General features: G+C 43.6%; 1 protein-coding gene and 3 long non-coding RNA genes across 9 annotated transcripts in view; 3 read left to right on the forward strand and 1 right to left on the reverse strand.

Annotated features, from left to right (window-relative positions):
- LOC119127602 overlaps window positions 1–3,986 on the forward strand; it is a 14,540-nt gene extending 10,554 nt beyond the window's left edge. Inside the window, exon 3 of the long non-coding RNA XR_005098886.1 lies at window positions 3,975–3,986. This is a non-coding gene — a long non-coding RNA (uncharacterized LOC119127602). The remainder of the gene's footprint in view (window positions 1–3,974) is intronic.
- A 13,876-nt stretch (window positions 3,987–17,862) lies between these two features.
- On the forward strand, window positions 17,863–19,307 carry LOC119127596. Its single transcript, XR_005098880.1, has 2 exons — window positions 17,863–17,987; window positions 18,070–19,307. It is a non-coding gene; the product is annotated as an uncharacterized LOC119127596 (long non-coding RNA).
- Window positions 19,308–19,556: 249 nt separating this feature from the next.
- On the reverse strand, window positions 19,557–117,126 carry ube2l3b (ubiquitin-conjugating enzyme E2L 3b). 6 transcript variants are annotated; one of them, XM_037259563.1, is made up of 5 exons: window positions 117,065–117,126; window positions 106,372–106,467; window positions 106,100–106,286; window positions 75,405–75,574; window positions 19,557–20,929 (listed from the first exon to the last, which is right to left on the reverse strand). In XM_037259563.1, the coding sequence occupies exons 1-5, from the start codon at window positions 117,089–117,091 to the stop codon at window positions 20,903–20,905; spliced, it is 507 nt and encodes a 168-aa protein (XP_037115458.1). In that variant the 5' UTR covers window positions 117,092–117,126; the 3' UTR covers window positions 19,557–20,902. The 6 variants fall into 6 exon arrangements, 5 of the variants coding, with proteins under 5 accessions (XP_037115458.1, XP_037115459.1, XP_037115461.1 ...); XR_005098838.1 differs by lacking the exon at window positions 75,405–75,574 and adding an exon at window positions 42,469–42,623 and having other exon boundaries at window positions 20,810–20,929; XM_037259564.1 differs by lacking the exon at window positions 75,405–75,574.
- On the forward strand, window positions 63,891–66,148 carry LOC119127583. Its single transcript, XR_005098868.1, has 3 exons — window positions 63,891–63,998; window positions 64,097–64,175; window positions 65,389–66,148. It is a non-coding gene; the product is annotated as an uncharacterized LOC119127583 (long non-coding RNA).
- Window positions 117,127–144,179: the final 27,053 nt, after the last annotated feature.

Consider the following 144,179-nt stretch of genomic DNA (forward strand, 5'->3'; position numbering starts at 1 on the left):
CACACAATAATAATAAGTAACTTGTCCTAAACACTTCAACACACATTAAGTAAATGTAAGGTAACTGGTATGCAGTTCCTTAAACAAACATTGAGTAAATATAGGATAACTTGTACGCAACTACTTCAAACTGTATATAACACTTAACAAAGAAAAACAGTTCTGATCAACAACAATCTATGAACCAAACCTACAGTTAACTAAAAGGAATGAAATTTCTTTGAACCAAATAAGAACATTTCGCCTATGCAAATAAGCTCTGCTCATTGTTAGTGAAGGCCTCTTACAGGAACAAAAACACACAGATAACATAAGGACAGGAAGGATACATATGGCTGACAGGGATCAAAAGACATCCCTGTCACTAAAGAGGAAGAACCTAGATAAAAGGAAAGTCATAAACTCGTAAAGACAAGGCCTCCAGGTCTGGCAGGCCAAGGCTTCACTTAAATTATTCCAACATTTCCCTATCATATTCTTTAAATCCGTTTAATTATTTTTAAAGTGATGACCGCTTTAATCCTTAACATCAAGTATTGTCAGATCTAGTTCGAAATAGTTATCTTAACTGCATTCAACACCATTGTACCACAGCGACTCATCTGCAAACTCGACAAGCTGGGCCTCAGTACCTACCTCTGCAACTGGCTACTGGACTTCCTCTGTCAGAGGGCTCAGGTGGTACGTGTTGGCGACAAAATCTCCGCCAGCATCACGCTGAGCACAGGGGCCCCCCAAGGCTGCGTGCTCAGTCCGCTGCTCTTCACCCTGCTGACGCATGACTGCACTGCAACTTACAGTAGCAACCGCGTGCTGAAATATGCCGACGACACGACTCTGGTGGGTCTCATCACCGGGGGCGACGAGACTCGATACAGGTCGGAGGTCGACCTTCTGGCCACGTGGTGCAGGGACAACAACCTCCTGCTGAACGTCAACAAGGCCAAGGAGATTGTTGTTGACTTCCGGAAGGGTCACACCCAACACCTGCCACTGACCATCGACGTTGCTGTGGTGGAGAGAGTGAGCAGGACCAGATTCCTGGGGGTGCACATCAGTGAGGACCTCTCCTGGTCCACCAACACCGCATCACTGGTGAAGAAAGCTCAGCGCCGCCTGTACTTCCTGCGGAACCTCAGACGAGCAAGTGCTCCTCTGGCCATCATGACTACATTCTACCGTGGCACCATTGAGAGCGTCCTCTCCAGTTGTATCGCTGTTTGGGGTGGTAGCTGCACTGAATACAACATGAAGGCCCTGCAGCGCATAGTGAACACGGCTGGTAAGATTATTGGTGCTTCACTCCCCTCCCTGAAGGACATTTACACCTCCCATCTCACCCGCAAGGCGACCACGATTGTGAGTGATGTGAGTCACCCCGCTCACTCTTTGTTTGATCTTCTGCCCTCTGGGAAGAGGTACAGGAGCCTGCGCTCCCGCACCACCAGACTCACCAACAGCTTCATACTCCAGGCTGTTAGGATCCTGAACTCTCTCCCCCCTTCTGCGTAGCGTCCTGTACTTTTGCGCTATATTCTGACTGTCTGCTGTATGCACACTTGCTCCATTTTTGCTCCTCTTATTTATTATGTTATTTGTTTATTTATTATTTATTCATCACTCTTATGTATTCATTGTTTGTGCCTTCTTGTTTTTACTTTTTGTGTTGTGTACTTGTATGTATATTGTGTACTATGTCTTGTCACCGTGGGATAGTGGGAACGTAATTTCGATCTCTTTGTGTGTCTTGACGTGAAGAAATTGACAATAAAGCAGACTTTGACTTTTTTGACTTTAAGCTCAGCTGGGGCGAATGTGCGCAAGTGTAAATAACGAATCCCTGAGGTCTTAACAAAGACATAAATATATCCGAGATTTAACAAAAGCCTCAAATCAGAAGGGAGCCACCAGTAGGGCCCGGTCATTCTGACGACGTGTCTCGACCTTAGTTACTCGGCATAAAGAGATTAGATTGATTCCTTCAGAATTAATTTAATAAAGGTGGTTAGCAACTGGGACGAGTCTCTTCACCCCCGGCTTATTTAACCCTTTAATGGAAAGCCGGTCGCTTAAATATAATAAGTGCAGATTTGACATGTGGCACCCAACGTTGTTTTGGGGAGTTGCGATTTAAGTTTGATATCAGATTTCACTCGTGACTTCAAGAGAATCTGTGTGGAGTTTTTTTTCAGGTTTTTTGTTTTTTTTACGAAAGCTGTTAGGATTCCACTCACTGATTGATATCATGTCAGATGGCCTTGAGTTGGCATGAAAACAGTATCTTTAAGGAATAGAGTTTCCTAGAAAAGAACCTTTTGTACCACGGAAGGACTAGAACTGTTTTGTGTCATCGTAACGGTGGCCTGTACCCCTTACCTCAAAGCTTTCAAGTATGGTTGATGATCAGTTTCGTGTGAACTGGTTCATTTTTGCAGAACTGAGAGTAATGTTTTTGGTTCTGTGGAAAACGCGGGTTGGTAATTGGGCACATATCTTGCGTGGCGATCTTGAAGAGAGTGCGCGGCTATTTGACGGCGAGACTATGGCAGACGTCTTGGATTTTATGCCTAAACCAGAGCCAAGGAAGAAATGACCATCTTTAAGCCCCGGACGGAGGGATTTTTTTTTTTCCGAGGACTGCAGTTGGTGAAAACTTTCACCAGTGGATTACAAATTGCTGTTTTTTTGAGGACTGCAGTTGGTGAAAACATTCACCAGTGGATTACAAATTGCTGTTTTTTGGATGGCTGCAGTTGGTGAAAACATTCACCAGTGGATTACATATGGCTGTTTTTTCTGAGGACTGCAGGTGGAAACGTTCACCAGTGGATTATAATTGCTCTCCATGAGGATGACGGTTTGTCAGAACAATTCTTCTACGGCTTTTGTGGTTCGTGGCTATTAACAGCTGGGGGCCCTCCATGAGCCGCCAGTGCCTCTTGGCCACAATAGCCTGTGGGCTGCAGTTTGCCGTGGAACACGCTCTCATCGAAGTATCCTTGCAGTGAAGACATTGCAACGCAAGAAGTGCATCCTGCCATTGAGGACATCAACTAGCGAGGCGTGGGTCCTCAAGTTGGTGTTCTTGTGTGAGTAGAGTCGACGCGAAATGCGCCGTCGAGTAACTCGGAAGCTGCCATCCCAGCCCCGAAGTACAAGGGGGGGTTTTCGAAATGAACAGCTTCGACCTACAACTAAGCGTTCTGCCATTCAGAAGACCAGTTTGTGTAATACTTTTTGGAGACGGCTTGTGAAGCTGGCCTCCAGAGTTTGCTAAATACGTCGTAGAACTAGCGTGGAAGCGGCGCCTCGCTTTTTGAGGAAGGAATAATAGAGAATGAAAAAAAAGGAAAAAGAGGTCGTTTGCCTGGTGGGGACTGAGTGTGCTCGAGGAGGATATTAAAGTGACAGTTTGTTTCCCAGGGACTGTTTGAAGCGGGGAGAGGACGACGTTTGCGCTGCGTTGCTTGTGTGTGTGTATGTTGTCTGTCGGTGTTATGTGTTGAAAGACTAAATTTACTATAATGGTGCGCTAAAGGATTTGCTAGACTGTAGTCTGGTTTGCACCGCAAAACAAAAAGAAAAAAAAAAGGGGGGGATTAGTTGTTGACAGAAACTGGTCCACACTGGTTTAGGGTCTAGCCCTAATAAAAATAAAAAAAATTACAGACAGAGAGCATTCTGTCTGACATTGGACGAAGCAAGATTATAAAATAAAGACATCTCAGTCCTAAAGTCAGGAGAACTAGTTGATTGGCTGTGTCAAGACTATACAAGTATTTGCACAGGAGAATAGGAGAGATTGAGTTATATAAAGTTAAGAGACAACAAGAATTTTGATTAATCTACTGGCAGTTATTTTGTTGATCTTTTTGGAGTAGTGAGTGGGTTATTAGAATCCTTGAGAGAGGAAAAACAGGAAGCAGCTGTCTCAAAAAAGGGAACTGTTAGCAGTCTTGAGTGAGACATCTGAGGTCAGCTGATTTTTGGAAAGTGACTGAAAAAGATTTACCAGCAAAAAAAAAAAAAAAGGTTGTGGAGGCAGTCCAATTGCCACAAAAAGAAGCTATATGCACGTGTACAGCGCGCGCACACGCAAGACTGATAAGATGTCGAAAGAAAACGAGTTGCAGACAGGCCCGCAGAACCAGACACCGCAAAAAGAGACGGATCAAGAAAGGATGGAGACCTGACAGCCCATTGGGGCTTCATCCCTAAGAGGAGTTACCGACGCCGAGGAAGAACGCCCGGCAACGCACAGGCAGGAGAAGTCGCTCCTGCAGTGCTGGAAAGACTGTTGGAGGTTGTGAACAGACACGCAGGAAGCGTGAGAGTCATAACCGACAGCCGTTATGGTGAGGAAGCCCTCAAAGACGTTCTGTCCATTTGGGAAGAACATGGCTACTGGGGTGTGAAAGGAAGACCGGATGGGCCCTAGGAGGGGGCCCGTTGGTAAAGAAACAAAGTTCATTGATATGTCAGAGAGAGAAGAATCATAGTTGTAAGAGCAGAAAACTGGAACAAGACCCCTCGCGGAAAGTGGTCCCAGAAGTGTCCGTGAAGCAAGTGGTGTCGGCCGTACAGTTAGCGCTAGGCCACAAGGGCCCCTTGCCTACATGGAAGGAGTTGGAAAAGCTGGAGCTCTGGATTTCCGAGAGTGCAATTTGTGCTGCCTTACGTGAACTGTAACAGGTACAGCACAGGTCGCAGAGGACAGCAAACAGACGGATTGACTTTCAAGCACTGTGCCATAGGGGCCAGTATGTCGCTAGACCCATGTGAGTCGATAGCGCAAGAGGTGAGTAGTACCTTGTTGTGCTTGTGGACTCTTTGTCAAGACTTGAAGGGCTGAAAGCTGTGAGAAGAGAATTACAACAGTAATCGTGAGCGTGATCAAGACGCTAGAAGAAAAGAATCCAGAGGGTGAGCAGTTGAAACCATTGCCAGCTGATCCGATTCGAGCTAAGAAGTAACCAAAAGAACCAGATCGCAGCTGATAACTTAGCTGTCCCCGCCTTGGTGTGTTTTGCCGTATGCAAAGGTGCGGTTATCATACGAAGAACACAGAATGGAAAAATGGCCGGTCGGGCCCTGGACCTGCTGAGAAGAGCCACACGGGCTGTCCCCCTAGGCAACGTGACTCTTTTTATTGGAACAGGGACGACGAAACACCGTGTGAGCATCTGGGAGCATCGTCGTCAAGTAGAAAGAGTCTAAAGTGAAGACCCAGGCCACCAGGAGGAAGACGACGTCGGTGCGACGGAGACACGACACGTGGACTGACTTTTTGACGACTCCCGGAGCCTTTTCGGCCCCGGGTCTCCAGATATTATACAAGACAAATAGGGAACTAGTGAGTGAGTATGCTCACTGTCCCAGCTATGTTGAGATGACGGGGTAACTCCCCAGTAATTTTAACGCACAGGCCACTTTGCTAATCTAACATTATAATTGATTTGCAAGTGTGAGTTTGAGGATAAATTTGTTAGAAGAAATTTGATACTCTAGGAGGGGGAGGGTCAAGCACAATGGTACAGCAATGCCTAGTGTGTCCCGTTACCCAAGACCAAAAGCAGCGGTTACTGAGAAGAGAAAGCAAAAACCAGAAAGGGAAGTACCGGAGGAATTTGCATCCCAACTTCCTCCTTTTTAAATTGTAAACGTCTCCTTAACAGGGCTCCAAAAAGCCTGTCTAGGAGGGCGTTAGTCAGAGAGTGTCAAAGTGCATTTGATAGAATAAGTCCTGATTCTATAATGTTGAGTTTGTAATGCCAACTTCCTCCTTTTTGAATTGTAAACGTCTCCTTAACAGGGCTCCGAAAAGCCTGTCTAGGAGGGCGTTAGTCAGAGAGTGTCAAAGTGCATTTGATAGAATAAGTCCTGATTCTATAATGTTGAGTTTGTAATGCCAACTTCCTCCTTTTTGAATTGTAAACGTCTCCTTAACAGGGCTCCGAAAAGCCTGTCTAGGAGGACGTTATTCAGAGAGTGTCAACGTGTATGTAATGTTGAAATGTTTTGTAATAGCAACTTCGATTTTATTTTTGTGTTATTACTTTGGAAGCGAATGTGAGCGATAAACACCTGCTGGCCAGTCCCTCTGCTCTGTGGAGGGATTGACCGTTCTATGTTCTAAACTTGTGTGTCTATGTGTTTCCGACAAGTACGTGTTTTGAATGCACCCAGGTGCGTTCTTAGTAGATTGAATCTGTCAAAATTCGCCTGGACGGTCGGAATGGCGGTTGTGGGGAGCTGTGACTTTCCCACATCCCCGCCGGCCTTACATGGCTTGCCCCTGATGTCAAGCGAGGAGAGCAGGCTCAGTTGGAGCGCCTTAGATGGGGTGGCTACTCTGACCTGATGACTTCAGATACGCAACTCGAGACGTCCCATGCCCCACCAAAACCATGGAATGTCCTCGTTTTGAGACAGGCTGATACCCTGTCGCACCATCTGGCCTCTGGTTCACATGGCTTGGCGCCACCTGGACGGATCACGATGCTTCACGTCCCACTGGCGGTGTGGCCGGTGTGTGGCTGTTGGCCTGCCTCGTCATCCTGAGTCTGAAGACTTCTATACCCGAGTAGAGGGACCCGATGCTGCTCCTGTCGTGGCTGTGCGATCCTCCCCTCGGCGCGGAGGACTTTGCCTTGAACATTGGTCCGGTGACGGCTTCTTCTTCAAGCTATCGCTGAGGGGGCCGTCAACGACAACGTCAACGACAACGTCAACGACAACGTCAACGACCACGTCAACGTCAACGTCAACGACAACGTCAACGACAACGTCAACGTCAACGACAACGTCAACGACAACGTCAATGACGTCAATGACAACATCGATGACAACATCGATGACAACGTCGGCAACGACAACGTCGGCGACAACGTCGGCGGCAACGTCGATGAAAACGTCGGCAACGATGGCAACGGCAGCGACAACGACATCAGCGTCCGTCACGGCGACGTGTTCATTCAGGACCGTGTGGAGCGCTTGCTTCGGACCCTGGGGTGACTTGCGGGAAAGGGCTGTTTCAGCCCACCCGACGGACTGCTCCCAGATTCCTCTACCGGGGAAGTTGTGGACATTTTTTTGACTCTGAGGACGACATGCCGATGTGGCTCCCGACTGTGGTGGAGGCCAAGGCAGTTCTGTTGCCTGTCCGAAAATTCGAGGGGGGGGTGTCAAGTGGCATGGTGGTACAAGATGGTGTATAATTGGGTAACGAATTTGGCCCAGGCACATTGGCTATCCTAAAACATGTAGTAGTTCCAAAATTTCACCAGGAGATGGTGTTAAAGCTTGACAAAGGGGTGACCTGATGGAAACTAACAAATCTAATAAATTAAATTGTTAGCAACACGACCTGTTCAAACACGTTAGTGGTGTGCATTCCAGTTCTTTTAGGTGAACTGAATCTTTAGAATTAGTTCACTCAAAAGATTCGTTCAAACGAATCGTTCAACGAATCGTCCCCCCCACCCTCACACACACACACAGATCCTTTTTTCTTTTTCCCGTGGAAACAACCCATACACATCAAACAAAACACAACCCCCCCAAATTATAACATAATAATAATTGGCTCGGGTAATTAACACATTTCTTTCTATAATACAACACCTACCCACTGATCCGTTGGCAACAGTCGCTCACCCGGTCGTGAACGGGAAATTGCGTCACTGACTCGTTCGTGAACGGGAAATTACGTCACTGACTCGTAAAGTCCCTCCTCCAGCTATCACTCGCTGCTGATTGGTCGTTCGCGAAGATTCACGAATGAGTGACAGACAGCATTGCCGCTACCCCATTGCCAGCCGAAACAAGTTACGCCGACATTGATGTTTTAATTTTGTATTTGTTGGCTTGTAGTTGATGGTGTTATTGTATTGAATGTGTTTGTGTTTGAATAAAAGGTTGAAAAAAAAACGTTATGCCGACATTTGTTATTTTGGGGGACACCAAATCATATAACTGTCACGCCCGTGCCAGAGCACGCTCGGCCTGCACTTCCCTCGGCCACACTCCTTCGTTACCGTAATGTCTGTCACCTGCTTCCTCTTGTTACCCTGTGTATTTAAGCCCTGCCCGTGTGTTTCTCCCTGTCGGTGTCTACTGTTATGTCCATTCCTGTTTGTGCCCAGTGTTCCTGTTCTTGTCGTCTGGTTTTCCCTCGGTCTGTCTGGAGGCTCACGGTCAGAATTTTAACCTTGTCCAAGGGGTCTTCATGTCAGTCGGTCTGTCTGTTTGCTGGCCGAGAGTCTGTCTCCCGTCTGTGCCGTCGGTTCCCCACCCGCCTCCCTTCCCCTTCAATAAATCCTGGTTCAAGCTGCATTTGGTCGCCCTGGCTCAACTCACTCCCAACAATAACAACGTAAAACACATACATATTGTCATATAATGCAGTTAACCAAATGTCTGATTTTTATGTTTTGATTGGCGAATATAAAAACAAGGAATAAAACACCAGACAAGTTATAAATGTTTATTAAATAATAATAATAATAATGATAATAATAAAAGTACATCTCAAACCAGCAATCTAATGTGAAACTGCAGTCAATATATTGGATAACAATATTTAGGCATATTATTGGCCTAAAGTCTGCCTTCCTGGCCCAGGCCCCATTAAATCCCATGTGTGCGTGACCTAGTCACCTCTAAGCTTAGAAATGAAATATAGATTGCTCAGAGAGTTGATTTGGAAGTACTGTATTTATTCTACACTACATAGATTGCATGAGACCTAAATAAAAATACACTACAAATTACCCCCTACGTGACGCTAAGTGTCTCGACAATGGCTCGAACAAGACGATCGCGATAACATGACGTGCGCAACATGTGATGTGCGACGGTAATGTGTCGCATCGATGGAGCGTCAATTGACGCACCCCGCTGTTGGAGGTAAATCAAAACAGCCGCTGTTCTAGTGTTAAGAACACCAGTGAGATGCAGGTATTGCATACTACATAAGGAAAATATACATATCGCCCATTTCAGTGCCCCTTGACGATCGGACAAAAAGTCTTCTCTATTAATCGCCCTGGGCAATAATTAGAATAAATATGGTACCATCAGTGAGGGTTTTTTCTTTTGGGGGTCACCTGGTTCTGACCTCCCACTTTGGCCTGAGTAGACCCATGGCTTCATGTAAAATCCTCCAGCTTCCAGGATGTGTTCAACATTGGCCGTTATTTGCTTCAGGTTTATTTGCTTATGGGGGCACACGTCGCGGTGACGCTTCGCTGCGCTCACCTCCTTGCTCCACTCCATCGGCGCCCGCCCGGTCCGACACCCCCACAATCTCAAGATGCTTCCCGAGCTGCTCCAACCACCGCGCACGCGGTCACCCCACTGGGCGCTTCCACCCCCTCGGGTCCGGAGCGGACAGAATCCTGTTCGCTGGATCCGAGGGCGGGTAGCGTACCACGTGGCCGTAGAAGCGCAGCTGTCGCTCCCATATCTGGCAGTTGACGCACTCCATCCCCGCTCGCTCGAGAACCATCTGGTTTGACACACGGTCTCGCCAGCAGATCCCGAGGATGCGACGGAGGGAAGTGCACACAAAGGTGTTCAGTTTTCGCCTTAGCCCGCCAGTCAGTGTCCACAAGAGTAAAGCAGGACGGGCATGACCAGCGAGCGAAAGACCTTTGTCAACGTGCTCAGATATGGGGAGCGCCAAACAGTCCCATTCAGTGAGCCCATCGCTCCATGCGCAAGACCAAGCCGACAAGCGACCTCAGCCTCACATGAAGTGGAGCGGTGCACCACGCTGCCGAGATAAGTGAACTTGTCTACGATCTCCACCTTCTCGCCCGCCACATCGGCTGACTCGATAGCAGCGTCCAGAAAGTCACCGAAGACCTGGATCCAGGAGACGTGCAGTCCCAGCGGCTCCGCCTCCTCGCTCAGCGCTTCAAGTGCTTCGGTAAAGACGTCTAGGGTCTCCGCAAAGATCACAGCGTCGTCACCAAAGTCCAGATCAGTGATCCGAACATTGCCGAACAACGCCCCGCAGCCCGTCCTGTCTACAACACGGCCCACAATCCAATCCATACAAGTGCTGAAAAGTGATGGGGTTAATACGCACCCCTGCCTCACCCCAGTATTAACTGGAAAGAAGTCAGAGGTGGTGCCTCCATACTTAACAGCACTTTCTGTGTCGGAATATAGAGCCGAGATGAGATGGACAAGCTGCGGGGGGATCCTGCGTAGCCCCAGAAGTCTCCACAGCATCTCTACTGACTGAGTCGAACGCTTTCTTGAAATCAATATAGGCTGCAAGCAGCTTTCTATTGAATTCTCGAAAGCGTTCGGTGAGGACACGAAGCGCGAGAATGCGGTCTACGGTCGATCTTTTTGGTGTGAAACCGGACTGCTCAGGGCGCTAGTGGTCTAAGAGCTGCTGACGTATCCTGTCTAGAAGCACCCGGGCGAAGACTTTGCCTGGCACCGAGAGAAGGATAACTCCTCGGTGGTTGTTATACTCTCGGAAATCACCCTTCCCCTTCCAGATAGGGACGACAACGCCCCTTTTCCGGTCGGTTGGGATAAGCCCCGAGCTCCATACGGAGCAAAACAGCGTGTGCAACCACCGGAGGGCGGCATCCCCTCCAGCTTTTAGCATCTCTGCACAGACACTGCAGATTACCGGAGCCCTTCCATCCCTCAGCTGACCCAGAGCCTTTCGGACTTCCTCAAGGGTAGGTGCATCAATGCTGAGGGGTGGGTTAGGCACCAGGCTCTGGATGCCTACAGCAGAGAGCTCGCAGCGTGGAGGTTCAGCCCGATACAACACCTCGAAGTACTCGGCCAAGCGTTTCAGCCCATCTACCTCCGAAAGGACACTGCCAACAGCCGCGAGGACGTTCGAGCTGTGCGGGCGGGGCCCAGATGAGCGGAGTTCTCGACTCGCCTCGTAAGCCGGGCGAGCGTCACTTTTACCCAAGTGACCCTCGACCGCCTCACAGAGATCCCGAACCCGCCCCTCATGGTCCTGACCAGCAGCTCGAATGGCTTCTCGCCTCAGTTCCTTATAGCGACCGGTTCTGCCATCGAGTCTTGCCTTGCGGCACTCGTCGATTATGTCCACCGTCTCCTGGGAGACGGGGCACTCCGACGATTCCTAGGGATCTCTGGTATGCTATCGCTGCCAGCCGCCAGGACCACATCTCTGAAGCTCTCCCACAGTGCCTGCTGGTCCCCCACCGCGCCCAGCCCACCAAGCCTCCCAGCCAAGTTCCCGGCATACGAGTCCGCCACGCCAGGCTCCTGCAGTCGACCGACGTCCAGATGAATCTGGCCGGGCGCCGCTCTCCTCGGAGCTCGAAGGCGTAGTTTCAGCGTTGCCACAAGAAGCCTGTGGTCGGTGTTGAAGAACTGTGCACTCCGGAACACCCTGCAGTTCTGCAGCAGGGTCCAGCGACCGTCCACAAGTACATGGTCAATCTCCTTCCTGACCAGGCCGGTATTTGAATACCAGGTCCAACGCCACAAATCTGGCCTCTGGAACCATGATCCACCAACTCTCAAACCACGACTCCTGGCAAATTCAAGCATGTTGGAGTTGGTGTCACGTTCCCCATTGGGGAAATTTCCAGAGCCGTGAAGACCGACACATGACTCGTAGCCATCCCTGCAGGTACCAGCGACAGCATTGAAATCCCCAAGAACAATCAGCGTGTCCCTCCCAGGAACAGCGTCCACAACCGAACTGAGTTCAGCGTAGAAATCTTCTTTCGCGGACAGCTCACTCGTCCCGGTGGGAGCGTACACCGCGACAAACGATACTACGCCCAACGAGTTTGCGAGCCGTAGTCGCATAATACGCTCCGAGACCGACGTGACCTCCTTTATCTGCGAAGCCACCCGGTCGGCCACCCGGTCGGCCACCGCAATGGCCTTGTGCTGACCGTCGGGTCGACCAGACCAGTGGTAGGTGTATCCACCTGCCCTGATCTCGCCAGAGCCCGGCCACCGCACTTCAGAGAAAGCAGCCACCACAATGTCCAGCCAAGCGAGCTCCGCCGACAAGGCGGGCACGTGGAAGTCATCCTGGAGTGAGAGTACGTTCCAGGCGGCCACCCGGACCGAACGCCTCAGGTTCAACCGAGGGTTTCGCGATCGGGTGAGCGACACCTCTGCACCACCGCAACACAAGGCCGCGCCCATACCAACCCGGTTGCTCAGGGGTTTACCCTCAATCGGGCTGCGGGGGTCCCGAGGGCTTTGCCCTGCCGCCTTCATACGGCACCATATTTTGGCATCGGGGGTACTTCCCCGGAGCGGGTTTCTAGTATGATTTCGTCGACGTTCTGTTGCGGGAGAAATTTAAAGGGGTGGGGGTGCAAGCCCCACTCTCCCGTGGCTACGGACGCAAGAGATGCCACCCCTTTCAGCCCAAGTACCGCCGATAGCGATATTTGCTTGAGTTGGTGCAGGTCATCATGCGAGGTCAAGATGTCATCGACATACCGTGTTTCCCATGCATAATGCGCAAAATTTAACTAATTTATTGTCCTAAAATCTGGGGTGCGCATTATGCATGGGTACAACAATTTTTTAAGAAAATCTCCCTCGAAATAAAACTTGAAATCACACCTTTCTTCTTGTTTGTTGTCAATCGCGCATCGCATTCAGCCATCCTGCCCAACACACTTAGTCAGTAAAATTCATAATTGACGACACATCGTTTGATGCGATGATGCAATCCTTGATGGTGTGTTCTTGTCAAATATTGTTTGTTTTTTAATCTCCATCGCAGACCGGATATCATATGGAGGCCGCCATTACAGTATGCGCAGAACGGATGCGCAAGACACGTCAGCTATATAAAGAGCGAGAGTTCAGTTCTCTACCTGTTAGTTTCAATTCACAGTTTAATTAGCAGTTTCAATCAGCAAATAACAAAATGCGTATTACAGGTAATATTTTATTTCACAACACTTTGCCTTGTTCCTTTCTTCTCTGCTGTTCACTTCAAACACGCTCCATACGAACACAATGCTCTCGTAGTATCAGACGCTTGCTCGATCACCTGCTCGTTTGCTGTCACAATGTACCCTACACAAATCCGAAACATTTCTTCGCTATTGAGTTTGCTACCGCATGCGCAGTGATACTGACCGGCAGAATAACATCCGGTTGTTCCCAAAGATGATCTTTTTTCTGAAATAATTTTACGTTTACGGACTTAAGAGTCAAAATTTGGGTCCGTATTATACATAGGTACAGGCTTTTTTCCAGCATCGACATGCCATTTTTAGGGTGCGTATTATGCACGGGGGCGCACTATGCATGGAAAAACACGGTATGCGTCTTGCTCCAGCACTCGACGCTCTTCTGCAAGATGGTGGAACATGGGCGGATTGGCTGTCTCCCGCATGGCGACTTGTGCAATACAGCCTGCTGGTTTATCACCAATGTTGACCCTCGTGATGGCATATTCCTGGAGGTCCTCCTCCTCAGAATCTCTCCACAAGAAGCGATGGAGGTGTACTTCTTGGTCCTCGAGCCATACAGAATTGTACATTTTTTTTATGTCCCCAAGTGCCGCAAAGACACCTTGCCGGAATCGGATGAGGACAGCTCAGATGTTATTGAGGACGTCTGGGCCTTTGAAGAGGAGATCATTTAGGCTCTGGCCCCTGAATTTCTGTTTACTGTTCCAGGCGAGGCGGACTGGTGTAGTCACAGAGTGAGGGTTTGGAGAAATTAAGTGGCTGATGTACCACACAGGACCAGTCCAGTTTGCCAAATCTTCTTTGGACAGTTTCACAGCAGCGTTCTGCCCAACCATCTCATGGACTTGTGCTTTGTAGGCTTCCTTCCATTTTGGCTCCTTTGCCAACTGCTTCGCTGTCCTCAGGAACGTTGCTCCGACAGCTCTCCTGTTGTTTGGCAATGTTACTGGATCTTCCACCCAGGGGTATTTGGCATGCCAGTGTGGTTTCTCGCTGTGGCAAACTCCAGTGGTGTACGTCAGTCCACACTTTATTTGCTCCAGCTCCCGTTCTTCAGAAATTGTCATCTCTTTCCCTCCAGGTTGGCAATTTCCACACCTGCAGCCGCCGCACTTGGGCTCACACGCGGCCCCGATGCTGTCCCACTTCCACCAGTCCATGAAGTCTCGGCTGGCAACAGACGTGATGGCTTGGGTGAGTTGAGGTGGCTGCACTGGGTCATGGCCAATTACTTCTCTGTACTCTACAGCTGCTGTGCGCATGGAGCGTGCAAAGTGAGTTCTGGGGCAATGGGCTGTGACTTTCACCTCTTCCAGGAGATCAGGATGAGAGCCCGACTGTTTTCCCAAGGGGGCCATCCCACAGGACCAAGTCACCGACGGAGCGCACCTTCTGAGGGACGAGTTGGCCTTCCTTGTGGCTGATTAACATTAATGTTAGTGGGGCGCACCAGTTCATGAAGAGTCAACGTTTGTGTCAGAAGCTCTTCTCTTCCAAATTATTAAAACTAAAGCAACTAGTCACGTAGTGAAAACGAAGTACGAGCGAGCAGGCAAGCTACAACTTAAGTCCAAGCTTGAAATCCATTGATAGTGAAATGGACAAACTTTGCAGGACAAAACAACAACTCTTACTGAAAAACCTCTAAGACTCACCTCATAGCCTTCTTAGTGTCTTTTTTTGATTTTGTCTTTTAGATTAAGCAACAGGTGTCGACTTGCATCGAACTCCAAATTTTTGGGCCCAGTCGAATTGTTGAAATTTCCGCGGGGATGGCGTGATGTTGAAAAACAGGATCGGCGAGGACAAGCACCATCACGACACCATCTCTGAGCTTTTTGATGTCACAGATCCAGCATTGTCAGCCGTGTCCACGAGGAACCAGAGAAGCTCCGTCACAGAGACTGGAAGAGACAAATCCAATGGGGCCTGATCTTATATTTGCCTGATCTTATATTTGCCTCTTTGGAAACGCAATTGAACAATCAAATAATCCATTCTGAGAATGAATATTTATCATTATACCCAAAAGTAAGTGTTTTGGAGGGGAGGTCATTTATTCCATTTATCCTGCAAGCGAAACTCCTTTGGTTTCCTCCCCAGCGATAAGGCAATAGGTGACCAGGGTGGCTGGAAGTCCGGCATCTGCCTCACATCGTCCACTGTGAAACCTCCAGGTATAGGTTTGTAAGATTAACAATCAGCAAAACAGGTAAACCTATAATTGATTATTGATTGAAATTCGTGGACTGGATTCCCCATCATAATTTGTAATTTTATTAAGTGACAGGATTTGGTGAAAGACAGAGGATGTCCTAATTATGGAAATTTGACATTGTCCATTACAAATTGAATAGAAAAAACAAGTAGTGTTTCACATTATCTGAAGTTAGAAAATAAAAATGGAAAACATAAAGGAAAATTGCACGTGTTGTTTGATGTTGTTCATGTGATGTTTTTTATTTGATTTTACATCACGGCAACGCGTGATCGGGATTAACCAGGTACACGTAAAATCTGTAAAATGTTGTTTTACTTAAGGGTTTTCAGAGAAGGTAAAGAAACAAGGGGGGTAGAGAGGATGAGGAATCATGAAACTGAGGTTCTAACAATTTCTGTTTGCGTGTATTTTTAAGGCATGTTTTCAGTATCTTCAGAATAATGATGAAAATGAATGTCGACTTTATTATTATTTTTTTATATATATATTTTTTTTATCTTAATTTCTACTGTTCTACAATACGACTCCTGAATGGGAGTTTCACTGGTGGGGAGGCTGAGGGAACTGTCGAATAAATTAAAATCATACTCTAGTGCAGCGGTGGCCAACCCGCGGCTCGCATGCGGCTCTTTGGCTAGTTTCATGCGGCTCCTTTACGTTCATATCAACATTTGTGTTTATTTTTCGTGCGTATTTGCTTCGCTTGAGTTCAATATGGTTTTTGGTCAAACGCGCATGCGCGTGAGGGGAAATCCCGCAAAGGAGGAGGGACAAACAGAGCGATTGGTTTTGCTGGCTTTTTAATGAATGGCGACTGTGACTACGGGGGCCCATTAGGTCCAGAAAAGCTGACAAGACGCTTGCCAAAATGGCAAGGAAAAAATGCACAGCTAAACGAATATATGACGATGAACACAGGAGTTAAAGTTGTTTTTTGTTGAACGCTATGGCAAGCCATTCTGCCTGATATGTCGGACGTCATTGGCGCATTTAAAAGCTTCAAATGGTCAGCGCCACTTCAGCTCACTTCATGCCAATATCGATAAGGACTTTGCAAAAGGGACTGAATTTCGCAAGCACAAGTTTGGAGACTTTGAAAAGTCAGGCAGAAAAATAGGTACAGTTTTTCAAAAAAATTACGAAGCACTCAGAGACTGTCACACTTGCATTGTTTCAACTGGCTTGGAACATTGCACGGGCTAAAAAGCCATACAATGAAGTGGAGTTCGTTAAAATATGCCTCAGTGACGTTATTGAATTTTATTTTCATCATGCTGCTGAGAATGCGCGTAGGAATACTGTCCACAGCCCTGCTTGCTTGTTATGAAGACAAATTTAGTTGTTGCGTGCGCGCCCGCGCCTGCCTGCGTGCGTGCACGTACAAGACCCACAATGCCCCGCGCGCAGCCAAGATGGAAGAACCCGGGAGTAGCGAGAGAACAATGTTTTGCCTCTAGATTTGGGGGGGAAACGGAGCGTAAGTTACGATCAATGCGGCCACGTTGAGTTGCACTTAGGCTAATGTTTACATTATGTACCAATGTCAAGGACGATGATGTCACCCAGCTTATATCATTGTGTTTCGATAGTTGTGGGGTCGTCACTAATTATTTGTGTTTAGATAAATGTCTGAGCTATAATGGTGTAATTAATGATTAAAACTTGAAAGTATCTGTTGTATTCGTTTATATGTTTAATAAAGACAAAGCCATCACAAAACTGTTGTAATTATTTAGATTTTGATCTAAATTAGCCTTGAATAAAGACTAAGCAGTCACATGAATTAACAGAAAAAATGGACAGCCGGACTCGGACTCGTGGTCAAGAGGCCGGACTCGGACTCGGTGCAAAAATCCGACCGAGTCCACAGCCCTACAGTGTATTCAATTGAATATGGGTTGAGAAGGATTTTCAAATCATTGTATTTTGTTATTTACATTTTACACAATTTCCCAACTTCAACCGAATCCGGTTTGTATATACTCACTTTGTGTCAAAGACGCACACGATCACAGCAACATACTCAGTCGATACCAGCAACCTTTAACTTACCGCTGCGCACAAGTGAATGGGTATAATGTTCAGACCCCGAATGTAAGACGACCCCCACTTTATTCAGTCTTTTTTCAATGCAAAAAAAAATCCTCTTATATTCAGGCCAATACGGTAGTTGTTTTGCTTGCTCATGTGCTCCACAGGTTCCATTGCTCGCACCGGGTACACTAATAAATTAACACACGCACACCCACTACATTATATGCACATTTTTGTTGTACTAGTTAGATTTTTCCATTCTGTACTGCACCACACTAGTGGCCCCTGAAGTTAGTGGCAACTCAATGAAAGGTCCGTGGGGGGCGGACCTGATGGTAAGAGCCTTGCCGTGTCGAGGGCCACATGCACATATTGGTAGGATTTTTGCACACACAAACAGGGGGTGGGAGGAACTGGCAGGAACAACAGACACAGACACAGCTTCTTTCCCCAGGCTGTCACTCTGATGAACTCACACCATTCACAGTCTGAGACATCACTTGTCAATAATATCCTGTTCTTGCCACTTAAATGTTGTTAGTCACCTGAATGTTGTTAGTCACTTAAATGTTTAGATCAACCGAAGTCAAATTCCTTGTTTGGCATGCACAAACTTGGCCAATAAAGCTGATTCTGATTGTTAGAATAGGCCTCTTTGGCACATGTGATTAGCTAGGTAGCTTGAGCTATGCCGTTATATCGCTGTAACCCATCTCTTGCTTCATTAGCTTTCTCTTCTCTATGACACTCTTTGCACATACGTAGAAGTCGCTCTCAGCTAAGACTACAAGGTCACACATTATCACACAGGCATGGCAGTCACCTCCTTGCAGAGTAGTGTAAGAGCAGGAAGCTTGGTGGTGGGAGTTAGACCTTCTTGCGCATCTCGCAGAGAAGGCTCCACAGCTGTGTATCGATCATTCTGGCATACATTAAATAGTTAAACTGTGAAGGCTGCCTCTTGGTAATTACTGTTAGCATAGCGAGCATTTAAGATAAAGAACTGGGAACAAACCTAACAGATTGTAGCAAATTTGTTTTTTTTGGCCCTCGCTGTATTTGACTTTGACATCTCTGCTATAGAGGAACCTTTGGAGTATCAAACAAACGATCTATGAGGGTGTTCACATCAAAACAGCAGCTCTGGGAGGCTATTCTGACATCATGCAAAGAAATTCAAGCAGAAACTTTCCAAAAACTCACAAGTTTAATGGATACAAGAATTGTGACTAATGTCAAAAAAGGGTTCCTATGTTCACATATAACTAGGCCTGTTGGGATGTTTTTGATTGAACTAGCCTTTGATTCAGTAAATGTGTCCTCCGGATGCTGCAAATTTCACAGATGACCATTTTCAGTTCTTTACAACCTATAAATGTTTTGAAACTGTTGTGTATGACAATAATAATTATAATAATAATGGAACGGTGCATTTTGAGTATTCTTTATTTTTTTAACAATGTCTGTTTTCATTGGGAGGTTTGCTCAATAAAAATACGAGATAGAACAGTTGATGACTTTTATCCTGCATTGACCATTTACGAAAACCCGAGAAAAATATAATTTGCATAATAATTTGGAGCAGGATGTACGTTCTCACCCTCACCTATGGTTACGAGCTGTGGATCGCGACCGAAAGAATAAGATCCCAGATACAAGCGGCCAAAATGAGTTCCTCTGCAGGGTGTACGGGCTCTCCCCTGGAGATCGGGTGAGAAGCTCGGTCATCTACTGCTTCTCCACGTTGAGAGGAGCCCGATGAGGTGACTCGCGCATGTTTGTTTCTTTCAGCTAGTACATTGTCACCACTCTTCACAATTGCACTGTTAACACATTACTTGCCAAAATAGTATAATAATTACACGTATATACGTATGTTACTGTTGCTATCACAAAAAATATTAGGATGTCTCCTGGAGACCTCCTTGGTGAGGTGTTCCGGTCATGTACCACCGAAAGGAGGCCCTGGCGACGACCCAGGATATGCTGGAGAGAAAATGGATTGAAAATGCCTTGGGATGATCCCCAGAATGAGCTGGACAAAGTGGGTGGGGATATGGTAGTTTGGGCCTCCCTGCTGAAGCTGCTACCCCCTACTCCGGATAAGCAGTAGAAAATGAATTGATGGAAGCTGGAAATTCCAAAATTAATGAGGCATCCCTTTATGAAAATGGATATTACATGTGAAAAAACACATTTAGCAATAATGCTTTGTAATGGACTTCACATTTTGGATCCGAATGTGTGAAAAGACAGCTCAGCCTTTTATGGATTTTGATTTGCTCATTTTCAATACATTATAATTTGAGTCCATTAATTAATTATCAGGCAGGCAGTGAGGCAAAATTGTTAGCCATCTTTATTATGAAACAAGAACTGAAACCGTATCAACTGGCTGTTACATGTTTTGTGGCCACTCAGTCCCTTTCTATCTTGGCATAACCCTGAACTGCTATCCCCTCTCCCAGTTTGCTTTATAGTGGTCTGGTTGAGCTGAATTGCGCGCCAGGTGAGAGAATCTGCCTCCCAGTCCTTTGACCCCCCCACACCCCATTTAGGTCCTTTTTAGCACGGGAAGCTAAGCAGTGGATCTGCTGCCAGAATGTAGTAAATGGGGTAACCTAAATGAAAATGGTTACACTGCAATGACAAGCAGTGAAAAGATGAACCATACCAATTAAACAAGCAGGTTGTTCCTACTTTGAAATTTGATGTCTCAAAGTGTCAAGCGAAATTATTCTTAGTACTAAAAGAATACTACAAGGCATTTGTCATGCCAAAATCTTTTTCACCCAGGGAATATGTTTTGGTACACCTAATCAAACCCATAAAAACACAAATGAATATTTTTCTTTAAAAGGAGCCTGCAGAGAGTATTTGAGGAGGTTTTTTTTATACAGAAGTTTTATAACAATTCCGATGTGGAACAACATTGCTCAGAGGGTCAAACTGGGTAAGTGGAAATGTGGGGTAATTCCAAATAATACATTGCAAGTCTAGAAGCAGTGGAGGTTACGAAGGGAAATGCAGTCTGGAAAAAACAAAACAAAAACAAGGGCAAAGATTTTCTTTCTTTTCCTCGATTTGTTACTGCTAATATGGCTAAGAGAATGATTAATCAAACCGTTTCGAATCTCATAAAAAAAAACTATGTGAGATCTATTTAACACAATACTTTATATAGAAGATAATCAAACAGAAAATCAACATTACTCTTGAGAATTCCTATTTGACTCTCCATGTTTTCATTATGTCAGAGTAGAAAGTTAGTGACGGAAATCTATGGCAGGGGAGGAGGGAGAGGAAAGAGGAAGCGGTCTGATCCACATAACAGGTGGGAAGGGAGGCTCAGGCTACCACTGCTAGCTTCAGCAGGACCGCTCCCAGGCTGCAAGACTAAGCAGTGTGGGGAGCAACAGAGAGGAATCTGACTATAAGGGAGGATAAGGGAGGGAGTGAGATGGGTGGCGAGGAGGGGGCAAATAGCAAGAATATTTGCCTGGGCAGGTAAGCGGGAAAGGGAGAAAGAGACAGAGGGCTAAATGCTCAAGTGATCAGTCCATTGGCCGCTTTTCGCCATGTTTCTTTGTAAACTCTTCAGCATTCTTCAAGAATTTTTTACGGTCCTTTGAGTATTCTTCTGCTAGGTCTGCCCTCAAGGGATGTTCTGGCTGTGGGTCGTTCACCAGAGCAATGAGGGACTGAATAACTGCAAAACAAAACACAGAAATTCAGTTGGAGTCAGTCAATTTCCTGCTGGAACATTTTCTGAGTCAAATATTAAACGACTTTCAATTAAATGGCACATTGGCACATTGTTACTAAATATGTTCAGAATACATTTATCTTTTCTGCTTGTATACTCAAATCATACCATTGGGTCTGTTAAAGGATGCATCAACAGGTATTGTTTTGGCTAAGTATGAAATGATCAGATGCAAACAATACCTGCTTGGAACAAAGTGCTTGGTTTTTGTCTTATTGGAATGATTAACCGTCAACATTCACACATGTAAAACATGCTCTAGATGTGGGCTGTGTTTAAAAAACAAAACAAAAACAATGACAAAATCGAGTTGAATCGATTTTCCTTTTCATAACCTGATATTGATTCACAAAACCATTAAATGATCTGTGACCCACAATCTAACGTATGGTTGGAAAACCGGTGTATGCCATTCAGAAATAATACCTCATCCCGCCAGTGGGTGGGGCATATCTGTAACAGACATGTTTGGTGAGCAAGAAATTTCCCTGAAAATCATAAACAATGGTTAACTCACTCATATGACTAATGAGTTGCTTGCTTGTAAATTGATGTCAGGAGCTGTTCGCCATCAAATGACCATGTTAAGCTCTGGTAAGCAAAACCTCTGCTTGCTTAGAGACTAGACCTCAATACTAATGTGCTACACTAACTTGTTTTAGATTGTCTTGGTAAAGGCGAGCGGCCAACTGCTACGCTTGAACGTACTACTGTATTGGCCCAAATATAAGACGACCCTGATTATAAGACGACCCCCTTTTTCAAGACTCAAGTTTGAAAAAAATACTTTTTGAACACCAATTTTAATTTTTATACAGAAAATAATTACAGTACATCTGAAACAAATGATTATAATATATTCGAGAGAAAAAGCATGTTATTTTGCCTCGGTATCACATCTTAATATCTGAACATTTAAACATGTAAACTAAATCACATTTGTAAATTAATGGCTTCTGGTTTTTGAAATGTAAATAAACCAATCCACTGTGATAAAACAACAAAATTGCAATAACTGCATTAACCATCAAAGTTAAGTCGAACTGTAACTAGTCTTGAAACAAATCTGAATAAGGAAAAACATTGCAATAAAATAATGCAAACTCGTTTAAACTTGAGAGTAGCTGAGATCTGTCATGTCAGAACATTACTCCTCAAAAACATCCTCTGCCTCGCTGTGCTCAGTGTCACTGTCCACGTACGCGCACACCCTCCTGTCGAACTCTTGAAAGCGGCCGCTCTGAGAACCACGGAAAGCTTTTCTCTGATTGTGAGCATTTTTAGGCGATCTTTTTGAGCTCTCCATCTCCGTACATTACACTCTGTGACACCATATATCACAGCCGCTTTTCAATTGTTTGAAGACTGCCTCATTTATCACCATCATCTTGAAGTTTGCATCATAACTTCTCAGCTGCCGGTTAACCTGGCCGATCTTCGACCCACTTTTCTCCAGATTGTCGCTACGTTTCTCCATTTTCTGTTATCTCTTCTCTTGTTTTCTTCTCTTTTCTTTCTTACCGCTATTTTTTATTTTTCTTCTTCATGCTACCGCTATTTTTATTTTTATTCTTATTCTTCATGACAGGGGTTCACTTTGGCGTGGGGAGTTAAAGTCAGCATTCGCTTTAAAGATATCTGGCGCTATCTAGCGTTGTGAATGGGTATAATATCTAGACCCCGAATGTAAGACGACAGACTTTTTCAGTCTTATTTCAATGCAAAAAACACCGTCTTATATTTGGGCCAATACGGTACTTAATGTAATGTCCACTGATGGCTGCCAAGCTAAGCTTATATTATTGGTCCTTTCAAAAACAAAAATGTATATAGTTTATTGAAAGTGATTCATTTCAATGTCAGAGTATGATTTCAGACATTGTGATGATTCTACACAACAATAACTGTGTAGGTCTCCCAATTTTCTTTTTAACGATTTATACCTTGAGTGGCTCAGTGGCAAGCCAAAACCCAGGACAAATTTATTTTTCTCTTTGACACAGATAAGAAGACAAAAAAGTACCAGGGAAGTAGCAGAACAATCAAACTCACACATTTGTACAAGGGACAACATATTTCAATTTTTAGCTGTTCACAAAAGAGCTCCATTTAAGTTCCTTTTCATACAGTATACTGTGTTTGCCATATTGTTTTGTGAAAGCAATAAATCCATGCTGTTAAACACCTAGTGACACTCTTGAGAGTCATATTGCTAATTAGGCATATGCAACGCTCTGAACCAAAAGGAGTGAACCTGGCTCATGGGTCATTAGCTTTGGGTTTGAGTACCTCTAATGGTGCTACAGATCCTTTATGGTCATAAGTTTACAGTGTTTTTGCCAAAGATTGATATAAACCGGACCCCGAGGACCAGGATTGAAGACGCCTGCAATACGACGTTTCAAATGTACAGACCTCATTCAATGCACCAAACAGACTAGTCATCATAGGGAATACGTGGAACTATTTTATTTATTTGCCAGATCTAAAACCTCAGACACAGATGGAAAAAAATCAGAACAGCCTCATAAAGTGTGTGTTTTTTAATGGGTGGCTGAGGCCCTGTAAATCTTGAAAAAAAATTGGCGACAAGATGAAAGGCAGATCAAAGAAAGTCGGTCCCCTTCTGGATCATCTAATAGCAGCAGTGCTTCAAAAAAACACTTAGCGTCTATGTAGTTAACATGTGACATTTTGCTAAATCACCTATGTCGTTAGCATGTGACATTTTGCTAAATCGATTTTATCTGTTAGACCTCTCCAGCTTTTTAGTATTGATGTAATGGACTGAGAATGAAATGACGTGAATGGAAGAGAATATTCAGTAGTCATATTCTGTAAAAGTGCTATCTCTGTACCATAGAAACAGACATAGCTGTCCCATAGTTCTGTGCAGTCAAGGTTGAAAAGCTACTTTTAAAATTGATTATTGTACAGGTACTACTTAGCTGTTAAAAGAGTAGTTAGTAGTGTAATCCAAGTACCATAATATTAATGTAATGTTTAATTACTTTTTGATGAACACCAAATATACGAATAAAGCCAAAATATAAATGAATATAACTCTAAGATACTTATGTATACCACTGCATGCTGCGATTTGCGGGGTCAAGGGACGGGGTTAGCCGGCAAATAGTGAAAATCCATAGATGAATCAAGATTTCAGGTGTTTTTCTGGTAATGTCTGTAAAATGCACCTTTTTCTTGGGTATGGGCTCTTGTATTGACAAAGTGGAGAAAGGAAAAACTACCGTTTTTTCCATGTATAATGCGCAAGATTTAACAAATTTATTGTCCTAAAATCTGGGGTGCGCATTATACATGGGTACAATTTTTTTCTTTTTTTTTTTTTTATCCGGATATCATACGGAGGCCGCCATTACAGATGGGCTTTCTTCTCTGCTGTTCACTTCAAACACGCTCCATACGAACACAATGCTCTCGTATCAGACGCTTGCTCGATCACCTGCTCGTTTGCTGTCACAATGTACCCTACACAAATCCGAAACATTTCTTCGCTATTGAGTTTGCTAGCGCATGCGCAGTGATACTGACCGGCAGAATAACATCCGGTTGTTCCCAAAGATGATCTTTTTTCTGAAATAATTTTACGTTTACGGACTTAAGTAGGAGTCATAATTTGGGTGCGTATTATACATGGGTACAGGCTTTTTTCCAGCATCGACATGCCATTTTTAGGGTGCGTATTATACATGGGGGCGCATTATACATGGAAAAAAACGGTATTTAAAAAAAACACTACAATAATTTAAAAGAATATATAGGGGGTAGCAATACATCTATTTACCGTATTTTTCGGACTAAAAGTCACTCCGGAATATAGGTCGCATTAGCCATAAAATGCACAATAACGTGAAAAAAAACATATATAAGTCGCTCCGGAGTATAAGTCGCATTTTGGGGGAAATTTATTCGACAAAATCCAACACCAAGAACAGACATGAACGAGCAACAACAGGCTAAACCAGGGGTGGGCAAACTACGGCCCGCGGGCCACATCCGGCCCACGGGACCGTTTAATCCGGCCCGCCAACCCTGAATTAATTGTATTATTAAACTTTTTTTTTTGTCATTTTGCCTGCAATGACTGCGTTTCCCCAGTAGATGGGGAACCGCTCGCCTGCGCATTTACTACCGGAAGCCGTGTCAGAAAGCTCGGTGCACACTCACAAGTGCGTGTACGTACGTACTCAGTAGTACGGACATGGCGCACTCGCGCTCTATTTGTATCAGTCCCGAATTTACAGCGTGGGCTGTGACGACAGCATTCTTGTAATTCGCTCGCTGAGCTTTCAGATACAGTTTTACGCTAAAGCCACCCACAAACCTTCCCCTGGAATCCTTCCATTAAAATGAGTGGCCCGAAGAAAAGAAGTGAGTGCCGAATGTTAAAAGAGTGGCCAATTTGGCTCGACGTACGCGACGTGACGTTCAGCCACATCAACCCGTCACAGATCGAGGTAAACGGATCTCTCCTAAGAATTGCCACAACAAATTTTACTCCAGACTATGATGCACTAGCAAAAAAGGGAGACCAACAACACTGTTCCCACTGAAAATGAAGGGGAGGCTCTCAAGTTTGTTGTAAAAAAATGCATTTTGAATATGATTTGTACACATAGCAGGGATTGAAACTAGCGACCATTCTCATTTTCAAACAATGCAGGATGCTCAAGGACATTGATGCACCACCTGTTTGCGACTAATCTTAACCTGTAAAGTTCTTAAGGCTTACTTTAAGGAAGTGTTTCCCGTTTCCTCACCTCTGTTACCAGGTGTTTGTGAGTTAAAACTCTGCTCTGATGTTCAGATACCCCTCACCGTGTTGCCGTTTTGATTACTTTATTTGGATGTATGCTTTCACCGATTCTTCAAGATGATATATTTGGTCAGAATGTTTGCTGTTTGATGTGATCTCATAAGATAAAATTTTTCATTAATCTGACCTGCAGGCACTGAAGTGATGGAGACTGTTATTCATAATAATAGTGTCGTATTTTATGAGAATCACTGATAGCAGTTTTTTAGTGATTTCTTTTTTTTTAATGCTGTTAATAAATGCATTTGTTTTCAAAAAACTTGTTTGGAATATCCATGCTTTACTACCTACTAAAGGCCAAAATCTTTTATGCAATGACCTTTACAGGTCGCTTATATTACTTCACACAAACACTACGTCCATCTGCTCCTGGTTCGGCCCTCCGGTCCAAATTTAGAACCCAGTTCGGCCCGCGAGTCAAAAAGTTTGCCCACCCCTGGGCTAAACGATAGGTATGCTAACGTGACATAAACACAAACGAAGAGCTGAGAACGGGCCTGACGTAACATTCAGTTATTCAAATAACTATTACATAAATAACACATTTATAAAACCATCTGTGTCACTCCAATTCATTAAATCCATCGATTGTCCTTTTTGTCAACAATGCCAAAAATATTCATTTATATTTTGGCCAGAAGCGCGCCGCTGATGGCGCTTGCACTTCAAAATATTCCACAGGCCCATATAACGATATATGAATTATATATCAAATAACTATTATATAAGCAATAATATTATCAAACCATCTGTGTCACTCCAAATGATTAAATCCATCGATCAAATTCCTCGTCCTTTGTCAACAACGCCGCGCGTGCGCCCTGACGTCAGCCTTGTCGTTATTCCACAGATCTAGTATATAACTATATTGTAGCGTTAACAAAGTACCGTATTTTCCGCCCTAAAAGGCGCACCGGATTATAAGGCGCACCTTCAATGAACGGCCCATTTTAAAACTTTGTCCATATATAAGGCGCACCGGATTATAAGGCGCATAAAATAGAAGCTATACTGCAACAAACTGAGGTTGACTAGGGTTGCGGTATGCATCCACTAGCCAATAACCAACGAGCCCTCTGTAAACAATCGCGTTTTTCAAACGATCTCCTATAAAATGATCGGAACTGACTAAAGTTCGATCTAACGCATTGGTACTACTTACCTATGTTTCCCTTCCATATCGATCCGTAGATTTACTCGAAACATTAACAGAGCAGCCTATTTTGACATGAAATAGCCTGGTACGTATAGCAGCTATCGTTATAGCATTAGCCATCCGCACAGTCCCACGAGCCTCAGCTCGCAATCTCCCATGAGCCTCAGCAAAGTGTAAACAATCGCGTTTCTCAAACGATCTCCTATAAAATGATCGGAACTGACTAAAGTTCGATCTAACGCATTGGTACTACTTACCTATGTTTCCCTTCCATAGCGATCCGTAGATTTACTCGAAACATTAACAGAGCAGCCTATTTTGACATGAAATAGCCTGGTACGTATAGCAGCTATCGTTATAGCATTAGCCATCCGCAAAGTCCCACGAGCCTCAGCTCGCAATCTCCCATGAGCCTCAGCAAAGTGTAAACAATCGCGTTTCTCAAACGATCTCCTATAAAATGATTGGAACTGACTAAAGTTCGATCTAACGCATTGGTACTACTTACCTATGTTTCCCTTCCATAGCGATCCGTAGATTTACTCGAAACATTAACAGAGCAGCCTATTTTGACATGAAATAGCCTGGTACGTATAGCAGGTATCGTTATAGCATTAGCCATCCGCAAAGTCCCACGAGCCTCAGCTCGCAATCTCCCATGAGCCTCAGCAAAGTGTAAACAATCGTGTTTCTCAAACGATCTCCTATAAAATGATTGGAACTGACTAAAGTTCGATCTAACGCATTGGTACTACTTACCTATGTTTCTCTTCCATAGCGATCCGTAGATTTACTCGAAACATTAACAGAGCAGCCTATTTTGACATGAAATAGCCTGGTACGTATAGCAGCTATCGTTATAGCATTAGCCATCTGCAAAGTCCCACGAGCCTCAGCTCGCAATCTCCCATGAGCCTCAGCAAAGTGTAAACAATCGCGTTTCTCAAACGATCTCCTATAAAATGATTGGAACTGACTAAAGTTCGATCTAACGCATTGGTACTACTTACCTATGTTTCCCTTCCATAGCGATCCGTAGATTTACTCGAAACATTAACAGAGCAGCCTATTTTGACATGAAATAGCCTGATACGTATAGCAGCTATCGTTATAGCATTAGCCATCCGTAAAGTCCCACGAGCCTCAGCTCGCAATCTCCCATGAGCCTCAGCAAAGTGTAAACAATCGCGTTTCTCAAACGATCTCCTATAAAATGATCGGAACTGATTAAAGTTCGATCTAACGCATTGGTACTACTTACCTATGTTTCCCTTCCATATCAATCCGTAAATTTACTCGAAACATTAACGGAGCAGCCTATTTTGAAATGAAATAGCCTCGCGGGTACAACAGCTATTCGGTGACGCCCCCTGACTACAGTTACCGTAATGTTGGGAAGCGATGCGACCTTGTAATTTACTAGTCGTACTAAAACGTACTGAAACATTTTGGCAGAGCACTGTGTACAACCAGTATGGATCAACAAATTCATCAATTGATCCATATATAAGGCGCACTGGACTATAAGGCGCACTGTCGGCTTTTGAGAAGATTTTAGGTTTTTAGGTGCGCCTTTTAGGGCGGAAAATACGGTACAAGGAAAGACGTGGGTTTGGTAAATGGCTCTTTATTTAACAAAACAAGAGTTCAACGAGCCAACAACTACTGAACTGTAACGATAAAAACATATACAAGTTGCTACACGAAATAAAATATATAAAATAACTATAACATAAATAGTTTACCGCCACACGGCCCCAAGCACCGGCGTGGACTTTCAGGCGTGTGGCGGCGTGGACTTCCATCCCTGGACGTGGCACTTCCAGCCATGGAGGTGGCTGGGACCTCCGTAGAGTAGGACTGGGCGTGCGTAGGAGCAGTGTCCGACCCCCATCCACCGTCCCCAGACAGCCACCCGGCCGAGCGCCGGCCCCCGACTTCCAGCCACGGAGGTGAAAGAGAGCTCCGTAGAGTAGGACCGGGCGTGCGTAGGAGCAGTGTCCGACCCCCATCCACCGTTCCCGGACAGCCACCCGGCCGAGCGCCGGCCCCCGACTTCCATCCACGAAGGTGAAAGAGAGCTCCGTAGAGTACGACCGGGCGTGCGTAAAAGCCATAATAGTTTTTCAAACCTTCTGTGTTACTCCAAATCATTAAATCCTTCAAACTCTTCGTCCTCCGTGTCACTTACAAACAAAGCCGCTAATGATGCCGGTAGTACGTGGGGCCCTTCGTCATCTTCGTCATCCCGTAATCGAATCTTTGTCCTTTATGTAAACAACCGCCGCACCACGCCGCTGACGTCACTTGAAATTCAAATTACAATAATCCCTTGCTACATCACGGTTCGTTTATCGTGGTTACACTTTTTTTTTTTTTTTTAATTTTCAAAATTTGCTGTGGGTGACCCCAAACTTTTGAACGGTAGTGTATATATTTATTTAGATAATTATTTATAGATTATATATATAATCTTCTGTGTAAAAAATCTTATAATATATATGTATACTTATATTCATAGATTATATATAATCTTATACAAATATAAGATATAATTTATAATATTTAATTCATAATATTTTATTATAATAATATTTACACTACCGTTCAAAAGTTTGGGGTCACCCAAACAATTTTGTGACCCCAAACTTTTGAACGGTAGTGTAAGTCGCTCCTCAGTATAAGTCGCCCCCCCACCCAAACTATGAAAAAAAAACGCCCCACGATCTAGTTTCAGCAATGAAAGCCGGACTTATTGATTGAGGCTGGTCACACATTGACAGTAATTTTTAAGTTATCAATTAATGTTATCAATATCCATCCTATCCATCCATACTATTTCCACCACAGACACCTTCAAGTTCCAGGGATCCACAATCTCCTGGGACCTGAAGTGGACCGACCACATAAACTCTGTCTGGAAGAAGGCCCAGCAGAGGTTGTCCTTTCTGAGACAGCTCAGAAAGTTCAACCTGCCACAGGAGCTGCTGAAAACCTTCTACACTGCCAGTATATCCTCTGCACCTCCTCACTATCTGGTTTGGATCGCCCACCAAACAAGACAAGCAAAGACTGCAATGGACAATTAGGTCTGCGAAAAAGATAATTGGGACCAACCTCCCATCTATCCAAGACTTGTACCTGTCTAGGACCAGGAAACGTGCAAGTAACATCTCCGCAGACCCCCACACAGTCTATTTAAACCCCTCCCCTCTGGATGGCGTTACAGAGCGCTGTACGCCAAAACCAGCAGACACAGACACAGCTTCTTCCCCCAGGCTGCACTCTATCACTCATAGAGACTCAGAGTCATCACAGTGCAATAACATCCTGTTCTTGTCACTTAAATGTTGTTAGTTACCTGAATGTTGTTAGTCACTTAAATGTTGTTGAGCAGTGGTTCTTTTAAGATTTCAAGAATTTTATTGGCCATGTTTGAGCATGCCAAACAAGGAATTTGACTTCGGTACATCTCAGCCTCTGTTCAACATTTAGGTGACTAACAACACTCAGAAAATGTGCGGAAATTGACAAATATTCTCAAACATCCCCTGATCTTAAAGTCCCAGGAGGGCAAGGAAAAACTCAAAACTCCTACTCGGGGAAATGAGAAACCTTGAGAAGAGACCACAAGATGGGAGGATCCCTCTTCCAGGATGACCAGGCCGCAATGGATGCAGAGTGGACACATAGTACACAGAATATAGACAATTCAAAATAAAGCGTAGAGAGCAGGATGATTCCCTTGTTGGAGGTACCGATCCCCGCCAGTTTCATATGCGCATTCATCAAAAATTTTCAGTGAAAAATTCAAGACATCGATGTTTTTTACTGGTGCACAAAATGAGCCATGCATAAACATTACCTTGTTCAGAGAACAAAACCAACATAATGCATGAACGCACAACAAATTACACACCAGCAAATCAGTGTGACTTCTGCTGTTGCCTTTTGCATGACTACCGTAATTTCCCATGTAAAATACGCCCCCGTGCATAATACGCACCCTAAAAATGGCATGTCAATGCTGGAAAAAAGCCTGTACCCGTGTATAATACGCACCCAAATTTGGACTCTTACTTAAGTCCGTAAACGTAAAATTATTTCAGAAAAAAGATCATCTTCGGGAACAACCGGATGTTATTCTGCCGGTCAGTATCACCGCGCATGCGCTAGCAAACTCGATAGCGAAGAAATGTTTCAGATTTGTGTAGGGTACATTGTGACAGCAAACGAGCAGGTGATCGAGCAAGCGTCTGATACGAGAGCATTGTGTTCGTATGGAGCGTGTTTGAAGTGAACAGCAGAGAAGAAAGGAACAAGGCAAAGTGTTGTGAAATAAAATATTACCTGTAATACGCATTTAGAACTCGCTCTTGATATAGCTGACGTGTCTTGCGCATCCGTTCTGCGCATCTGTAATGGCGGCCTCCGTATGATATCCGGTTTGCGATGGAGATTAAAAAACAAACAATATTTGACAATAACACACCATCAAGGATTGCACCATCGCATCAAACGATGTGTCGTCAATTATGAATTTTACTAACTAAGTGTGTTGGGCAGGATGGCTGAATGCGATGCGCGATTGACAACAAACAAGAAGAAAGGTGATTTCAAGTTTTATTTCGAGGGAGATTTTCTTCAAAAATTGTTGTACCCATGCATAATCCGCAACCCAGATTTTAGGACAATAAATTAGTTAAATTTTGCGCATTATGCATGGAAAATCATGGTAGTTCAGATATGCGTTATCACAAATTTACCGTATTTTTCGGACTATAGGTCGCGTTTTTTTTCATAGTTTGGGTGGGGGGGTGACCTATACTGAGGAGCGACTTATATGTGAATTTGTTTCACAAATTTTCAAAAAAAAAAAAAAAAAAGTGAAACCGCGATAAACGAACCGCGCTGTAGCAAGGGATTACTGTAATTTGAACTGCAAGTGACGTCAGCAGCGCGGCGGTTGTTTACATAAAGGACAAAGGATTCGATCACGGGATGACGAAGATGACGAAGGGCCCCATGTACTACCGGCATCATTAGCGGCTGATTTGGAGTGACAGAAGGTTTGAAAAACTATTATGGCTTTTACGCACGCCCGGTCCTACTCTAGGGAGCTCTCTTTTACCTCCTTGGATGGAAGTCGGGGGCCGGCGCTCGGCCGGGTGGCTGTCCGGGGACGGTGGATGGGGTTCGGACATGGCTTTTACGCACGCCCGGTCCTATTCTACGGAGGTCTCTCCTCCGTGGCTGGAAGTGCCACCTCCAGGGATGGAAGTCCACGCCGCCACACGCCTGGAAGTCCACGCCGGTGCTTGGGGCCGTGTGGCGGTTAACTATTTATGTTATAGTTATTTGATATATTTTATTTCGTGTAGCAACTTGTATATGTTTTTATTGTTACAGTTCTGTAGTTGTTGGCTCGTTGAACTCGTTTTGTTAAATAATTTACCAAACCCACGTCTTTCCTGGTACTTTGTTAACGCTACAATATACCGTATTTTCCGCACTATTAGGCGCACTTAAAAACGTACATTTTACTCAAAAAACCACAGTGCGCCTTATAATGCAGAGCGCCTTATATATGGATCAATTGATGAATTTGTTGATCCATACTGGTTGTACACAGTGCTCTGCCAAAATGTTTCAGTGCGTTTTAGTACGACTAGTAAATTACAAGGTCGCATCGCTTCCCAACATTACGGCAACTGTGGTCAGGGGGCGTCACCGAATAGCTGTTGTACCCGCGAGGCTATTTCATTTCAAAATAGGCTGCTCCGTTAATGTTTCGAGTAAATTTACGGATTGATATGGAAGGGAAACATAGGTAAGCAGTACCAATGTGTTAGATCAAACTTTAGTCAGTTCCGATCATTTTATAGGAGATCGTTTGAGAAACGCGATTGTTTACACTTTGCTGAGGCTCATGGGGGTCTGCGAGCTGAGGCTCATGGGAGTTTGCGGGTGGCTAATGCTATAATAATAGCTGCTATACGCACAAGGCTATTTCATGTCAAAACAGGCTGCTCTGTTAATGTTTCGAGTAAATTTACGGATCGATATGGAAGGGAAACATAGGTAAGCAGTACCAGTGTTAGATCGAACTTTAGTCAGTTCTGATCATTTTATAGGAGATTGTATGAGAAACGCGATTGTTTACAGAGGGCTCATTGGTTATTGGCTAGTGGATGCATACCGCAACCCTAGTCAACCTCAATTTGTTGCAGTATAGCTTCTATTTTATGCGCCTTTTAATCTGGTGCGCTCTATATATGAAATAATTTCTAAAATAAAAAATTCAATGAGGGTGCACCTTATAATCCAGTGCGCCTTTTGGTGCGAAAAATACGGTAGTTACGTATATACTAGATCTGTGGAATAACGACGAGGCTGACGTCAGCGGCGCATGCGCGGTGTTGTTGACAAAAGACTAAAGATTTAATGATTTGGAGTGACACAGATCGTTTGATAATATTGTTGTTTATATGATAGTTATTTGATATATACTTTATATATCGTTATATGGGTCTGTGGAATATTTAGAACTGCAGCTCACGACGAGTCCGACGTCAGCGGCCCGGCGCATACGCGGCATCGTTTACATAAAGGACGATCAATGGGTTTAATGAATTGGAGTGACATAGATGGTTTTATAAACGTGTTACGTATGTAATAGTTATTTGAATAACTCTGAATGTTACATCAGGCCCGTTCTCAGCTCTTCGTTTGTGTTTATGTCACGTTAGCATACCTATCATTGAGCCTGTTGTTGCTCGTTCATGTCTGTTCTTGGTGTTGGATTTTGTCAAACAAATTTCCCCCAAAATGCGACTTATACTCCGGAACAACTTTTGTTTTTTTTTCACTTTTTTCACTTATTCCTGAGCGACTTAGTCCGAAAAATACGGTACAGGATAAATCAGGTGTGTTTGGACCTCCACAGCGGAGGCTCTGCCGAACCCCTGAGACAGACTCACCGAACACATAGGGTTCGATCGAACCCAGGTTAAGAACCACTGTTGTACAGACTGAGCTCAACTGGAGTCAAATTCCCTGTTTGGCATGCACAAACTTGGTCAATAAAGCTGATTCTGATATCAATACCCTTTATGATGAATAAAAACATTGGTCTACAATATCCCTTGCCCGGATGCGGGTAACCAGGGCCCCCTCTGGAACCAGTTCTGGCATATTGCACGGGTACGTGTACTTTACAAGATGTAAAAAAGACCCATTTTATTCTTTGGCCTTTGACTAAGTAATTGTTCTCCTGCTGTATATTAATTTATGTTATGTTTATGCATCAATTTACTGTTTTTAATGTCTATGTGGTTGTCCCCATTGCGACATGAGAAGAACCTCGTTACCTTTGCAGCTATGCGCTATGTAAATAAAGATGTATTGTATTGTATTGTATTGTATATTGTATCGTTAAAAAAAAGGTATGTTTACACTCGTGAAAATAATATATGTCATGGCAATTGCTTATATTTCTGCGTTACCAGCAAATAATTGTATTGCATATCGTATCGGTCAAAAAACTGATGTTTATACTCCTAAAAATAATATATTTCATGGCAATTGCTTATATTTCTGCATCATCAGCAAATACTGTTTTCATCACACAAAAAACTGATGCAAATTAATATAAAATAAAAACTAGAGGTGCAAGTAGCTAGAAAGGGCCATCACAACCCTGGCCACATTGGAGTACACAATGGGATACTTGGATGTTTGTAGTACTTAACCATAGCAACTTCCTGTAAAGAATAGCCTATGGCCCTGAAAGAGTTTTTCGTAGGTCATGGGCTGTCATATAGGTCTCCCAACTTTCATAGATCTCGATGAGATATAGAAACGGGGATATTATTAAAATAAATGTGGAGGGGGCATGGTTAAAAATGTTTTGATGAAACAGTCAAAGTTTGAAAACGATCTAATTTTGAGGAAGTTTGTTAAACTATGACTACTATAAAAGGCCAGAAACACTGCCCAATTCCAAAATAAAGTAAAATGTCAGAATTCCTGTTACCTTTAGCATATGGCTACAAAAAAAAAATAAAAAATTATTTGGGCTGTTGCGTCTTCCAATTTCCAATGTGTCTGTATCATTAATTTTTGCCCAAATTAAGACCTTTAAAAACAGCATGATTATTCTTTGTAAACAACGCATCAACCGCAACCATGTGCGTCAGTTCAGATGAAACACCCAGTTCGATAATGATCGGATAACATTTTTAGGATGAATTTGTTAAAATATGAGCCCTATAAATCTGCAAAATGGACCGAAATTGTACTTTGAAAAATTCAGAGCTCACTCCCTGTATAAACGTCATATGATGGCGCCGCGGATGGCAGCCACGGTGAGTCGCTCTCTGTTTCTTTGTCTTATTTTGTGTGTTTTCTGTGTCCTCTGCTGTCCATCCCGGATCACTTTTACCAGAGAAGCGCTGTTAAACATCGGACAGTCTTCTTCTGGTATTTTCTGGTTTCCCCCCCAAATCTAGAGGCAAAACATTGTTCTCTCGCTACTGCCGGGTTCTTCCATCTTGGCTGCGCGCGGGGCATTGTGGGTCTTGTACGCAGGCAGGCAGGCGCGGGCGCGCACGCAACAACTAAATTTGTCTTCATAACAAGCAAGCAGGGCTGTGGACAGTATTCCTACGCGCATTCTCAGCAGCATGATGAAAATAAAATTCAATAACGTCACTGAGGCATATTTTAACGAACTCCACTTCATTGTATGGCTTTTTAGCCCGTGCAATGTTCCAAGCCAGTTGAAACAATGCAAGTGTGACAGTCTCTGAGTGCTTCGTAATTTTTTTGAAAAACTGTACCTATTTTTCAAAGTCTCCAAACTTGTGCTTGCGAAATTCAGTCCCTTTTGCGAAGTCCTTATCGATATTGGCATGAAGTGAGCTGAAGTGGCGCTGACCATTTGAAGCTTTTAAATGCGCCAATGACGTCCGACATATCAGGCAGAATGGCTTACCATAGCGTTCAACAAAAAACAACTTTAACTCTGTTAAAAACGTCCTGTGTTCATCGTCATATATTCGTTTAGCTGTGCATTTTTTCCTTGCCATTTTGGCAAGCGTCTTGTCAGCTTTTCTGGACCTAATGGGCCCCCGTAGTCACAGTCGCCATTCATTAAAAAGCCAGCAAAACCAATCGCTCTGTTTGTCCCTCCTCCTTTGCGGGATTTCCCCTCACGCGCATGCGCGTTTGACCGGTTGGCGAGGTGGCGGCCGACAAACGCCGGCAGCGCTCAATGCTGTCAAGTTCTTTTTCAAACTTGATCGTAAGCAGGGCTGTGGACAGTATTCCTACGCGCATTCTCAGCAGCATGATGAAAATAAAATTGAACGTATTTTTTTTATTGTCCGGCAAAAATGACCGAGTCCGACCGAGTCCGAGTCCACAGCCCTGACTGCAACGGACAATCAGGACTGCAGAAAAGATCATTGGAATCAACCTCCCATCTATCCAAGACTTGTACCTGTCCAGGACCAGGAAACGTGCAAGGAACATCTCTACAGACCCTTCTCACCCAGGTTGCAGTCTGTTTGAACTACTCCCCTCCGGACGGCGTTATAGAGCTCGGTACGCCAAAACCAGCAGACACAGAGACAGCTTCTTCCCCCAGGCTGTTGCTCTGATGAACTCACACCACTCTTAGAGTCTCAGAGTCATTACTGTGCAATAACATCCTGCTCTCCACACCTTTTTTGAATTTGTCTACACTGTTTGTACTATGTGTCCTCTCTGCATCCATTGCAGCCTGGTCATCCTGGAAGAGGGACCTTCCCATCTGTGGTCTCTTCTCAAGGTTTCTCATTTCCCCTGGCTGGAGTTTTGAGTTTTTCCTTGCCCTTTTGGGAGTTTAAGATCAGGGGATGTTTGAGAATATTTGCCATTTTTCACATGTCCTGAGTGTTGTTAGTCACCTAAATGTTGAACAGAGGGTGTGATTTACCGAAGTCAAATTCCTTGTTTGGCACGCTCAAACATGGCGAATAAAAAACTCTTGAATCTTGAATGTTTGGGTATAGCTACTAAATTTATTTTTGTAGGTCTGAGGGTGCACCGCATGCTTATCAGTTTTTATAGCCATAAACCACTCCAAGGGTGCTACAGACCTATTTAAACAACTTTAAAATATGCAATTTTTTGCTGTGAGTTTACGTTCACGTTTAGTTCCTCAAAAATGGGAGTCTTTACGGTGAATATTTAATAACAAAAAATTAAGAATAAAAAAAATAATTAAGTAATGTGAATGTCAACCCGGAAGTGAGGTATCCGCAAGTTACGTGGCATCTCAACTCGGATGTATTTATTACGCATGTGGGGCTGATTATGCGCCGCACCCGTTTGTCTGATACAAACAGCTCTCTCTGTCTGCATGCCCCGTGTGCGTAATAAATAAATCTGAGTTGAAATGCCACGTTCAAAGTCTAAGGAATAAGTATTAAATCAATAAATCTGAGTCTACGTTGAAAGGGTGTCCAAGGAATAAATAATAAATAAATCAAAGTCTTCGTTGAACGCGTCATCTATCAGGGATGAGAACGGTAAATGAAAAAAACCCACTGAAAAGTAGCCAGGGTCTGGGGGCCGCATGCCCCACTGGAAGCCACTGGGTGGGCTTGTGCAAGTGGGTCACAGGCCCTCATTGGGGGCTGCAGGGGCCACAGGCCCCTATTGGGGGCCACAGGGCCCACAGGCCCCTATTGGGGGCCTTAGGGGGCCAGGGACAACGCCCCGGAGGGAGCTCAGGGGGAAAAGCTCTCTGGAAACTACTGGATTTTGGCAGTATAGCAACACCAAAACCATTAATTTCATCACTCAATTTCAACAGTTTTGTTACAAAAATATTCCTGCTTGGTGGCCTACCAAGGTGAATATAATACAGTCAAGCCTCGGTTTTCGACCACAATCCGTTCCAGAAGGCGGTTCGAGAAGCGAATCGGTCGAATTCCGAATCTATTTTTCCATTACAAATAATAATTTTTTTTAATCCATTCCAATACTTTAAGCATTTTTTCATTTGCGCATTTTTGCCGGATCGCGCAACTGCAGCGCACCATCGAACGCGCAACCGTAGCGCGTCGCCCACCGCGCAACGGCACCGCGCTGGTTGCATTATTGTGACAGAGCCGTCGCTGAAATTTAGAAAATATTTTTCAACTCCTGATGTACTTTCCAAAATTCAAGTGGACCTGAGTGCGCAGGGAGCTTAATTTTGTCCGATCGCGTCGGGCGCTCACTGTCGCATTGCTTTAAGAGCGTCTTTGTGTTCCGAGTTGTAAGATGACGCTGCTCTCGAGGCATGCCCATCTGAAGCAGTTCCTGATCCCGTTCGACATATGCTGACACCTCAATGAAAAAAGTACATAAGACAATAATATTCACACATTAAATGAATAAAACATTTTAAGCATATCAATAAAGAATAAAGAAGACATAACTAGACATTTTTTGATATGTGATGGACTAAGTGGTAATGAGAAATGTTTTTATAACTTCATGATGTGATAGGTATTTTTTTGCACTTTCAAATAAATATTTTTTGGTATATTGCCTGAATAGCTTGATGACCCTTAATGAACTGTTCAATGCATGTCTGATGTTTTTCTAAATCATGGACACTGCCAAGGGCATCTAAGAATGCTGAATGCTTGATTATATCTTATGTGTTGCTTAATGCTTGACGTGACGTCATATGTTGCCTGACGCAAGATACCCGCCTTGGATTATTGGAGAATGTTCTGGACAGAGGAAAATGTTTTGCCTGACAATGAAAATATATGGTTGGAAGCATGATTAATTGAGAATGTGACGAAAGTAAGTGCATGGAATGTGAAAAGAATAAACAAATAAATGGTATGTGTTGAGTACAAACTTTGCATGGAAGTAGTCAGGGAACATTAACGAATTCAGTATTAATGAAATTGCTAAATGCAGCATGATCAACTCGCTAACAGTTTGTTACACCCAAAACTTCATGTAATTCCGTACAAAATGACAAATTGGCAGGAAGATGAAATGGATTATCTGCGATAGAGGGTGAAGCGGATGTATGCAGGTCGGTTGTGCAACAATAGAAGAAAAACATTTAGAAGAAATACACTTGGAGATAAAACCAGCAGAAGTGCCAGAGGGAGAGCGGCAGGAGAAGAACAGCCAAGAACCTGGCAAAAGGGGGATCGCCAAGGCCAAAAGACTGGAAGCGGGTGGATGGAAAAACAACAATCCCCACCATTGTCGTTAAACCTAACAATACCCATTTCTAGTGACAGAGGAGCAGAAACTGAAATTTATGTTGGGCATTGTCGCACACATCAGCTGAGAGGAGGAAGTCAAAAGGTAGAGATATTACGACTCTTACTGATACTGAGTGCCACGACTTCATAAGACCAAGTCGGGTTGTTATGATGCGTCTAGTGTGTTGGTGGAGTGCCCAGTGCATGTCACTTCTCACTGTCAACCCTCACCACTGGCTAGCAGTATGCGAACGGGAGAGCCGAGTGCGTAAGTCTCTCCCTGCCAGTACATAGCCTCTCTAACAGCAAGCCCTATGTAGTGCCTCCACGCGGCGACACATGGTAACTGGGTACAACACGGACCCAGGCTAAACTACAAGGGACTCGGAGGAGGTTTGGCCCCTAGACGTGCGGCACGCAGGCCCACCGGTGTGTGGACACGCCCTAGTGCCCACGAACCAGCCCCCAACTATGGGTTAAATAGTACCACTGCCCAGTGGGCTCCTCGGGAGAGGAATGGGCTAAGGGAGTCAACCCCTACAGAAAATCAATTTCCCCTTGGGTTGGTGTCAGGAAGGGCATCCGACTGTAAAAAAGTTTTGCTCCAAAAATTTTCTCAGTATAGGCACTCTCAACCACGAGATGGCCATGGACCGTCCCCGGTGGAAGAAAGCCATATTGAGAATCCAGTCCAACCCAGCGGCGCCTGGAAAGCGGACTTTAAACCGATGATGATGACTCTTACTGATACTGCTTCTCGGTCCAGTATTATCAAAAACGGTATTCTTATTGGTACTATTTTTATTTTGAATAATCCGTCCATGGAAATGCACATTTATTTTTAGTTTGTTGAGTTTGTTGACATTTTAATGATAGACTACACTTGTGACATCATGCATAAGTCAAATCAAATTGATTTTTATAGCCCTTAATCATGTAGCAATAATCCCAACTCGCTCCCCCCCATCCTGGGCACGCACATTGCAACATTCCAATCCCCTTTCCCCTAACCAGCAGGACGTATGCAATGCAATGTACTAAATGCATTGGTCAACCATTAAAAAATGTGTATGTATCAATTTGGAGAAGATTCTTGAGCACATGGTTTCTTGTTGAATGATCAATATCTGATTATGTTCTGCACAGAGACTTCCCTAGATTAATCTATTGGTGGTGGTGGCTCCTTTCGGTTTATCTCTTCAGGGGTTGCCACAGCAATCCATCTGTTTTCCCAAATTGTTCGCATGAGAAGTTTTTGGCAACATTTTTAAACTGGGTGCCCTTCCTGACGCAACCCTTTGCATTGGCTTGGAACCGGCACAGGGGAGACACCCTTTATTGTAGTTTTATACACTTTGTTTGTATTTTGAAACACTGTTGTACATTTTTTAAAGTCAAACTGACTTGCAGAAAGATTCTTATTTATTCAAATAAATAAGAAAATAAATATGAGTCAATATATTGTTACAATAATACACACAATACTTTTATGAACCTTTTATGAAGTGTCTGAGTGTCTGGCTCCTCTCTGCTCTTGCGTGTTGGCGGACTGACACGACCCCGTGGCCCAGCGCATCCGCACAAGACTTTTATAATTTTATTTTTATACACTCTATTGTTCTTTTAAATACGTTATTGTATTTTAAACACTTTTTAAAACATTTAAAGTGTCACGGCTCCTCTCTGCTCTTGTGTGCTGGCCGACTGAGGCGCCTACGCGGCCCAGCGTGAGCGCATCCTGCACAAAACAAATTTAATTTTTCAGTACTTCATTGTATTTTGAAACATTTTAAAGTGTAAATGTGTCACGGCTCCGCTCCGCTCTTGTGGTGCTGACCGGCTGACGCAGCCCAGCGCGAGGGCCTCCATACATTGCTCAGAGGCACACCCTGCGCTTAGTGCTCATTGCCGGCAGCTGTCCAAAATCCTGCACTGCGGTGCATTTTTCCTTCGTGCCACGTCTCCGCTCTTGTTCTGCTGGCCTATGGCATCACACGCCCTGGGCGCTACACCTCTGAGGCGCGCGTTGCCAATACGGAACTGCTAATCGTCAGTCCTCACAGTTTTTTCTGTTTTGACACGCACGCCTGGCACCTCATTCTCGTTTGCCTGACCCGCTGTGTTACAAGATGCCTGCACGACGCGAGCTTGCTGACCGGCTCATCATTTTAAAGTGTAAATGTGCAACGGCTCCGCTCTGCTCTTGCCGTGCTGACCGGCTGTCGCACCCCTGCTGCCCAGCGCGAGGGCATCCGCACAAGACTTTTAAAATTTTATGACGGGCAAACAGGAGGATCCGATCGGGATTGACAAGCAGACACGTAGTTCTACTCCGCTTGGCGATCGAGGAGCGGAGATGTGATAGAATGTGTGTAATTAAGTGCAAGTCTGAGATGCTGCTGATATGTTGACGCAGATGGAGTGAATAAAGTAAGGGAGGCTGAGATAAAGTGTAGTTAGAAATGCTAAACCAATCAGCTGCAAGGACACAGGTCAACATGTTCCCTTTGGCCATTAATGTCATATGGGCAGACAAATCCCTGCGCTCCAAGTGACGCCGCAAAAAGCCGCGACCATCGGGGAGTCGCTGATGGTGGAGGGGTGCACTTGCCTGTCTTGTGTGCTTCATTGCACATGATGCTGTGAATGTGTGTGTGTGAAACAAAAAAAAAATCCACGATGCACTATATATAGTATATATATATATAAAATTGTATTTTTTTTTAGTGGGTAGATCTTTGTGACTTGGTCATTTCAAAAGTAGCTCGCGAGCTGAAAAGGTTTGGGCACCCCTGGTTTACACCTTCTTAAACTATAAAGAGAAAAACAATGTGGTGCCCTTGTGACGGTTGATTGTACTGCTGGCAGTAGATTTCCGCCACTATTACCTAAATAATTAATTATTCAACCAATTAACTGTAATCAGTTTATGATTTAATCAATTTGATCTTTTATTACCCCATATTCGCTACAATCACGAGACTCAAAGGGCTTCACAGGCCCACAGTTAATACATTGACATAGCCTGATTTCAACCCCCCAGGAGGACAAGGAAGAACTGAATGAGAAACTTCTTGAGAAGGGGCTATAAATGGGAAAATCCCACTTCTAGGCTGCAAAGGATGCCAAGTGGGTAGCAATTAACACAATGCAATATACAATGTTAATGACAATAAATATGAAAGTCCATTTAATAAGATGAAGTGCTGCAGGAAGACACCTTCAGGGAACTGGGTCCTCCTCAAAACCCGGATTTGATGGTCAATGCGGAAATCTTCAGGGCTGCACCTCCATGAAGGCCTACCTCAGATCATGTCCTGGCCAGTCGGTGCAGAATCCATTCAGCAACATCCAGTTTGGTAAATTTCACCTAGCCTCCTCCCCAAGAAGCAAGGAGGGGGTAGGAGAAAAAGAAAAAGTGGGAGTCAAATAGGCCTACATGTAGTTCAACTCAATGCAAGAGTGTAAAAGTAAGTTTTAAGTCCAGTTCTAAGCATTTCTACTGAGGAAGCGGCTCTAATTTCTGTGGATAGGCTATTCCAGAACCCTGGAGGCTAAATAGAAAATGCTCTAGAACCTGTAGACTTATTTTCGCTTGCAGAATCACCAAAAGAACGTGTTGTGAACAAAGGTTTCGCGACTGTACATATTAAACCAATGAGATGGGGAGGTGGTAAGCTGTGTAATATTTTATAACTAACACAACTTTGAAATCACATCACAAGAGGTCTGGGGGAGCCAATGCAACTTGTCTATCGAGGCAATATGATTGCACTTTTGTCTTGCAGGAGTCTTGCTGCAACATTTTGTACTAACTGCAGACATTTAATATTCAACATGGGTTTGCAATACGTTACAATAATTGAGGGGAGTACATAAACAAAAATTATGATCTCTGCGTCACTAGCAGATATTATACATTGTGGAGGTGAAAAAAACATTGCAGTTTTAGTAATATCTTGTAATATGTGTATGTAAGCTCAGTGGCCTAGTGGTAGAGTGTCCGCCCTGAGACTGGAAGGTTGTGGGTTCACACCCCGGCCGGGTCATACCAAAGACTATAAAAATGGGACCCATTGCCTCCCTGCTTGGCACGCAGCATTAAGGGTTGGAATTGGGGGGTTAGATCACCAACTGATTCCCGAGCGCGGCACCGCTGCTGCTCACTGCTCCCCTCTCCCCCAGGGGATGGATTAAAATCACACGGGGATGGGTTAAATGCAGAGGACAAATTTCACCACACCCAGGTGTGTGTGTGACGATCATTGGGACTTTAACTTTAACTTTTTTTTTTTTAATATGAGTGTTGAGTTTACTATAACACCATGATTGTTTGCTCAGTCACCAAGGTACATTTTAGCCGACATGGGCACTATCCCTTATTTTACCACAGTCAGGTCTCTGTCCTCGACCTAAGCACCCATCACATTGTCTTAGGCACTCTTTCGTTATTGTCCCTCCGTCCATTTCTTTGTATATAATAAACGTCCTTGAAAGAGGCTTCCGCTACCTCTGTCCATCATCAGTCGGAGAAAAACCAAGTCACAGTCTAACAGAATTAATAGAATGGAGATACATATCAGTATCTACATCATACACATTCCCAAGAGCTTTACAAAGCCTCTCGCTCACTTATTTATATGCAATCTTAAAATACCGACACGTTTTAGGTTTAAAATGGCTTAAAAATGGCCAGAGTCCGGCTCTATATTGTACCCAAGCATAGAATCAAATCTGAGGTTTCAAAATAGCGTATATTTTAATCTCATCTAAATAATTTACTATTCACATCCATTTAATTTATGGCACCCACTTCCATATTAACATTCACATGATAATGACGTAGTCCATCCATCCATTCATTAATCCTTAATCTACTGCTTATCCAGGGTCGGGTCACAGGAGCAGCAGCGTCCTGGTTCCTGGTTCTTTGGGCAAACGAGCTAAGAAATAATACATTCACTAAAACTGGTTTAAATTGGTTAGAGAAAATATGTTACTTTCAATATTTAGTACTTTACTTGTACATCCTTTGTTTCCTACCTCAGTCTGGCACTTACAGCAGATTGTGTTTGCACATTCTGGACCACAGACATGTTTTTTTCATATCACTAAAGAAAAAGACAATTCATTTTTCCTCTGTATTTCAGATTGTAGGGTGATAGTAGAATTATTTATGCATGCCCATTTTTTTGACAGTGGCCATTTTTCTGAAAACACAAAATTTATGTGATGTTGTCCCAAAATATGGCGTTGCAATCCAAATGTGATAACTAATTCATTTATGAAGGGTTTTTTTTCCACTTTAAACCACTCAAAATGTTCAGTGGCACCAGACCTAGCCATACATATAGAATGTATTATTATTATTTTGGCAGCGATGCCCTGTATGGACAACAATAGTAGTATTTTGCTCATAGCAAAAAAAATGCGCAGCTTAGAGGGAACACCCCTTCCGCACTGGTTGATGCTTCTTCCTTCACGTGTGGCCAGATGCCGCCTCCTGTGCTTGAACTCATTCACGTCTGCAGTGACGCACATTGATCAGAGGCACGCCCTGCACTATCAGCGCTCATGCTCGCGGTCCCGATTCCTGGACGGCAGTGCTTTTTTTCTACATGTGCGGATGCCAGCCGCACACCCAGCATTTGTCCTCAGTAAAGCACATTGCTCAGAGGCATTCCCCCCACATTGGTGCTGTCCGAACTCTTTCTGCAACGGGGTGCATTTTTCGTTTGCGTGGCTGTGTCACGTCTCCGCTCTCGCCCTGTTGGCCGGTTGCCAATACGGAACTACGCGTGGTAATCGGCGCTGATCGCCACCACCGTGTTACCCGCTGATTAGGGTGAGCATATAGACACCGTTCGTCGCCACTCAGGTTGTTAAATTTGGCGTGAATTTCGGAATTGAAAATTTTGAATTCTTGGTAAAGTTGTTGTTGTTAAAGTTTTGGAATAGGTAGGCAAAAATGAACAATTTTAACTTGGAATGGGTTGAATCGGTGGAAAAATGTAGAAATTAGAAGTGAAAAGTGAAATTTTGGGAAATTGTGCGCAAATTTTAAGCGTGAAAATGTGAAAAATGGGGCATGTCATTGTCATCTGATTGTCCGACAGTGATGAAGCAACAAACTATCTGCATATGCCCATCTCCTACTTTTACAATTAAAATAATATAGTTTTACAACACTGAACCATATTTACAATGTTATATGTCTGAAATATTGAAGCTTGGTGTAGAAAAATAATAATTCACAAGTGCATACAGTGCTCGAGAGGTCCCCAGTCACAGATAGGAGCCTCACCACTCCCTCAGCACAACAGGCAGCTGTGAGTAGGAACCGAAGGGCTTCAAACACTGCAGAGTTAAGATGACAAGCCGTTGACTCAGAGAGGTGGACAAATGAATTAAATTGCGCTCTTCATTCAGAATGAATGAGCATAGGTGGCAAGCTTTGCGTGCCACTTATAAAATCATAGTCACAGTTTTTCATGCAGGATGCGTATAAAATTGTAAAAATGGTCCAATACTGTTGTAAAATCTTCTAATGTGTAATGTACTCACTGTATATTTGTTGGGTGGGCGACAGACTTAACAGTGAGTCTGCAGGGCTTAACCCAGAAATCGATTACCATAATTTTCTGACTATAAGTTGCAGTTTTTTTTCATAGTTTGGGTTGGGAGGCGACTTATGAGGAGCGACTTATGTGAATTTTTTCAAAAAGTTTAAAAAAAAAAAAAAAAAAAAAAGTGAAACCGCGATAAACGAACCGCGATGTAGTAAGGGATTACTGTAATTTGAATTTCAAGTGACGTCAGCAGCGCGGCGGTTGTTTACAAAAAAAAAAGATTGATCACGGGATGACGAAGATGAAGAAGGGCCCCACGTACTACCGGCATCATTAGCGGCTTTGTTGTGACACGGAGGACGAAGAGTTTGAAGGATTTAAGGATTTGGAGTGACACAGAAGGTTTGAAAAACGATTATGGCTTTTACGCACGCCCGGTCCTACTCTACGGAGCTCTCTTTCACCTCCGTGGATAGAAGTCGGGGGCCGGCGCTCGGCCGGGTGGCTGTCCGGGGCTCGGTCATGGCTTTTACGCACGCCCGGTCCTATTCTATGGATCTCTCTTCCACCTCCGTGGCTGGAAGTCCACGCCGCCACACGCCTGGAAGTTTGTTTTGTTAAATAAAGAGTCGTTTACCAAACCCACGTCTTTCCTTGTACTTTGTTAACGCTACAATATAGTTACGTATATACTAGATCTGTGGAATAACGATGAGGCTGACGTCAGGGCGCACGCGCGGCGTTGTTGACAAAGTGTTGACAAAGGACGAGGAATTTGATCGATGGATTTAATGATTTAGAGTGCACAGATGGTTTGATAATATTATTGCTTATATAAATATGATATATAATTTATATATCGTTATATGGGCCTTTGGAATATTTTGAAGTGCAAGCGCCGTCAGCGGCGCGCACCCATTGTTGACAAAGGACGATCGATGGATTTAATGAATTGGAGTGACACAGATGGTTTTATAAACGTGTTATTTATGTAATAGTTTTTTTAATAACTCTGAATGTTACGTCAGGCCCGTTCTCAGCTCTTCGTTTGTGTTTATGTCACATTAGCATACCTATCGTTTAGCCTGTTGTTGCTCGTTCATATCTGTTCTTGGTGTTGGATTTTGTCGAATAAATTTCCCCCCAAAATGCGACTTATACTCCTGAGCGACATATATGTTTTTTTCCACGTTATTGTGCATTTTATGGCTAATGCGACCTATATTCCGGAGCGACTTTTAGTCCGAAAATTACGGTATTTGTCTATATGTGACTGCTTCTGTGCATTTGATGGGCTGTAGTTTGCAACATTGTCACATCATGCAAAATGGCAATTTAAATATTTATGACTAGCAAGGCAAAAACACTGGATAAGACTCGCTATTTGTGAAACGTTATGGCAGAAACCTAAATGCTATGTAGATGTCAAGTGCTCTGGCTTCTGACTGTGGCTCGGTTTTTAAGATTAATGTTGTGAGTGATGAAGAAAACCATAACTAAAGTGAGGGAGCCATTAGATCGAGGTGGAATGGGACTAGCTATAAGGGGTTGAATATTTTGAGTGTCTGAGCAGGCTCGTCATGATTAGCAAGCTGCTTAGAGCTAATGCTGACAATTAGGTTGGCTACTGTTGTATCCAGCCCGTTTACAGTTAAACTATTCTGTTCTAGCTGACCTACAGGTCCCTCTAATGGGGAAAGCAAGGGTATAAGAAGGGTGAAAGTGGTGCACGAAGCCATACCTTTAGTTTAATCAGCCGGAGATTTTGAGAGCGAAGATAGTTGATAAGTTGAGCAATATCAGGCAATATCCAAGCAGTGGTGTGGCCCAAGATGGTAAAAATCGCAGCTTTTCTGCTGGTAAAAGTTAAAAATTGTCTCCAAAAACTAAAACTAAAAACATAGGCTGCAGTTAGATGGGATTAGAAAAGAGTTAGAGAATAACGAGAGTTACAGAATAAAGTTTATATATATATATATATATATATATATATATATATATATATATATATATGAAGAGAGGGTGTGCTCTCTGTCCCTTTCCAAGGATGACCACTCAAACCAAGAAAAAAAAATTCTTTACCACTGTAGGCATTTACAACTGTTGTCATCTCTTTGTCACTACAAAAAGTTCAGATCATCACAAACCCAAAAACAGCAACGAGGTGCAATGTGGGAATGACAATCAGCAGGCGGACCAGTAGTAAGTATACAGTCCCTGACAGAAGTTGTCACTTATCCATGTTGTAGAAACAAAAGCTTATAACCTGAGTAGCCATATGAAAGGTAAAACTCTCCCGAATGAGGTGTGATGTATGAAAATAAATTTGCTTCACAGCAGAAATAAAACTGACTATTTAATGAACACAGGTCAGATCTTGGCAAAACAAACGTTTTGTCGCCTTGTCATACAATCCACCCAATCCTAGTTTACAGCCTCACCTAAGATCACTAATTGATCGGTTAATTAGTCCGTCAGCCATAGACGTCTATTAGACGTCTGGTCTATGTATAGACCTAATTTAGATGTCTAAAATTGGTCTATGTATAGACCTAAAATAGTCTAAATTAAAAACATCAAATATGATCATATTTCAAAATTTTAAAGTCTCAACCAGCTGTGAGTCGTATAAATAATAGGGGTGTAACGATTCATCGATACACATCGATTAATCGATATAATGCTCTACGATTTATTGGCATCGATGCTAAACGTAAACATCGATTTATATCGCCGTGTTTGACCTCGGACATTAGACGCGACTTTATTTTGAAATCCAGTTCATTGTTGCTTGCTTCCTCTTTCCGGGAGCAGTGCGCGGCGTGTTGTGAGCAGAGCAGGCACGTGAAAGAGGAGTCGACAACTAGTACGCGGCTCCTGGGCTGGTGCTATGGCTAGTGTCCAAAAAGACGAGGACATTTGCTCCCCTTTAGGCTTCAAGTCATTCGTTTGGAAGCACTTTGGATTCCTAAGAAAAGATGGCTCAACGGACAAGACACGTGCAGTTTGTAAATCCTGCCATGCGGTGATCAAATATTCAGGGACCACAAATCTCGCCGCACATTTAAAGAAAAAACACGACATCAAAGTTCAGTGTTAAAATAAGCACTTTGTATACTACAATATAGGGGTGTAACGATTCATCGATACACATCGATTAATCGATATAATGCTCTACGATTTATTGGCATTGATGCTAAACGTAAACATCGATTTATATCGCCGTGTTTGACCTCGGACATTAGACGCGACTTTATTTTGAAATCCAGTTCATTGTTGCTTGCTTCCTCTTTCCGGGAGCAGTACGCGGCGTGTTGTGTTGTGAGCAGAGCAGGCACGTGAAAGGGGAGCTGACAACTACGCGGCTCCTGGGCTGGTGCTATGGCTAGTGTCCAAGAAGACGAGGAAATTCGCTCCCCTTTGGGCTTCAAGTCATTCGTTTGGAAGCACTTTGGATTCCAAAGAAAAGATGGCTCAACGGACAATTAAAATTATTGTAAATAAATAGTTCAGTAATGCACTTTAAAGTTAATGGTATTACAAAAAAAGAAAGAATATTCATTTTTCTTTACTTATATGAGAAAAAATATGGGAATTTGATCAAGTTCAGTGTTAAAATAAGCACTTTGTATACTACAATACTCTTGTAATTTCCTAAATAAAGAGTTTGCAGTACCTTGTTGATTTTGCGTATGAATTGTTATAAATCAGGATATTGTTCTATATTTTTTACTTAAAAAATAAAAATATCGATCGTGGAGCACTATATCGTGATGTATCGTGAATGAATCACAGCAGGCTTTAAGATATCGGCAATAATCGTATCGTAGTCCTTTGTATCGATATGATATCGTATCGTGACAAAACCCGCGATTTACACCCCTACTTTGTATACTACAATACTCTTGTAATTTCCTAAATAAAGAGTTTGCAGTACCTTGTTGATTTTGCGTATGAATTGTTATAAATCAGGATATTGTTCTATATTTTTTATTTAAAAAATAAAAATATCGATCGTGGAGCACTATATCGTGATGTATCGTGAATGAATCACAGCAGGCTTTAAGATATCGGCAATAATCGTATCGTAGTCCTTTGTATCGATATGATATCGTATCGTGACAAAACCCGCGATTTACACCCCTACTTTGTATACTACAATACTCTTGTAATTTCCTAAATAAAGAGTTTGCAGTACTTTGTTGATTTTGCGTATGAATTGTTATAAATCAGGATATTGTTCTATATTTTTTATTTAAAAAATAAAAATATCGATCGTGGAGCACTATATCGTGATGTATCGTGAATGAATCACAGCAGGCTTTAAGATATCGGCAAATATCGTATCGTGGTTCTTTGTATCGATATGATATCGTATCGTGACAAAACCCGCGATTTACACCCCTACTACAATACTCTTGTAATTTCCTAAATAAAGAGTTTGCAGTACCTTGTTGATTTTGCGTATGAATTGTTATAAATCAGGATATTGTTCTATATTTTTCATCCATCCATCCATCCATTTTCTGAACCGCTTAGTCCCCACGGGGGTCGCGGGAGTGCTGGAGCCTATCCCAGCCGTCATCGGGCAGTAGGCGGGGGACACCCTGAACCGGTTGCCAGCCAATCGCAGGGCACACAGAGACAAACAACCATTTGCACTCGCACTCAATCCTAGGGACAATTTGGAGTCTTCAATCGGCCTACCAAGCATGTTTTTGGGATGTGGGAGGAAACCGGAGTGCCCGGAGAAAACCCACGTGGGCCCGGGGAGAACATGCAAACTCCACACAGGGAGGGCCGGAGGTGGAATCGAACCCGCACCCTCCTAACTGTGAGGCGGACGTGCTACCCAGTGCGCCACCGAGCCGCCATTTTCATATTTTTCATTTAAAAAAAAAAATATATCGATCATAGAGCACTATATCGTGATGTATCGTGAAGGAATCACAGAAGGCTTTAAGATATCGGCAAATATCGTATCGTGTGCCTTTGTATCGATATGATATCGTATCGTGACAAAACCCGCGATTTACACCCCTAATAAATAATGTACAGAAGTTGTTTGGCTTTGTTTTTAACAACCATATTGATCCGTATAGATCCAATCCATGTGAAGTGGTTATTTCTGTAACCTGATATAGACGTCTATTTTAGGTTATTCTATAGACCTAAAATAGACGTCTAAATTAGGTCTATGTGTAGACCTAAAAGACGTCTAAATTAGGTCTATATATAGACCCAAAATAGACGACAAATTTAAATCCAATAAATATGAAATATTAAACCATAAACCAGCTGTAGGTTATATAACTAATGAACAGAGGTTGCATTGCTTTGTTTTAAACGACCATTGATCCGGGTTAAGTGCGGTTATTTCTGTAACCTGATTGACGTCTATATTAGGTCTATGTGTAGACCTAACTCAGATGTCTATTTTAGGTCTACACATAGACCTAATTTAGACGTCTACTTTAGGTCTACAGAATAACCTAAAATAGACGACTATTTTAGGTCTACTCATGGACCTAAAATAGACGACAAAATTAAATCCATCAAATATGAAATATTAAACCCAAAACCATTCTGTAAGTTGTATACATAATGTACAGACGTTGTGATGGTTTGTTTTGAACAACTGTTGATCCGTGTGAAGTGTGGTTATTTCTGTAACCTGAGGCCAATATTAAATCCATCCATCCATCCATCCAGCCAGCCAGCCAGCCAGCCAGCCAGCCAGCCAGCCAGCCAGCCAGCCATCCATTTTCTATACTGTAAAGGGTTTACAGATTATCTTCATCGTATGATTATGTTGGAATGTAACCTGTAATAATTTACCTAGCTTGTCCTGTCTTAACAAAAGTAGTAGAACAAAGTGCTAAGATCTTTTGAACTGATTGACTAGCTGCAGAGGAAGCAATCAAAGTTGCCTTGTTTACACGTTGTAAAAGACCCCCTGCTATGCTTTGATCAGCAGGCCAGGGGCTTCAACCCCATCCTGTCCACTCTCACCCCCACTCGGTTTCTCTCAATAAATATGCTCCTGCATGAGGCCTGAGTCAGACCTCATTCGATCATCGCTGCACGCACAGCGACGAATGGACTCTCCACCTGCAGGTGTCTAAAAGGACTTACTTGTCTCCCGTGTGGTTCTTGGAAAATAAGTTAGAGTGAGCACCACCCTAACATTTTGGTGCCGTGACCCGGATTCCTCATACCCGCCATCTGGCTGACGGAGCAGAACGTGCTGCATTGTCGACAAGCCAGCGTCCTTTAGGAGGACCTGGAAAAGAAAGTCCTGGGAAGAGAATTCCTTCGCTGGGCCAGCATCTTAGGTCTGCCTTCGTCTGACAGAGGTGGATTGACGGGATCCGGCAGTGCAACGAACCAGGGGACAAGTAAGTTAAAGCCCTAAAGTTGTGTGAAAGAAGCGCTGATACGGCTTTGGTTTGTCCGAGCTATGTGATACGGCTTTGGTTTGTCCGAGCTATGAGATACGGCTTTGGTTTGTCCGAGCTATGAGATACGGCTTTGGTTTGTCCAGGCTATGAGATACGGCTTTGGTTTTTCCAAGCCATGAAACAGCTGGGATTCTAGTCCCAGTGGAAGGAACGGGCTAAGACAGAGTTTCTTTTTCCTAATTGAAGAAGGGCGTAGATTCTTTTTTTTTTGTCCGTTTTTCCAAGCTGTTTGGGAGGGTTTTACACCCATCCTGGATAGGCATAAAAATATAAAGCGCTGGAGTTTGTGTGACTGGTAGGATAAATTGACTCGATAGCAGTTCTAGCATTGATCCACGGCAATAACACAGGCTAGTAATTTGTTGGAAGGTCAATTTAAACCTGCATTGAGGATCCTCAAAGAAAGAAAAAAAAATTGTATAAACCTAAAATACCAAGTTGAGATGGGAAATAAAAACGGTAAATCTCTAGCTCTTGAAGGAGATGAGAAGTACATGGCGAGTAAATTTCTTAATTGTATGCAATACATGCCGAAGTGGAAGAAAAAGTAGGGAGTAGAAGGAAAGTTGAAAGTTGAAGTGTGGAAGATAGTGGTTGATGTTTTGGAGGAGAGTGTAGATAGGACGACAAAGGGACTGAAAAAGAAAAGGAAAGAGAGAGAGTTGAATTGTGCTAGACTGTGGTTGAAAGCTTCACAAGAGAGAAGAGAACAAATCCAAAAGACAAAAGATAGAAAGTTGAAAAGTGATGAGGCTGCGACTATGTTTGTCAGGCCGAAAGACAATGAGGCCACAGTGCGCAGGCGCACTGTCCCGGCCACGGTTCCAGCTGCAGCTCAAGCAGAGGACCAAGGGGGACCTTCCGCTCGTATGCAAAACTTGTATCCAAGCTTAACAGACCTGCGCCCTCCCCCATATAACAGAAAAAAAAGTCAGGGTCACATTACTAGAAGTCCTGTACAAACAAGAGGTTTGACCACTGCTGCTAGATTTTCCCAAAATCTGGACAATGTTGATGTGTGCCCAATGATACAGGTGCCAAACCCTATTGTAGGGGAAGGCCAACCTCCACATACGTATGTTTTTCGGCCATGGACTTTGGAAGAGGCAAGAAAAGCAGTTGAAGGGGTTACCCCTGTTGCTGAAGACCCAGATAAATGGGCAGAAGACATGGCTGGAATCATACATTCCTATAGACTGAATGGGCATGAGGCAGGAGAAGCTGCAATGTCTTCTTTGGGAAAAGACTGGGCAAAGGTTAGAGGACATTATACAGGTAGAAATTATCAAGGGCCTTTTCCCTATCCCGTTGAGGGAAATCAATTGGTAGGGGACTATGCAGCACAATGGAATGATCTTGTGCAAAGAGTGAGGACTATATTTCAAAGACGAGCGAATTATGGTCATTTGGCAGGAATAAAACAGAAGCCTGGGGAAGATACTGATGATTTTTCGCTTAAGATTTGAAAAAGAATTCAGTGTGCATCGTGGCATCCCATTCAATGATGCAGCTGAGAGGGCTTATCAGCAACATCTTAAAAATGCGCTCCTCACTGGTTTCCCCCCCGACTTAGGCAACTGGGTGAGGAAACACTTGGCAAGAGTGTGTCGTCGTGTAAAGCAAAACCAATCAAAGGGCGGAGGAAGGGGCAGAGGAAAAGCCAAATTTTCAGCATGACAAGCTTCCTCCCCTTTGACCGCTCATGCTAATACAGAGAAAGAAAGAATAAGATGCCCTTATGACAGCAAAACATGTCATTGTCGGATTATTAGAAATGTTTTTGGATTATTAGAGCTCCTGTCCATACAAGAAGTATGACAATGCTGTTTGTATGCCCAATGACAAATGACCTGAGATCAAATTGTGTGCACACTAAAGTTAAAATTTGCAAAATAAATGGAAAAGAATTACAAATAGCTTCTAAACGTAAAATAGAGAATAAATCTGACAAGTAAGACGAGCAAAAAGGTGTTCTTAGTGCGTTCTATGTGTTCTTATATGTTGTGCGTCATCCTTTTGTGCTGGTGTGTGTGTGCGTGTGCGCGCAGAGGATCCTCATGAATGGGTGTGTGTATGAGTGAGTGAGATGTGTGTTCTATGAAAGAAATCAGTCATGAAGAATGTTCAGGAGGCTGTTGAGCAATAATAGGGAAATTGAGAAGTGGATGATGGTGTGTTTAAGTTGGTTGGAGAAACTAAGATGAGCAGTGTGTGGCAGTAGAGAAAATAAGACATGTGTGGCAGAAAGTGACTAGAACGGTGGCTTGATAGGACAAGAATAAGAGACAGCAAATGTTGTGTAGAAGACAGTGAAAGATGTCGAATGTGAACATGATGAAGGGGGCAACAGCAAAGTTGGCCTGCCCTTTGAGAGGGTGAGACTGATAAGCGTGCCTGCGCTCGCGCGTAGTCGCGGGTCTAGGCCAGGGGTGGGCAAACTTTTTGACTCGCGGGCCGAACTGGGTTCTAAATTTGGACCGGAGGGCCGAACCAGGAGCAGATGGACGTAGTGTTTGTGTGAAATAATATAAGCGACCTGTAAAGGTCATTGCATAAAAGATTTTGGCCTTTAGTAGGTAGTAAAGCATGGATATTCCAAACAGGTTTTTTGAAAACAAATGCATTTATTAACAGCATTAAAAAAAAACCACTGTTATTATGAATAACAGTCTCCATCACTTCAGTGCCTGCAGGTCAGATTAATGAAAGATGTTTATCTTATGAGATCACATCAAACGGCAAACATTCTGACCAAATATATCATCTTGAAGAATCGGTGAAAGCATACATCCAAATAAAGTAATCAAAACGGCAACACGGTGAGGGGTATCTGAAAATCAGAGCAGAGTTTTAACTCACAAACACCTGGTAACAGAGGTGAGGAAACGGGAAACACTTCCTTAAAGTAAGCCTTAAGAACTTTACAGGTTAAGATTAGTCACAAACAGGTGGTGCATCAATGTCCTTGAGCATCCTGCATTGTTTGAAAATGAGAATGGTCGCTAGTTTGAATCCCTGCTATGTGTACAAATCATATTCAAAATGCATTTTTTTACAACAAACTTGAGAGCCTCCCCTTCATTTTCAGTGGGAACAGTGTTGTTGGTCTCCCTTTTTTGCTAGTGCGTCATAGTCTGGAGTAAAATTTGTTGTGGCAATTCTTAGGAGAGATCCGAGGTGTTGGTCCGTTTACCTCGATCTGTGACGGGTTGATGTTGATGTGGCTGAACGTCACGTCGCGTACGTCGAGCCAAATTGGCCACTCTTTTTTAAACACTCGGCACTGTGTCCACCTTGCTTTTCCTTGGACGACTCATTTTAATAGAAGGATTCCAGGGGAAGGTTTGTGGGTGGCTTTAGCGTAAAACTGTATCTGAAAGCTCAGCGCGCGAATTACAAGAATGCAGCCCACGCTCTAAATTCGGGACTCATACAAATAGAGCGCGAGTGCGCCATGTCCGTTACTACTGAGTACGTACACGCACTTGTGAGTGTGCACCGAGCTTTCTGACACGGCTTCCGGTAGTAAATGTGCAGGCGAGCGGTTCCCCATCTACTGGGGAAACGCAGTCATTGCAGGCAAAATGACCCCAAAAAATTTTTAAGAATACAATTTGTTCAGGGTTGGCGGGCCGGATTAAACGGTCCCGTGGGCCGGATGTGGCCCGCGGGCCGTAGTTTGCCCACCCCTGGTCTAGGCTGTGTGCGTGGGCCTGTGTTATGCTCGTGTGGGCGGTGGGCCAGCATCATGATTGTTGCAGGAAATGGCCAGCCTGTGACCAATCAACATGGATGCTGCGCCCCCCTCGCACGGGGGGTGCTATGGCTGCGGGCGAAGCAGGGAAAGTGCGAGTTTCTCAGAGAATGTTTGAATATTTGAAGCAGGGTGATGCTTAAGGAAGATGTGACAATAGTTGCACGAAGGATAAAAGGCACTGATGAGAAAAAAAAGTATAACCAAAACGTCAAAATAGAGGATGACGTTTGCGCAGCGTTTTTTGTTGGTATTGTTTGTGAGCTGTGTCTCTGGTGTTTTTGTGTTGTCTGTGTGCTGTAAGTGTTGTGTTAAAAGGATGAAATTGGCTAATATAGGTGCACAAAAGAATTTCTTAGACTGTAGTCTATCTGATTTGCACCGCAAAACAAAAACGATTTTGTAAAAATAGGAAGTGAAAAAAAGCAAGCAATTTGTTTATGGGCAGAAACTGGTCCACACTGCATTAATGCCTAGCCTTGATGAAACAAAATTTGAGAGATGGAAAGAACTTGTTTTCTGGAATTGGATGAAGAAAAATTATGAAATAACGACATTTCAAAGCTAAATTTAAAATTTGAGAATAAGAGAGCGATTGGGTTAAAGTTAAGAAACAACAACAATTAACTATTATATTAATTTACTAGCAGTTATTTTGTTGATACAAATGAACCGATACAAATGGGCAGCGATATTGAGCCATGGTGTTGTCACATGGTGTTGACACATGGCTCAACAGGGGGGATGAAAGGGCAGTTCAGTCAGCTTTATGAATTTGATTCATATTCAAAACATTTATAAAAAAAAATTTGTAGAGCTTGTTTACCATGTGCTAAACACAATCCACAGGGTTATAATGCCTGGTCATAATAATATATTATATATACTGTATATATAATAATAATTCTCAAAATGGATTGAATTGGCTTCAAAATAAACACTGAATGCCTTAACAGTGGCAAAAACATTATGTAAAGAAATAATACTTTGTCAACAACCGCTGTAGATGTTAAAGAATGGAATTAATATCTCTAAAATGAATGTAGATAGTTTGTTTCAGGTGACTATAAGAGTAACTGGTAAACGAAACAATTGATTGCTAATGGTAAAACAAACTGCAAAGACAGAAAGAATAATGAATGTCATATGTATGGGTTTACGACCGATTCTTTATGTTGTACCGTTACCATTGACCAAAGATTGTGTGAAATCTGTCACGTCTACTGATTGTGAAAGGTGCGACAGAGTATTCTATGTAATATCCGTTGAGAGAAAAAAAGAAAGAAAAGAAACCATTTCTTTTAGAGAATGTAGTCAACCAAAATTGTATATGTATCGACATGCCAAGATCTGGGAAAAAGCTGGAAAAAACCAAAATGTCTTTAAATTTGAGAGGCGCCGATGATCTGACTGAAATTTATGCAATTAGAGTCCCCAGAGGAGTTCCTGATTAATAAGAATTAATTGACCAAATTGAAGCGGGATGGGAGTCCTCCATTTGCTGCTGGTGTACGATGAACAAGAATGTTGATGGGATAAATTACATCCATTGCAACATGCAGAAATTGGGCAAACGGACACAAGCGGGACTTGAGGCAGTGCACGAACAGCGAGCCACGGCTTCCCTAATGTCCATCCAGAACCGCAATGCTCTTGTTATGTTGTTGTCTGAGAAAGGAAGGGTCTGCGCAATGTTCAGAGAACAATGCTGCACCTTCATCCAGAACAACACCGCCCCTGATGGGAGCCTGACGAAGGCGATTGCAAGCTTGCAATCCCTCAACACGAGGATGAAAGAGCACTACAAGTGGATGACTGCTTTTGGGAAGTATAAAGCCCTTGTGTCCTCAATTACTGCTATACTCACCTTGTGTGGATGTTGTTGTATTCCATGTCTCCGTGCTCTTTTTAATCGTCTCATCACTACAGCAATATCGCCCATGGAAGACAAGATGGCCCGGGTATGCCTAATGTCTGAACGCCAGCATGTTGATGATAACGATGATGATGATGCAATTTTTGCACTTGAGTTTACAGACGTTTTCCCAGATCTGTGTGTTTCCGAATGATGATGTCGCAACATTTATCCTTTTCGGTGGAAACATATTTGTGCTCATACTTGTGATCCGACAACTGAAAATCGGGAGAAGTGGTTGTTTTTTGTAATGTAAAAATTGAGCAAATATCTGATAAACAGGAGGGAAATGTTGGAATAATTTAAGTGAAGCCTTGGCCTGCCAGACCTGGAGGCCTTGTCTTTACGAGTTTATGACTTTCCTTTTATCTAGGTTCTTCCTCTTTAGTGACAGGGATGTCTTTTGATCCCTGTCAGCCATATGTATCCTTCCTGTCCTTATGTTGTCTGTGTGTTTTTGTTCCTGTAAGAGGCCTTCACTAACAATGAGCAGAGCTTATTTGCATAGGCGAATTGTTCTTATTTGGTTCAAAGAAACTTCATTCCTTTTAGTTAACTGTAGGTTTGGTTCATAGATTGTTGTTGGTCAGAACTGTTTTTCTTTGTTAAGTGTTATATACAGTTTGAAGTAGTTGCGTACAAGTTATCCCATATTTACTCAATGTTTGTTTCAGTGTTTAGGACAAGTTACTCATTATTATTGTGTGTTAATATACCAAGTAGATAAAGTTAGCAAAGGTTTAGTTGCATTGTTCCACAGGAAAGCGGCAATTCAAGTTATCTGATCACACTCGAGGACGAGTCAGCCAACCATGGGGGAAGACAGCTGGTTGAGGAAAGAGGACAAATTCTGCAGGGGTCACGGGCCGACAATGAAGTGCTAATTCACACCACACTACATTCCTTAGCTAATCAGCGTTGCTACAGACACAATCTCCCCTCCCTTTAGTGTAGCAACGCCTCTGTAACCAGGGCAACCAAAACATTAAAAAGAGGAGCACGTGAAGTAAGGACTCAGAATTGATGGAGATACGTGGTATCATCTGTCCCAGTGCGCCCCAGTGAAGGGTTCCTGCAAGGAACCAGATCCGCCATCGACAGCGTCCCCAGTTCAAACAGAGGCAGAATAATCCTCTTCCCCCTTGGTGGCCGGGTAGTCCACCCTGAGCCACTGAAGACAACGACCACGCGGCAGATATTTCCAAGTTCTCCCCGGACGGAGCAGAGCTGCGAAGGGGGTGAGAATTGTGCTCACCCTCCACCAGTGGGCGTGCCAAGCCCCCAACGGCTGAACAATCACGAGCAATTTTTATCTTGAACTGTTGTTATTGATAACATTCTGGTCGCCTAAGGCAGAGGGACCGTGTGAGACTTTTCCTGCAAAATATCTAGCCGCAGGTTTTTCACTCACACAAAATTTGGACTGGAGTATTGAGGGAAAACCTCATCTTCACTGGAAATTATTGCTGTCATTGTATTTTCTTACTTATGTTTGATTGATCGGAATTGACATAATCATATGATAAAACAGGGGGGATATGTTAGGGTTTACAGATTATCTTCATCGTATGATTATGTTGGAATGTAACCTGCAATAATTTACCTAGCTTGTCCTGTCTTAACAAAAGTAGTAGAACAAAGTGCTAAGATCTTTTGAACTGATTGACTAGCTGCAGAGGAAGCAATCAAAGTTGCCTTGTTTACACGTTGTAAAAGACCCCCTGCTATGCTTTGATCAGCAGGCCAGGGGCTTCAACCCCATCCTGTCCACTCTCACCCCCACTCTCACCCCCACTCTGTTTCTCTCAATAAATATACTCCTGCATGAGGCCTGAGTCAGACCTCATTCGATCATCGCTGTACGCACAGCGACGAATGGACTCTCCACCTGCAGGTGTCTAAAAGGACTTACTTGTCTCCCGTGTGGTTCTTGCAAAATAAGTTAGAGTGAGCACCACCCTAACATATACCGCTTGTCCCCACCATCAGATATGAAATATTAAACCCTAAACCAGCTATAAGTTGTATAAATAATGTACAGAAGTTGTATTGCTTTGTTTTAAACAACCAATAATCCGTACGAAGTGTGGTTATTTCTGTAACCTGATATAGAAGTCTATATTAGGTTAGTCCATAGACCTTATATAGATGCCAAAATTAAATCCATCAAATATGAAATATTGAACATCAAACCAGCTGTATTTTTTATTTTTTTTGCCACGCACGCACGCACGCACGCACACACGCACGCACATCACATCACATCACATCACATCACATCACATCACATCTGGGAATCAAACTCACGGTGTCGGCACACAAGACAACCAAGTGCACCCCGACACCATCAGCCACTCCCAACCAGCTGTAAATTGTACGAACAATGTAGAATGTTGTGTTGCTTTGTTCAAAAATTTCCGCTAGGAGGCATAAATTGTGCGCCACCGTAAAAAAAACAAGAAGAAGTAGCGTGCACAGCAAGTAAAGTCATCTTTGAAGTTCGAGGCGAGTCAACGCCTGCTGCTTAATCTAAAAGACAAAATAAAATAAAAAACACTAAGAAGGCTGCTATGAGGTGAGTCTTCGAGGTTTTTCAGTAAGAGTTGTTGTTTTGTCTTGCAAAGTTTGTCCATTCCATTATCAATCGTTTTCAAGCTTGGACTTAAGTTGTAGCTTGCCTGCTAGCTCGTACTACGTTTTCGCTACGTGACTAGTTCCTTCAGTTGTACTAAGTTCATTTTGTCTTCACTTATAGATTAGTTGACTGGTTCTTTTATCACAGACAAATGATTTAGGTTATTTTATTTACCTGACATGTTTCGGCATGTACTTTCGCCTAGTTGCTTTAGTTTTAATAATTTGGAAGAGAAGAGCTTCTGACACAAACATTAATGGGTTCTAAAAGTTAATGGTAGCTAAAGTGAATTTGCTACAAATTCCAAAAAGTTTTTTTCATGTCATGTGTATGTAATAGTTTTCTTAAGTAAATAAAATCTCAAGTGTATAAAATATTTTTGAAAGTTTATAACTGTATGAGTTGCCTACATTTAAAAAGAAAATGTTATTTTTGACAAATTCAAATGTGAATTCAAAACTAATGTTAATAATGGCATTGCTTTTGCAAATGTCAGCAGCTGGCTTTCAAAAATCGCCGTGGCTATTATAAAACAAAAACAAGATCAAACAGTAAGTATAGATCACAAATTTGAGATTTGGCATGGCAAAGATGTAATTTCCCTTTTTACCCATTTGTGACTCGAGATTTAGCTCAAGGAGTGGTACGTGGAAAGGTAGATTTTTGTCTTCTGATGTCATTAAAATGTGCACATAACATTGTTTTACACTCAATAGGGCTTGGAACTCTAAGGCAAATCACTTCAAAAGTTAAAATTGTGTTGTGTTATGTGATTAACAGCGGTTAATAGGAAAATTGTCAAATCAGACATGTTATTTTTCCCCTTTAACAACACAGACTCCAAGCCTGGAGAAAAGAGGAGCATCTATATTAAAAACTGACCGGACTCTACAAGGTACAGATTGATTCTTGACTTAGTCTTGATGTAGAAGTAATCACAACTGTCTTGTGTTATCTTTGGAAATTGACATGTTATTGGTGGTATGAATACACTTATGTATGCTTAGCTACTGTCGAACATATGCAAAAAGCGTATGTTGTACAAACCGGATTCGGTTGAAGTTGGGAAATTGTGTAAAATGTAAATAAAAACAAAATACAGTGATTTGAAAATCCTTTTCAACCTATATTCAATTGAATACACTAAAAAGACAACATATTTAATGCTCAAACTCATAAACTTTATTTTATTTTTCAAATAATAATTAATTTAGAATTTCATGGCTGCAACACGTGCAGTAGAGAAGTTGGGAAAGAGCATGTTTACCACTTCGTTACATCACCTTTACTTTTAATAACAATAAACGTTTTGGAAGAGAGGAGACTAATTCTCTTAGCTTCTCATGTGGAATTCTTTCCCATTCTTGCTTGATGAACCGCTTCAGTTCAACAGTCCGGGGTCTTCCCTGTCGTATTTTACGCTTCATAATGCGCCACACATTTTCAACGGGACACAGGTCTGGACTGCAAGCGGGCCTGGGGAGAACCTGGACTCTTTTACTTCGAAGCCACGCTGTTGTAACACGTGCAGAATGTGGCTTGGCATTATCTTGCTGAAATAAGCAGCGGCGTCCATGAAAAATATGTCGCTTGGATGGCAGCATATGTTGCTCCAAAATCTGTATGTACTTTTCAGCATTTATGTTGCCTTCGCAGAAATGTAGGTCACCCATGCCATGGGAACTAATGCACCCCCATACCCTCACAGATGCTGGCTTTTGAACTTTGCGTTGATAACAGTCTTCCTCTTTGGTCTGGAGGACACGACGTCCAGTGTTTCCAAAAACAATTTGAAAAGTGGACTCATCAGACCACAAAACACTTTTCCATTGTGCATCAGTCCATTTTACATGAGCTCGGGCCCAGAGAACCTGGCGGCGTTTCTGGATGTTGTTCATAAACGGCTTTTGCTTTGCATGGTAGAGTTTTAACCCGCACTTACTGATGTAGTGACGAACTGTATTTACTGACAGTGGTTTTCTGAAGTTTTCCTGAGCCCATTTGGTGATATCCTTTACACACGCATTTCGGTTTTTAAGGCAGTGCCGTCTGAGGGATCGAAGGTCACGGTCATTCAGTCTTGGTTTCCGGCCGTGGCGCTTACGTGCAGTGATTTCACCAGATTCTCTGAACCTTTTGATGATATTATGGACCGTAGATGTTGAAATCCCTAAATTCCTTGCAGTTTTGCTTTGAGAAATGTTGTTCTTAAACTGGTCAACTATTTTCTCACGCAGTTGTGGATAAAGTGGTGAACCTCGCCCCATCCTTGCTTGTGAATGACATGTTTAGGGAGGCTCCTTTTATACCCAATTATGGTAGCCACCTGTTCCCAATTAGCCTGATCACATGTGGGATGTTCCAAATAGGTGTTTGATGAGCTTTTCTCAGCTTTCCCAGTATTCTTTGCCACCTTTCCCAACTTCTACTGGACGTGTTGCAGCCATGAAATTCTAAGTTAATTATTATTTGGCAAAAAACAATTAAGTTTATCAGTTTGAATATTAAATATGTTGTCTTTGTAGTGTATTCAATTGAGTATGGGTTGATTAGGATTTTCAAATCGTTGTATTTTGTTATTATTTACATTTTACACAATTTCCCAACTTCAACCGAATCCGTTTTGTAATTGCAATCTTCAGTATTTAACTTGCATTTATGACATGTCATTGCCTTGACTTTCACACTCCGGAAACCGGGGCGGATGTCAAAGTGCAAAATACAACCCAGGTTTACCCTGTACATTTTCATCATTTGGATAACAACTTGTAGAGCAAGCAATTTTATTTCTAAACAGTACTATTTTAAAATAATGTTCTTGGATATGTAGAACAGCCAAATTAAATTGCAGCACATTCAAAGGCACAGACAGAATGCCATCATTTTTTTCAAACAGGGCAAAATTTATAATTGGAAAATGGTTCATTTGAAACTTGCAGCTAACATTTGCTTTATTCTTCAACACCTAGGAAGTGAGTATGAAACACCCATGACAGGGAAAAGTAAGAGGTTATTTTTGTAGGCATTAGTTATTTAGCTGCAGTAATTTAAGTGAGTATTTTATTTCTATTTCTCTTTATTCTCAGAGGTTCTGAAGGTCATCATGGAGCCCTTCTGGCAATCCATGGGCTGAGGAGCCTCAACTCTCATTCATAATGTGATGTGGAGAGTGGACGGTTGCCCATGATTGATCTGGAGACTTTGCCATGATGTTCAAGGAAATAGATAAACAGTATGACTTTTCAGTTATTTTTTTGCTTGATTTACAAGAAATAAAGTCCTCAATTTAATTTCGTCTACTCTCAATTTTACTCTTCTGAGACACTGTTCATAATGCCTTGTATATAGATTGCAAAGCAGTGTTGTGTTGGGAGGGGCTGATTTGAAGACCTGCATGTTTCCAAGACCATGGACAGGTATGATTAGTTTGACATCTGTACTGTAAATTAGAAAAGACATGAAGGCTTACGATGTGGTGGCTGCTCGCAATGTTGACATTTGTTTTCTGTTGTAGATTTTACACAAATGACAATATGCGTGGTGGTGAAACTCGTGCAAAGAGGGCGCACAACAAGACTGCTCTGATAGCGCTGGTAAATAAAAAAACTTGTCTGCTCGTTTCTGTGCGATTGCTTTATGTTCGAAATGTGTGACTGACATGACATACATCAAGGAAAAACTATTTTAAAGGTAGTTCTTTTTTCCATATTCATTTTTCTTTTACAGAGTACCGTAATTTCCCATGTATAATACGCCCCCATGCATAATGCGCACCCTAAAAATGGCATGTCGATGCTGGAAAAAAGCCTGTACCCATGTATAATACGCACCCAAATTTTGACATACTTTCCGAAAACGTAAAATTATTTCAGAAAAAAGATCATCTTTGGGAACAACCGGATGTTATTCTGCCGGTCAGTATCACTGCGCATGCGCTAGCAAACTCGATAGCGAAGAAATGTTTCGGATTTGTGTAGGGTACATTGTGACAGCAAACGAGCAGGTGATCGAGCAAGCGTCTGATACGAGAGCATTGTGTTCGTATGGAGCGTGTTTGAAGTGAACAGCAGAGAAGAAAGGAACAAGGCAAAGTGTTGTGAAAAATAATATTACCTGTAATACGCATTTTGTTATTTGCTGATTGAAACTGCTAATTAAACTGTGAATTGAAACTAATAGGTAGAGAACTGAACTCTCGCTCTTTATATAGCTGACGTGTCTTGCGCATCCGTTCTGCGCATACTGTCATGGCGGCCTCCGTATGATATCCGGTCTGCGATGAAGATTAAAAAACAAACAATATTTGACAATAACACACCATCAAGGATTGCACCATCGCATCAAACGATGTGTCGTCAATTATGAATTTTACTGACTAAGTGTGTTGGGCAGGATGGCTGAATGCGATGCGCGATTGACGTGTCTTGCGCATCCGTTCTGCGCATACTGTCATGGCGGCCTCCGTATGATATCCGGTCTGCGATGGAGATTAAAAAACAAACAATATTTGACAATAACACACCATCAAGGATTGCACCATCGCATCAAACGATGTGTCGTCAATTATGAATTTTACTGACTAAGTGTGTTGGGCAGGATGGCTGAATGCGATGCGCGATTGACAAACAAGAAGAAAGGTGATTTCAAGTTTTATTTCGAGGGAGATTTTCTTCAAAAATTGTTGTACCCATGCATAATGCGCACCCCAGATTTTAGGACAATAAATTAGTTAAATTTTGCGCATTATGCATGGCAAATCACGGTAATTCAAAGGTCTACAATGGGTGGTGCCTGATATCCATCGAGTTCATCTTTGTAGAAGCTGTTGGCGACACGCACAGAGGCCACGGATGATGAAACAAGGACCGCAATGGCTTTAAAATTAAAACAGGCTCCAGCGCTGAGTAGTAAAGGGGGCTATCAAAACCCCACAAGAGAGTGATGTTTATATTGTTTCCCCTTGTGTTTTGCCGAGCTGGTTGTTTTATTTATTTGATATGTCCTACATAAAATATGTATATATTTATATTGTAACTTAGTAGTTTTGTTCTATTAAAATAGCCCTCATTTTTTAATATTGTATGTATATTTTTACATTTTTAAACATGATTTAAAAACATTGCGCATTTATATTTGTGATGGTTGGATAATGTTTGAAAAAATGTTTTTATTCAGGTTCAATTATCGTTTTGGTTAATTTTAACAACAAAAGGTGTATTTATATCTGCAGCTAACATAAGTATGACTGTTATTGAAACCTATTTTTATATTAAAAAAAAAACGATGTAAATTTTCACACCCTGGACTATCACTAATCAAATGCATTTTCACAACATCCTGGAACTACACAAAGGTAAGGATCACAGGTTAAATGAATTGAAGAGAACCTCAATGTTGAATAGACGTCTAGATGTTCAAATGATCACAAGCTATTAGAGCGATTAGCGCTAATCACGCTAATAGCTATTAGCCATCATTCGAACGTCTACGCAATAAATGTCTAAAAATCTTTCAAATCTAGACGTCTAATAAATGTCTAATAGACGTCTATCCGGTAGACGTCTAAAATACTTTCACGTATAGACGTCTATCCCGTAGACGTCGAAAAAACTCACATATATAACGTCAAAATGCTCGCAGGGGTGGGTGTGTACAAAAGGAACCCAACACCCCTGATCTTCACTTGAACTGCAATTGACCTCGAACAACATGCCCAAGATTCAACCTGCAACCAAAGCCTTGGTTATTAAGGGGTTGAAGACCAGATCCACTGCAGAGGTGGCAGGCACCATTAATGTGTCACAGCGTCAAGTACAAAGAAGTAAAGAAAGATTTGAAGAGACTGGAGATGTTTTTGACAACCCCACGTCTGGCAGATCCCGCAAGACAGTTGCTCGGGAGGAATGGTTGCTTCGAAAATCCAATGCCAGCCCCTTTTCCACTAAAGCGGAGCTCCACCAGGCCTGATCACCGCAAGTCCCTGTGTCAACTAGAACAATTTTGTAGGATTCTATCTTGAAATGGCCTCCATGGTCAAATCAGTGCCCAAAAGCCAACACTAAACAAAAGGCAGTTAGAAAAATGTGGCATTTGCCAAGGCCCACAGCCTGCTAAACGGATGGATGCTGGAAAAGTTGCAGAAGGTGAATTTCTCAGATGAACCTTCAGTTGAATTGCACCACAGCTGCTGCAAATACTGCAGGAGACCTACTGGAGCCCGTAAGGATCCATGATTCACCCAGAAAAGAGCCAAATTTGGTGGTGGAAAGATCATTGTCTGAGGTTACATTCAGTATGTGGGTGTGCGAAACATTTGCAAGGTGGAAGGCAATATCAATACCCTAAAATATTATGAAGTATTAGCTACCTCCTATAAGAGGTAATATTTTGCAGCAGGATAGTGCTCCCTCTCATACAACCATCTCTATATCAAAGTTCCTCAAGGCGAATAAGATCAAGGTGTTCCAGGACTGGCCAGCTCAGTCACCAGACATCATTGAGCATGTTTGGGGCGTCATATGATGGCGCCGCGGATGGCAGCCACGGTGAGTCGCTCTCTGTTTCTTTGTCTTATTTTGTGTGTTTTCTGTGTCCTCTGCTGTCCATCCCGGATCACTTTTACCAGAGAAGCACTGTTAAACATCGGACAGTCTTCTTCTGGTATTTTCTCTCCTGTTCTCTCCGATTCAGACTGTTTGTCGGAGATTCTAGCCGGAGCGGCGGTGCTATACAAGCTAGCGCGGCGACGGCGGCGCGGAAAACGAGCCGGAGCACTCGTAAGGCTGAGGCAGAGAGGGTTCCGTTCTGCTCTACCGTCAATTCATCTGGCGAATGTCCGCTCCCTGGCGAACAAGATGGACGAACTGCTGCTCCTCACTTCAAGGAACACGGACTTAAGCAGATCCGCCGCGCTGTGCTTTGTGGAAACGTGGCTCAGCGAACGAACCCCCCACCACGCCGTGGAGCTAGCGGGGTATAGGCTAACTCGTGCAGATCGCAGCGCGGAGCTCTCCGGAAAATCGAAGGGAGGTGGTCTTTGTTTCTACATTAATGAACGTTGGTGTACTGATGTCACGGTGTTGAAAGAGTTTTGCAGCCCTCTCCTAGAAACACTTTTCATAAACTGCCGGCCGTTCTATTCACCACGGGAGTTCTCCTCAATCGTCATGGCGGCTGTTTACATTCCACCACACGCACGTGCGAGTGAAGCCACGCAGATGCTGGCTGACCAGGTAACAGACATGGAGAAACTTCTACCAAATTCACTAATCATTGTTCTGGGTGATCTTAACAGGGCGAACCTCGCACACATATACAGACAGCACGTAACGTGTCCCACCAGAGGGGCACAGACTCTGGACCACTGCTACACCGTGATTAAGGATGCATACCACTCTGCCGCTCATGCAGCTTTAGGACTCTCGGACCACTGTCTAGTTCATCTGATCCCGGCCTACAGGCAGAAACAAAAAACTTCTAAGCCTGTGGTGAGGACCGTGAGGAAGTGGACAGTGGAGTCAAGGCAGGACCTCCAAGCCTGCTTTGACTGCACCGATTGGGGAGTTTTCGAGGCTGCAACTTCAGACTTGCATGAACTCACTGACACTGTCACATCATACATCAGTTTTTGTGAGGATCTGTGTGTGCAGACTAAGACCTTCTGCACGTACAACAACAACAAACCTTGGTTTACACCGAACCTCAGGAGGCTGCGCAAAGTCAAGGAGGAGGCCTACAGGAGCGGCGACCGCAACCTGTTCAAGCAGACCAGAAACACACTGAATCGAGAGGTCAGGAAAGCCAGGAGGTGTTACGGGGAGAACCTGAAGAGACACCTCTCTGCCAATCCTGATCCCTCAACAGTGTGGAAAGGTCTGCAGAGCATCACGGGGTACAAGAAACGAACCCCCCGTCCTGTGGAGAGCCCAAGGCTTGCTAACCAGCTAAACAGGTTCTACTGCAGGTTTGATCGGTCCTCCCACACAACGGGACTTCCTGCAGCACAATCTACATACTCACCTCTCCCCACAACTACTCTGTCCACACCTCTATCATCGTTGTCACCCACTCTCTCTCTTGCAGAGGCCGCGCCCGCACTCCAGATCCGCGAGGAGGAAGTGCGCCAGATGTTCCGGAGACAAAAGACCAGGAAGGCACCGGGCCTAGACGGCGTGTCACCTTCCTGCTTGAAAGTCTGCGCTGAGCAGCTGGCGCCCACCTTTGCACGGATCTTCAACCGCTCTCTGGAGCTGTGTGAGGTGCCCTCGTGCTTCAAGAGCTCCACCATCGTTCCAGTGGCCAAGAAGCCCGCCATCACAGGTTTGAATGACTACAGACCTGTCGCACTGACATCTGTGGTCATGAAATCTTTCGAGAGGTTAGTGCTGAACCACCTGAAGGATGTCACGGGCCCCCTGCTTGACCCCCTCCAGTTTGCCTACCGTGCAAACAGGTCAGTGGATGATGCGGTCAACATGGGACTGCACTACATCCTGCACCACCTGGACACCCCAGGAACGTACGCCAGGATCCTGTTCGTGGACTTCAGCTCGGCGTTCAACACCATCGCTCCTGACATCCTCCAACAGAAGCTCATCCAGCTTGCGGTGCCTGCCTCCACCTGTCAGTGGATCACCAGCTTCCTGACCAACAGGAGACAGCGTGTGAGGCTGGGGGGCATCACATCTGACACCCGGACCACCAATACTGGAGCCCCTCAGGGGTGCGTCCTCTCCCCACTGCTCTTCTCTCTCTACACCAATGATTTCTCCTCAGGTGACTCTCCTGTGAAGCTTCTGAAGTATGCAGACGACACCACTCTCATCGGACTGATCCAGGACGGTGATGAGACTGCGTACAGACAAGAGGTGGAGCGGCTGGCCCACTGGTGCAGCCAAAACCACCTGGAGCTGAACCCGCTCAAGACCGTGGAGATGACAGTGGACTTCAGGCGAGACCCTTCACCACTTTTACCCCTCACTATCCGCAGTAATACTATTCTCTCCACAGAGACCTTCAAGTTCCTGGGAACCACAATCTCTCGGGACCTGAAATGGACCGGCCACATAGACTCTGTCCGGAAGAAGGCCCAGCAGAGGCTGTACTTCCCGAGACAGCTCAAGAAGTTCAACCTGCCGCGAGAGCTTCTGAAGACCTTCTACACTGCCATCATCCAGTCTGTCCTCTGCACCTCCATCACTGTCTGGTTTGGATCAGCCTCTAAACAAGACAAGCACAGACTGCAACGGACAATCAGGACTGCAGAAAAGATCATTGGAAACAACCTCCCATCTATCCAAGACTTGTACCTGTCCAGGACCAGGAAACGTGCAACGAACATCTCTACAGACCCTTCTCACCCAGGTTGCAGTCTGTTTGTACTACTCCCCTCCGGACGGCGTTATAGAGCTCGGTACGCCAAAACCCGCAGACACAGAGACAGCTTCTTCCCCCAGGCTGTTGCTCTGATGAACTCACACCACTCTTAGAGTCTCAGAGTCATTACTGTGCAATAACATCCTGCTCTTCACACCTTTTTTGAATTTGTCTACACTGTTTTTACCATTTTTCACATGTCCTGAGTGTTGTTAGTCACCTAAATGTTGAACAGAGGGTGTGTTTTACCGAAGTCAAATTCCTTGTTTGGCACGCTCAAACATGGCGAATAAAAAACTCTTGAATCTTGAATGAAAGAGCAAGCTTGGAAGACAAAACCGAAAAATCTTGATGAACTCTGGGAGGCATGTAAGACTACATTCTTTGCTATTCCTGATAACTTAATCATTAAATTGTATTTATTTTTGTTGAACCACATGGATGCAGTCCTTCAAGCTCATGCAAGTCCTAGAAAATATTAAATATGGCTCTAATAGCACAGGTTCATTTGGCAATGTTAAAAAACATTTGTAGTTGAAGTGAAGTACTATTTGTTTGACTTTCACATTACTTTCTGTGGGTGACAAAACTTTTGTCTTGCCAAAATCTGACCTTTCTGTGTTCATTACATGAGCAATATTTGTTCAGTGAGGCAAATTAATTTTCATACATTAAACCTCATTCAGCAGATTTTAAGTTTTCGTACGAGTCATTTTTAAAACCCATGGATGAATTAAAAGTCAGGTTATAAGCTTTTGTTTCTGCAATATGGATAAGCAACAGAACTTCTGTCAGGGACTGTATATGTGTGCTCAATTATTAGGCAAATTGTATTTTTGAGGATTAAGTTTGTTTTTGAACAACTACAGTGCTCTCGGTCAACCAAAATGTCAATAAACCCCTAACTTGAAGCTCTTTTCTTTTAAACTACAGAACGTTTATGACCATTAAAAATGAGTGGGGTTGCTGGACCAAGTAAGAAGCCAAACACTTTCACCCCATCGCTTGATTGACGTACAGGTAAGCCTGTCGGGAGGCAATCGCAGTGAAAAGCACCCACCAACATCCATGTTTAGCTGCACATACACAAATCCGGCACCAAAGCTAACAAGCTAATTTAATTAACGCATTACGCATCAACGCACGCACTCGCTTTTGTCTTTTAAACTAAAGAAAGTTTATAAACATCAAAAATGAGTGGGAATGCTGGAACAAGTACCGTATTTTCCGCCCTAAAAGGCGCACCGGATTATAAGGCGCACCTTCAATGAACGGCCCATTTTAAAACTTTGTCCATATATAAGGCGCACCGGATTATAAGGCGCATAAAATAGAAGCTATACTGCAACAAACTGAGGTTGACTAGGGTTGCGGTATGCATCCACTAGCCAATAACCAACGAGCCCTCTGTAAACAATCGCGTTTCTCAAACGATCTCCTATAACCAGCTCAGTGGCCTAGTGGTAGAGTGTCCGCCCTGAGACTGGAAGGTTGTGGGTTCAAACCCCGGCCGGGTCATACCAAAGACTAAAAAAATGGGACCCATTGCCTCCCTGCTTGGCACTCAGCATTAAGGGTTGGAATTGGGGGGTTAGATCACCAACTGATTCCCGAGCGCGGCACCGCTGCTGCTCACTGCTCCCCTCTCCCCCAGGGGATGGATTAAAATCACACGGGGATGGGTTAAATGCAGAGGACAAATTTCACCACACCCAGGTGTGTGTGTGACGATCATTGGGACTTTAATCTTTAATCTTTTTTAAAATGATCGGAACTGACTAAAGTTCGATCTAACGCATTGGTACTACTTACCTATGTTTCCCTTCCATATCGATCCGTAGATTTACTCGAAACATTAACAGAGCAGCCTATTTTGACATGAAATAGCCTGGTACGTATAGCAGCTATCGTTATAGCATTAGCCATCCGCAAAGTCCCACGAGCCTCAGCTCGCAATCTCCCATGACGGACCGGGCCATTGTACGAGGGGGAACATCGCGTGGAGGTGGACTGTGCGTCTACATCCGTGACGAATGGTGCCGGGACTTTGTTGTGGGATGCCAGCACTGCTCGCCACTGGCGAAGTTTGTGATCTCCAGGCTGTTGGGGTCCTGAACTCTCTCCCCGTTGTTTTACTTGTGTGTTAATCGTGTGCTGTGTCTCGTCACCGTGGGATAGGGGGAACGGTATTTCGGTTTCTTTGTGTCCTCTAGCATGAAGGAATTGACAATAAAGCTGACTCTGACTCTGACTCTGACTCAGCAAAGTGTAAACAATCGCGTTTCTCAAACGATCTCCTATAAAATGATCGGAACTGACTAAAGTTCGATCTAACGCATTGGTACTACTTACCTATGTTTCCCTTCCATATCGATCCGTAGATTTACTCGAAACATTAACAGAGCAGCCTATTTTGACATGAAATAGCCTGGTACGTATAGCAGCTATCGTTATAGCATTAGCCATCCGCAAAGTCCCATGAGCCTCAGCTCGCAATCTCCCATGAGCCTCAGCAAAGTGTAAACAATCGCGTTTCTCAAACGATCTCCTATAAAATGATTGGAACTGACTAAAGTTCGATCTAACACATTGGTACTGCTCACCTATGTTTCCCTTCCATATCAATCCGTAAATTTACTCGAAACATTAACGGAGCAGCCTATTTTTAAATGAAATAGCCTCGCGGGTACAACAGCTATTCGGTGACGCCCCCTGACTACAGTTGCCGTAATGTTGGGAAGCGATGCGACCTTGTAATTTACTAGTCGTACTAAAACGTACTGAAACATTTTTGCAGAGCACTGTGTACAACCAGTATGGATCAACAAATTCATCAATTGATCCATATATAAGGCGCACTGGACTGTCGGCTTTTGAGAAAATTTTAGGTTTTTAGGTGCGCCTTATAGTCCGGAAAATACGGTAATAAGCCAAACCGTATCACTTTCATCCCATCGCTTGCTTGACATACAGGTAAGCCTGTCAAGGAGGCAATCACAATGAACCGCACCCACCCACTCACCGCAGCTTTTTGGCCGCGCATACACAAACCCGGCACCAAAACTAACAAGCTAATCAATGCATAACGCATCAACGTACACACTCGCTTTTTTCTTTTAAACTAAAGAAAGTTTATGACCAGCAAAAATGAGTGGGGTTGCTGGACCAAGTAAGAGGCTAAACCGTATCACTCATACGGAATGGGAGTTGGACTTTTTTACCTCATTGACTGGGTTGACACTCCCTTTAGCACACAGCACCATCTAGTGGATAACACATAACACAACCCTGGGTCAACCCCAGTTTGATGCAGTAGCTTCTATTCTATGCGCCTTTTAATCCGGTGCGTCCTATATATGAAAACACGTCTAAAATAAAAAATTCAATGAAGGTGTGCTTTATAATCCAGTGCACCTTATAGTGTAGAAAATACTGTAACATTTAAAAGAAATTTAGTGACCAATATAGCCGCCCTTCGTTTTGATGACAGTTAAACAACCCCCCAATCCATGGACTCTCAGCTTCTTGATCTGTTGACGATTAAGTTTTTGTGCAGCAACAACCACAGCCTCACCGACATTGTTCACAGAGATGTACTGTTTTCTTTCAGCGTAAATCTCCCATATAGGAATGTTTCACAAGTTCTGTGATCATGTAACTATACCTGAGCGCCATGATAAGGAGTTATGATGTGGGTGACACCCAGTGCCAATAGGGAAACCACAGTTGAAAACTGATCAAATAGTTATGAATCCAAATGTTACTTTAAACACTTATTTTCCTTCTACAACTTTGTGTTCTACTTAATAAAATTAATAATTCTAATATTAATTTCATATCCATACTCCAGCAGAAGGAACCGGAATATGCTCAATCATTCGTCAATGAAATGGACATCCCTCATTGACTGATTGAGAGGTCTGTCTGTAGTAGGGGTGGAACACAAGAAACATGGTTCGATTCGATCACGGTCATGCTCAGTTTTAGGTTCAGTTTGGTGCACGTTGACTATTAAAAAAATGAAAACGTGGTAAACCATGAGTATATATTAGAGCATGACTTTTAATTACTACCATTATTGTACTATTTCAGAATTCACAATTGTTTTTCTTTCTATTCCATTGGCATAACGGGCAGGCATAACAAATAACTTCTCTTCACTTGGATGGCAAAGGAACAATCTGTTTATCCAGCTATCGCTTTTCATATAACAGGATAAGTCGTTGTTCTGGTACGGGTGGGCATGTTAAATAAGGATCCCAAAGCAGCCAACAAAAACTAAGTAACAAACACAGCTTTTTAATTTAACAAAAGGTGCATGGATAAAAACTCCACCAATTAAGAATAATGATAAATGTAACTCTTACAGAATGAAAACACCAACGAGGATTTAAATGAGGAAATAAACTAAAGACATGCAGGTGGACTGAGCTGCTGCAGAATGGAATTGTTACTTAGAGGAGATACTCGAAACAGGAACTAGAGAAATTACCAAGCCGAATGAATGAACTGGTTGCCGTCGCGATTCAATTCAAAAGCTAGATGTCAGGAGGCAGTTCGACGAGCCGGCCTGGGCAAGATTGCTGAGCCTACAAAGGGCGGCTGCTGCCACCAACCACCGAAGGTCCCAGCTGGCAATGCAGCCGAGAAGTTTCTGCGGTAAAGACTTGACGCATTGAGTCGCCGTCACGGGACGCTCATGTAAGCGCGGAGTGGTCGGAGGCTCTGGCTGAGAGCAACAGTCTGTGGAGACAAGTCCGTTCACTCGGGTTGCCGCTTCAGTGGCGGGAGGGTCTGTGGGCCGTGTGCACACGTTTGCTAATGAGCCTTTTTCGTTCGTGCTTCTATCAAGAATCTAACTCTGATTCAAAATTCTGTAACCGAATTCTAAATGATTCTGGCCTGATGGTCCCAGTTTCACGGTTATTGATGCCCAACCCTACTGCACACGAATGCTGAGTCATGTAGTGGCGGTGGCCGACTGCAACATGTGGAATGAGAACAATACAAAACTACCACCCCCCCCAAGTTCAAGCAACCAATCAGCGTCCGTGAGCACAGCACGTCCCCTAAAACGTTCCGGGTAGTACGGTGAAGACCCTGGTGGCTAGTAGGTACTTAGGAAGACACTGGTGGAACGTTCCAAAACCTTCCGGAACCTTTTTAGTGCGTGAACAAGGAAAGTACACAAACTACCACTGCGAGGGGGGAGTTCCTGAATTAGTTACGACAGTGGGAAAAGCCCCTATAATGAGAGATTTTAGACAAACGATCCACAACATTGATGGTAATGGGTTTGCCATGTGATATAGGAAGTTCAGTAACAAAGTCAAAAGCAATGTGAGACCACAGGCAAGTGAATGGGAAACGGGCAAAGGAGACCCAATGTCCTTGCAGAGGCCAGGCCACCAAAACCTTTGGGCAATAAGGAAATGAGTCTGACTCACTTCCAGGTGACAAGCCACCTTGGAGGAATCTCCCCATTGCAACACCACCTCGTGCAACTGTGCAGGTACAAACAGCTTGTTGTTTGGGCATCCATCCAGGACGTGGGCCTCACTGGTAACGTTGGCCTCCTTCCTCTCAACATCCCACTGGAGGGCTACAACCACAGTTGCTGGGTGCCAGGGTACCAATGGGAGGCCCAAAAATGCCAGACAGAGGTTTGGCATTCTGGGACCCTGGACGGTAAATGATGGTGAAATCAAAACACGTGAGGAACAGGGCCCAACGTGCTTGGTGAGAATTGAAACAATGGCCAGCAATTCCCGGTTACCAACATGGTGCACTCAGCGCGACTTAGGCAATGTGAGAAGAATGAACAATTGTGCAGAGGTTGGTCAACTGGGGAACGTTGGGTACCCCCACTCTTGAATGTGAGGCGTCAACCTCCACAACCAAAGGAAGATCAGGGTTAGGGTGTATGAGAAGCGGTGAACAAGAATATAGTGATCCCTCGCCACTTCGCGTTTCACGGCGAGGACTGACCGACGATCGGCGTCATATACACGCCCAAATCAGTTACATTTTCATTAAAGTCATTGCAAATTGCAGCTTAAGCACTCTTCTTCTTTTCAACAGCAGCATTATGGCCTTTACTTACAGCATGGTTTCCCCACAACTTGTTTCAGTAGTTTTTTCATACATACGAGTTTTTTTTTAACATTCTTTTTCTTTTAGCCATCGTTCAGGGTCAGAATTTCCTCGAGCAATGCTGTTCTCAATTCCATTTCAGGATTTTATGAGCATCACAATGCTATTAGGCTGTGCTCCAACTTAGGCTAATGAGGCCTAGGTGTTGTTTTAGCTTACTCCAGGACTTGATAGTCGAGGACCAATTAAAACAAATTAGAGCCATGCATGCTCATACAAGCCACTTAATTGACCTAGCTTTACTTTTCTGATTTACTATTCTTGTCTGTGATACCCAGCCTATATATGTTATAGGGACATTGTTCTATAGTTGCAACTTCATTTATAAAACAGCAAATGGATGGAATAAGTTAAAGGTACTGTGATGTGATTTCTAAAATATAAATTTTTTGTCCCTCATCTTTAACTGTTCATGTACACCGTATTTTCCAGACTATAAGTCAGTTTTTTTCATAATTTGGTTGAGGGGGGGCGACTTATAATCAGGAGCGACTTATTTGTGAAATTATTAACACATTATTACTTGATCATTAAAACATTACTTAGTAGTATCCCGGGATGAGAATGGCAAATGTGAAAAAGCAGGGAAAAGTAGCGGTGGGGGAGGGGGAGATTTATATATATTATGCCGTCGCGGCGGGCGGAGGAATGCTCGCGAGTCGTCGAGGCCAACGTTGCCCGTCCAGCTGGCCGGCCGCTCCCCCCATATACAAAAGAAATAATTTTCTCAACGGCTTTACACGATTCACGAGAATACTTTTGACGGAAAAAAACACAGAAATCCACGGATCCGCAGAAATTTCTCATCCCTGAGTATCGTTGATCACTTCACATGTTATTTTCACTTTAAACCGCATTAGGGCGCACTAGGCCTGTGGAATAACTGGAGACGCCACTGACAATGAGTTCCATTCACTGACTGACTGTCATGGCATGCATGCACCCTATAATGCAGTGCGTCCTATGTGTGGATTAAATACAGAAAAGGCCCCGGAATTGAGTCTGCATCTTTTAACCCTAAGTCAAAGTCAAAGTCTGCTTTATTGTCAATTCCTTCACATGTCAAGACATACAAAGAGATCGAAATTGCGTTTCCTACTATCCCACGGTGGAGACAAGACTTATTACACCCAATTGGTCCACAGACAAACAAAACATTCACGTAAACAATACAAAAAGTAAACATAAGAAGGCACATACAATGAATAAATAAGAGCAACTTGTGAAGTGCCTTATAGTGCGGGAAATAGGTTATATACCTTATTTTCCGGACTATAAGTCGCAGTTCTTTTATAGTTTGGCCGAGGGTGCGACTTACAATCAGGAGCGATTTATATGTGAAATTACTAACTCATTATTACTTGATCATTAACACATTACTTACTCGTATAGTTGATCACGTCATGTTATTTTCACTTTAAACCACATGAGGGCGCACTAGGCCTTGGAATAATTGGAGCCGCCATTGACTGAGTTTCATTCACTGACTTCTGGAGTTAGGAGTTGTTTATAACACAGAGGACAGAGATTGACACAAAGGACGAAGATTTCGAAGGATTTAATGATTTGGAGTGACACGGACGGTTCGATAAACTTATTTATGTTATAGTTATTTGATATATAGTTTATTTAGTGTAGCAACTTGTGTATTGTTAGAGTTCAGTAGTTTCCGATTGTCTAGGGAGGCCGTGAAGGCAGCAGGGGGGAGGAGATGGGAAGAGCGATCCGGGGCGCTTTGTTAGAGCACACACTGTGTGTTGGCTCGTGTTGAGCTCTTGTTTTGTGAAATAAAGAGCCGGTTACCAAACCCATGACTTGCCTGGTACTTTGGTAACGCTACAATATAGGTTATATGGTTCTGTGGAATAATTGGAGCCGCAACTGACGACGTGTCTGACGTCAGCACCGAATGTACTTCCGGAGTCTGCAGCGTTTTGTTTTTTTAAGTAACACAGAGGACGAATATTTTGAGAGATTTAATGATTTGGAGTGACACAAATGGTTCGATAAAATTTTTATTTTTTTAGTTATTTGATATATAGTTTATATATAGTTACATGGGTCTGTGGAATAATTTTATCTGCAACTTACGTCAGCGGCGCGCCGCACACACTTCCGGGTCAGAAGTGTTTAGGGCCAAAACCAGGGGTCGGCAACCTGCGGTTCCAGAACCGCATGTAGCTCTTTAGCACTCCCCGAGCTGGAGGTTTTGCAAAAATGTGTAAAAACAAATTTTGCTTTTTTTTTTTTTTTTTTTTTTTTTATAAATATGTTTTTTAGATGGTAATCATGACACAAACATTCTTATGCTGTAAAAATGTATGTACCGTAATTTTCGGACTAAAAGTCGCTCCGGAATATAGGTCGCATTAGCCATAAAATGCACAATAACGTGAAAAAAAACATATATAAGTCGCTCCGGAGTATAAGTCGCATTTTGGGGGGAAATTTATTCGACAAAATCCAACACCAAGAACAGACATGAACGAGCAAGAACAGGCTAAACGATAGGTATGCTAACGTGACATAAACACAAACGAAGAGCTGAGAACGGGCCTGACGTAACATTCAGAGTTATTAAAAAAAACTATTACATAAAATAACACGTTTATAAAACCATCTGTGTCACTCCAATTCATTAAATCCATCGATCGTCCTTTGTCAACAATGGGTGCGCGCCGCTGACGGCGCTTGCACTTCAAAATATTCCACAGGCCCATATAACGATATATAAATTAGATATCAAATAACTATTATATAAGCAATAATATTATCAAACCATCTGTGCACTCTAAATCATTAAATCCATCGATCAAATTCCTCGTCCTTTGTCAACAACGCCGCGCGTGCACCCTGACGTCAGCCTCGTCGTTATTCCACAGATCTAGTATATAACTATATTGTAGCGTTAACAAAGTACAAGGAAAGACGTGGGTTTGGTAAACGGCTCTTTATTTAACAAAACAAACTTCCAGGCGTGTGGCGGCGTGGACTTCCAGCCACGGAGGTGGAAGAGAGATCCATAGAATAGGACCGGGCGTGCGTTAAAGCCATGACCGAGCCCCATCCACCGTCCCCGGACAGCCACCCGGCCGAGCGCCGGCCCCCGACTTCTATCCACGGAGGTGAAAGAGAGCTCCGTAGAGTAGGACCGGGCGTGCGTAAAAGCCATGTCCGAGCCCCATCCACCATCCCCGGACAGCCACCGGGCCGAGCGCCGGCCCCCGACTTCTATCCACGGAGGTGAAAGAGAGCTCCGTAGAGTAGGACCGGGCGTGCGTGAAAGCCATAATAGTTTTTCAAACCTTCTGTGTCACTCCAAATCCTTAAATCCTTCAAACTCTTCGTCCTCCGAGTCACAACAAAGCCGCTAATGATGCCGGTAGTACTTGGGGCCCTTCGTCATCTTCGTCATCCCGTGATCAATCTTTGTCCTTTTTGTAAACAACCGCCGCGCTGCTGACGTCACTTGAAATTCAAATTACAGTAATCCCTTGCTACATTGCGGTCCGTTTATCGCGGTTTCACTTTTTTTTTTTGAAAATTCTTGGAAAAATTCACATATAAGTCGCTCCTCATTATAAGTCGCCCCCCACCCAAACTATGAAAGAAAATGCGACTTATAGTCCGGAAATTACGGTAGTTGTAAATATTAAAAATACAGAATTTCAGAATGGCGCCAAATAGCAAAATTGCGTCACAGTCTGCGACACAGCACTGGCGAGTTGTAAACTGAGTGATGGGCCATGAATTCAAAAGGCAAAAAGGGAAAGATTACTGATGAGAACAAAGGTTTTAAGAAAGAATGGAGTGAACTATTCGTTTTCATTGTCAATGCAGAAGGATGCCTGCATGTTTGATTTGCAATGAGAAGTTGTGAAATAAGAAGAGCAATTTGGAGCGACCATGCCCTGAACCATGACGTTGAACCATCTTTGTTTTAGGTCATTTGTCAGTTGTTTTGAGGCTCTCATGTTGCCACTCTTCAGAGAAGATGCAAAGAGGAGAACAACTTGCAACTGGCCACCTTAAATACCCTTTCTCATGATTGGCTTCACCTGTGTATGTAGATCAAGGTTCAATGAGCTTACCAAACTAATTTTCTGTTCCAATAATTAGTGCTAAAGGCATTCAAATCAATAAAACAAGGGTGCCCATATTTATGCACCTGCCTACTTTTGTTTAAGTAATGATTGCACACTTTCTGTAAATCCTATAAACTTTATTTCACTTCTCAAAAATCACTGTTTGTCTGCTATAGGATATATTTAACTGAGATTGCTGATCCGAACAAAAAAGGATGAAGGAAAATCTTGAAAATTATCAGGGGTGCCCAAACTTTTTTCATACGACTAAGTGGCACCAGATCCTGCCTTTTTTATCCTACTAAGCGAAGAGCAGGTTTTACATGTCTTTTCCTTCGCTGATTCACACTTAGCATCTCAATAACCCCTGTTTTCCTCTTCGATCCAACAGCCTTCCCTTCCCATCCGTGCTGTGGAAAACAAAAATAATAACAATAATAATAATACATTTTATTTGTAAGGCGCCTTTCAAGGCACTCAAGGTCGCCGAACACACATAAAATAGCAGGCACAATTAAAAGAAAAGAAAGTCTAAAAGCAAAGAACATCTGCAGGAGAGTAATAAAATTAGACAAATGCCTGCCTAAACAGGTGGGTTTTGAGGTGGGATATGAACAGTTGGATGGAGTCAATGTTTCTGGTGTCCGGGGGAGGGAATTCTAGAGGCGAGGGGCAGAGCAACTGAAGGCTCTGGCCCCCATACAGTGCCTTGCGAAAGTATTTGGCCCCCTTGAACCCCTTGCGCTAATACTTTGTAGCGCCACCTTTTGCTGCAATTACAGCTCCAAGTCGCTTGGGGTATGTCTCTATCAGTTTTGCACATCGAGAGACTGGAATTCTTGCCCATTCTTCCTTGCAAAACAGCTCGAGCTCAGTGAGGTTGGATGGAGAGCGTTTGTGAACAGCAGTCTTCAGCTCTTTCCACAGATTCTCGATTGGATTCAGGTCTGGACTTTGACTTGGCCATTCTAACACCTGGATACGTCTATTTGTGAACCATTCCATTGTAGATTTGGCTTTATGTTTTGGATCATTGTCCTGTTGGAAGATAAATCTCCGTCCCAGTCTCAGGTCTTTTGCAGACTCCAACAGGTTTTCTTCCAGAATGGTCCTGTATTTGGCTCCATCCATCTTCCCATCAATTTTAGCCATCTTCCCTGTCCCTGCTGAAGAAAAGCAGGCCCAAACCATGATGCTGCCACCACCATGTTTGACAGTGGGGATGGTGTGTTCAGGGTGATGAGCTGTGTTGCTTTTACGCCAAACATATCGTTTTGCATTGTGGCCAAAAAGTTCGATTTTGGTTTCATCTGACCAGCGCACCTTCTTCCACATGTTTGGTGTGTCTCCCAGGTGGCTTGTGGCAAACTTTAAACGAGACTTTTTATGGATATCTTTGAGAAATGGCTTTCTTCTTGCCACTCTTCCATAAAGGCCAGATTTGTGCAGTGCACGACTGATTGTTGTCCTATGGACAGACTCTCCCACCTCAGCTGTAGTTATCTGCAGTTCATCCAGAGTGATCATGGGCCTCTTGGCTGCATCTCTGATCAGTCTTCTCCTTGTTTGAGATGAAAGTTTGGAGGGACGGCCGGGTCTTGGTAGATTTGCAGTGGTCTGATACTCCTTCCATTTCAATATAATTGCTTGCACAGTGCTCCTTGAGATGTTTAAAGCTTGGGAAATCTTTTTGTATCCAAATCCGGCTTTAAACTTCTCCACAACAGTATCTCGGACCTGCCTGGTGTGTTCCTTTGTCTTCATGGTTCTCTCTGCGCTTTAAACAGAACCCTGAGACTATCAAAGAGCAGGTGCATTTATACGGAGACTTGATTACACACAGGTGCATTCTATTTATCATCATCAGTCATTTAGGACAACATTGGATCATTCAAAGATCCTCACTGAACTTCTGGAGTGAGTTTGCTGCACTGAAAGTAAAGGGGCCGAATAATATTGCACGCCCCACTTTTCAGTTTTTTATTTGTTAAAAAAGTTTAAATTATCCAATAAATTTCGTTCCACTTCACGATTGTGTCCCACTTGTTGATTCTTGACAAAAAATTAAACTTTTATATCTTTATGTTTGAAGACTGAAATGTGGCGAAATGTTGAAAGGTTCAAGGGGGCCGAATACTTTCGCAAGGCACTGTAGTTGACAGACGAAATGGGGGGACAGTGAGGGTGATACTGGAGGCAGACCTGAGAGACCGGGTGGGAATGTGTATGTGAAGGAGGTCTGACAGGTATGGAGGGGCGAGGTTATGGATAGCCTTGAATGTGTGGAGGAGGATTTTATGATCAATCCGCTGTTTTATGGGGAGCCAGTGAAGTTGGTGTAGAACGGGAGTGATATGATGGTAGACAGGGGTTCCGGTGACAATGCGAGCAGTAGCAATTTATGGAGGAGTTTGTGAGGGAGACCGACAAGGATTGAGTTACAATAATCCAGACGAGCGGTGACAAGAGAGTGGACTAGGATAGCAGCACTGTGTGGGGTGAGTGATGAACGGAGGCGATTAATGATACGGAGGTGAAAATAGGCATAACGGATAGTGTTGTTTATGTGGGTGCTGAATGATAGGGTGCTATCAAGGACGACACCAAGGCTCTTTGCCTGAGGGGAAGGGGAAACAGAGGAAGTGTCAATGGTGAGTGTGAAACAGGGTTGTTTGTTGAGAGAAGTTTTGAGGACTACCTCAGTTTTGTCACTGTTTAGTTTAAGGACGTTTCAGGTGAACCAGGATTTAATTTCTTGAAGGCACGCACTGAGGGAGGAGGGTGGGAGGCTGGAAGGATGTTTTATTTACGGAAAATCTGACCAAGCGGGAGGAGATAAATAGGATGGGACCAAGGACGGAACCCTGGTGAACACCGGAGGACACGGGGGAGGGGTGAAATGTGAATGATTTTAACTGGATAAATTGAGAACGGCCAGAGAGACAAGAGTGAAACCAGTGCAGGGGTGTGTCAACCAGTCCAATAGAGGCTAGTCTTCCGAGGAGGATGGAGTGAGAGATGGTGTCGAAAGCTGCACTTAAATCAAGAAGAATGAGTATGGATATGAGACCAGAGTCGGCTGCACTCATTGGTGATTTTAATAAGGGCTGTTTCTGTACTGTGTCGAGGGCGAAAACCGGACTGGAACTGTTCGTATAGATTATTATTAGTGGGTGTGGATTTGTGATGCAACGACTTTTTCAAGAATTTTGGAGAGAAATGGCAGGTTGGAGATGGGACGGAAGTTACTGAGGATATTGGGGTCTAAGCCTAGTTTTTTAAGAGTTGGTTGGACTGTAGCTGATTTGAAAGATAGAGGGACAGAACCAGAGGTGCGGAAAGAATTGATGATGGCAGTAATCAGGGGGAACAGAGAGGGGAGAGAGCCTAAGACTAGGGAAGAAGGCAGGGGGTCAAGTTGACATGTAGATGGCTTTAAATTTTTAATGAGTTTAGATAGATCAGCAGCAGAGGGAAGTTGGAATCAGGAAAGAGAGAGGGGGTGGGATGAGGAAGGAAAGAAGATGAACAGCTAGACTTGTTAGGGGTCAGTTGTTGGTGGATAGTGGCTATTTTATTGTCGAAGAAGGACATCTGGGTGTTACAGTGACCAGTAGAGTAGAAGTGTGGGGGGAGGGAGTCACAGGGGCGGGTTGAATTATTAATTATGGAGAACAGGACTCTGGTGTTTCCCGCACCAGCTGTAATTTTCTCCGCAAAATAGTGTGATCTTGCGGAGGAAATTGCATCCTTATATTGCATTATGTGAGTATGGTAAAACTGTTTACTATCCAAAAATATTCTGTGCCAGGAGCAAATTGTGAATTATTAAATCATTACGACATATTGGATATACATTAGTATTAAGTAGTACAGTTTATACTCGTGCATTTATATCAATTGTTTCCATAAATTAAGACAATGATGAATATTGTCATCTCACAATAAGTTTAATTTTTACGAGACGTCTGGCCCAAAAGACCCTTGCAAGTTGTACTTTTACACAAATTATAAAAAAAAAAAAAAAACTTACCATGCAAAGTTGTCCACACTTGTGTTTGTATTTTTTGGCATCTCATCCGTCTTCTTAGAAGCCTTTTCTCCCGCATCAATTTGATTATTTCTCAATGTCTTCATTCGGACTTAGTTCTGCCTTCAATAAATTCTCTGAGCCCAAGCATTATTGAGCAGCGATATTACAGTATGACTTGATTAGGACCAAATATTTTCTCATACTATGTTCTTTCCACATAAATCACGCAGGTTTCTTGAGTCTCTGTGACTAGCTCCCATCAGATTTAATTGCACAATTGGTTGGAGGCCAAACAAGCCAATCATAATTGTATTCATGGGCTCTTTCGTCATTCTGGTTGGTTGTCAACTTGTCCGTCCCCTTGCATCACCATGGTACTTTGATGAGAGACAACCTAAACAGACACGCCCATCCTTCGCTCACTTAGCAAGCCAGTGTTTTTTGGACAGTTTTCTGGCATTAGCAATTCGATGAAACTTCGAAGCAATTCGACTGATACAACTACTCAAAATACACTCACAACAAGTGAAAACAGAGCGCACAGCTCCAAAATCAGCAGAAAGACTGACGCTAATGGTATGAAAAGAGTGCAGACAATATTATTAAAATGAAATAATTTGTTATTTTTGTGTCATCTCAACATCTTTATTGTGTCCGTCGTTTCCAAAGATTGAAGGAGCTGAACCATCAATGAAATGAGGTCTTTCGGCAAATCCTTCTCTGAACTGACAAAAGATTTCTGAAACACTCCTTAACAAGCAGAACTTTGCCCGCAGACGAGGGAACACTGCTTGGAAAATGAAATTTGACCAGGCACTTTTTTGAGGTTCTGATGTTGTGCAATGATTTGCGTGGATTGATGCATCCAACAACGGAACATTTTGATCTCTCCACTTCGGTATCCTTGAGTTGTTTGGACTACAAAAGTCTCACAGAGTCATAAACAAGGCGGATTCGCCATGTTCATTACTCGGATTTTGGTTTGTCCTGCCCCAACAGATGTGATGTAATAGATAAAAAAACATCTTAGGAAACAGAGAAATGTGAACAGAGTAAAAAATAACCCCCCAAAACGATCATAACAGTATTTCTGCAGCACCTGGTGGGATATATTACACTTTTTTACACTCCTGGATACTCCAGATACACATGAAAATGATTTTAAAAGGAAAAATAGTCGATTCTCCATGATAAGTGTCCTTTAATGGTGGGGGAATTCTACAGCCTCCAGTACAATCAACCGCTTTGAAAAAGAGGTCACTAACTTTATTTAAACACGCACGCACATGTGCATGCACGCACGCACACGGACACGCACTCCACTTTTTTTGCTTTTATATTGATTTTGTTGTGCACTTGCAGTCTCTAAGATTGTAGAGAATCATTCCCCCTATACATATGCTACAGTGGGGAGAACACTCATCCATCAAAAGCAGGAAGCACTGCTGATTTTTCAGGTATCCCCACTTACAAAGCATGTACAGGGTCCGGCAAAATGATCTGACACATTTGTAGGTTTAATAAAACGCAAATAAATGAAAGAAACATTATTTTTTTTTTTTTTTTCGAAAAGTACATATAATATAATAATGTTTTTTGTTTCATTTCACTTGCTAACATGAATTGGACCAGTGAGCATCGCGCTTTCATTGTGGAAATGTTTATGAAGAACGAATCTGTAACTGCAACACAACGAGCGTTCCGTTTGCGCTTCAGACTTGGTAGACATGATCCCGTACCTGCTCGAAACAAGATCTTGTTATGGGTTACTAACTTAATAGCCATTGGATCAGCACTGAATCGAAAATCAACCGGCCGACCTCACACCGTCAGAACTCCAGAAAATATGGCAGCGGTAAGACCAAAATAACATTGTTCGAAAACTAAACTAAAATGAAACGAAACAAAATAAAATGGCATTATATGTACCGTATTGGCCTGAATATAAGATGATGTTTTTTGCATTGAAATGAGACTGAAAAAGTGGGGGTCTTCTTATATTCGGGGTCTAGACATTATACCCATTTTCACTTGTGCGCAGCGGTAATGGTGGCAATGGTAATGGTACCTCTCCGGGAACCATCACCTTATTGTGGTGGAGGGGTTTGCGCATCCCTATGACCCTGAGAGCTATGTTGTCTGGAGCTTTCAGCTCCTGGTAGGGCCTCCCATGACAGACTGGTCTTAGGCGAGGGGCCCAACAAAGAATCGTTCAGGGCAGGCCGGCGGGCCCCAAGGGGGCAGCCCCCCCCAGCTGGCTATCTGGCAGTGCGCTAACAACCTACTCCAGAGAAAACCCCTTTGTTACGAAACCAATCAGAAATAGCCGGACTGACCCAAGGTATCAACCCCCGCCCGTCCCTGACCTACGATCTATCAATCTCCGACATCCCTTACGTGTTGCTACATGCAATGTGCAAACACTTCAACGAACAGGTCACGCCACTCTATCTCGTGAACTGTCTCGATACAACATCTCCATCACGGGACTCTGTGAATTACAATGGTGCAATAGCGGTGGGAAAAAAAGAGGGTGACCACAGCTACATCTGGAGCGGCCCAAAAGATAACAGAGGGCTATATGGCGTCGCCCTAGCAATGCCGTGTCAGGTTAGGAAATCCCTAATCGGATGGACCCCAGTCAGCGAACGACTACTAACTGCCCGTTTCCAACAACAACACGGCAGGATGTCAGTCGTTGTCGCCTACGCACCAACAGTCTGCGAGACGACCGGGCAAAGAATGCCTTCTTTGATCAACTACATCAGGTCATCCAGCAGATACCCCCACATGACATCATGATTGTGCTAGCAGATTTTAACGCCACTGTCTCCTCCACCTCAAGAGACCCGCAGACCAAAAACGTCATTGGTCCAGAATCCCCAGATCCCATCACCAACAACAACGGCGTCCGCCTCCAGTATCTATGCAATGCTGGAGGTCTATCTATCGCAGATACATGTTTCCCCAGGAAGAATATACACAAATGGACAAGGTACAGCAATGATGGCAAAACCCATAAGGCCCTAGATCATATACTCATATACTGTTACCAACTGCCGTGTGTATCGTGGGGCCCAGCTAGGCAACACAGACCACCGCTTACTGGTAGCCCAGCTGAGACTGAAATTCAAGGCCATCCCATCATCATAGATAACACCTCGACTGAGATCTTCCCATCTTCAAGACCCAACCATCACCTCAGTGTTTACCCGCTCCATCACCAACAGGTATAAGACCCTGGCCAAGAAAGCACTTACCAACTGGGACCTTTTCGTGTCTACAATAAACCAAGCAACCGCCGAGTCCATCCCACGCAACCACCATACACCTAGGTGTCCCTGGATATCACCAACAACACTAGAAATCATAGAACTGCGCAGAGCTGCACGTCTCAGGGGCAATAACAGAATATCGTCGCCCGAATAGTATACGGAACACAGCAGACAGGGAGAAATTCTGGCAAGGAGAAGCAGAATGCCTGGACCCTGAGGCGAGTAAAAACAGGCCCCCAACAGAAGGCAGTCCTTCTGTCCTTATCCAAGATGGCGGCGCCCCAGTTGGCCGCGGCCGCTACAGCTCTCAACAACCGACGAGTATTTTCACAAAATATGTCGCCTAGGACACTACAAACAACACAAAGTTTAGTTTATCCATCCAGTAGATTAGTGTATGATCGCCAGCGCCTGCTGGAGGTACGGTCATCAAGTGTTTTCGGACTCGTAGCCACAACTACCCTAGTCTGTTTACGTAGCCTCGGAGTGCTTAGGGCGCTAGCCCCAGAAGCTCACGATGCAGCGGGCTCGCCGGGCAGCACACGCCGGAGGAGGAGTAAGCGTAGGCGGTGTGACCGGCGGCGAAAGCGCGGCTGTCGAGGTGGGCTAACGGCTAAGCTTAAAGCTAACCCCTACAAACCGCCGCTTCCATCCATCTTCCTCTCTAACGTCCGCTCACTGGATAATAAAATGGACCATCTACAACTGGAACGCTCTTCAAAGAGGGAGGTTAGAAACTGCTGCGCTCTCATCCTGACGGAGACATGGCTGAACTCATCAATACCGGACAACGCCGTTAGACTGGAGGGGCTCGCTACATTCCGCGCCGACAGAAACGGCGAGCTAAGCGGTAAATCCCGAGGAGGTGGGCTGTGTGTCTACATCAACAACAACTGGTGCAAAAATGCTAGATCTGTCGCCAGCTTCTGCTCTTCGGACATCGAGCTTTTGACTGTTAACTGCAGACCCTTCTACCTGCCCAGAGAGTTTACTGTTGTTAGCATCACGGCTGTGTATGTGCCTTCTAGCGCTAATACTAAAGAGGCCATGAGTGTTCTCTATCGGACAATCAGTGAGCTGCAATCCACGCACACAGAGGGTGTTTTCATCATTGCTGGGGACTTCAACCAGGCTAACATGAAGACTATTCTCGCTCATTTTTACCAACACGTGGATTTTCCAACTCGGGGAGAGAACACTCTGGACTTGGTTTACACCAATATAAAGGATGCATTCAGAGCAGCCCCCCGCCCCCACCTCGGCTCTTCAGACCACCTATCTGTTATGCTAATCCCTGCATACAGGCCCCTGCTGATCAGAGCAAAACCCACAGTGAAGCAGGTGAGGGTGTGGTCTGAGGGGGCCATGGAGGCACTCCAGGACTGCTTTGAGTGCTCTGACTGGGACATGTTCAAATCAGCAGCAACATATGACAATCAGATCGACATTGATGAGTACGCCATGACTGTGTCAGCCTACATCAACAAATGCTCCGAGGACGTCAGCACCACTAAGAACATCATCACCCGAGCCAACCAACGACCCTGGATGACTGAGGAGGTACGTCATACACTACGAGCACGGAACTCAGCCTTCAAGTCTGGCGACAAGGAGGCACTGAGGACAGCGAGAGCCAACTTGAACCGTGCCATCAGGCTAGCGAAGCGAAGCCACAGTCGAAAAATTCAGGATTTTTTCCACGACGCCAATAACACCAGGAGTATGTGGCAAGGCATACGGGCGATCACGGACTACAACTTACCCCCCCCCCGGTGGGTGAGGTTGATGCTGACTTCCTAAATGGTCTAAATAACTTCTTTGGGCGTTTTGAGGCACTAAACAGCACTCCTGCAGTTAAAACTGTTCCCCACCAGGAAGAGGAGGCCCTCTGCCTTGACTCAGCCGACGTGTGGAAGACTCTGAGAAGAGTCAACCCACGTAAGGCCCCAGGCCCCGACAACATACCTGGGCGGGTGTTCAAGGAATGTGCAGGCCAGCTGCCTGGTGTCATCACAGACATTTTTAACATCTCGCTGGACCAAGCCAAAGTGCCAGTATGCTTCAAGGCTGCCTCCATCATTCCGGTGCCGAAGAAACCTCAAATCACCTCATTGAATGACTACAGACCTGTGGCACTGACTCCCATCATGATGAAGTGCTTCGAAAGGCTGCTCAAAGAACACATCGTCTCCAGACTCCCCCCAACATTCGATCCGTTCCAGTTTGCCTACCGGCAGAACCGCTCTACTGAGGATGCCATCTCCTCCGTTCTTCACCTGAGCCTGGCTCACCTGGAGGAGAGGAACACCCACGTGCGGTTGCTGTTCCTGGACTTCAGCTCAGCGTTTAACACCATCATTCCACAACATCTGGTGGAAAAACTGGAACACCTGGGCTTCAGCACCCCCCTTCGAAACTGGCTGCTAGACTTCCCCACCAACATACCTCAGTCAGTCCGGGTCGGACAGAACACCTCAGATGTCATCACCCTCAGCACAGGCTCCCCTCAGGGCTGCGTCCTGAGCCCCCTGCTGTTCACCCTGATGACAGACGACTGCGCCCCCAGGTTCACCACCAATCACATCGTGAAGTTTGCAGACGACACAACGGTGGTGGGCCTCATCAGGGACAACAACGACCTGGACTACAGAGAGGAGGTGGAGCAGTTGGTGGGCTGGTGCAGAGAAAATAGCCTGATCCTGAATGTGGAGAAGACGAAGGAGATCATCGTCGACTTCAGGAAGAACCAGCCTCACCACGCTCCACTGATCATCAACAGCTCGGCTGTGGAGGTGGTCAGCAGCACTAAATTCCTGGGAGTCCACATCACAGACGACCTCACCTGGACTGTGAACACCACAACACTGGTCAAGAGGGCACAGAGGCGCTTGTACTTCCTGCGGAGGATGAGGAGAGCCCACCTGCCCCCACCCATCATGAGGACATTCTACCGAAACACCATAGAGAGCATTCTGACAAGCTGTCTCTCGGTGTGGTGTGGAGGTTGCAGCGCCTCCGATTGGAAGAACCTGAGGAGAGTGGTGAGGACAGCAGAGAGGATCATCGGGGCTCCTCTTCCCTCCATTCAGGACTTGTCATCCCAGCGCTGCGTGTCCCGAGCCCGAAATATTATCAGTGACCCATCACACCCCCACCATGGACTGTTCTCCCTGCTGCCCTCTGGGAAGAGGTTTCGCAGCAACCGCTGCAGGTCCACCAGGTTCTGCAATAGTTTTTTCCTTGCTGTCGTCAGACTGTTGAACATTCAAACGTAGCATTCCTCTGCACACTTGTAAATACTGCTTTTGTCTCCTGCACTGTTTACATACTTTATCACTGCTGCACTTTGTACTTTATAATTATCTTATTTCATATTTTTATATAGAATGTCCCTTTTTAACCAGCCGAAATACCACTACATTGTTGAAAGCCGTATGCAACAAAATTTCGTTTTGTGTACACCTAGTGTTGACAAAATGACAATAAAGTTTGTCTAAGTCTAAGTCTAAGTCCTGGTAAAGGACGCGCAGGGCAACATACTAAACTCCAAGGTCGACTGTATCAGCCACTGGAAGGAGCATTTCAGCAACCTGTTGAATCATTCCTCACCCCAAACGGGACCGCGTTCTCACCATATCATCCGTAATTGCCAGTGGAAATTACAACTGCAGCACAGACTCCATCACAAAAGAAGAAGTCTCGCAAGCCCTGGCTACTCTTCGAAATGACAGAGCCCCAGGAATCTGTAACATCACAGCGGAAATGATGAAAGCGGGTGGTGACAACATCATTGACTGGCTCACCCATATCATCAATCATGGTTGGATTACCGAGCACCCCCCAGAAGACTGGACCAGAGGCATCATTCTCCCCTTCTGGAAACATAAGGGTGATAAAATGGTCTGTAACAACTACAGAGGGATTACACTTCTCTCTATCCCAGGAAAGATCTTCACCCGCATACTTCTCACCCGGGCCCTCCCGTCCATTAGAAGCAAAAGACGCCCCCCAACAGGCGGGCTTCATGCCAAACCGCTTCGCAACAGACCAAATCTCTGCCCTACGCCTCATCACGGAGAAGGTACAAGAGTTCCGCCAAGACAGACACCTCTATATTGCCTTTCTTGATCTCAAGGCGGCTTTTGACACCGTGGACCACACCTTCCTCTGGAAGATTCTCACCATCCTCGGAGCACCAAGAAAAATTACCACCCTCTTTCAAAAGCTCTACAGCAGGGGTAGGCAATTCCGGTCCTCGAAGGCCAGTGTCCTGCATGTTTTCTATGTCACCCTGTTGCAACACACCTGATTCAAATGGTCAGATAATTGGCAAGGTCTGCAGAAGCTAGATAACAATCCCGATCATTTGAATCAGGTGTGTTGCAGCAGGGAGACCTATAAAACATGCAGGACACCGGCCCTCGAGGACCGGAATTGCCCACCCCTGCTCTACAGTGATGCCGAAAGCTGTGTGCGTGTCAACGGTACCAACTCCACCTGGTTCTCAATCAAAAGCGGTGTGAGACAGGGATGTGTAGCTGCACCAGACTTTTTTAACTATCATTGACCATTTGATGGAACGGATATGTGCGCGTATTCCAGGGGTTAAACTAGGCAGTTATAGCCTCACTGATCTGGAATACGCAGATGACACCACGCTATTTTGCTCCACCCCTGAGCAGTTGAAAGAAGCCTTGGAAATCCAACAAGAGGAAACCAACAAGCTGGGTCTGAAGGTCAGTTGGCCCAAAATGAAACTGATGCACACAGGAGGCCCATCCCTTCCGCCGCTGCATATCAATGGAGAAGAAGTCCATTTTGTAACATCCTTTACCTACCTTGGCTCCGTAATCGCCAGCAACAGCAACATGCTACCAGAAATAAATCAGAGACGTGCTCTGGCAGCCACTACCATGAAAACACTCTGGAAACCACTGTGGAGACATCACTCCATATCAAGAGAGACCAAACTAAGGATATATAACTCCTCAGTCTTGTCCATCCTCCTTTACGGAGCAGAAACCTGGCCTCTCAACATGACCCAGGCTGCCAGAATCTATGGCTTTGACACCAGAGCACTGCGCACTATAGAGGGGATAAAATGGACAGATAAAGTCCCCAACTCTGTGCTACGGGAATGCACCCAACAGCCCCCAGCATCCCACCTGGCAGCACAACGTGGGCTGCGCTAGTATGGCCATGTCAAAAGACTCCCCCCTGGCACACCCGACTCACACTATCCTCAATTTCCAACCAAACATTGCCGGCTGGAAATGACCCCGCGGTGCCCCACGCACTCGATGGATCGATGCCGTCACCATGGACCTACATCACCTGGGCCTGTCGCTAGCTGAAGCTTAGCCCCTAGCACTGGACCGAAGCAACTGGCGAAGACTAACTAAACTGATTGGCTCTACGCATGGCGCTACCCCCATCGCTGAGCAAGAGAACTGATGATGATGATGCAGCGGTTAAAGGTTGCTGGTATCGACTGAGTATGTTGCTGTGATCGTGTGAGTCTTTGACACAAAGTGAGTATATACATTTCATTGTTACTACTGTCCACTGTTGTGCAGTTTGTCCGATCGCGGTTTGCTTCGTGTGCGCGCCGTTTGATTGACAGCTCCGGCGCGCTCCTTTAAGTTTACCTCGCATCGTACGAGTAGCCGTTACGCAGCGGCACGGCGACTAACGGTTGCCAGCAAATGTATTTTGTTGTCTCGATCAATGACTTATGTTTGGTGTGTTGCCGAGAGTATTTCATTTATGGTTATTTATTATTATTATTTGCCAATAATTCAGTAAAGCATTCAAAACAGAACCATGTCTTCCTTCCTGTGTTCTGACGGACACCCAGGGGTGAAAAGAGCATAACCATCCGAGCCAACCCCCTATAGAGGCTTTGCAGTCACGTGGTTTTATCACGTGATTTTGTGTTATGCCGCCATCTTGGCGGTCAACTAGTCAGCTCGTTCCTACGTGTTTGTATGGATTGTCTGATTTCTGCGCTACGTTTTCACCGATTTCTTCCGAATTATGGCTGATTTGCTATCCAACGAAGTTAGGCATTTGGATGAAGACTCCAAGAATCGTCACAGAGAGAAGTTGAACCTTGTTGGCACAACGGATCCGTACCTTTTACCGAGAAGCATGCTAAAATCGCCCGAGCATTTTGCAACAGCCGACCTGCCTGAACGCTCATATCCAGATATTTATAATTACCTCGTCGATTTGTTTTGTAATGGCATTTCATAACTTGACATATTAAAAAACTGAATAGAGTGAAATCATTCAGATACTGTACCTGTCTGTTCAAGTTGCTACCATTTTTATTATTTGTTTATTTTTGCATGATGCCACATCTGATTGGCTTGAAAACTTAACCAATAAATATAATTCAATATTTACATTGATAACGTTTTCAAGCATCATGAAAAAATAAACACAAAATAAAAACGGGGGGGTGAACTGAAGAAATCATCCCATTCCCTGCCTTGCTGCTCTTGCTGCCTTTCTAAAAATGCACCCAGCATTTTCAACAATCATATTTGTATCATCCCATATTGTATTATTTCACATTTTGTGAAACAAATCAGGGGTGAATAGTTTGTTTACATACCTGATATGAAGTCCTCATTGCATATCCTTGTGTAAATCGTAGGTTTCCATCGTTCACGACGAATATCCGCGATCCATTTATCACGTTTTTTCATGTTCGCCGGAAATCTATAGAAGCTAAGATTTGGTTTATCGCCTCGTCTATTGCTACATCCAACAGCACAGCAGGTATCCGGCATTTTTAAGCTCAAATAGCAGCAGATATAACAAGAAAGCGTGTGTGAGTCGTTGACCGGCACTGAAAAGTTGACCGCCATGATGGCCGCCAAGCTAATGTGGGTAGCTTGATGACGTCAGCTGCAAAGCCTCTATACCAGGGGTGGCCAACCCGCGGCTCGCGAGCCGCATGCGGCTCTTTGGCTGGTTTCATGCGGCTCTTTTACGTTCATATCAACATTTGTGTTTATTTTTCGTGCGTATTTGCTTCGCTTGAGTTCAATATGGTATTTTGGTCAAACGCGCATGCGCGTGAGGTGAAATCCCGCAAAGGAGGAAGGACAAACCCATTTGAGGAGTGTCAATTTCGCTCTCAAAATGGCAAGGAAAAAATGCACAGCTAAACGAATATATGACGATGAACACAGGACGTTTTTAACAGAGTTAAAGTTGTTTTTTGTTGAACGCAATGGCAAGCCATTCTGCCTGATATGTCGGACGTCATTAGCGCATTTAAAAGCTTCATATGTTCAGCGCCACTTCAGCTCACTTCATGCCAATATCGATAAGGACTTTGCAAAAGGGACTGAATTTCGCCAGCACAAGTTTGGACACTTTGAAAAGTCAGGCAGAAAAATAGGTACAGTTTTTCAAAAAAATTACGAAGCACTCAGAGACTGTCACACTTGCATTGTTTCAACTGGCTTGGAACATTGCACGGGCTAAAAAGCCATACAATGAAGTGGAGTTAGTTAAAAAATGCCTCAGTGACGTTATTGAAATCTTGTCTCCTGAAAACGACAAACTAAAACGAATGGTCTGTCCCGCCACACATAGTAAGTGAAAAAACTTATGTTTTTGTTTGTGGAATTTGTTGAACTGAGAGTTTGTCTGTGTGAGATAATGCACACAATGTTCATTGTTGAAAATGTGGTCTTTGGTCTGTGGTTTTAGTACTGTAGGAGTCAATTTGTCATTATCATGTTGGTGCGTGACATAATGTCACACAATAAATTTGGCTGAGCAGAGGGGTGTGTGTGTGTGTGCGCGCGTGTTTGTGTGTGTGGGGGGTGTTCATGTGTGCTCATGTGTATGATGTGGCTCTTTGCGATGACAGTAAAAAATGTGGCTCTTAGTCTCTGACTGGTTGGCCACCCCTGCCCTATACAGTCCTCAGGCTCCCCAACAATAGCGGTAGCCGATTGCATTATTTTATTGCAATGTTTTTCCTTATTCAGATTTATTTCAAGACTACAGTTAGACTTCACTTTGATGGTTAATGCAGTTATTGCAATTTTGTTGTTTTATCACAGTAGATTGGTTTATTTACATTTCAAAAACCAGAAGCCATTCATTTACAAAAGTGATTGCACTTTAGTTTACATATTTAAATGTTCAGATATTAAGATGTGATAGTTTTTGAATGATTTGAATGAGGCAAAATAACATGCTTTTTCTCTCGAATATATTGTTATAATCATTTGTTTCAGATGTACTGTAATTATTTTCAGTATAAAAATTAAATTTGGTGTTCAAAAAGTCTTTTTTCAAACTTGAGTCTTGAAAAAGAGGGGGTCGTCTTATAATCGGGGTCGTCTTATATTCGGGCCAATACGGTACTTTTCGAAAATAAAAAAAACGTTTTTGTTTCTTTAATTTATTGGCATTTTATAAAACCTACAAATGTGTCAGATCATTTTGCCGGACCCTATAGAAGTCTGTAATTTCTATCATTGGTACTCTTCAACTGTGAGTCATGAAATCTAAAACAAAAATCCAATCACATTGTAGGATTCTTAAATAATTAATTTCCATTTTATTGCATGAAATAAGTATTTGATACATCAGAAAAACAGAACTTAATATTTAGTGCAGAAACCTTTGTTTGCAATTACAGAGATAAGACGTTTCCTGTAGTTCTTGACCAGGTTTGCACACACTGCAGCAGGGATTTTGGCCCACTCCTCCATACAGATCTCCTCCAGAGCCTTCAGGTTTTGGGGCTGTCGCTGGGCTACACGGACTTTAAGCTCCCGCCAAAGATTCTCTATTGGATTCAGGTCGGGAGACTGGCTAGGCCACTCCAGGACCTTGAGATGTTTCCCACGGAGCCACTCCTTAGTTGCCCTGGCTGTGTGTTTGGGTCGTTGTCATGCTGGAAAACCCAGCCGCGACCCATCTTCAATGCTCTTACTGAGGGAAGGAGGTTGTTGGCCAAGATCTCACGATACATGGCCCCATTCATCCTTCCCTGAATGCGGTGCAGTCGTCCAGTTCCCTTTGCAGAAAAGCATCCCAAAGAATGATGTTTCCACCGCCATGCTTCACAGTTGGGATGGTGTTCTTGGGGTTGTACTCATTCTTCTTCCTCCATACACGACGAGTGGAGTTTAAACCATAAAGTTCTATTTTTGTCTCATCAGACAACATGAACTTCTCCCATTCATGATCCAGAGGTTTTCTATTACGTATTGTTATTTATTACATCACATCCGTTGGGGCGGGACTACCAAACAATTTTGCAAATCCGCCATCTTTATTACTCGAAAAGACTTGTCATGCAAACAACTCAAGGATGCCTAAGTGGAGAGATCAAAATGTTCCGTTGTTGGATGCATCAATCCACACAACTCATTGCACCGTCCCCCAGCATAAAAACCTCAAAGAAGTGCCTGGTGAAATTTCATTTTTCAAGCAGTATTCGCACATCTGTGGGCAAAGTCCTGCTTGTTCAAGGACGAGTGTTTCTGAAATCTTTTGTCAGTAGGATTCACGAAAAGACTTTTAGTTGATGGTCCATTTCCTTCAATCTATGGAAACGACTGACAGTATGGCGGTAAGCTTGAGATGACAGAAATAAACTGTATTTGGCTTTCATATCGTTGTGCGTCTATGATTCACTCGTTTTCATAGCATTAGTGTCAGTCTTTCTGCTGATTTTAGAGCTGTGCACTCTGTTTTCAATTCTTGTGGGTGTATTTTGAGTACCATATTTTCCGGACTATAATAAGTCAAAGTCAAAAGTCAAAGTCTGCTTTATTGTCAATTTCTTCACATGTCAAGACACACAAAGAAATTGAAATTACGTTCCCACTATCCCACGGTGACAAGACATAGTACAGTCAGAATATAGCGCAAAAGTACAGGATGCTACGCGGAATGGGGGAGAGAGTTCAGGATCCTAACAGCCTGGAGTATGAAGCTGTTGGTGAGTCTGGTGGTGCGGGAGCGCAGGCTCCTGTACCGCCTCCCAGAGGGCAGAAGATCAAACAAAGAGTGAGCGGGGTGACTCACATCACTCACAATCGTGGTCGCCTTGCGGGTGAGATGGGAGGTGTAAATGTCTTTCAGGGAGGGGAGTGAAGCACCAATAATCTTACCAGCAGTGTTCACTATGCGCTACTACTACTTTTTGCACAACCTTTGAACCCCGCGGATTGGCGTCCGGTACGGCGTATCTATGGGTTTTTCGTGATTTTTGTGATGACTAATACACTTATACACTCGTAAAAAGGCTGTGGATCACTGTTATGTGGCACCGCTTTGCTGGGCGGAGGGACATGTGACACGTTCACTAGGGAGAAGAGTGGTGTGTTGATCACATGTCCATCCACCAGGCAAACAAGTGTCGTATAATTGACACAAAGAAGAGACGGAACCAGATTAAAACAGACATTACTGAACAAAAGAAGCTTATTAACCCTTAGATGCATGAGTGACTGAACCCTACACTCTTCCATAAGTGGGTCAAAAATGACCCATATTAGAATCAATGCGTTTTATGCCATTTTGCTTAAGAATAATCATATATATAACATTTAGTATTATATTTACATTATTTACCCAATAATTATTTAATGTTTGAAATATCTTTATTTTTCACTTTTTAACATTATTGAAAAAGAAAAATTACATGGAACAACAATAGAAAAACTGTGAACTGTCTGTGTGTGTGTGTGTGCGTGCGTGCGTGTGTGTGTGTGTTTTGCCTCATTTTCTCATCACTGCCTGCAGTTCAGGCAAACTACCTTCTTCTGGCTGTGATCATTGCACACAGGTACACACCTATTGCTGACCTTGCGGCCTTTTCTGCTTGGGCAGATCTGACACCTCTTCCTCTTTGGTTGGCCCAGGCTGCTACTTTCCTGTGGCTGGGCTGTGGGTTTTGTCACCCCACACCTTTCCATTGTTTCTATAATCGGGGTTTGTAGCTGGTGGCAGCGTTCCAGCCGACTCCTCATGTGTGGTGTGACAAGCTCCTTTGACAGCTCTTTGAGGAAGAGCAGTCATGCATTGGTGATGCCACTCTTGAAATCTGGGTGTTGAGCTGTGAAAAAGGTGTAGGCATTCAGGTGGCCATCACTGTGTTTGGCGCTTGCAAGTGTACGTGCCAACCATCTGGTCAGTGGTGTCGACACCTCCTTTCGTCTTATTGTAAAATGTGATCACTTCAGTTTTTTTCTTTGCGCTATTTTCATCCACTACTTTGTCGTGGTGCATCATGCTCAGGAGCACAACAGCTTTTCCTTTCTTCCTGACATAGCTGACCATGGTAAGGTTGCCATTGAATCCAAACTCTGTGCTGTGAACATCTCTGGACTTGCAAGGCTTCATCAGAGGAGGGATATCTGGCTTGTTCTGGCGTATAGTCCCCACAATGGTGAGATCCTTATCCAAGAGATGCTGCGCAAGAGGCACACTGGTAAAGAAATTGTCCGTTGTTATGTTTCGACCTGTGTGTCTAAATTGACTACACAACTGCTGGACAATGGTTTCACCCAGATTCTTCTGAACTTCTTCTCCTGGTTGTCTCCCCGTGTAAACTATGCCATCTATTGCATAGATGGTGGCCAACCAGTCAGAGGCGAAGAGCCACATTTTTGACTGTGTCATCCCAAAGAGCCACATCCCCCCCCCCCCCCCCCGCAAAGAGCCACATCAGACCCCCCCCCCCCCCCCGCAGACAGAGAGAGACAGACACACACAGGCCTCTGCTCAGCCAGATTTATTGAATATGTCCCACACCAAGATAATGACAGTTATTTAACAGTTAACATTGTGTGCACTGTCTCACACACACATAAACTCTCAGTTCAAGCAAGTCCACAAACAGAAATATAACAATTTTCAATAACCCTAACCCTTTAATGAAGTCGCCTTCGTTGTATGGCTTTTTAGCCTGTGCAATGTTCCAAGCCAGTTGATATGATGCACGCGTTACGGTCTCTGAGTGGTTTGTAAATTTTTGGAAAAAATGCATCTGCTTTTCTGCCTGACTTTTCAAAGTGACCAACCTGTGCTTGCGAAGTTCAGTCCCTTTTGGAAATTCCTGGTCGATATTAGGATGGACTGAGCTGAAGTGACGCTGAAGATTTGAAGCTTTGAAATGCGCTAATGATGCCTGACATATAAGGCAGAATGGCTTGCCATTACGTTCAACAAAAAAATATAAACTCTCCCACTCTGTTAAAAACGTCCTGTGTTCTTCATATTTTCGTTTGGCTGTGCTTTTTTTCCCTGCCATTTTGAGAGCGAACTTGAAACAAATTATTTACAACTCAAATGAACGCGCGCATTTGTCATCAGTACGTCATTCTTCTTCTTCTTTTCAACTCAAACCGATTCAACTGGTCAGCGCACCACCGCCACCTAGGGGGAATAAATGGCAGCGCCAGCCAAGCATTTTGACGCTTGTCATGTGAAATCTCCTGAAGAGCCGCATGAAACCAGCCAAAGAGCCGCATGCGGCTCGCGAGCCGCGGGTTGGCCACTGCTGGCATAGGGGATGCCTGCATCACAAACCCAAAAGATTTTTAGGCCGTACTTTGCAGGGTTGCTTGGCATGTACTGTAGGAACTTGCACCTACCCCTGAAAGGCACAAGTTGTTCGTCCACAGAAACACAATCACTGGGGATAAATCGCTGTCGGCAATTGACCAGAAACAGGTCCCAAAAATAACGAAAGGCTGCCATGCGGTCTGTTTCCAGCCGGAAGCGCAAGGTACGGCGAATGTCTTCAAATCTCCCAATCGACATTGTGGTCTTGTACATATATGCTGTGGTGGAGAGAGTGAGCAGCGCCAGGTTCCTGGGGGTGCACATCAGTGAGGATCTCTCCTGGTCCACCAACACCGCATCACTGGCGAAGAAGGCCCAGCGCCGCCTGTACTTCCTTCGGAAACTCAGGCGAGCGGGCGCTCCTCCGGCCGTGATGACTACATTTTACCGCGGCACCATTGAGAGCGTCCTCTCCAGCTGTATTGCTGTTTGGGGTGGCAGCTGCACTGACTACGACTTGAAGGCCCTGCAGCGCATAGTGAAAACGGCTGGTAAGACTATTGGTGCTTCTCTCCCCTCCTTGAAGGACATTTACACCTCCCATCTCACCCGCAAGGCGACCAAGATTGTGAGTGATGTGAGTCACCCCGCTCACTCTTTGTTTGATCTTCTGCCCTCTGGGAGGCGGTACAGGAGCCTGCGCTCCCGCACCACCAGACTCTCCAACAGCTTCATACTCCAGGCTGTTAGGATCCTGAACTCGCTCCCCCTTTCTGCGTAGCGTCCTGTTCTTTGCGCTATGCTTACTGTCTGCTGTATGCACACTGGCTCAGTTTTGCTCCTCTTATTTATTGGGTTATTGGTTTATTATTTATTCATCGCTCATTTTATTTATTTGTTATTTTTTATTTATTATTTATTGTTTGTGCCTTCTTGGTTTTATTTTGTGTCGTCTGCTTGTATGTCTCGTCACCGTGGGATAGAGGAAACGGAATTTCGGTTTCTTTGTGTGTCTTGACATATGAAGGGATTGACAATAAAGCTGACTTTGACTTTGATATGAGATAATACTTACATGTATCAGCTCTTGCTATGTAAAATATCTTTGAGAGGAGTGATATTTCTCATATAGATTGTGTGGTCCACAGCCACAGTTGATGAGGATCAAAGGTTCCCATTGGATTCCATAGAAAATGCATGCGGGTCATTTTTGACCCACTTATGGAAACTTGGGGTAGTAATACAGAAACTACAATTTCTCAAAATATATAATAGGTAAGTTAAAAATGTCAATAGCATGATGTCAAAAACATGTTTTTTGAGGAATTCCTGGAATATGAAATGATAACAGTTTTCAATTACAAAGATATTTAAAAAAATACAACCATACCGGGTCATCTTTGACCCACTTATGCATCTAAGGGTTAAAACAAACCCTCATTATGGGGTACAAAAGAAATGCATATGATGCATTTTAAGTTAAAAGTCGATTTGGCTCTTAACTAAGGAACTAGACCCGCTCATGCACTGTAGAGGTTTCCTCCGGTCACTAGAAGGCACTGGGCTATTGTGGATGACATCTTGTTGCCTTTTCTTTCTTTATTTCCCAGTCACGTCTACTCTGGATACGTGTCGCTCGTTAGTTTAATGTAACTTAGCGCTTTGTGCATGAATAGAATTTGCATGAACAGACCCTCATCATCGAAAATGCTAGAAGAAATGCATAAAAGCGACAACGAAAGAGAGACTGAGAAAGTGTGTGGCGAAATATATTTGACGCCATTCCAATCAGACACTGAGGAGGAAGACTTTGATGGTTTCAGTGCAAAGGAGGAAGATGAAGACGGCTCTCAGTGACTTTTACAGGTATGTTTTTTTAACCAGCCCTGTTAGTGCTGTGCTACCGTGTTGCTGCTGTGTTACTGCCGCGTCACAGGCATTGTTTGAAACGAAAAGTAATGTTATTAAAACTTTAAAAACTCTTTGTGCGTACCGTCTTTCTTTGTAAAGATTTCATGTTTCAATGTGAGCACGTGCAGCTTATAGTACAGTGCAGTTTATATATATTTTCCCCTAATTTTTGCTGGTGCGGCTTATAATTAGGTGCAGTTTATAGTCCAGAAGTTGTAGTTGTATCAGATGAATTGCATCGAAGGTGCTGTATTATTCTTGGGCTTGTTTACAAAACGTGTTCATAAAATTGTGAGGGAATTTATTTTGTTACGGGTTATGTATATATGGACAAGTCTTCTGCCGTTCACATCTTTTCATCAATCAAAAGGTTTGCGGCGCACGTAAACGCCACCTTGGCTAAAAAACTACAAATATGTCCGACCGGAAACGGAGGTGCACATCCTGCGGCCTGGAGGGTGTGGGGTGTGAAGTATCTCATTTGCATTTAAAGAGACCGCAACAAAACGGTTTGCTCTGAGCCGCACCTCAGAACAAGTATAAAAGAGGGACCTGTGGTGCTATCAAAACGAGGAATTCAGACAAAAACATTGTTGTTCCACTTTATATAAACCACAACTGAATGAGTAAAACTTAAAATGGAAGAATTCATAAACGTGATACATAAGCTTTAATATGAAATTTAGGCTTGAACGGTTTAAGACAAAGCTGATTTATCTGCCTAAAACCATGACCTACACTTTTCTAGAAATGGCAAAAGATTTTGTTCTTTTTGCCATCCAAGTAATGAGAAGTTATTTTATGCCTGCGACTATATTCGTTATTCACCAATAGGTGCATACAAACAAATATATAACCAAATAATACTATAGAAACTTGTGGTGTGGAATCACAAAGTGATATACATACAATAAAATTAGAAAAACACAGATCAACAAAAGGAGATGAACAGAAAAATAAAACGAGCAAAAAATGGAAGATGAAAAAGGGTTTAACCAGCAGAGAAAAAAGCAGGGCGGAATCAAATACATAATAACGTTTGTGTTAGTGATATTTATAATAAAAGTCTAACAACAATATCCAAAATGAAGATGAATTGTAATTTGGCAGTTTGTTGATGATGTTTTTGTTACGCAAGTTTCAGTAAGGATTTCTACAGATTTCCAATTTACACCCCCCCCCCTTTTTTTTTTATTTCTTTTTTTTTATACATGACCATTAACAAGCCTGTGTGTATTTATGCTGTGGCAATGACTCACTGGCAATGAGAAGGCAGTAAGAATTGTGGTGATCTTAAATTATTGTAATTGATTCTTTTTGGTTGCTGACTGCTGGTCCATTGATGTGTTGTGTATAGTAATCCTGCCATCTAATTGTAATATTTTTTGTTTTTCCAGTTGAGCAGTTTTCTTGGCGATAGTTAGAACCACAAACGATTTTGATTTCTTTTGAGTTTGTGTTGTTCAGTTCTTCTACATTTTGCAGACTGTGGGGGATATTCTGGTGAAGGAACCGGGATGGGCTGAACTGGTGGGCAGAGCCAAAGTGCGTACGCGTGGTCATCTTAAGTGTAAAAAAATGGTCCCCAACCCTTTTATAGCACCACGGACCGGATTACTGTCAGACAATATTTTCATGAATCGGTGTTTGATGACGTCATGATTTTTGCGAAGAAAACTTCTAAATACTATTCTAGAAAATCAAAATCAAATGTCGAAATCATCAATATAATAAAATATAATAAAATCATCATTTGACTGACCACACATTGTTTATGGACATTTTCTTCGCAAAAATTCTCCGTGTTTGAACTACAATCCCATTTCCGCAAAAAAGACCAACCACAATCTTAAATCCTGCGATCATGTGGTTTTCAAACTGTTATGTTTTCTGATTGTAGGAGAGAAATTGAAGTTTTTTTTATTGATGTCTTGGCAGTCTGCTCGATGTCTCACCAGGGGTGATAGTTTTGGGTTGAATGGATCTAATTGGCAAGGAATTGTAACTAACTGGCTAAGTAGTAATGATAGAAAATTGAGCATCTGACCTTGTGTTTTTGATTGTCATAGTGTGGTTAGTTTTACCCTAGAAGTTTTGTTTTTCCAGTAGAATGATGTTATTGTCATGTCCAGTGTGTTACACAATTTTAATGTAGGTTGGATGGGAATCGTTGTAAACAGTCAGGTTTTGGCATTATCATTTTAATTGTGGTGATGCGTCGTATAATTGAGATTGGTAGTGTCGTCCATTGGTTTAGTTGTGTAGTTTTTAAAAGTGGTATGAAGTTCAGGTTTAACAAGTCAACATCCGGGTGGAGAATTTCATGTTCCGTTGTGCTCGTCTGCTGCTGTGGGGCAGAACACGCTCTCTTACGGGGTGGAGCCAGCTATTTAGTCTTTATTTTGTATTTTAGCAGTTAACACAGAATTGGAGAACCTTTGTTTATTTATTAATTTATTCCCACAGAAGTGCTGATATTTGGTAAGATTTTTGCCAACTAAAATTCACGGTGTGATACTGGTACCAGTACTTGGTCCAACTAGGTTTTTTTCTGCTTGCTTCTGAACGAAGGCAGCCGCTTCTTACTCTCGTCCTGCTCCCTTCCACCCCATCGTCCCTATTTGTCGAGTTGATCTCTGTGTCTCCGTTTCAACTCATTCTATCTTCCTGCTGTATTTTTCTTCCAGAATCTAACCGGGTAATTAGTCAGATGGACACTTGACTCCATCGACAAAAAAAACTTTCAGACAATGCCTGCAGACAATGGGGGCACTTCTTGCCCCTCTGGGAACATTTGCTGCTGGGTACACCTTAGATTCCTGGAAGTGGAAGATGGTGTGCCTATGAATACTGTCCATAGAGCAGTGGTTCTTAACCTTTTTCCTTGTTCGCACCCCATTCAATTCACCAACCAGTTCTCGCACCCCTAACCCTAAATAATTATTATAATAATTGGTTTACTTTACAGCTATAAGGCTTAATTAGCATTATCCATAATGCCAATTAACACGATGACTTCTTGATTTCCAGAATTTTTCACTTTTTTCTGTTATCCCCGAAAAATTGTAAATTTCCCCCAGGGTATCCTTGCACCCCCTAGGAAGCATTCTCGCACCCCTAGGAGTAACCCCCAGTTAAGAACTACTGCCATAGAGGATGTAGAGGGAGTCCATATTGTCGGACTTCTGATAACAGACTGCCTGCTGTTTTGAGTAGGAGGTTTCTTGATCTCTCACAAAATTTAGCCGACTGGAGCAGCTTCGTTGGATTGGAACAAGATGCCAGTCCTTCTGGATTGCGAAGAGCACTCCAACTCATTTGATGAGTGAACTTAATCTCAGAGTGGATGCGATTTTTAGGGCTCTTTTGCAAAATGGAAACAACCGTGAAGATGTTGGAGTCTCGCCTTGACAGATCGATTGATGATTTGACAAACTGATTGTGCTCTGGCACAGGCTACAGACTTTCAAGTCTAACCAAATTCTTGTCAGCCTGCTTCCAACAAACATCTGTTAACTGTCCCTATACCCTGGATGAAGAATAGTATCCCGGTAAACCCTTATACCCCTCCCTTCCATGGGTCTAAGACTGGTATACCAAGGACATCTCCATAACATTGAGATGTTAAGACTGGCAAAGAAGCTGTGGACACTGATACACACAGACACACACGGAGGTACACACGGAGGCACATATGGAGGTGCACGCACGCACATGATAAAACACAAAGCCTCTTCGTCACCGCCTTTGTTGGACTCCTATTCTTCCCCAAAACAAAATCTGTGCTCCGGGTGCACTCGCATGGACTCAGCTGCTGGTCAGTTTTCGTCACGCTCCCCATCTACCCCATTCCAGCTTTGCCACTTCACTCTATGTAAAGTCTTGAGATCTGTTGGACTTATCCTTTAATGTATGGTGTTTATGATGAGGTGTTTTTTTCTGGAATCAAAGTATCCTCCACCAAGGAGTAAACAGCCCTCCTCTTCCCTAGTGTCTCTCTTTCCAAGATCTTGCAATATTCAATGACAATAACGATTCATTCTTTCATCCATTCATCCATCTATCCAACACTGTATGTTTAGCATCAAAACTAAAGGGCATTTATTCTTCCACAGACAAACATACAAACCCACCTTGGTCAGTCCTGGTGGCTGGCTTCCAGTTCTCTGCACTGATAACAGGCAAACACACCTGCCCCTTCTCATCAATGTTGGGGTGATAGATCTTTGTTTTGAAGGTGATCTTGGGAGGCTTGAAAGGGTACTCAGTAGGGAAAATAATCTCAATCCTGAATGCGCCTTTGTCATAGGGAGGGTTGTCCTACATAGAGAGAGGAAATTGATAAAAGTGAGGTCCCAAAGATGCAGTTACAGTCACAGATTAAAAATAAAAAATAGTTGCTTACAGGAACAATGAGCCCTTGCCATGACAACAGGTTTGATTCATCAACTTGAATGTTTCTGAAATTTTTCATTCCAGATTTGCGAATCTCGTCAAGTTCCTGGGTAGAAAAAACAACTGAGTACATAAGAAGTGATAGAAGACAATAATGAAGGAGAAAGAAGACTTTCAAGTAAAACGTTTGGTAGGGCTGTAACAAAGAAATCGTTTTAGGATTGATTATCCCATCGATTGATTATTCAATCTAAATCAGGAACCGTCCACCACCGCATAACCCCCGGATGTTTTTATTTTTACTGGGGAAAAGACACCTCAACACAACACTTGAGTTTATTTCCCCCCTTTTCCCCTCAATACGGCCCCCAGGTGTCCATAACAAAAAACTGTTGAACATTAACCAAAAAAATAAAGGCCTGTTGTTAAATAAAGCAATTAAGTAAACAAATAACTAGTGGGTGTCATTTTTACTCATTAGAGTTGTACAATTGCAGTGTAGAAGGGTGATTTTTATCTTGTGTTATGTAAAAAAAAATTGCGATTTATAGTCCGGAAAGTACGGTATATACATATATATGCATGTTTAAAGGGGGAAAATAAAGATGACTATAAAGATGCACATCTGTTGAAGCACTACATGTACAGTTGAAGCATTACATAAACCAATAACTTTAAATGTTCAGTATCACTGCCACTGAGCATAGGGTGCTGTTAAGTTTGTTTTACAGTTACTTACACTGCAGTGCTTGTTATTCCCCTTTGCTGCAATAAACTAGTTGTTAAAAATGAATATATTTTATCTTTCACATCTTTACTTCAGTCAAATTACATACAAACATATTGCTGAGTGTTGATAAATATCGGCATTAGTAAGGAGTATCAGTACCGGTATTGACATCGCTAAAATCCTAACAATATGCATCCCTAGCCACAATTGATAAATGATATGTTTGTGCAAAGCGAACAGCATTAGGACCCCCTAAAATGGCATAGACAGAGACATTCTTACGAGGCAGCATTCAAGCTTTCTGGAAAGCCAGGATCATTGCCGAAGAGCAACGTGACTCGGACAATGACGAGATGGAATTTAGCAAGTTTAATGGCGAACTTGCCCGACTGTTTAATTTGGATACAGAAGAGGAGTACTTGGACGTATTTGCATATGAATATCGATCAACAATAATGTGTACATGGTTAAACAGTAGAATAAAGTACAACCAGACTCACCATCTTGCTCGGGTTACTTTTTTTTTTTTTTTTTTACCGTAAGTGATGCCATGCATGAACCCTATAATGCGGTGTGCCCTGTGTGTGGATTAAGTACAGAATAGCCCCCGCAACAGAGTCTGCGCCTTTTAACCTGGCGCGCCTTATGGTGCGGAAAATACGATAGTTTCTCCAATTGGAGTGTCCATAACGCGACGTCATTGCACATCCTCCACTCCGCTCAGATTTTGAATACCGTATTTTCACGACCAAAAGGCGCACCGTACTAAAAGGCGCAGTATCAGTTATGTGTGCCATTATTGTATTTAACACACACATAGGGCGCACTGCATCATAGGGCTCAGGTTTTATATATGCAATGCACTTTAACGTTTCTCATGGCGCTCTCTACTACGTCCGCCTTACAACAACACACGCACAGGGCGCACTGCAAATCAACGCCAACACTTTCCCCTTTAACGTTCTCATGGCGCTCTTTACTACGTCCGCCTTACAACAACACACACACAAGCATACAAGTTTGCGTATTTAAAAATAGAGCAGGAGCAAAACAAAGTTTGGTTGTGTTTTATAAAAGTATTGATTACAAAGTACTGACATTTTTTTAATCAATAGGCGTGGGTATGATAAAACACACGGATAAAACAAGCACACAAGTGTGCATATTTAAAATTAGAGCGGGAGCAAAACGGAGTTTGGTATTCACATTTTTACCGGTAATCGTCATCAATCAAGCCCATCGAAGTCCTCATCCTCCGTTTCTGAATTGAACAGCTGCGCTAAATCTCCAACAGACACGCCAGGTTCACTTTCTTCACTGTCAGTCTATCCGTGCCGTGCGGCTCCTTGGATATGATGCCGGCTTTTGCGAAAGCTCGAACAACAGTGCCAGCAGACACGTTAGCCCGAGCATCTACAATCCATTCGCAAATTGGGGTTTAACTCGCCCGGCGCTGCCTTCCACTCTTAGTGAAAATGTGGTCTCCAACGGTCATCCATCGCTCCCCCGCCGCTCGCAGCTTTACTTTGAACAGCCAGTTCACCCCGATGTCCAGCGGTTGGAGTTCCTTTGTCATGCCTCCCGGAATGACAGCAAGCTCAGAGTTCATTTGCTTAACTTGTTTTTTCACATCGGCTGTGAGATGGGCACGCATAGAGTCACAGATCAAGAGCGATGGTGATACGTGGAAAAAAACACCTGGTCTCCTTACATACACCTCCCTTAGCCATGCCGTCATCATTTCCTCATCCATCCAGCCCTTTTCATTTGCCTTAATGATGACACCTGGAATGTTCTCTTTAGGCAAAGTCTTTCTCTTAAAAATCACCATAGGCGGCAATTTCTGTCCATTAGCATGGCAGCCAAGCACAACAGTAAAAGAAGACTTTTGGTACCCCGTTGTGCGTATCACTATCGTGCTGGTCCCCTCCTTCTCCACAGTGTGACTCACCGGGATGTCGAAAGTGAGCGGCACCTCGTCCAGGTTAGTGATGTGGCTGGGGTGGATGTGTTTGTCGGCGATGTGTTTGCTGTAGGAGCGGAAGATGGCCAGCTTTTCATTATAATCCGTCGGAAGTTGCTGTGCTAATGTAGTCCTGATCCGGATGGAAAAATGGCACCGTTTCATGAAAGGAAAGCACCAAGACGGACCTCTTTGAAAATGTTCAATTTTCATTTCTTCTGCTAGCGCAGGGGTGGCCAACCCGCGGCTCGCGAGCCGCATGCGGCACTTTGGCTGGTTTCATGCGGCTCTTTTACGTTCATATCAACATTTGTGTTTATTTTTCGTGCGTATTTGCTTCGCTTGAGTTCAATATGGTATTTTGGTCAAACGCGCATGCGCGTGAGGTAAAATCCCGCAAAGGAGGAGGGACAAACAGAGCGATTGGTTTTGCTGGCTTTTTAATGAATGGCGACTGTGACTACGGGGGCCCATTAGGTCCAGAAAAGCTGACAAGACGCTTGCCAAAATGGCAAGTAAAAAATGCACAGCTAAACGAATATATGACGATGAACACAGGACGTTTTTAACAGAGTTAAAGTTGTTTTTTGTTGAACGCTATGGCAAGCCATTCTGCCTGATATGTCGGACGTCATTAGCGCATTTAAAAGCTTCAAATGGTCAGCGCCACTTCAGCTCACTTCATGCCAATATCGATAAGGACTTTGCAAAAGGGACTGAATTTCGCAAGCACAAGTTTGGACACTTTGAAAAGTCAGGCAGAAAAATAGGTACAGTTTTTCAAAAAATTACGAAGCACTCAGAGACTGTCACACTTGCATTGTTTCAACTGGCTTGGAACATTGCACGGGCTAAAAAGGCATACAATGAAGTGGAGTTCGTTAAAATATGCCTCAGTGACGTTATTGAAATCTTGTCTCCTGAAAACGACAAACTAAAACGAATGGTCTGTCCCGCCACACATAGTAAGTGAAAAAACTTATGTTTTTGTTTGTGGAATTTGTTGAACTGAGAGTTTGTCTGTGTGAGACAATTCACACAATGTTCATTGTTGAAAATGTGGTCTTTGGTCTGTGCTTTTAGTACTGTAGGAGTCAATTTGTCATTATCATGTTGGTGCGTGACATAATAATGTCACACAATAAATTTGGCTGAGCAGAGGTGTGTGTGTGTGTGTGTGGGGGGGGGTGTTCATTTGTGCTCATGTGTATGATGTGGCTCTTTGCGATGACACAGTAAAAAATGTGGCTCTTAGTCTCTGACTGGTTGGCCACCCCTGTGCTAGCGTTACTGCTTTTAGTCAAATGGTGACCGTCGAAACACTTCTCCCACTTGTTCTTTGCTCGATGATCCACTGGTCGAGTCTTTCCTCCAACTCGGGCCACCTCGCCTTACGTCCGCAGAAACTCAGCTGCGTCTTCTTGACCTGTCGGAGTTCTTCCCCCTTTAACGTTCTCATGGCGCTCTCTACCACATCCACCTTACAATAACACACACACACGGCGCACTGCAAATTCACGCCCACACTTCCCCCTTTAACGTTCTCATGGTGCTCTTTACTACGTCCGCCTTACAACAACAACAACATCAACACACATAGGGCGCACTGCATAATGGGGTGTGCCGCACAGTTTGAAGAAAATCTAAGACTTTTATCCACGCCCTATAGTTTTGAAAATACGGTACGTTTTGCATTTTTTATTTCACGATATCATGACTGCGATTGGTCTCAGAAATAATGGCCAGAGGAGCCCTCAACTGCTCTCAGAGACTGCTTTGAATCAACAGGGTGGGAGATATTCAAACAGGCCGCTGCCTACAATGGCCATTACTGACATTGAGATATACACAGACACCGTGACCTCCATCACAAAATGCATTGATGTGAACTGACACAAAAACCGTCATCACCCAGGCAAACTGCAAACTGTGGCTAACAGGTGATGTCCGCCAGCTGCTGAGGGTAGGAGATGAAACCTCCAGAGCAGGGGATGAATAGGGCTTGACAACAGCGAGAGCCGACCTGTCTAGTGGCATCAAGGAAGCAAAACCTGGACTAAGTTATCTGCCCACTTCAAGGACAGCGGAGATGCACAGACCCTATGGCGGGACATTTGGGCCATCACGAACTACAAGCGTAAGACACAAAGCTGTGAGAGAAAAATCTCTCTGGTGGACAGCTTTTTTGCACACTTTGAAGCACTAAACCTTCCCCCTCTCAAGGCTGTGGGCTCAGTCCCCTGCTCTTTGCCCATCTGACAGATGACTGCACAATAACCCACCAAACCAACTACATTGTGACGTTTGCGAACAATATAACTCTGGTGGGTCTTATCACCAAGGGTGATGAAGTTCACGAAAGGGAGGAAGTCAATCTTCTGCCCAAATGGTGCAGTGACAAAAATCTCCTTTGAATGTCGGCAAGACAAACAAGATTGTTATGGATTTCAGCAGGAACCACACCGAACACCTACCACTGACCATCGATAGTGCTTCTGTGGAGAGGGTGAGCAGCATCAAGTTCCTGGGGGTGCATAAAAGTGAGGACCTCTCCGGGACCACCAACACCATGGCACTTGCGAAAAAAGTCCAGCAACGTCTCTACTTCCTGAGCATACTCAAGAACTCAAGTGCCCCAGCACCAGGGCTGTGGACTCGGTTCGGACTCGGGGACTCGGACAAAATCAGCACCGAGTCCGAGTCCGGCAAAAATGACCGAGTCCGACAATAAAAAAAAGAGGCAAGACGCAGCCAGAGAGTGTCAGGTTACAGTCAGCGCGGTAGGAGTTGGAAGAAGCAGTAAAAACTCCGCCAAACTCGTCGTAATGACACGTGATATATGTTATATCCTTACTATTTTCCAGGTTCTTAGATAGCAAGAATAGGTCGGACAACGACGTGAATGATAACTGCTTTATTCCTTACTCACAGTGCGTTCACAGGGCGTACCAGAACAACACAGAATGCCCATCACACTTCCGGGGTTTTTCTACTACGGAATTTGAGTTAGCCCAAAATACACAACATCTCTTCCCCTCTTACAATGAACGTGCTATATGCATGAACAACATAGTCTTATGCACCTATAACTTGACATCTTCAAGATCTATCAATAACTACCATTAAACAATTATCATATATGGTCCAGACAATTATGACAATAATATTCCCATGAAACCTTAACTTTGGGTGGACTACCTCGAATTATGCCGAATTATAGCGAAAAACCGATGTCGTACGGCGTCAACACTATGTTGTTTTCAATAAAAACATGAAGAACTCACGTTTGCGTCAGTCAATTTTAATTTTTATAAAGGATTATTCTCATTTGATGTCTTTAAATTCATCCGCGTTCTGCCATTGAAGCGGGGTGCATTCAAAGACCAGTCGTACAGACGGAAACGTTTTGTGATCAAATCTTTCATAACGAGAATGATTTGAGTGAATTGATTTGAATGAATAATTGAGAAGAAATTTCAGTTCTGAAGGCTCCTTTTGTCCCAAGCAAAGTGACAGATGGTGGGGAGGGGGGATAAAAATTGTAAAATCAATTCACTCAAATCATTCTCGTTATGAAAGATTTGATCACAAAACGTGTGTGGCTTTTTCTTAAATGAACACGTTTGACATTGCTATCGTGTCAGCTTTTAATTATATTGCGCTGTCATGTTAAAGCAAATTAATAAATGCAACAATATTAATTTGCTTTAAAAATACCTGAGTAATAAAATAAAATGGATGGATGAATGATGATCACAATTAAGTATAAAGTCTCCTTTGTAATATATACTCCTTGTAGCCTGTACCCAAAAAGAGGAGTTTCTTTGCATCGAGGTTTATGCAAAGAGCTCACGTAATTATATTGTTGCGTTTTGGTGAAGTGAATGAGTGTTCTGTCTGTACGACTGGTCTTTGAATGCACCCCGCTTCAATGGCAGAACGCGGATGAATTTAAAGACATCAAATGAGAATAATCCTTGATCAAAATTAAAATTGACTGACGCAAACGTGAGTTCTTCATGTTTTTATTGAAAACAACAGTGCTGACGCCGTACGACATGGGTTTTTCGCTTTCCAAATAAGGGGTCGTCACTAATTATTTGTGTTTAGATAAATGTCTGAGCTATAATGGTGTAATTAATGATTAAAACTTGAAAGTATCTGTTTATTGTATTCGTTTATATGTTTAATAAAGACAAAGCCATCACAAAACTGTTGTAATTATTTAGATTTTGATCTAAATTAGCCTTGAATAAAGACTAAGCAGGCACATGAATTAACAGAAAAAATGGACAGCCGGACTCGGACTCATGGTCAAGAGGCCGGACTCGGTGCAAAAATCCGACCGAGTCCACAGCCCTGGCACCCATCATGGGCACTTTCTGCAGGGCCGCCATCGAAAGCATCCTGACCAGCTGCATCACAGTGTGGGGCGGAAGCTGCATGAACTATAACAGGAAAGCCCTGCAGCGCATCGTAAACACAGCTGCCAAGATCATTGGTGCCCCACTCAAGCACCTGCAGGACCTATACACCACCAGGCTCACCCGCAAAGCCATCACTATTGAGGGGGATGCAAGCCATCAAGCCCACAACTTGTTCAGCCTCCTGCCTTCTGGAAAGAGGTATAGGAGCCGCCGTTCCTGCACCACCAGACTCACAAACAGCTTTGTCCACCAGACTGTGAGGATGCTGAACTCTCTCCCCTCAGCTCAATCAAGGCTGTCATGAAGCTGAGAAACTCAGTCTTCACTCTTTTATTTTATTATAATATTTATCACTACATATCATGTGTGACACTTGAGATAGCCCGGAACGCATTATTTGCTTTTACATTGATTCCTATGGGAAACGTTGCTTCTACTTACAAACTTCTCTACTTACAAACCCGATTCTTAAGTAGAGGAACCACTGTAAATGCATCCATAAAATGAAGTACCGAAATGCCGCGGTCCATCACCATCAGGACACCTTCCTCCGTCACCCCCTCCCTTCACCCACCGGTGCCGAAGAACTTTTTCATGATTAGTACTTCAAAATAATAGGATATACGTACTTTATCAGAAAATAAAATATTGAGCTTAAACATTTTTACATCCTAAAAAAAAAAATCTGTATTCTGATATTTTTTTACCCAGTCTTTACGTTTCAACATGTCTTATTCAGTATTGGTCGGGTGTCAACCATCCGTACCTTGGCCATGTCTCTGAGCACTCAACACCTGCTACTTCTGGGCAATCCATTCAAGTTGAAGTTCTGGAATATGGTAGCACTGAAGGATAGTGTGTTCCTGGTAGCTTGATGTTTCAGTCTTAATGTTTCAGTCTTCTCAAATCTTTGGCAGTTAATTTGCGTGTTTTTCCTCAACATATTTCCTGTGACCCTATTGACTATTTGCAATGAAATGTTTGATGGTTCTGTGATCACTCCCCAACATCTTGGAAATTTCAAAAGTGATGCAACCCCTTGAAAGACTTTTTACAATTTTTGATTTTTTTTGGGCCTATTTTTCCTGAAGAAAACAAAGTGCCTAATAATTACATACATTAAATACAACTGATAGGTGTTGATCTTCTTTGGCCCAACCATCCCTCATTATATAAATACACATCACTTCATGTGCTTGTATCGAGTAAGCATTCAAGCTTATACTGCATGGAGATGGAAAATATGCATAAAATGATCATATTGTCAAAATACACACTTGTCCAATAATTGTGCACACAGTGTATTGTTAAGCAGTACAGCTTATGATCATTTTCATGGCCAAACGTGCATCTGTATAACGTATGAATGTTGAACACAGAATTGACCCATTTGGATGTGAAGAATTTCCTGCATTTATGAGTTTATATAGGTAGGCAACTCCGGTCTTCGTGGGCCGGTGTCCTGCATGTTTCCTATATCTCCTTGTTGCAACACACCTGATTCAAATGGTCAGATAATTAGGAAGGTCTGCAGAAGCTGGATAACCATCCTGATCATTTGAATAGTCAAATGGTCAGATAATTAGCAAGGTCTACAAAAGCTGGATAACAATCCTGATCATTTGAATCAGGTGCATTTCAACAGGGAGACATAGAAAATATGCAGAACACCGGCCCTCGAGAACCGGAATTTCATACCCATGCTGTATATAGTGTCATGTACATTAACTGTTTAGGCTTTTGCACTGCATGCCACATTCTTAACCTATTCGATGTCATCCATTGTTGATTTTAACAATCCATTTCCACCATTACGGTCAAGCAAATATGTTAATTGCAAATGAGCCAGTAATGTTACTTTGAGTGTCACCGTAGGTGTGCGCGCATGCATGCATGTTTTGTCTCCTCCCAACTAGCAGTCAGCAAAGCGCTTGGCCCGATTGGACGTGTTGTGACTTTGCGCCACTGAAGTTTTAAAATAAGCCTTACAGACGTCTTTGCCATGTCAGTCAGCTTTCCACGGCTATTGGCAAAAAAGTTCCAAAAAGTTTCATTTGAAACTTTGCGAGAGATGCTTTTCAACAAGAAGCAGGTGACAGCAAGTGAGCGTTTTGCTTCCTCTTGCACAGTGCACACAGGCATGTACTAGATGGAGGTGTGTGCCAGGCACTAAAGGGCATTTCACACGTAGGTAGACAGGCGGCTTTAAGTGTATGTATGTATACATACTTACATTAGTCGCCTCACAGCACTAATCTCGACGCTTCATTTTCAATATCACTAAAAGGAGGCCCAGCCAACATAAACGTGAGTGTCCTGGGCACTACCTGGGTATGGACTAAAAGTGGGAGGAAACCGGAGTATCCGAAGGAAATCCACGCAAGCACGGGAAGAACTTGCAAACTCCACACAGGAAGCCAGAGCCCAAATCAAAGCCAAACTTCTGCACTGTATGTGGACATGCTATCCAGAGCTCTACTGTGGCACCACCCTCTTTGTCCATTCTTAACATTTTGGATTAATAATTTGAAAAAAGAAGTTTTATTTTTGCATATTTTTCAGATTTTTGTCTAGTTTTTTCCCCTCTTCTTGGTCAAGATGGGAATATTGTAACTTGTGTAAATAATTAACCTGTTTGTACTTTAGTTTGAGTATATAAAACAGCACCCCCCAGGCACTTAAGACACAGTAGATATTTAAACAGTAAATATATATGGAAATATTCATTATCCATATTTTCTTAAAGATATTTTATGTATTCTGATTATTTATGAAAGCAAAATATGCAGGTTACGTGTTCATTACTGTGAAAATAAGAATTCAACTAGTTAATTTGTGTTCCCGTTCTACATTCAAACTTTAAACTAAATTTAAAAAAACGACCAAAAAAAATCACGCTAATTTCCACTTTAAATTAACATGCCAACCCGTTTAGCGTTGTTTCTAAAAACATCCAACAGTACAAAAAAGTATTGGGTTGAATTGAATTCAGACTGCGTGTATCGAACGATATGCACGCATCAGCGAGGTTGACAAAAACCCATATATAAGTGCTGACTGGGTAAACGTAACGAACTTTAAACTTGGCTTTACAATGCATTGTAATAGCAGATCGTTACATGTAAGACCTTAAATTACCCGTTGTTACAGGTGAACGCTCTGACTGATGAGAGTCTACAATTAGCCAAGGCGCTAGCTTTAACGCAGCTCATATCCAAGGATAGCAAGTTAGCTGATTAGCAAACGGGACGGAGTGTGTCTTAGAATTCTGCCGTTTTTATTGTGCGTCATCGAGCGCCAATGCCTTATTCATGCACGCAAAACTATTCACACGTTATCTCATATAGAATAATTTAATTTCTTAGGTCAACTCTTTTTACTGCTCATCGACGCTGGCCTAATTTGCCGGGTGCTTTACTTCCTAATATCAGATTAACTGTGGAGTGACCTCTATAATAAAAATGTACCATATCACCAACATGTTTTCATGGTAGACTAGAGTCAAAGATTTGCTTAACTCATAACATCCAAAGCACGAAACACAATGTAGGTGACTTAACTACAATCGAGTCGGATGATTTACCTTGTTCAGCCTCCTGCTCGCCGCCATCTTGAAACTTTTGCATTACTTCCCAGAATTCCCAGTGCAAAGAATATATATATATATATATATATATATATATATATATATATATATATATATAGATAGATAGATAGATAGATAGATAGATAGATAGATAGATAGATAGATAGATAGATAGATAGATAGATTAAATTATATATAGATATATAGATAAAAATTAAATTAGATAGATAGATAGATAGATAGATAGATAGATAGATAGATAGATAGATAGATAGATAGATAGATAGATAGATAGATAGATAGATAGATAGATAGATAGATAGATAGATAGATTTTTTTTGTGGGGAAGCATTAGTATTTGGATTAAAAAAAAGGTTGTTAGCGCACATCGAAACATGATATAAAAACAATATTTTTACGGATTTTTAGAAGTGTAACGTCATTAAATTACTCATAAAATCATTATAACTGTGGAATGTAATGCATTTATTTACATTGTGTCTGTCCACAAAATGTGTACAGTGCATTGTTTTTACAACTGTAGTGACAAATGTTAGTCTCCATCGAAACATTATATAAAAACACATTTTTTTGCAGATTTTTAGAACAGTAACATCATTAAATCACTCATAAAATCATTATAACTGTGTAATGTAATGTATTGATTTACATTGTGTCTGTCCACAAAATGTATACAGTGCATTGTTTTTACAAGTAGTAGTGATAAATGTTAGTTTCCTTTTCTATGTAGAATGCCTTCCTAGATAGATAGATAGATAGATAGATAGATAGATAGATAGATAGATAGATAGATAGATAGATAGATAGATAGATAGATAGATAGATTAAATTATATATAGATATATAGATAAAAATTAAATTAGATAGATAGATAGATAGATAGATAGATAGATAGATAGATAGATAGATAGATAGATAGATAGATAGATAGATAGATAGATAGATAGATTTTTTTTGTGGGGAAGCATTAGTATTTGGATTAAAAAAAAGGTTGTTAGCGCACATCGAAACATGATATAAAAACAATATTTTTACGGATTTTTAGAAGTGTAACGTCATTAAATTACTCATAAAATCATTATAACTGTGGAATGTAATGCATTTATTTACATTGTGTCTGTCCACAAAATGTGTACAGTGCATTGTTTTTACAACTGTAGTGACAAATGTTAGTCTCCATCGAAACATTATATAAAAACACATTTTTTTGCAGATTTTTAGAACAGTAACATCATTAAATCACTCATAAAATCATTATAACTGTGTAATGTAATGTATTGATTTACATTGTGTCTGTCCACAAAATGTATACAGTGCATTGTTTTTACAAGTAGTAGTGATAAATGTTAGTTTCCTTTTCTATGTAGAATGCCTTCCTTTCGTCATCAAAAAATACATAGTAATAATATACATAATCCTTTATGATGTAGTGACTGTACTTTCAATAATTACTTTATTTAGCACTTCCGCTTATATCGATGACTTAAGTGGGTGAATAGCTGATTTCCCTACCTTGACAGTTGATGGAATTATGTACGTACCATTAAGTAATTAAATACTGTGACAAAGTAGGTGCTAAAAGGATAAAAATGGAAAAAATAATTAAATAGGTCATCATCATATTCTTTTCAAGATATTTTCTCTTTATCATACAGAGAAAATTGTCTCGATTGAAAGGAACCTGCAAACGCTGACAATTTGAATGACAGGTGAAGATGAAAGCTAGAGAAAGAGAGCGATTAGAAAGAATTTCAAAAAAGAGAAATCACACACACAATCGTAGCTTCACATCCATCTTATTCCTGTGGCTCTCATAGGTAAACAAATGTTAGGAACTTCTGGTAAGAAACTTAAGGTAAAATGCTCCCATTTGTTACAATGGGTTTTGCTTCATGGAGCGGTGTATTTGAATGGTTTTGTACACCTAAGCACCTAAGCAATCATTAGCCCTCATTGCACCAAACAATGTCTTGAATGCCCTGGGAGGTTGTTTCACTGTTGGGAGCTGTACTAACAACCAGAAGTTGAATCTGTGTCTACAAGTGTATGTTTTCTTTTAATTGGCTTTTGCAGACGAGGAAAGAGTATAGCTTCTACCCGAGAATAAAAAACTGAGAAATTAATCTGAGAGTTGTTAAATGTGCTCCTTTCCATTTAATGGACAAAGCAAGTCACTACACTTTGTTGTTATGTATTTAGATTACACCACCCTTGTTGAGTAAAAGCATTTTTCCAATTGGATCAAGTCTGCGCTCCGATTTTGTTACCTTGCAATGCCATTGTCCTAACAAAACAAGGTTGGCAGGCCATATTTAAACATCTTATTCTGGTTTTGTTGCTGTTGATTGTACTTCTGTGTATTGACAGTCTTATCTCAAATTTACCCAGATGAAACCTAGCTGAGGATGAAAATGTCTAGGTGTCATCGTTTTAGCAATTGATTTGACCTACATGCAGAAAAACCAACTCAGACGTCCAGAATGAGTGAGGAGTGTTTATTGGAGGAGCTGCGGTGGAGGTAGAGCGGGATGATCAGAGCCAGGAGCATGGAGCGGGGCAGCAGTGGCGGAGCGTGAGGAGTTCAGCCAGAACGTGGTGGATCTTGGCGGTGATCGGTGGAGGTAATCTACCAGCAGGATGCACAAGACTTGGTCAGAGAATTCAACGTGGCTGTGGCGGAGATCTTACTGCGACCCGAGGATCTGAAGAACGTGGCGTCGAAGAGCAAGGAGAGAACTATGAGCGAGGAGCTAGAGCAGTGGTGGGCAATTCCGGTCCTCGAGGGCCGGTGTCCTGCATGTTTTATAGGTCTCCCTGCTGCAACACACCTGATTCAAATGATCAGGATTGTTATCCAGCTTCTGCAGACCTTGCTAATTATCTGACCATTTGAATCAGGTGTGTTGCAACAGGGTGACATAGAAAACATGCAGGACACCGGCCCTCGAGGACCGGAATTGCCCACCCCTGAGCTAGAAGCACAACTGTGGAGAAGATCACACTGAAGGGACACTCAGGCGATAAGCAGTTAACAGCATGCTCCTTAAGAGCTCTCCTTTAACGAGCCTGATGAGTCGCACCTGGGCCCTCTGCACTCTGCCACTCTGCTCACAGTTGCTCCCTGTGAACAAAAGAAGTATGCCATCCCGGACCCTGACCCCCCCCCTCAACGGCCGCCCCCCGGAGGAAGTAGTCCGAGATGAGGGTAGGGTCGCAGTTGAAGGAACGGGGCACTCACGACCGGTCCTCGGGACCCTAGCCCTCCCAGTCGACAAGGTACTGCCACCCACGGCCCCGCCGACGGGTGTCCACGATCCGTCGGACCGGGTAGACCGGGTCGCCATCAAGATCTCGGGCAGGAGGCGCGGGCTCGGCCGGGGAAAGAAGCGCACTGGACTCGACCGGCTTAATCTGTGAGACGTGGAAGGTGGGATGGACTCGGAGGAAGACGGAGACGGACCGCCAAGAGACTAATCACTGCCAGGATCTCATATGGCCCAATGAAAGTGGGGCCAGTTTCCGGGACACGGACTTGAGGGGGACATCTCAAGAGGAAAGCCAGACCTTCTGACCTGGGGAATAAAGTGGGGCAGGCGTGCGTCGTCGGTCGGCATACTTGCGGTTCTGTTCGATGGACGGTGAAGGGCCTTGACGGCGTTGGCCCAAACGGTCTTGCAGCGCCCGGGATGGGCTGAGAATTTGGCCAAATGAAACCAGTTAATTAGGCGAGGACGGACTGAGGAAGGGACGTAGGTCTTTCCCCGTGGCCCCGTGCCTGGATCAGGTTCCCGTAGCTGAGCCTGAGCAACGAGCCCCTCGATATCCCAGGAGAGGGAGCCTATGGTGCAACTGGGGGGAAGGATGGGAGCTGGTTCCTCCACTGACTCGTCATGAGCGAATTGGCGGGACAAGGCGTCTGGCTTCGTGTTCTGGGAGCCTGGGCGATAAGAAATGGACAAATTAAAACGAGAGAAAAACAAGGACCAGCGAGACTGTCGAGGATTCAGGCGTTTGGCGGACTGTAGATACGACAGATTCTAGTGGTCGGTCCAGACCAGCACGGGTTGCTCAGTGCCCTCCAGCCAGCGACGCCGATCCTCAAGTGCCAACTTAATGGCCAAAAGTTCTCGGTCACCGACATCATAATTCCTCTCTGCGGGTGACAGACGTCGGGAGAAAAAGGCACAGGGGTGAAGCTTCCCATCAGAGTCCAAGCGCTGCGACAAGATAGCTCCTACTCCAGTGTCGGAAGCGTCGACCTCCAGGGTAAATTGTTTGCAGGGATCTGGATGAATCAGGATTGGTGCCTTTGAGAACTTCTCCTTTAAAGTGATGAACGCGGCGTTGGCTTCTTGAGTCCAGGTAAATGTTGTCTTGGTAGAGGTCAAGGCTGCTAGGGGAGCAGCTGTCTGACTGTAGATGCGGATGAATCGGCGGTAAAAGTTGGCAAACCCGAGGAAGCGTTGGACCTGGTTGCGGTTCTCAGGAACAGGTCAGTCCAGGACGGCCTTGATCTTGTCGGGGTCAGGCCGAACTTGACCTCCCTCGAGAATGAATCCCAAGTATGTGACGGAATGTTTGTGGAACTCGCACTTCTCAGCCTTGACAAATAAGCGATTTTCCAGGAACAAACAAGGTTTGTCGTTGTTGTACGTGCAGAAGGTCTTAGTCTGCACACACAGATCCTCACAAAAACTGATGTATGGTGTGACAGTGTCAGTGAGTTCATGCAAGTCTGAAGTTGCAGCTTCGAAAGCTCCCCAATCGGTGCAGTCAAAGCAGGCTTGGAGGTCCTGCCTTGACTCCACTGTCCACTTCCTCACAGTCCTCACCACAGGCTTAGAAGTTTTTAGTTTCTGCCTGTAGGCCGGGATCAGATGAACTAGACCAGGGGTGGGCAAACTACGGCCCGCGGGCCACATCCGGCCCATGGGACCGTTTAATCCGGCCCGCCAACCCTGAATTAATTGTATTATTAAACTTTTTTTTTTGTCATTTTGCCTGCAATGACTGCGTTTCCCCAGTAGATGGGGAACCGCTCGCCTGCGCATTTACTACCGGAAGCCGTGTCAGAAAGCTCGGTGCACACTCACAAGTGCGTGTACGTACGTACTCAGTAGTACGGACATGGCGCACTCGCGCTCTATTTGTATCAGTCCCGAATTTACAGCGTGGGCTGTGACGACAGCATTCTTGTAATTCGCTCGCTGAGCTTTCAGATACAGTTTTACGCTAAAGCCACCCACAAACCTTCCCCTGGAATCCTTCCATTAAAATGAGTGGCCCGAAGAAAAGAAGTGAGTGCCGAATGTTAAAAGAGTGGCCAATTTGGCTCGACGTACGCGACGTGACGTTCAGCCACATCAACGCGTCACAGATCGAGGTGAACGGATCTCTCCTAAGAATTGCCACAACAAATTTTACTCCAGACTATGATGCACTAGCAAAAAAGGGAGACCAACAACACTGTTCCCACTGAAAATGAAGGGGAGGCTCTCAAGTTTGTTGTAAAAAAATGCATTTTGAATATGATTTGTACACATAGCAGGGATTGAAACTAGCGACCATTCTCATTTTCAAACAATGCAGGATGCTCAAGGACATTGATGCACCACCTGTTTGCGACTAATCTTAACCTGTAAAGTTCTTAAGGCTTACTTTAAGGAAGTGTTTCCCGTTTCCTCACCTCTGTTACCAGGTGTTTGTGAGTTAAAACTCTGCTCTGATGTTCAGATACCCCTCACCGTGTTGCCGTTTTGATTACTTTATTTGGATGTATGCTTTCACCGATTCTTCAAGATGATATATTTGGTCAGAATGTTTGCTGTTTGATGTGATCTCATAAGATAAAATTTTTCATTAATCTGACCTGCAGGCACTGAAGTGATGGAGACTGTTATTCATAATAATAGTGTCGTATTTTATGAGAATCACTGATAGCAGTTTTTTAGTGATTTCTTTTTTTTTAATGCTGTTAATAAATGCATTTGTTTTCAAAAAACTTGTTTGGAATATCCATGCTTTACTACCTACTAAAGGCCAAAATCTTTTATGCAATGACCTTTACAGGTCGCTTATATTACTTCACACAAACACTACGTCCATCTGCTCCTGGTTCGGCCCTCCGGTCCAAATTTAGAACCCAGTTCGGCCCGCGAGTCAAAAAGTTTGCCCACCCCTGGTATAGGGGGTTGGCTCGGATGGTTATGCTCTTTTCGCCCCCAGGTGTCGGTCAGAACACAGGAGGGAAGACGTGGCTCAGTTTTGATTGCTTTACTGAATTATTGGCAAAAAAGTAACACGCCCTGTGGTTCATAGGGGCATACAGGCAAACTGGCAAAAGCAGCTGACGTCATCAAGCTACCCACATTAGCTTGGCGGCCATCTTGGCGGTCAACTTTTCAGTGCCGGTCAACGACTCACACACGCTTTCTTGTTATATCTGCTGCTATTTGAGCTTAAAAATGCCGGATACCTGCTGTGTTGTTGGATGTAGCAATAGACGAGGCGATAAACCAAATCTTAGCTTCTATAGATTTCCGGCGAACATGAAAAAACGTGATAAATGGATCGCGGATATTCGTCGTGAACGATGGAAACCTACGATTTACACAAGGATATACAATGAGGACTTCATATCAGGTGTGTAAACAAACTATTCACCCCTGATTTGTTTCACAAAATGTGAAATAATACAATATGGGATGATACAAATATGATTGTTGAAAATGCTGGGTGCATTTTTAGAAAGGCAGCAAGAGCAGCAAGGCAGGGAATGGGATGATTTCTTCAGTTCACCCCCCCGTTTTTATTTTGTGTTTATTTTTTCATGATGCTTCATCTGATTGGCTTGAAAACGTTATCAATGTAAATATTGAACTTCATATTGGAATTGAACAATTAATTCTCGAGTGAATGCATTAGGAAATTTCCCAAAAAATTATTATGAACCTTGTGAAACAATTTTTTTTTTAATGTAGCATTTTTTAACAAGAGGGTTTTTGTTACTTCATTTGGCACAAGGTAAAATCTACATTGGTAAAGTTTTCAAGCCATTGGCACAAGGTTAAAATTTTTATTGGTTAAGTTTTCAAGCCAATCAGATGTGGCATCATGCAAAAATAAACAAAAAATAAAAATGGTAGCAACTTGAACAGACAGGTACAGTATCTGAATGATTTCACTCTATTCAGTTTTTTAATATGTCAAGTTATGAAATGTCATTACAAAACAAATCGACGAGGTAATTATAAATATCTGGATATGAGAGTTCAGGCAGGTCGGCTGTTGCAAAATGCTCGGGCGATTTTAGCATGCTTCTCGGTAAAAGGTACGGATCCGTTGTGCCAACAAGGTTCAACTTCTCTCTGTAACGTTTCTTGGATTCTTCATCCAAATGCCCAACTTCGTTGGATAGCAAATCAGCCATAATTCGGATGAAATCGGTGAAAATGTAGCGCAGAAATCAAACAATCTATACAAACACGTAGGAACGAGCTGACGAGTTGACCGCCAAGATGGCGGCATAACACAAAATCACGTGATAAAACCACGTGACTGCAAAGCCTCTATAGGCACAAGTTTGGTCGTAAGGATGTGAGAGCAGGTGTGTGTAGTGTACATGGGTGAGTCTTTGGGTGTGTGAATGTGATTCTTGTGTGTGTGATTATTGTATGAAGCGTGTGAAGGGTGTGTGGGGTGTGTGTGTGTGGTTCTGCAACAGACAGAAATAAACCAGGTAAGTCAACGCTAAACTTCTGACGTCACAAAACACTAGTAGACGGCACACATTACATAACTAACTGCGCGTAACGGTTCCGCTATACTAAATAACCATAAATGAATTACTCTCGGCAACACACCAAACATAAGTCATTGAGACAACAAAATACATTTGCTGGTGACCGTTAGTTGCCGTGCCGCTGCGTAACAGCTGTAGTCATGCGTGTACGCTGCTCGTACGATGCGAGGCAAACTTAAAGGAACGCGCCGGAGCTGTCAATCAAACGGCGCGCACACGAAGCAAACCGCGATCGACAAACGGCACAACAGTAGATAGTAGTAACAATGAAATGTATATACTCACTTTGTTTCTAAGACGCACACGATCACAGCAACATACTCAGTCGATACCAGCAACCTTTAACTTACCGCTGCGCACAAGTGAATGGGTATAATGTCTCGACCCCGAATGTAAGACGACCCCCACTTTTTCAGTCTTATTTCAATGCAAAACACATCGTCTTATATTCGGGCCAATACGGTAGATTCGCTGAAAATCCTTCACCAAATTATGGAACTCTTGTAAGAAGTTTCCTTTTTCAGTGAGTGTGTGTACGCTGGCTTTTGTGTAGAGTTTCTGACTGTGTGTCCTATAGGTGAGTACTGAGGGCTGAGGGGTTTCCTCTTCATTTCGCTGCTTTTCTGTATCTTGTCCGTTATCTTCATCATGCACATCAAGCTCTGCACTACTTTCTTCAGTGCTTTGTATTATAGCATGATTGTCATCTGCCATTTTATCTTGATTGCACCTTTTATACATTCACATTAAACTTATCTTGCCGAGTGTGCAGCTCTTTTATCTTTCAAATATTACGTTGGCTTTGGTTGTTTGCTTGAATGAATGAATGAATGAATGAATGAATGAATGAATGAAACTTTATTTAAGTGAAACCACGATAAACGAACCGCGATGTAGCAAGGGATTACTGTAATTTGAATTTCAAGTGACGTCAGCGGCGCGGCGGTTGTTTACATAAAGGACAAAGATTCGATCACGGGATGACGAAGATGACGAAGGGTCCAACGTACTACCGGTATCATTAGCAGCTTTGTTTGTAAGTGACACGGAGGACGAAGAGTTTGAAGGATTTAATGATTTGGAGTGACACAGAAGGTTTGAAAAACGATTATGCTTTTACGCATGCCCGGTCCTACTCTACGAAGCTCTCTTTCACCTCCGTGGATGGAAGTCGGGGGCCGGCGCTCGGCCAGGTGGCTGTCTGGGGACGGTGGATGGGGCTCGGACATGGCTTTTACGCACGCCCGGTCCTACTCTACGGAGTTCTCTTTCACCTCCGTGGATAGAAGTCGGGGGCCGGTGCTCGGCCAAGTGGCTGTCCGGGGACGGTGGATGGGGCTCGGACATGGCTTTTACGCGCACCCCATCCTATTCTATGGAGCTCTCTTCCACCTCCGTGGCTGGAAGTGCCACCTCCGGGATGGAAGTCCACGCCGCCACACGCCTGGAAGTCGACGCCGGTGCTTGGGGCCGTGTGGCGGTGAACTATTTATGTTATGATTATTTGATATATTTCATATGATGGCGCCGCGGATGGCAGCCTCGGTGAGTCGCTCTCTGTTTATTTGTCTTATTTTGTGTGTTTTCTGTGTCCTCTGCTGTCCATCCCGGATCACTTTTACCAGAGAAGCGCTGTTAAACATCGGACAGTCTTCTTCTGGTATTTTCTCTCCTGTTCTCTCAGATTCAGACTGTTTGTCGGAGATTCTAGCCGGAGCGGCGGTGCTGTACAAGCTAGCGCGACGACGGCGGCGCGGAAAACGAGCCGGAGCACTCGTAAGGCTGAGGCAGAGAGGGTTCCGTTCTGCCCTACCGTCAATTCATCTGGCGAATGTCCGCTCCCTGGCGAACAAGATGGACGAACTGCTGCTCCTCACTTCAAGGAACACGGACTTCAGCAGATCCGCCGCGCTGTGCTTTGTGGAAACGTGGCTCAGCGAACGAACCCCCCACCACGCCGTGGAGCTAGCCGGGTTCAGGCTAACGCGAGCAGATCGCAGCGCGGAGCTCTCTGGAAAATCAAAGGGAGGTGGTCTCTGTTTCTACATTAATGAACGTTGGTGTACTGATGTCACGGTGTTGAAAGAGTTTTGCAGCCCTCTCCTAGAAACACTTTTCATAAACTGCCGGCCGTTCTATTCACCACGGGAGTTCTCCTCGATCGTCGTGGCGGCTGTTTACATCCCACCACACGCACGTGCGAGTGAAGCCACGCAGATGCTGGCTGACCAGGTAACAGACATGGAGAAACTTCTACCAAACTCACTAATCATTGTTTGATGGGATTTACGTCCACAAGTTGCAACCCACCCAAAGCGCTGTGCTTTTCTTGCGAGAAGAAATTAGCCAACGCTAGCATGAAGCCAGCACATCTCCAGCGGCATCTCACCACAAAACACGGGTGCCATGTTGGTAAGCCACCGGAGTTCTTCAGGAGGAAACTTTCTGACTTCAAGTCATCCCAAGACACAATGCGAAAAGCCTCCACTACATCAGCCAAAGCCCTGGAGGCTTCTTATGCGGTTTCTTTGCTCGTAGCTAAAGCCAAAAAAACGTTTACCATAGCTGAAGAGCTGCTGCTCCCCGCCGCTGTTGTATTGGCCGAAACTATGCTAGACAAAAAAATCTACGGATACATTAAAAACTGTGCCTTTGTCTAATGACACCGTTTGCCGCAGAATAGACAAAATGGGTGCAGACATTGTCGAACAAGTTGTGGGAAAACTTGGAGACTCTTTTTCACTCCAGCTGGATGAATCCACAGATGTCAGTGGGAATGCACAGATTGTTGCTTTTGTAAGATACATTGAGACTGACGACATTTGTGAACACAAACTTTTCTGCAAAAGTCTGGAGGGGAGAACAACCGGAGAGGACATTTTTAATGTTGTTAACGCATTTTTCTCTGAAAATGGTATCAGCTGGAAATCCTGCAGCAGCGTGTGTACTGATGCGGCTGCATCAATGACGGGCAGTGCAAAAGGGCTCATTGCGCGGATTAAAAAGGAAAATCCCGACATTAAGTGGACTCAGTGTGTGATTCACAGGGAAGCGTTAGCGTCCAAGAAAATGAGCCCCGTGTTGCATGATGTTTTGAACGACAGCATCAAAGTGATCAACTTCATCAAGTCAAGGCCACTTAATGCACGTTTGTTCCGCCGCCTCTGTGAAAAGCTGAACACATGCAACTCCTCCTCCATACAGAAGTGCGCTGGTTCTCTCGAGGGAAGATACTCAACAGGCTGTTGGAGTTACGAGCTGAAATGTACACCTTTCTGACAGCGCACGGATCTCCCCATGCCACCCTGTTTGAGAGCACGGACTGGCTTGCAAAGCTTTGCTATCTGGCAGATATATTCAGCAAACTGAACGAACTGAATGTGTCTCTGCGGGGCAAAGACACCAGCATCCCGAACCTGTATGAAAAGGTGGGTGGTTTCCTGAAGAAAGCAGAGCTCTGGAAAAGGGCATGTGGTCAGGAGAATTTCACCTGCTTTCCTCAGGTGGATGTTTTTCTCTCCAATGAAGATGTGGAGACAGCTCCAGTGAAGTTAGTCATAGTGGGACATTTGGCTAACTTGATAAAGGGCTTTCATTGCTACTTTGCTGACATGGAGAAATCTGCACAGCTGAATTGGGTGAGCAACCCATTTCTCTTGTCTGAAGCAAAGAGAAGCAAGCTTCCTGTCACTCATCAGGAAAAACTGATGGAAGTGGCATCTGACCAGATGAAGTTTGGCGCATCCACGCTCACACAGTTTTGTGTGTGTGTGAGGCAGGAGCAGCCTGAGATGGGACAGAAAGCTTTGGAGCAGTTGCTGCCCTTTGTCTCCACATATTTATGTGAGACCTCCTTCTCTGCAATGACTGTGATCAAAACAAAGCAAAGAAACAGACTGAGCCTGGAGAAGAACTTGATCACAGCAGTTGCCTCCCTGCCCCCAAGGATGACAAAGATCCTCAGTGAGGTACAAGCTCATGTTTGTTTCTCACTAAAATGTAGTATGAGTGCAAAAGACTCATTCAAGCTTCAAGACTGTTCAATGCTTGTTCAATGCTTGTCAAAAAAAATTTTAAAAGAAAAAAAAGTTTCATTTTGTATCCCAAAAGAGGTAAAGTTGATTATTTTTTATGAGTAAATCTTTATTTATTATTAAGTTATCAATTTATTTTGTAAACTAGATATTATTTATTTATAATTAAGTTAATTTATTTTTGTGAACACATTTTTAGTTATGTATATTTTTATTTCCTTACAAGAAATTATTACAAGAAAGATTAATATAAATTAGCAGTGTTCTGCACACAATATTTGAGTTTTGAAAGGGTTTATGCCTTCTTGGTGGTCACTGTTTACTGTTTATCTTTTTTGTTCTATATGCATTGTTTGAAACATAAATGTGTCTGTCAGGTACATTGCTACAAGTTGTTTAACTTTAATAAATCAAACACTGATGGCACAATCCTGTACCTCTTTCTTTTCGACCAGAAATGTGTTGTACCCCCAGTACATGGCTGAAAAAATATTTCAAAGGGGGTACATCACTGAAAAAAGTTTGAGAACCACTGCTCTAAAGGATTGTAAATGAACATTTGCGGCTGTGGCTCAGGCAGTAGAGAGGGTTGGCGGTTCGATCCTAGCTCTGTCACAGTCATATGTTGTTGTGTCCTTGGGCAAGACACTTAACACACCTTGCCTCCAGGTCGCCATTGTAAATGAGAAGGTGTTTTCAATTGGCTTACCTGGTAAAACATTGAATAAAAAAAAATAAAAAATTGGAGCGATACTACATTGTCCTAAAGGTTAGACACATATGATCGCTCATTTCTCTTGTTAGGAGACCCACTTACATCATCAATGACTTCTGTACCACTGTAACCGACATACTGTATGTACACGAACGTAAAACAGGAAGTGGTATCGCCTGAAAACGGCCTTCAAAATAGATCACCCTACCTCAAATCAAAGCACGGCTGAATAACATAAATAACATGGAGAATTCTTAACCCATACTGTAAATATGTTTTTAGAACAACTTTTATCATCATTTTTTTATAACCAGGTACAAGTGTTTATACTGTAAATATGTTTTTAGAACTCTTTTATTATTATAAAAAAAAATCTATAACAAGATACAACACTGTAAATATGTTTTTAGAACTCTTATTATTATAACAATGTTTTTATAAAAAGGTACAAGTGTACGCACTGCAATTGTATGGGCACTCCTTGCCTTCTGCTGGCGTGTGGGCAAGTTTTGTGCCATAATTCCTCAATTTATAAATTTTATTTTGACTTAAAAAAAAAAAAATTAATTTGGAAATAAAATCCGCGATATAGTGAAACCGCGATAAACGAACCACGATGTAGCGAGGGATTAATGTATAGTTTATATATAATTATATAGGCCTGTGGAATAATTGGAACTGCAACTGATGATGAGTCTGACGTTAGCGCCGCATGTACTTCCGGAGTCAGCAGCGGCGTTGTTTAGAAGTGACGCAGAGGACAAAGATTTTGATGGATTTTATGATTTGGAGTGACACGGATGGTTTGATAAACTTGTCATTTGTGTTATAGTTATTTGAATAACTGTTAATGTTATGTCAGGCACGTTCTCAGTTCCTCATTTGTGTTTATGTAACGTTAGCATACCGTATCGTTTAGCCTGTTGTTGCCTATTCATGTCTGTTCATGGTGTTGGATTTTGTCAAATAAAGTTCCCCCAAAAATGCAACTTGTACTGCGGTGTGACTTAAACATGTTTTTTTCTTCTTTATTATGCATTTTATGGCTGGTGCGACTTGTACTCTAGAGCAGCTTATATGTCCGGAAAATACGGTACACTTTAAAGTCACGTAAAGATTGACATAATATGACAACCCAAACAGCAAGTCAGACAAAGAAACACAAAGCATCAGGTCAAATATTATGGATCTAATCTTACATTACCATCACTTTAAATATCAAAACAGGCACTAAATGAACAACAAATTACCTTGGGGAATATTACCACAAAAATAACTTGATAAAAGTTGAAACTCAATACCCTTTCAAAGATTAAAGATTAAAGTCCCAATGATCGTCACACACACACCTGGGTGTGGTGAAATTTGTCCTCTGCATTTAACCCATCCCCGTGTGATTTTAATCCATCCCCTGGGGGAGAGGGGAGCAGTGAGCAGCAGCGGTGCCGCGCTCGGGAATCAGTTGGTGATCTAACCCCCCAAGTCCAACCCTTAATGCTGAGTGCCAAGCAGGGAGGCAATGGGTCCCATTTTTATAGTCTTTGGTATGACCCGGCCGGGGTTTGAACCCACAACCTTCCAGTCTCAGGGCGGACACTCTACCACTAGGCCACTGAGCTGGTTATAAGCCGTCTTCTTATCGTGGTGAAGGGTCAAAGTGTCACTCCTCAGCTCCTCTAGGATCCTGGTCAGCGCTCGTCCACCTGTATGTTTCAGTAACCCAGTCAGTGTCCTGACAATGACGTTCTTTGTTCACAGCCACACCCCCAGTGTAATCAGCGTTCATTGCCTGACACCTGTTCCTCATTTGCTCATCACCACACCTTCTCCCGGCTCATCAATTCCCCGCACTCTAGTCAGTCTTTGTCAGTTCGTCTGTCATGCTACCCGTTTGTTTCCCTGTCCCTGCGCTCCTTTGTGATTGTTTTCCGTTGCCGATCTTGTTGCCCGCCCAACTGACAGTCTAGTCCTAAACGCCGCCTGCCCCGACCTACTGCCCCAACCTACTGTCCGTTCACAACTATGTCTCGCCTTCCTGCTGCGCCTCACCCATCAAGCGCCAGTGTGCTGTCCTCACTGCGAATCGTCTACTTTTTCACCAGCTAGACAGCGAGCGAACGATGCCCCAAATAATCAGACTTCGTTGTCTTTAATGCTGATTTATTGAGGAATGGCCTCAAACCATTCCCCTCTCAAGACCATCGTGAAACTCCATCCATCCATGCATTTTCTGTACCGCTTTGTCCCCACGGGGGTCGCGGGCATGCTGGAGCCATCATCCCAGCCATCATTGGGCAGTAGGCGGGGGACACCCTGAACTGGTTGCCAGCCAATCGCAGGGCACACAGAGACGAACAACCATTCGCACTCGCACTCACACCTAGGGACAATTTGGAGTGCTCAATCGGCCTACCAAGCATGTTTTTGGGATGTGGGAGGAAACCGGAGTGCCCGGAGAAAACCACCGCGGACACGGGGAGAACATGCAAACTCCACACAGGGAGGGCCGGAGGTGGAATTGAACCCGCACCCTCCTAACTGTGAGGCGGACGTGCTACCCAGTGCGCGAAACATAGTTGGACTCACCTACGCACACAGTTTGAGCTCTAGTACTTGTCCTCTCAAAAGGGGTTGAGCTCTCTTTCACACTGGAGTTGCCCACGGTGAGAGGCACAAAGGAGGTGTGGGCATACTTATTGCCCCACAGCTTGTCACCTGTACTTTGGGGTTTGCAAGAGGGTAGTGGAGGTGTGAAGGAGTTCAAATATCTTGGGGCCAAATTACTTTCCTCCACAGGGTGTCTGAGCTCTTCTTTGGAGATAGGATGAAAAGCTCAGTCATCCGGGAGAGACTCCGAGTGAAGCCGCTGCTCCTCCACGTTGAGAGGAGCCAGATGAGGTTGCTCAGGCATCTGTTTAGGGCAGGGGTGTCAAACTCATTTTTTTCGTGGGCCGCATTGTAGACCTAGCTTCTTTCGGAGGGCCATTATGACTGTCAACCTAAATAAATGTATGAGCACCTCATATTATATACAGTAAAAGCTACAAAACAAAATGACAAATAACTCGTTTTCAAATCAGACGAATAAAAACTGGTCAAATATTTTAAAAAAAAGATATTAAAAGTGAAGACAATTTGCAATTCTAGTAATGACACGAATTTGACGCACAATTTATCTTCGCCGGCCACATAAAATGATGTGGCGGGCCGTATCTGGCCCCCGGGCCTTGAGTTTGACACCTGTGGTTTAGGATGTCTCCCTGGTGAGGTGTTCGGGCTCCTGGCATTTTGCGTGATCACTGAGCAGCACCAAACTGTCCCGACATTCTCTGATGGTTTTCATTTATCTTTGATGTATTCTATGTCAACCCTCACTTGCCACGTCGGCCGACTCAATAGCACCATCCAGAATCTTACCGAATGCTTTGTCTTGATCCAAGAGACACGTAGCCCCATTGGCTCCGCGTCCTCACTCCGTGGTGATCTTCGCGGTGGCACTACCTGTTCAGAAGTACAGGGGCGAAGACCTTGCCAGGCACTGAGAGGCGGGTAACCCCCCGATAATTGTTGTACTCCCAGATGTCGTCCTTCCAAATCGGAACAACAATGGCCTGCTTCCCGTCGGACGACTAATCCATTTTTAAAGGTGCAATTAGTTTACCAAATGTGATGTGTGAGCCAAGTTTCATGTTTTCTTAAATGTTAACACCATAAATATCTGCTTTTTTGGGCAGAACAAGTTTAGACAGAAGACAGAAGTGTTGAATAAAATAAAAAACTTTGGTTGACCATCTTTAGACTCCCACAGTTTCAAGACAAATTGATAAAACCTCTAAAACACAGGTGTCAAATTCAAGGCCCGGGGGCCAGATACGGCCCGCCACATCATTTTGTGGCCCGCAAAGACAAATTGTGCATCAAATTCGTGTGTCATTACTCGAATTGCAAATTGTCTTCACTTTTAATAATATCTTTTTTTTAAAACATTTGACCAGTTTTTACTCGTCTGATTTGAAAACGAGTTATTTGTCAGTTTGTTTTGTAGCTTTATTTGGGTTGACAGTCATAATGGCCCTCCGAAAGAAGCTATGACTACAATGCGGCCCGTTTAAACTATATTAAGCTAAGGAATCCCATTTAAGTTTGTGAACATTTTTAAGAACATTTACAACGTTTATTGTGGATAATTGGTTACAAGTCCACCCATGATAGATGAAAATAAGCGATGCAGAGAAAATATATTGTTACAATATCCATAAAAGACTTTTATGAACCTTTATTGTATTTTTAACACTGTATTATACTTTTAAATGCTTTTTTGTATTTTTAAAAATTTGTAAACATTTTAAAGTCAAACCGATTTTCATAAACATTCTTCTTTATTTAAATAAATAAGAAGATAAAGAAAATAACTAAGAGTAAATATATTGTTACAATACTTTTATGAACCTTTATTGTAATTTTATGCACTTTATTGTTTTTTTTATACTTTTTATTGTATTTTTAAACACTTTTGTAAAAAATGTAATGTCAAACTCACTTTCAGAAACATTCTTATTTATTTAAATAAATAAGAAAATAAACAAGAGTAAATATATTGTTACAATATACACAAGACATTTATTAACCTTTTATGAAGTATAAACGTGTCTGGCTCCTCTTTGCTCTTGCGTGCTGGCCGGCTGATGCGCCCCCGCGGCCCAGCGCGAGGGCATCCGCACAAGACTTTTGTAATTTTATTTTTATACACTCTATTGTACTTTTAAATACGTTATTGTATTTTTTTAAGTTTTTTAAAATGTTTAAAGTGAGAGGGTGTCACGACTCCGCTCTGCTTTCGCTGTGCTGGCCTGTTAGTATACAGGACTGTCTCAGAAAATTAGAATATTGTGATAAAGTTCTTTATTTTCTGTAATACAATTAAAAAAACAAAAATGTCATACATTCTGGATTCATTACAAATCAACTGAAATATTGCAAGCCTTTTATTATTTTAATATTGCTGATTATGGCATACAGCTTAAGAAAACTCAATTATCCTATCTCAAAATATTAGAATATCATGAAAAAGTATACTAGTAATGTATTCAATTAATCACTTGAATGGTCTGATTAAGAGATGACCGCAGCCTTAACAGCATTGTGAAGAAGAGTCACTTCCAGAATTTGGGGGAGCTTCAAAGACAGTGGACCGAAGCTGGAGTCCAAGTATCAAAAGCCACTGTTCACAGACGTGTCCGGGAAATGGGCTACAATAGCCGTATTCCCATGGTCAAGCCACTTCTGAACTCAAGACAACGGAAGAAGCGTCTGACTTGGGCTATGGAAAAGAAGCACTAGACAGTTGCAGAGTGGTCCAAAGTCCTCTTTTCAGACGAAAGCAAGTTTTGTATTTCATTTGGAAGTCAAGGCGCCAGAGTCTGGAGAAAGGTTGGAGAGGAGCAAAATCCAAGTTGCTTGAAATCCAGTGTGAAGTTCCCACAGTCAGCGATGGTTTGGGGAGCCATTTCAGCTGCTGGTGTTGGTCCACTGTGTTTCATCAAGTCCAAAGTAAATGCAGATTTTAGAGCACTACATGCTTCCGTCTGCTGAAAAGCTCTATGGAGATGATGATTTCATTTTCCAGCATGATCTGGCACCTGCCCACAGTGCCAAAACCACCTGTAAATGGTGTATTGACCATGGCATTACTGTCCTCGATTAGCCTGCCAATTCCCCTGACCTGAACCCCATTAGAGAATTTGTGGGTATTGTGAAGAAGAAGCTGAAAGACACCAGACCCAACAATGCAAATGAGCTAAAGGCCGCTATTGAAGCATCCTGGGCAGCCATAACACCTCAGCAATGCCACAGGCTGATTCCCTCCATGCCACGTCGCATTGGTTGCAGTAATCCGTGTAAAAGGATTCCCAACCAAGTACTGAGTGCATTAATGGACATTTTCAAACGTTTGATTTTGTTTTGCTGTTTTAAATCTTTTTTTTTACTTGGTCTGAGGAAATATTCTAATTATTTGAGATAGGATTTTTGAGTTTTCTTAAGCTGTAAGTCATAATCAGCAATATTAAAATATTAAAAGGCTTGCAATATTTCAGTTGATTTGTAATGAATCCAGAATGTAAGACATTTTTGTTTTTTTAATTGCATTACAGAAAATAAAGAACTTTATCACAATATTCTAATTTTCTGAGACAGTCCTGTATGTGCTCTGTATATTGAGAGTTTTATTTTGAAGGATGCAACACAGGAAGTACTGCTTTTTCTATTTCTGTTTGACAAATGTTCTTAATGTTGCCAGCTCAGTGGCCTAGTGGTAGAGTGTCCGCCCTGAGACTGGAGGCACCTGCACACTTGAGACTGGAAGGTTGTCGGTTCAAACCCCGGCCGGGTCATACCAAAGACTATAAAAATGGGACCCATTGCCTCCCTGCTTGGCACTCAGCATTAAGGGTTGGAATTGGGGGGTTAGATCACCAAAAATGATTCCCGAGCGTGGCACCGCTGCTGCTCACTGCTCCCCTCTCCCCCAGGGGATGGATTAAAATCACACGGGGATGGGTTAAATGCAGAGGATAAATTTCACCCCACCCAGATGTGTGTGTGTGACGATCATTGGGACTTTAACTTCTTTAACTTTAACTTCTACTAATAAAATCCAGGTGTTACCAATGTGTTAATTGGGGCACTGGCAAACCAAAGTGAGTTGTGTGACGGTCGTCATTTTCTCTGTCTCCACAGTATGACTTATTTTATTTAAATAACTCTGCTAACAGGTTATGGGCCCAGGATATGAAGTGGCCGTCTATGTGATAACTTTGTAGAGAGGCAATGTGCATTATTGACGTGCAACATTATGACCACGCAAGCTGAGTCAAGCCGCTGCTGGTCCCGGTTGGTTTTCGACGGTGACGAGAAGAATTATGAACTGTGGGAGACGAAGTTCTTGGGGCACATGTTGTTGCAAGGACTGAAAGATACCATCCTCAAAGAGCCCGACTGGAGTCCAAGCGACTCGAAGGAGGAAGAAGACGACGAGACTAAGAACGCCAAGGCTTATGTGGAGCTGATCCAGTTCCTGGACGACAAAAGTTTGTCACTCGTCATGCGAAAAGCAGCTGATAATGGTCGCAAAGCGCTTAAAAATTTGAGAGACTATTATGCAGGCAGAGGTAAGCCTCGGATCATTTGCTGACAACTCTACAGAAGGCCAGTGGAGAAAGCGTGACTGAGTATGTCATCCGTGCAGAAACGGCGATCACAGCTTTGAGAAATGCTGGAAAGACACTGAGTGATGGTCTGTTGGTGGCAATGGTTGTAAAAGGACTACCTGAAACCAGGGCCGGTTCTAGGAATGCACATAAGAGGGGGCAGTCAGAAATGTTCTATTTTTTTACACATTTTTAACACTGTTAGTGTTTTCTTCACGGTAGTTGTTGATGTGTCTGACTTCATAACACCAAGTCGGGTTGTTGTGATGCGTCTAGTGTGTTGGTGGAGTGCCCAGTGCATGTCACTTCTCACTGTCAACCCTCACCGCTGGCTAGCAGTATGCGAACGGGAGAGCCGAGTGCGTAAGTCTCTCCCTGCCAGTACATAGCCTCTCTAACAGCAAGCCCTATGTAGTGCCTCCACGCGGCGACACATGGTAACTGGGTACAACACGGACCCAGGCTAAACTACAAGGGACTCGGAGGAGGTTTGGCCCCTAGACGTGCGGCACGCAGGCCCACCGGTGTGTGGACACGCCCTGGTGCCCACGAACCAGCCCCCAACTATGGGTTAAATAGTACCACTGCCCAGTGGGCTCCTCGGGAGAGGAATGGGCTAAGGGAGTCAACCCCAACAGAAAATCAATTTCCCCTTGGGTTGGTGTCAGGAAGGGCATCCGGCTGTAAAAGGTTTTGCTCCAAAAATTCTCAGTATGGCTAGACAAAGACAGGAGAGGCGGGGTACAGCCTTAAGTACTCCGTGGGCATTTTCATCAGCCTACGACAAAAAGAATGATGGAAAAGGAGGCCAAACCGCAGGTAGATTATATGACGGCCCTCAGCCCGATGGACTGCGGGGAGGCCTGAACCGGAACAGAGAGGGGCAGGAGGTACGTGTTAGGGTGGCTACATGGAACATCGGCAGCATGTCACACCGATCGGGGGAGGTGGTTGAGGCTCTACACAGGAGAAGGGTGGATGTCTGCTGTGTCCAGGAGTCGAGATGGAAGGGTGGAAGTGCAAGGATGCTGGGTGCAATCGGCAGAAGGTACAAGTTCTTCTGGCAAGGCTGCAACGAAGGGACTGGTGGTGTTGGAGTACTTATTGCTGAAAAGTGGATAGATCAAGTGCTAAGCATTAGCAGGTTAAATGAGCGGATCATCGTTGTGAAGTTGATCGTTGGGAAGCGTCTGACAAACGTAATTTCAATCTATGCCCCTCAAGTTGGCAGAAGTCAGGACGAGAAGGATCCGTTCTGGGACAAGGCCATCATGGTGCTGTCAGGGATCCCCCAGAATGAGGTTATAATTCTGGGAGGTGATCTGAATGGACACGTGGGGAGGGAGTCAGATGGCTTTGAGGGGGTACATGGGGGACAGGGGTACGGCATGCGGAACGCAGAGGGAGAGAGGATCCTGGAGTTCGGCGACGCACTGGAGCTGGTGCTGTGCAACACGCTTTTCAAGAAGGACGAAGCCAAATTAGTAACATACAGTTCGGGTGGCTGCAAGAGCACAATAGATTACATCATGGTCAGAAAGGAGGACCGCGTCCTGGTCAGGGATGCCAAGGCAATCCCCGGAGAAGAGTGTGTGTCTCAGCATCGCCTAGTCATCGGAGACCTAACTCTGCGGATCAAGAAGGTGGGGGCTAAGAAGCATCCTCCCAAGTTGAAGGTGTGGAAGCTACATAGCGGAGGGAATAAAAACGAGTTTAGGGAGAAGATTGAGCATATAGCAGAAGAAGTGGAGGAGATGATGGAGTCGGGTGGTGTGGATGGCAAGTGGCAGGCAATGAAGAAGGCTCTGCTTAAAGCCACAGAGGAGGTGTGCGGATGGTCAAAGGGTAAAGCAAGACAAAGAGAGACATGGTGGTGGAATGACAGCGTCGAAAGAGCGGTGAATGAGAAGAGGAGGTGCCATAAAGTATGGAAGAAATCTAAAAGGGAGGCAGACCGAGTGCGGTATGTAGAGGCAAGGAGGGCGTCACGGACAGCAGTGTGGGAGGCCCAAGAGACCAAGAGGAAAGAATTTGCAAGTGAATTGGAGAGTGAAAGAGGACAAAAGAGCTTATTCAAGATAGCGAAGCAAATGGTTAAGGAGAGGCGTGATGTGACCGGTGCAAACTGTGTGAAGGATGAGGATGGCAACATCGTGACAGACAACAGAAGAGTGAAGGAAGTATGGCGAAGGTACATGGAGAAGCTGCTGAATGTGGAGAATGACTGGGATGGTGAGGCGGGATGTGACGAAGTGGAGGGTGAATGTGGCCCGATCACACGGACAGAAGTGGGAAAAGCCATGAAGGCCATGAAGGATGGAAAGGCAGCTGGACCATCTGGAGTGGTGGCAGAGATGCTAAAGGCAGCGGGAGACGTCGGTGTGCAGTGGATGACCGACCTGTGTAACAGTGTCATCGCTGAGGGGCACATTCCGGAGGACTGGACAAGAAGCGTCCTGGTGCCTCTATTCAAAGGGAAGGGGGACCCACTCGCATGCGGGTCATACAGGGCCATAAAGCTGCTGGAGCATGGAATGAAGTTATTAGAGAGGGTGTTGGAAAAGAGGGTGAGGACACGGGTAAAGGTGGACGAGATGCAGTATGGCTTCATGCCTGGTAAAGGTACAACAGACGCAATTTTTGTCATCCGACAGATGCAAGAGAAGCACCAGGAGAAGAGGAAGAGGTTGTACTTCGCTTTTGTCGACCTGGAAAAAGCGTTCGACAGGGTGCCAAGGGAGGTGGTGAGGTGGGCCCTAAGGAAGTCGGGTGTGGAAGAGGGACTGGTAAAGGCTGTGATGGCTCTCTACTGCAGAGCCTGCACAACTGTTAGAACAGGAGTTGGCGACAGTAATGGGTTTGAAGTAAGGGTAGGGGTGCACCAGGGATCAGTGCTCAGCCCATTACTGTTTGCTATCGTGATGGATGTGGTATCGAGGGAAGTGAGGGGTGGACTACCATGGGAGCTGCTCTACGCGGATGACCTGGTATTGATGGCTCACAGCCGAGAAGACCTAGCTAGGAAGCTAGCGGCCTGGAAGACATGCCTGGAAGTGAAAGGAATGAAGGTGAATGCGGCAAAATCAAAGGTCATGGTCGGTGGTGCTGGCCTGGGAGTGATATCGCAGTCAGGAGCATGGCCATGTGGAGTTTGCGGGAAGGGAGTGCAAGCTAACTCTATCCGGTGCAAGGGTTGCCAGAGATGGGTACACCGAAGATGCAGCGGAGTAAAAGGCAGCCTACTAGCTGCAAGTGAGACCTTCCAATGCAAGCGGTGTAGGGGAGAAGTCGCCCAAGCAGACCCAGCTGAGCAAGAGGGGCTCGTGGTAGATGGGGAGATGTACGAGGTGGTGGACAGCTTCTGCTACCTTGGAGACATGCTTAACGCTGATGGGGGGGTGGACCTAGCAGTGACCACAAGGGTGAGAAGCGGGTGGAAGAAATTCAGGGAACTCATGCCCTTCTTAACATCTAAGGCCCCATCCCTGAAGATGAGAGGCCAAGTGTACTCAGCCTGTGTCAGAAGTAGTATGACGTACGGAAGTGAGGCATGGGCCCTGAAAACAGAACATGAAGACAAACTAAACAGAGCAGAAATGAGGATGATCAGATGGATGTGTGGTGTGTCAATGAGGGAGGAAAAGACCAGTGCAGAGCTGAGACAGAAGATGGGAGTGGAGGCCATAGTGGATGTGGTGAGGAGAGGCAGACTGCGATGGTACGGACATGTAGTGAGGAAGGACGAGAACGACTGGGTGAAGAAAGTTATGTCGTATAACGTAGAGGGAACAAGACCCAGTGGCCGACCTAAAAAGACCTGGCAGATGACCGTGGCAGCCGACATGAAGGCACTCGGCATCAACCACGAGATGGCCATGGACCGTTCCCGGTGGAAGAAGGCCATATCGAGAACCCAGTCCAACCCAGCGGCACCTGGAAAGCGGACTTTAAAACGATGATGATGATGATGAGTTGTTAGCTGTGTGTCCAGATCTCAACCTGGAGAAGTGGATTGCACTCTGTCAGGCCTCTACACTAAGACCTGTCCAGCTTGGGTGTCCCACCTGAAGACTAAAGCTTCTGCTGGTATAGCTCTTAGGGTCACTTCGGCACGCAAACCCCCTGACCACAATAAGGAGGCGATCCCTCAGGGGGGGACTGAAAAATAAATGAAATAAATAAATGAAAAGCAAAATAAAATATCCTTTATCCAGATTTTAACAACCAGGCATTAACCAATTTCAACAACATAACATTAATCTTAACTGGATGGCCTAATTCTCAAATACATTTCAAGCTACAGGAAAGACTTGTCACTATCATCAATATTTATGAAACTGAAAGGAAGTGTTGTGAAAAAAAAAATCACCAAACATCAAGTTCTCAAACTAATTTATAAAAACAGAAACATTTATAATTTTCTCTTTATTAGCTAATAACTCAAAATAGTTAGGGAACTAATTTGTACAACACAACAGTTACAGAACAGAACACATAAGAACTTTTTTTTCTTCTTTTTTTAATGTATTTTTTATTAGCAATTTAATAACTAAAATCTCCTCCTTTCTCATTATTTTTTCTCCCCACTCCACTCTACAACAAAAGTTAGGGAACTAATTTGTACAACATAACAGTTACGGAGCAGAACATATAACACATAACTTTTTTCTTCTTTTTTTAATGTATTTTTTTATTAGCAACTTAATAACTAAAATCTCCTCCTTTCTCACTATTTTTTCTCCCCACTCCACTCTACAACACCAGTCTCCTGTTTCCTTGTGCAAAAACTCTCACAAATTCATCCATATCCAAGTTACTCGTTATGGACTTCTCATGGGCTAAGATGACCAAATTTATCTTTCGCTTGTGTAACATGGTGCGACGAAAAGGGGTTAGGACCCGTGACAATGTGGAGAAGGAACGCTCACACGATGCTGAAGACACATCAATTACCAGGGCTGTTACATACAATTTATGCAACTCAGGAAAAGCTTCCTTGTACTCCTGTAGGTGTTTACAGACAGTGGATAGGTCTGTTTCATTTGGACATTTCTTGAGCAACATCTGTTTTGCCACAAGAATTTCATTTTTTAAATCATCTGCCACAGTGCCAGCCAGCGCAGACAGAGGATGCAACACGGTTGAATCTAGAAATGTGCTAGATTTGGGTGCAAGACTAGATATGGCTCTCATCAGCGCAACGTTCTTCTGAGAAAATCTATTCTCCATTTCTGAAATGGCCATGTCAATGATGTTGAGCTGAGATCTTTTCAGAGACAGAGAGGGGGAAATGGTTGGATCGTCCGAGTCTGTATGACCCACAGTTGAGAGCACAACACTTTGACCAAGACATTTGCTCATTGTCCAAATCCCGAGCAGCTGCCTGAGATGACTCTCCCAAATCCTCATCTTCACGGAGGCTTTTTAAGGACTCCAGTGCTGCACCAACAACCTCAGAAGCACTGCACATATCTACAGACTAAGACTGTAGAATTGCATTTGCTGGTTTCAAGACACCAAGCACCAGCACTAGAAACTTTCCAGTCTCAAAGAAGTGATGCCTCTTAATTTGACACAGCAGGCCCGATGCCTCGGTGCACAGGTCAACAGCAGCCCTATCATCCTCTGTCATCTCAGATAGGATACTGACAATATGGTCTTGATTGTCAACAATGCACCTTGTCACCTCATAGTGGCTTGTCCATCGGATTTCAAGCAGCCTTTTAAGGTTAGGTGCATTATATTTCTCAGACACATAGTGGTGCTGAAAAAACGTGTACAATGAACTAGAGAGGTCATAAAATCTCTTTGCACATGGTTCACTCTGGATGGCACGCACAACCACAAAGTGCAGTTGATGGTTGTAGCAGTGGATGTATGGGATATACCTAGCAAGCTTGTTTTGCAGCAGAGCTTGTACACCACCTCTTATCCCACTCATCACAGAAGCTCCATCATAACACTGGCTAAGTATGTTGTCAGCACTGTAGCCAGCATCAGAAAGGTGTGTCAGTATTTCAGACGTGATGTACTCTGTATCAAGTTGATGCAAGTCAATCAACCCAATAAGATGCTCCTCTGGCATGGAATTGCTGACAAATCTAATCATCACAGACAAATTTTCCACATTGCACCTGTCCCTGGTCCGATCACTTTTGAGCCAAAACCCTGCAGAATCAGCATTTTCATATTTTTTCCTGACCTCTGCAAGCACCATGTCTGCCAGTGTTTTGATCATTTCATTTTGGATATCCTTAGATGTGTATTTTGCATTCTTTGGGATACCCTTAGCAATTCTTGCTAGCTTCTCATCCCTCTCTAATGTATACTCCATGAGTCACCACCTGCATCATGTCTCAAAGTTTCTTCAGTCACACGGAGCCCCAACTCATTCACACAGAGAAACTTAATAGCACTGCCCACACTCTTGACATAATAATGATTTTTTTCAAGCCGGCCCCACCTGAAACATTCAAACCATTCGCAGTTCACATCTCACAGAGTGAGGGCCCAGTGAGTTTTGCAGACTTTAAAAGCAAACTCAGAAGTTTTGAGGACACTGAAAAGATGCGTGGGGCAGCGACATCAGAGGACAACGTCATGAGGGCACAAGTGCGGCCGGCAGGGAAGCGCACTCCAGCAGGTGTTGGTGACCGACGGGGAGATGGTACCACGGATGTGGTGTGTTATCAATGCGGCATGAAATGGCACGTAGCCAGGGTGTGCCACCGCAAGCAGTGGTGCAACCACTGTCAAAGTTCATCCCACCGCTTCATGACCTGCAGAAGAAGACCGCAACATCGGAACGACGCGCGGACAGTTTCACAGTCACAGTTTATATGACACAACCAGAAGGTTATGAAGTCACATCTGACAAAGGTGAAATGTTGGTGTGTAAGCTGGAAAGATCACTGTATGGCTTAAAACAATCAGGTAGAAACTGGAACAAAATGTTACATGATTTCTTGTGTGACAATCTCTTTATTCAGAATCCAGCTGATCATTGTGTGTAGACTAAAGAAACAGAAAATCAAAAAGTGGTCATTGTGATATGGGTCGATGACCTGATTATTGTTGCCAGTGATGACAATGTGATGAAGAATGTAAAAGAAATAATCACAGCTAGATTCAAAATGAAGGACTTGGGTAAACTGAACAACTTTCTGGGTATTGATTTTCATCAAACTGATCACTGTATAACAATGTCACATAAAAGATATTTTGACAAAATACTTGACAGATTTGATATGCAAGATTGTAAGGCACGAGCAACACCACGTGAACCTAAGCTTAACTATTCTGAAAACGCAGAAACCCTGAGTGGAATGTGTTT

The sequence above is a fragment of the Syngnathus acus genome, chromosome 9 (assembly GCF_901709675.1).
Source record: "Syngnathus acus chromosome 9, fSynAcu1.2, whole genome shotgun sequence".
Classification (NCBI taxonomy): Eukaryota; Metazoa; Chordata; class Actinopteri; order Syngnathiformes; family Syngnathidae; genus Syngnathus; species Syngnathus acus.

Excerpts from the sequence above, each read along its gene's own strand:
- ube2l3b (XM_037259563.1), bottom strand. The coding sequence starts at position 117,091 with ATGGCGGCGAGCAGGAGGCTGAACAAG. Across the intron at positions 106,287-106,371 it reads GGCAAGGGCTCATTGTTCCT|GACAACCCTCCCTATGACAA; the intron begins GTAAGCAACTAT and ends CTCTCTATGTAG. Across the intron at positions 75,575-106,099 it reads AGCCACCAGGACTGACCAAG|CAACTGTGGTTGTAGCCCTC; the intron begins GTGGGTTTGTAT and ends CCTGGCACCCAG.